We start from the raw sequence: 133,401 nt of genomic DNA on the forward strand, positions 1-133,401 counted from the left end.
TTAAATGGGGAGAATCTATTCTATAATAGAACAATCTGAAATCTGATCTAATGTGTCCCAGGTGCTAGTGGTGCTAAAGGCCAATTAGAAAAGTCTGATACTTTGTGCTGAAAGGAGAGAAGGCTATTCTCATTTCTCAGGCCTCATGCCTTGCAGAAGGAGACTGGATGTAGTGGCTCTAAGAATCACTTGTGCGGCTCAGTGTGGGAACTTCCTGCAGCAGATGAGACTGGCTTTGGGCTGCTCTGTGCTGGCTGTCTTATATGATGTGACCCATGCATTTTGTTTTTTCAGTACTCAAGATACTGAATTCAAGCTATAAGTTCAGTTTCTTGCTATGCCAATAACTAAAGTTTGAGGCAGAGCACTAAGATGATTTTCAAAGTTATATTTTATTAGGAAGTTAGAATAATTTCAAAACAAAGTTATAAACAAACAAAATCTGAAAAACAAGTGAATTCAGTGTCTAATTAACATAAATGCAAAGCATTTGTGGTTGGGTAAAGTATAAGAAAAGACAAGTATATTCTATTTGAGTGTACAAACTGATTTTATTTAAAAAACAAGATATGTATGCCAGAAAAGCTACAGCTTCAAACGTATGCAAACCCATTTCATATGGTTCAAAAAGCAGTAACTTACACTGAATTATACTGGACGCTAAAAGTCAATTTGTTATTGGCAAGAATGACAAATATATTCATTATAGTAAAAGAATATAAAAACAAAAAATTGGTAGCAAAATGTTAGTTTCCCAGAGAGATTTGTCATCATGAATAATTGCACTTAACCTGCAGGATATTACTAATAGCTAGTACTATTTTCTTTATTATTTCAAAATATTTATAATTTCCTTTAAAAAAAAAATCCATTTTGTACCCAACACAAAACATTCACTGAATGCAGATTTAAGATAACACAATAATAGGTTTTAATTGTGCACCTCTACTTTTCTCTTTGATTTACAAAAGCATTAAAATACTGTATTTAATGATCTGTGCAAAATGGGAAGCCTTTATATAATAACTGATACCTCATGCAAAAGAGAAATAATAATAATAAAAAAAAAAGTCTAAGAAGCCCTGAGTCAATAATTTCATTGCAAAGGCAAGGAACATGAGTGCTTTGAGTTCTTCCTATATGTTGGTGAATATTCAAACCAGTCCAGTATTTATTTAAAACATGCTTCAAAATAGGTAGTTTGTGCAGTTTCTCACATACAAACTGTCTGTGCACGTCATTCCTTTTAGCAGCATGTGTTTAATACTCAATTTCATTTAAACTGTTGGGATAGCCTGATGAAAACTGAATTTCTTCCACTTCTAGAATACAAAACAAAAGGGGAAATACTGTAATTACTTGCATTTTTTATCACTTTACATAAGAAGAGTACAATTACCATGTTGGATTTTAAGTGAGATGGCCATACAGCTATTAAAAAGTTCCATAAGATCTTTACTAGTCCAAGTTACCAGGAATTTCTCAGGTTTCACATCTTACAAAAAAGGAAAAATTCTGCAGTAGCCCAGCAGCATGATACTAAAATCAGACCCATTCATTGGGAATTCAAGGGAAGAGTATTGACTATCTGATTATAAAAAACACTGTACTAATTACAAGGTGTCTCCTAAGAAAAAGTTTATTTAGCTTACCTAAACAGGGTCCTGCCTGGAACAGAATATCATCAACAGCTGTGTCACTTCTTATTGACACCCCACGAATTGCTTCAAAAATAATCTGTAAAGGTAAGGCATAGCTTCATGAATACCACATCTAGGGTGAAGGACTGGAGAGAAAAAAAAAATCACTGCAGTCTATTCAAGGATGTAGCATGTCCTGAAAGGCTGCTTCATGGAAAGAAACATATATTCCATCAGTAGTCTATCTGAATGGATTTTCCTTGGTCAGAGAATCTGGGGATGTAATAATGCTGAAAGAAGATTTGTTCTCACAATCTGACACACAATCGTGTTTTACAGAGGACTGATAAATTTATGAGAGTTTATTCTAGTGCTACAATATTTCTGTCTTGCTTTTCAGCCCAGATTGGTTGCCACACTTTATTATGCAGGTAATGTTGGAGGGCGGAAAAAAGTATTACAATATTATATTGTGCTCTTACTAATGGGGCTAAATTTGCTTTTCAGTAAAAGTTCATTTTGTCTTATTAGTTTCCAGACTCTTAAGGCAAACTGAAAAAATAAGTACATCTTTGGTTAGTGACCAGTGCAGTTTTGAGCCCTGTGCTGTTTCAGTCAACAGCAATCTCAGCTTTCTCTGACAGAAACAGAAACCAGCTTCGTCTCTGGCAGTGTTGAAATCAAAAGCAGAGCTCCGGCCCACATCATCCCTTACCTCTAGTGCCAACTCAGAAAGCCCATCCTGCAAGTATCAGAGCTTTGTGATTATATCAAATCCAGACAAGGCTTTGGACATTAAAAAAAAAAAAAAAATTGCATGAGTGATGTAAATAAAATGACTGCTACTGTCAAGAAGTGAAGTGAAAATGTATTTAAGTAACTGATTTTGAGTTAATGAATTAATGACCTATTTTTATATTTGCAACCCACTAATATCTTTAAAAATTCCTTCCCCACCTTCATTTTTCAGTTCTTCATTACTTCAGCTTGTTCAGATGGCCATTTAATCCTGTCTACAATTTTTCTTTTTTTTATGCAGAGCCAAAACTTGCATTCTAGCACAGTTAAGTTTAATCTTCCCTTTTGACTGATTTTTGTTTGTTTTTTGCTTACCTGGTGTTTTTTTTCACTTTCATATTCTATCAGTCCCCTTAGCCATGAGATGCTTTGTTCCCCTGTTCTCCTCCACAAAGGAATCTCTTCATCATCACCTTCCTTTTTTAGGTAAACACTTAATAACCCAGTCCCAGCTCCATACATGTGATAGAAAAATGTCAAGCACAGTTTTCCAGAGATCCCTCTTAGTGTTCTTGAAGTTAGATATGCTCTCTGTCCATACACCATGTCGGATGCCTCTATATACATGTAGTATCCTTAGAAAGATACACAATCAAATATTAGCACAGTAGAAGGCTTCTTTCAGCATGATCATTATAGTAAAATGTACATATTAAACTATTTTGATAAATGCTCTTGCTCAAACTAGAATTTGGAAATGACTATTTTTTTTAATTATGTAGTAGAATATGTTAAATGAATGCTGATATAAGAACACTTAAAATCCTGTTTATATCAGAGGAACACATAAAGGATAGCAGTAGAAGGCAATACAAAGAAAATAAATCATATAGAAAACTGATATTTTAATAAACTGATTTTTTTAAGTTTTCCATTCAGTGGAATTGAAGTGATAGAGGCAAGTAGACAATGTTTCTCCTTTTGTACAGTACTCCCCTGTACAAAAGGCCAAATTAGACCAAAGAAGAACCTCTAATATTTCAAGCACAACTATGGCTTTGACAGAAGTAGAGGTTTAATTTTGCTAATATAAGGGCCAAATTCTGCCTACACACACATATACGCGCACACACACACACAGCCCTCATTTCACTTGTTTTTAAGCCCGGAATACACACTGATATTGATAGATTAATTTACTCTTGGACTTCAAAGACACTTGCATATACATTTGAGGGTATAGGTTAGGGTATAGGTTAGGCTATGGTTAGAGCTGATGCTATTAACAAAGCAAATTAATTGAAATCTTTTACATCACATATGATATCAATAATAATTTTATTTCTGTGACTGACATGAAGATACAAGTGAAGAAAACTGGATTATCAAGAATCCAGGAGTGAATGAAAGTTTATGTTATGAACTCTGATCCTTGGGAAAATTAATCAGTGGCAGACAAATTATTTTTCCCTTGAGAACCATCATTCAGTTATTTCCAGTTGGAGCAAACTGAAGTGTATCAGAGGACTGGGAAACATCCCCATGTCCTATCTGCTTGCCATACTGCTTTGCATCGTGAGGCACGTGCTCTGCCAGTAGACAGGAGGTTTCAGATTTTGCCACAGCAGTTCCTACAGTCTCACTGCTCCCTTCTTGTCGCGTGGGAGAGGAAAAGCTGCCCTTCTGCCACTGCGAGTAATGGAGTTTGCATCAGCCCGGGAGAAGGGGGATCACGGAAACAGGAGACAAGTAGAGAATAGCAAGAGCTGCTGGTAGGTGCTCCGGGCATCTGCCATGATGTTCAAAATCCTAATGTGCAAGCTCACACTGAAGACCTCCTCTGTAAACAAGATTATAGTTTGGTGGTGAGCAGCAATAGGAGAAAGAAAGAGGGTGGAAAGGAATAAAATTATCTACAGCTGTGGATCTACAAAGACAAGACCATTTCGTACAGTGTGTTGGAGGAAATTCCCAAGGCTATTATACTGAGCATAATGCATGCCTGATTACAGGATTTTTGATGTTGACTGTGCTTAAAAGTTACTTGTGTTAAAAATCCAAACTTATAACTAGTAATAGAGCATAATAAAAAACTTGCTTTTATTTTTAAGGCCTCAAAGATATTATGAACTTGTTGGAAAGACTAGATCAGTTCTAGGTTTGTGAATTCAAATCCACGTTTTTCTCAACACTTTCTGCTGCAAACAGATGTGTGATACAAGGAATAAACATTGTTGTAAACTTGTTTTCTTGTCACAGCCCAGGCTTAAAAGATTCTCTTGCTTCACAATTTGTAAAGGCAAGCTATCAGTCTCAAATCTCAGAATGGTTAGTGATCTACAGAAACAGAAAATAGGTCTGAAGTCAGTCTCTGCTTTAGAAATAAAGAAAATTAAGCTAACAGCCAATTCCTTTTCTTGAGCAAGAAACTCAAGAGTTGTTCCTTCAATAAGTAGAGAGGATTTGACCGTGGGAGCATGAGACCTGGAATGTAGAGTATTTGGAAGAGGTAAAATAAAATGGCATTATGTAGGGAATGGCAGGGTTAAAAAAATGCAGCAAACAAACCTGCGTATTGAATCCTTTGATTGAATAAAGCTTGGTTACCTACCAAAACAACCAGCAATTTTAAAATGATGTAATTCTTTCAGATTGTATTACGTAGAAAAGTGTGCCAGACAGTACAGAGATGACCCACACATGCTTCTCCAAGAGGTTCACCAACATTTCAAAATACAATCACCCAAATGAACTGTAAAAACTGTTAGGAAAAATACTCGCTGATTTTAAGGCTGGTTATCACGCACGTAGCTTACGCAGAAGAACCAGACAATAGGGATGACAGCTTACTGACAGTACACCATCTAGCTTATGCCCTAAATATGGCAGTTTTTCTAATATTACATTTCTACCTCTTTTTCATTTTTAAATGCAAAAGGAACAGGAATATCAATATTCCCTTTTGAAAATCATTCCACAGTACAAAGGTATCATTATTAGGAAATTGTTCTTGATATGTATCTTACATTTCCCTTTGCGTAGCTTAGCCAGAACTACATCTGCTCAGAATATGCTCTGATTTACAAGTAATGCAGCTGTTGCTCGTTCTCATTTCAGAACACATAAGAGGAGTTGCAAGGTTTAAAACTTACTTATCCTTGAAGGCAATTCATATTTCTACCAGGAATCAGCACTGTTTAGAACAGACAGTGGAAGAACATAATTTCTTGGCAGTCTGAAATTTCAAGCCAAATTAAAACAGTGTCATCAACATTCTCCGTTCCATGTGCAGGAATCTGGCCACACAGGCCCACATGATACGGATTTATACCTCTGTAAATGGTTAATTTCTATACCCTGCTCAGGATACAGCTACTACAGAAGTTTTACTAGGGAACAGGAAAGTGACATTTTGCTGAACGTGCTCTTCCCCTGTGAAAATTGCTTAAGGGATCAAAAAGAGGACAAGAGGATTTGTCATTTTATTAAGTAGAAACAAAATAATTTTCTAAAGATTCTTGAATTAAGCTTGCGCAGAGCAAGTTTTCATATGCACAGCTGAAACAACTATGCTTAATAATGCTTAACATGATTTACACTGACTCACAGTCAATTGAATAATAATATTGTTTGGCGAGCCTTTTGAACAGGCCAACTGCTTTAACAATCCAGTGAAAACTTTTAACACACTGGATAGATGTCTACAGTGAATAAAGCCAGCTTGGCTGTAACTGACTTTATAACTTGCTGAATGAGTGTTCAAAGTATTTTAGATTAACTCAATCTCTGTTCTGAAAGTTCAATGTGAAGCTTAACTCACCTACCCCAGTAGTGTGGTCTCCTCTCGGTCCAGTGTAGGAAGTGGGAGTTGGACCCCTTCTCCTGTGCCAGCTCCCGCGACCTCGCTTCTTCTGGGTAAACATACACTCATCTTTTTCGAAAGTGCATTCTCCGGGATTGGGTGGCAATAGATCTAGAATGAAAGGTCACTGTTTAAAACTGCAGATATATTAGACAGATGTATGGAGAGATTAGATAAATGATTTAATGTGTTCACTCACCTATTGAGATCACTTATGGTGTCTACCTAGCAGTAGTCACAAGCCTATAAATGTTAGCTTCAAACTGAAATGGCAGATATAATTTCATTTTCTTCACAGCTTTGGGGAAATCTGTGTCCTAGTCTGGCTCTCTATCATGTATTAATACTCTTTAAAACATCTCTTACAGTTTATCATCTCATCATAGCTCTTATTCCACTGTGGGCTCTACCAGCCTCATTTTCTTCACCAGTGTGACAGCCCAAACAGTGTAATGAGCTCCTGCATGCGTAACGTATACTAATAGATCTTGTCAAAGATCAGGGTTTCTGGGATCTATAATCAAATGGTCAGATTTAGCTTTCCCATGTTCCCTTGGCGTCAAATTCTAATATCACATATAATGGACCACAGAGAGGCATTTCCCAGAGTATATTTTCAGTGTTTGCAATTCAGCTAGGTGATGCAGAAGAGAGGAAGTTTAGAATTCAGGTGCTGGATGGTAAGAAAATGAGGAAGTGTCTTTCAGGTCTTCTGCTATAATTTGTTGTTTAGGAAAAAAACACTAAATTGCTCTTTCCTTGTGAAAACCTCACGCACTCTGGAATATTGTGTACTGCTATCAGTGACAAGACTATACATCCAAGTATCAGTTTTGCGCCTTTGGTGCTTTTTAAAATTCCTTAGGAAGTACGGACAGGCAAACAGGGCAACTGTTGGAATTATTTTATAAAAATGGCATGTTGTTTTGTATGTGTGACTTTCACTGTTCAGTAATGGTTAGCTGCCTGAATGCATGAAGTCCAATGAAAAGAGGTCCTAAAAAGGTTGTTATTACACAGTAACATGAAAAGCATCGTAAGTCGGCCTCATCACCATTTCAAAGGCATGACTTTATTCAGAAGATGACTGGGATTATGGATTGTGCCTGTCTCACGAGAATGGTTTCTAAAATAGGAGGCAATTGTATTGTCAAACCTCAAAAAGCCCCCAGAAAAGGGAGTTTGGGTGAGTTCAGAGAAGTTAGCCAGTACATGTCAGAGAGTAAAGACTCACTCAAAAACTTCCAGTTCCTCCCACTACAGCAGGGGGGCTTACCTTATTTTTGTTCATTAGAGAACTGCAGCTCAGATAAGGGACTCTATTTTGGCCTTGCGTAACTGTGCTTTTGGATTAAAAAAATAATGCTGTCTTTTGAAAATGTTGCCTTTGTATCTGTTTCCAGTCTCCTAGTCTAAGACTCAGTTGGAAACTGCATCTGCCTCAGTTTGACTGTATTTTTTTAATTGTCATGCCCCCAAAAGAATACTCAAGTATATACAACTGCACTGAGTCAGTGAGGTTAATTAGAAGTTAGTTGGTACCACTGTGAACAAAATCTGGTCTTCACTATACATATTCTATTGCAAAAATAGGATTAATGCAATACTTACAGCAACAATAAAATAAAATAAACCACAGCGGGAATAAGCTAGCTGTAGGATGGGCTTGGAAAATGAAGATGTAAGATGACCTTTTTTTAAAGAGGGGACAGGGAGGGTAGTAGCCATTGGAAGACAAAAATACATGGTCTTACCAGCAGCCTGGCAGCTTCCCAGGCTCAGTGATATATCATCCAGTGCCACAAGTCCACAGTCCCAGAAGCTTTTACACCAGCTCACAAAGACAACCTGCAATACAGGAAGGAAGTTTCAGGTATCCCTGACAAAATCTGGCACTGTTAACAGTCTGAGATTTTAGATTTTTCTGAATGCACTAATAATTTTGACATCTACAGTACAGAAGTGATCAATTAACTTTGTTTTTTTCCCACATAGTAATTTTGCCAGTGACTGAAATTTTAAATCCAGTGGGTTTTAGATGTTTTTATTCAATAAAAAGTGTTATCACATTTTTTTAGGTAAATGATGTATCTCTGTATATAGTTATTTTATTAGTGGAATAGGTACTTTTTAGTATATCAGAAAGTATGACTCACTACAGTTGTTGTCCTCCCCCCCCCCCCCAAAAAAAAACCCGACCAGCTCAAATGTCCTCAGCTGCCCTATCCTTACAACCTCCCTTGGAATTTTGTCCCTGGGAAAAGAAATCTGAAAGAGTAATGCAGAGGGATGGCCAAGAGAAATGGCCCAGACAAACTGCAAAGACCAACAGCAAGGAGATGAAACTGCTGCATGCAGTGGGATTCTGCCCAAATGCTGTAAAGCCATGCTATCACAGAGCAGGAGGCTGGAAACACACAGCATGATTCACAGGGCTCATCTGGGTATTGTGCAGATTAAGAACAGATGTCTTGTCCAAGATGTCTTATTTGACTAGTCATTAATTATGCCATGGAAAATACAAGTCACTCAAGATTTGAGATACATAGTCAATAAAGTGAAATAAAATGCAAAGAAACCACTGAAACTGTAAGATTCCCAGCTGCCCTTCCCCAAGATTGACACAGATCTGTTTGGATTAGACAAGAAACAATAAGCTTTATTTTGTGAAAATACTGCTGGCAATTTTATTTGCCTAACTACTGCAAACCATCTGTATGACCATTGGGGTAATGACCATAGTCTGGGAGGAGTTTTTCAAAACAATTTCTTTGTGATGAGGTCTGAGTTAGTAGCTGGAGACAGATAAATGTCACTTGTAATGGTTTAATGCTCTGGAACAACTGTAAACTCCTCAGTTATACATTTGAGGTTCAGTGTTGATTGATAGTTTGTTAAAAGTACTGCATTCTTTATTTACTATGTCCCTCTTTAAGAGGGTCAGTAACACCTTCAGTATTGTCGTTATACAGGATTTTGCTAGATTGCTTTGCTATGTAGTATTTGTTTATCCATCTGCTTGTGAAATAGCCTGAGAGGTAACTACACTTAAACCTCTGGAAAATGCATGGATTTTGCTGCTTGGCACAAAGCGATTTTCAAAACCATTTTACATTCAGCACCGCTTGGTAAAAGGGATCATCTGTTTTGCAAACGGTTACAGGTACAGACCTGCGGAGTGCGCCAGCACAGCATGCACAGCAGCTCAGTGTATAGTGGCCTAATACAGGGCTTGGATTTTTTTCTGGAGAGCTGCTTCCTTAACATTAAGGTTTGACAGGACAACTTTTTTTCCCTAATTTGCAAGATCATTCTCAAGAAACAGGCACCCTCTATTAAAAATTAAAAAATGGTAGCATGTCTTGGAATAAATAATACAATAAACACTGACATTGCGTAGACATCATTCATCAGACTCCTTAGCTGTTAATAAATGCATTCTGCTGAACATTGGTAATAAACTAAAGATATATTATAGTCCCAAACCCAAGAATCTTCAGAAAACCACACATGACAGGGTGAAGTCTGTTCTCATTTGTGAAACAACATTTCCACACAGTGGGCCTGATCACCCACCATCTAAGTGATGTTTTCCCATTGACGTCACTGGGAACAGGATCGAGTTCTTTATTCTTAAATTGCAGCAATTTGTTCCATACAAGGTATGCAATTACCCATGGGCTCCTGCAGAAAGCACTCCATTTAAACGCAACCCAACAATAACTGTCGGTCTGTCAAAGGCTTAACTGAACTAGTACGCTTCATAGAAAAGATTGATCTGTTTCAGTTACACTTCTAAACTTGTTCAGTTTTGTCATTTGTACCTTTAACGTGACTAATTCTTCGCTTGCTTTTCATGGTATTGAGCGACATGCTGCCCTGAGCAGACTTCACAACTGAGCAGGGCTGGGGGGATGTGTTAGATTGTGCCTGGGAATGTGGAATCTCCAGTATTAGCTCTAGCATAATCTGCTGAAGTTGTCTATTGCCCTCCTGGCTAATCTTGCTGTTGCAGTCTTGTTTTTAAGCAATGGGGCAGAGGATATTTTTCTTCACAGGTCAGCTGTGCTCACTCCTCCTTTGCCCCAAATACCTTTGGCCATTCTAGAGGATTTGAACTTCACCTACCAAAATCGTATCAGTTTGGTGTTTACTCAGCCACTCACTTGCACCCTCAGGTTAGATCTCTGAATCCTTTCTAGACTCTGCACAGGACTGGTGTTTCATTGTGACTGACATTTGCTCTTGTTTCGAATTAAAATATTTCCTCAGTTGATTCTTCCAAAAGAAATCTTTACAAATTTATCTCATGCCTTGGAAGAGAGACTAGAGACATCTTTGTGCTCAGCTCAAAGCTGAGCAAAGTAAAACTTGACAGATGAACAATATACTAATTGTTTCAAACTAGATAGATAACAACTCTTCGTAGGTTTGTATGCTTTCCTGGAGGCTAAATTAAAAATGTTATCAAATACAGGCAGTCATTGCCAGTGTTACTGAAAAATAAAACATATTTTCCTCTTCTGTCTCTTCCTATTCCAGTAAGAGGAGACGGCCAGGGCATTAGTCCCTTCCAAATAACTGCCTCAAGTTCTGGAAGCTTATTTGTTTATTTTCCAGTGCTTAACCAATGTTATTGACCTACAGCCTCAAAATTATCAATGATCAGTTCTTTTCATTTATCCTATCAATAATGAGTAATGCCAAATGAGAACAATTAGCAGAGCAAGCAGGGTTTCACTTCTCCTATGATATTTTGTTGAGTTTTGGCTCAGGCACTAAGTTAGGTACAAAGGATTTCTCGTCCTTACCACTCCGCATCTCTACAAGTAGAAATGAGTTGAATGTATGCATATGAGGAGAATACTTGCTTTTGGAGGAGAAGAAAGAATAGGACATGGGTTAGGTCACTCAATCAAGAGGTATAAAGACGAAAGGACTAATGGAGAAGCTTGTAAAAGTAGTCTTGAAGGATCTGGACTGCGAACAGAAGCAAAAGTGTGACATGACACAAGGAAGCCGTCAAGACATTATAACCGAACAGTGAGCCTGACTCTCGGGTCAGCGACACTAGCACCCAGCTGTGTAAGCGTATCAGCCACGTAGCGCTCGCTGGCACAGTGAATCAGGGAGCCGTTCGGGTTGTCCCAGGGCTGTTTGACACAAACCTCATCCGTTCAGCCCAAATTACTTTCAGCTAGTTTAATTAAACTAAATGGCTTGTTTTCATTTGACTTACACAGGAAGTAATTTATCAAACAACTGAAATAAACTATTAAGCCAAAATTTGAATGTCTGCAACCTTCTGCATCATTTTAAACAAACCCATTTAACAGGGCACTTGCCATGCAAGTTTAATTTCCTTGCTATATAAATACCGTGAGCTGCTGCGGGTGAAATAATAGATCATGAAAGTTTCTACATACGTAATTGGATAACACCAGTACAAAGTTAGTGACATTTGAACAAATATTTTTGAAAATCTTTCCTGTCCAAGGACGGAGAGGTTGCAGAAATAAACAGTGAAAGATAGCCAAAAAATTGACAGAACAAGCTAAGGCCACAGGCTGTTAATGCTGCATCTATATTCAATGGATTGCACTGTCTAGTAGAGAATACTGTCTGCACAGAAAAGCTTATAGGCCACTGATAACTTCTGCAGTCCCCTAAAACCCTGCTAGATTGCCATTATTCTCTTACTATGGCTCTATTTTCTTTTCATTGAAACTGGTTTGTTGGCTTTTTGTAACAGGGAAAGGTTTTTGCCTTTAGACTGCAGTCTTTTCAGATGATCTGGCATAGTAATATCACAATATTAAGTACCCAAAATAAAAACTGAGCAACATAATGAAATGTCAGTTAAATATCACAGTTACCAAATGGAGGCATGTAATAGTAGTGCAACAGTAGTGGTACTGCAACATATCCCTTTGCTCAGCTACTGTGAAGGTGCAGGCCACTAAGATAACACTTTCTAACCTGAGTAATTTTTACATTCATTTCCAATATATTATTTTCATAACTGTATATCAAATATCACAGACACTAGGGCACACATTCTGCAAACACTACTGTTACTATTTACAAACCCTAATGTTATTTTAAATGGGCATCCTCAGAATGACACTTCAGTGGCTGCTCTTTAACATGCTTCATGTTTTACAGGTGGGAGAAGGAAGGACAGAAGGAGCTTACTATAAAACTGCAACTAATTCCAGCTTCCTTGAGCTGCATATCTTACCATGCAAAGACAGAGCAAGAGTTGTGTCAGAACCTTACCAAAATGCTCCTTTACTTGCCACAAGTGAGGGTTTTCCAGGAGAGGAGGAGAGGAGAACGAGGACGCCTGCCCTCCTGCACTTCATACCTGACCAAAGGGCTGTCCTTTGCAGACGAGTGACTTGGCCATGGTGATCTAGGGCTTTATGATATCCAACACTGGATTCACATTACCTAGGACTTAGGTGTACAAGCAGGAGACACAGACTCCTCAGTAACAAAGAGAAATGCTGACATAATTTAATAGCGACTTTAAAAGTCTACTATTTTGCTGAGCGTCATCACAGCAACGCTATATGACAGCAAAGGTCCCACTACCCTCATATCAAACCCTGGGGAGGGAGTGGGGGGAGAATATGAGAGATGTTTAAGGAAAACAGTACAAGAAAAAAATTAACCATAACATATTCTTCCCCTGAAATACAACGTTCATCTCGCAGAGATCTTACTGAACGGGAGGTCATACCTGTACCACTGTGTTTATGGGTCACTGCAATTCATGCACTCCATGGATTTGCCTAATCCCTTTTTAAGTGCATGTATACTCTTGGCCTGCACAGCATCCTGTGCAAAGGATTTCAATGTTTAGTCATTTGGAAAAAGTCCTTCCTTCTGTTTGTTTTAAAACAGCTAAACACTGAAGTGCAACACTCACTCACTCGATTTCGCTTTCTCACAGCTGCAAGTAAAACTCATTATGGAGGCAGGGTGAAAAACAAACAGATGAACCGAAGGAAAGAGAAAGAGGAAAAAAAAAACCTGTCAGAGAGGAAGAAAAGTAGATTAACAAAACGAAAACCCTCAAAACACTCCCACAACTACTCTGGGTGAAGGAGGGTGGGATGTTAGGAGGTCAATTGCCCTTCAGTGAGTTTGGTTTTTAACTCTTCGGGAGGTACTTGGATGCTACAGCGTCGGGTACCATTGTAAAAACTTGCATGACTGGATAAACACGAGCTGTTTGCCTTTGAAAGCCAGTGAGATGATCTGAATGGTGACTCAAATCCAGCTGAAATGAGCAGAGCTGACGTGGGTAGAGCAAACCGCGCTCCAACCTTCAATTCAATGCAGGGATTTGGACTTTGTTCTGCAGCTTTATAAAGGAAAGGTTTTGCCATGGTTGTGCGAATGCACGTGCGTGCACACACACAGAATTAAAATGCAAATTCATGCTCACTGGGGCATATGAGCATCTCCGGGTTACTCATGGCATAAGCGAGTTTGGCTTCCAGCTAGGTCTGATCCTTTCCTGCCATATATTTACTTGGAAAATCAATTTCAGTGTGTTCAACAGGATCAAAAGAATCTTTATATTCCAGAATCTGGTTTTTATGCTGCTGTTAAACAGGTTTATACAACAAAGCATGAAGGCTTTCATTTATTTTAATAAACGCTAGGAAATTCTTTCTGTTTTCTTCATTCTCACATTTCCCTGGGCACTATAAAGTATGAAAACAACAGTTTTTACGTATAGGTACTTACATTAATTAAAAGACAGGGTGACTCCAGAACAAAGTGAGAAATCATATTTTTGAATTTCCAACTGTTAGCATTATGTAGCATATGTATTTGCAGCATGTGCATATATTTACACACACACACATGTAAACATTTATGAGTTGCTCAGTTGGATCTTACCCGCCTAACCTTTTCACGTGGTGTTTCCAAAGCGTCATATTAAAGCATGCTTGCCAGCTTCATGTTTCCTGCCCACAGAACTGAAGCCAACAATCTGTGCCAGACCCCAGTTATTTAATTCATAAAGAACTTATGAGAAACCATTACACAATCCGGGAGACCAAAATCTGAGCCTTCGTATCGGCCTGATGCAAAAAATACGTTATCGAAAATGAAACGTATCAGAAAGATTTCAAAATACCTTTCTTAAAGGCTTGGAAGTAACATGCAAAGTAGGAAGAAAGACGAAAGATGTGTGAAATCGGGAACTTTAGAACAATCATTTTCTGGCTGAAAAAGCTTCATGACCTCCCCGGCTCTCTGGCCCAGGAAGCATAGCGACCGCGTCTCTGACTTTGCTGGCCACTAAGGAAGAGCCAAGAGCCTGTTTACTGTTTCCACAGAGACGGAGCCAATCTACAAGTCGCACCCAGTAACCAAGAACTGAGCAGCCAAACTACTGTGCACGTTTACAACCTCTTATCATCTAAGTCTAGACATGATGCACCTCTGAAAGCAACCCTCCTGTCTGTATTAAAGGAGAGGTAGTAGCACTATCTAATTTTAAGACCACCTCACTCTACTAAAAGACCGAATTTTTGCTTGCTTACGACACTGCCAAGATGCAATGGTTTCAGCTCAGACTTTCCATGCTGGGTGCTTGCTTCGAGCTTGTTTTGGAACTTTTAAGCCAAAATGGTTCCGTCATTTCCAAGAACAAGACCAGGAAAAAAAGGCATTATTTTGCCCCTATTTTAAAAATTCTCTGAAAAACTTGGGCACTCCGAGACTTTGGACTAGGGGCATGAAATGTGTCAGGGTTCGGTCACCATGCCAGAACTGTGCTTTCTGGCAAGTCATTAGTTTTTGAAAGACTACACTTTGTAAGAACTGGGACAAGGCGGGCAAAGAGATTGGGACATGGCAGGATTCGAGGGAAAAAGTGAGACTGGCCAGAGCTGAGGAGCCAGGAGTAAAATGGGGAATGCGAGTGGGGAGCTGCTGCCTGCAGGGCAGCGTGGAAAAGGCAGAGACAGATCAGCGAGAAGCTAAGGGATGCAAGGACAGGTCAGAGGAGACAGGGCAAGAGAGGTCAAGCTTCAGCAAGCAGTGAAGGTCTGCTTCTCTATACCATGCACCTCCACCACCATCCCACGCTGAAGGTGGGCAGTTATTACTCCTTGTCAGCTATTTTATTAGATCATGGCCAGAGATCTTTATTTGTTTAAGACTCCAGTCCTCCAGATAGCTAAAATAAGTGCCTGTATAATGCCACTACCCACTGTTCTTTCGTTTGCTTCAGCTGGCTTGGAAAAAAAGAAGCAAACAAAATTATGCATAAAATGATTTTTTAAAGTATTAAGGTTGAAAGTTGGGCATGAGAATGCAAGAATTAGGCTCACTGTGCAATTTAATTCAAGTCTCCTTGTGAATATTACGATCAGACAGTCTTTAATTACAGTGATTTTTCACCCTTGCCTTATAGCAAGCAGAGACAGACTTTAACTCTGGCGTCACTTGTCTTTTGCACGCTGCCTTCTCAGCCCTAAAAATATTATTTTGACACAGTTTTCTACATTAATGTTTGCTACAGAGGCAAACTTTACTATTGTCTCCTGTATACTATTTGCATTCATTAAATACTTCATAAACTGATTGTGCATATACATACACAGCTATCACAAAAAACATAAACAGTCGATCCATTATAAAAGTCTGAGGCATTCCAGTCTGCACACGATTTATTATGTACCAATAGCACTTACTACATATTCAAGGCTGCAACTTAATCCCTATTCTAAACCTAGTTTAACCTTCCAATCCAGGAAAAAAAAGACACATCAGTCATAAGATAATAGGCCAAAATCAAGGTGAAGGGAGAATTTTTCCCCCCAAACTACATAGTTAATTGGATAAGTGGTGTCTGAATTCTGATATGCTGAATAGAGGATTTATCTAAAACTCAATAATCTCACTTTTTGTGATATTTGAGAAATGCCTCCGCAACAGAAATACAAGAAATAAGTTTTATATTAATTAGAGCATCTTTGATGAGCTTTATTATCCCCTATCAAAGGGTGGTTCTAAAAGTTAATGACTTCTGATTACATAATTCGGTAGTGGAGCGTGTCCAGCCTGGCAGGCTGGGTCTACAACACCAAAGATTTGCCAGAGACCTACAGGCTGTTGTTTTTTTTCTTTTCTAAAAATATGCTTCTGGTCTTTTCCTTCGCAAAGATGGCCCCAAACAGTTGTTTCACACTCTGAGATGTGTTTCGTTGGGAGAAAATACTTTCCCATCACAAGACCTAAAGAACAGGCTGAAGGTTTCTGAGCATTGCCACAGGCCGAAGAACCCTCCTCCCGCAGAGCGTTGGGTTTCTTTCCTCCTGCAGACCTCAGGGTGCAAAAGGAGAGAGGATATTCCCTCAGTTTCTTTCTTCTCTTCTCGCCCCATCTGCTACTGCCTACAGACAGACACGAAAGCTGCAATGCAAGAAAAGCTTTCCATCCCAGTCATGCTTTTTACAAGATTTTTAGATATACAAATTTCTAGGAAAACATAAAAATTGTTCTTCATCAATTCATACTGGGGAAGATTTTCCTTGTAAATGTCAGATGCCAAAAAACATGCAGAATGCCGCCTCCAAGGCTATAGACCATTTGTTAGCAGTCATGTTCAGCTGTCATCACTACCCATACAGTGTATTCAGCAGCACAAGGAACTGAGGTTTTTTTAGAAGCTATAAAGACATAAGCAAACAGGAGATGGCAAAGTATGCTATGAGCTTGCTTTTTTAATTAATATCTTTTCTGATTTAAACAGAAGAGGAAAATACATTCCTGCAGATATTTTGGGATGACACTGTGAGAGACTTTTCTATCACTCATTTGCTGGATAGTAATAAAATTAATACGTTGTTTCTTTCTATCTCAGTCAAAAGGGCATTTGAAATTCAATAAGTTCTATGCATAAAAATCTCATCCACTTTTTAAACATATCAGATATCTGAGAGAACCAATTATCCAACTGTTAGGCCTGAAATTTTCAGCACAAATCTCCCTTTTAGCACATTTAGACAACTTTTTTGTGAACTTTTCTTTTAGAGTGTATTTGCTTCCAGCCAAAACATTTTTTTCAAGAAACGTTAAACTAAATAACTACTGCCATCTTTAAATTACTTTATAGTGGGGGAAAAATGCTTAAGAGCTTAAGATGTTTGTCTATAATTCAGAAATAGTTTAATTCAAAGAGTTACTAGCACAAGCTTTCATTCATATATGCATGGTATTATCCCACCGAAAAAAAAAAAACTGGTAGTGATCCAACATTCAATTAGTTGCATCTGGTCCTCCTCAGATGACTTAGGGATTGTGAAAAACCCTTACAGAAATCAGGATAACTGCAGGAGTAGCTCCTATGCTAATTTGGGTGTGTCATTTGAGAAAAAAAAAATCTTTGTTAAGAGAACGGAGACGAGGAATAGTAGCAACCAGAGGACTTACTCAAGAGGTAATGTAAAACACTATGTTATTATTCTTATTAACTTGCTGAGATAACAAGGTCTCCTCTCCAACCAGACATCACAAATACTTCAAGCCCATTGCTCTAAATTACACTGACTTATGGTTTCAAATTTTAACCCAGTGGTTTAGTTTAGGAAACTAGGATCAGCTTCCCAGTTTGACCAGAACGTAGCCAGTTCTGAATTTTTAGGTTAGTTAAAACTTGCAGTTCAGTAGGGTAATTGGAAATCTCGCAGGAAACAAAACAAAACGTGTATGGACACAGAGCCAAGGCCAAGGCACAACCACCTCCCGCTGCGAGTCATCAGCTGAAATCTGTACGCACACTGCGACTACGCTCCGGGACACCACGGCGCTGCCCGCTGCCCTGGTCCCAGTACGATGCCTTCTCACTGGAGCTCACCGAGAGCCAGCCTGCGAAGAAGACCTCCAGCCAGACCTCCCCACAGCTCCGCCTGGGGACCTTTAATGCACTCCGCAGGTATGGCTCTCTCAGGATGAACAGCTTGATAATAGTTCTCAGGGAGGAAAAGGCAAGGGAAAGCCCCATCCATACCTTTGCAGAAAGAAACTAATGGGAAGAGCTGGCTCTTACCTTGCAAGGCATAGGCTTTTTGAACGAGATTTCAGCCTGAGTCCAAACTCCCTTTGGAGAGTCCAAGACGGACCAGATTTTCTCTTGAACCATGTGATTCTCCTCAAAGATATAAACGGCAAGAGTGCCACTCATTTTGAAAAACCCGTATAAGGCATAATAAAAACGCAGGCAATACTGCAAGTTTCCTGGCAGAGTAGGGCCATACAGCCGTCCAATATATCCAGGCTGCGATGTAAATTTTGTGTTCGCCAACAAGTAATAACCTGTAAGACAGTGCAATTATTGAGTATTTCTAATACGCAATTTGCAAAGCCGATTTGTTATTAAAGCTGCTTCTGTTATTGCAGCAGACTTTGGTAGTAAAGACAGTTTCTACTGGCAGGAAACAGATTATCACACTGTTTGAAAGGAAATGAGAATTTTTCTAAAAACATCCTTGCTATTTTAAACTACACTGGCACATGGCTAAGTTATTAGAAGTGAACACTTTTCAAATTTACATTGAAAAAATGTTCTCTTTTGCTGCCTGCTGGCTCCACTGGAAATCTGACTTTATTTCTAGGGTAACACTCCCAGACCAAAGAATAAATGATGGGACATACAGCACGTTATTTCCTGCACCAAGTATGGAAGCGGTGAGACTTTAGTACATACAGATTAATAACCACAAATATTCTACATAAAGGGTTGTGTGAGAAGCGTGAAAGACATTTTCAGAACATATTAGCATGCTGTTCAAGTAGCAGTATACTGTTTCACTATACAAAACTTCAAAGTTTTCCCTTAAAAATGGAACTATCCTAAGCCTGGAAGAGCTAAGAGCCCAGCGCTCCTCAATGTTAAAAGCATTGCATTAAACTACTAGTATATTTTCTTGCATGTTTTTGCGGGATCACATCTGCAGTGACTACAAATCAGCATGGCCCAGTGCAGTTACTGTGATTTATGGCCCTGGGTGACCGCGGGAAGGATGATCCTGCCATGGCCTTCGGGCATGTTATGGGATGCCAGAGGCGACCTCCCCTTCACGTGCAAGGCCAGGCTCAGCCAGACTCCCAGCCAGGACGGAGCGGTGTGCACTGATTTTTCAGGGAAGGGAGCTGCAGTGAGGCAACCCAACCTATGTGCCACTGGCGTTGTTTAACAGAGTGAAGAACAGGTTAAACCTCATATCCGGTTTGACTCTTCTGATGAAAAGGAGTTTTGATTTACCAAACCCTGTAGTGTGATCTCCTGTTCTATACACATTACGCTTTACTTTCACTCTGCTCCATCCCGGGCCATCCTTGTGATCCTGGTAAAAATTACACAGATCTTCCTCAAAATTGCAGCTTGCCTCAGCGGGATTGAAAGAAATTCCTAAAAGATATATGCATATGTTCTGTTAGAAAAAGCATAATAAATAAAAGGATAATAGTCATAGGTATTTGAAGAACAAGGATGCCAAAGTATATTCTGCTTCATCTTTTTTTTGCCCATGTTTAGCAGCAGTGTGTATTACAGCAGACCAACATACACACGGATACATGGTACAAAGTCATGCTGATGTCAAACTATCAGTTTTCTATCACAAGTGGATCTTATTTTCTTCTGTTTTTGCCAGAGAGAGAGAAAAAAATCCTCCTTCATAGTCCCTATAAAAATAAATAAGCTACATACATTAAAAGAAGATTCCTCCTTCAGGACATAATGCATAAAGACATTCAGACATTTGTTTTCATCCTGCTCCTTTCTTCAAAAGATATTTGAACAAACCGACTGTGAGTGTATGTGTCTGCGTGCATGCTTGTCATATTTAGTCACGTTTAATTTTTGATTTAATTTCCAAGGGTATAACTTTCTAACATAAATATTTAATATTTTTTTAATTGCACTTTTCTCAAAAGCCTTTTGTAGTAATGTACAACATGTGTGCATATACATGTTGTACGTATGTAAGTCAAATAGCATTTGGTTCATGTACTACTTCGTGGCCACTGACCTCTGGAGCTATGCATCACTCATCTTAGCACTGCACATGTCACCACACAGAAGAAAACTGTACCATATATAGTGATGTTTATCAAAAGCTAAACTAATCCCCCCAGCCTGGCTGATGGCTCTCTCGTTGACCTGCTATGTGGAATTCGTAAATGAGAATTTGCTTTAGTCTGGAAACATCCCCCTTGTGAAAGCGTGCTTTTAAGTCAAACATTCCTACTCCTTTAAAAGCCGCATCAATCATGTGTACCAGTTGCCGAGGGAAAGGGAGGACACAATCCAGGGCGCTCAGGCGATTTCCAGCTGCGTCAGAAGCCAGGGCCCTCCACACCAGCGCACACGGCCCGTGCAGACCTGTGCACAGAGGCTAGCAGGGACTTCCCTGGCAAGGGCAGGAAAACATGCATTTAACTTCAGGGGAAGCAAAATTTTGGCTTTTGACAGATGCCTCTGGTCTCTCCAGCTTCACGTAAGCCAATTGTAAGCAGCTGCCCTTGCGTCTTTTCAGGTAGCAGCCCTGGACCATCACCTCTGCTCTCCTAGGCTCAAGAAAACACAGTCAGAGCACTACCAGACCCATGCGGCATCAGACCCATCTTTTGAGCCATCCTTTGGTGAGCAAGTTTAATACCCTGCTACATTTTCCCTCCCTTGGGCTAACATCCGGACCTTTGTTGACCAAAACTTTTAGAAAAATTGAAGAAAACAAGAAAACATAGTGCTGTAATATACAACAAAAGACTGTGGTCTTATGCAGAAGACATCTTTAGAACAGCTGAGCAACCGCCTGCGGCTGAATGCAAGGAGAATGAACATCTGTCACTCTTGAAGATCTCTACTTAAAACACTTGAGGATGGAAATAGAAGATAAGTCTGAAGAATTAACCAGCAGCTAAACATAGTTCAACAAAGTATCAAGCAAATGTTTGGCATTCGTTTCTCAAATAGAAAAAAAACCCCTTCAAAATCAGAGTTAGTAGGCAAAGTTCTAGCCAAATTTATCAATTTAACTTATCAGAGTGGATCCGAACTTGAGCCTTGATATTGAGACTAAGGTGGGGTTGGGCCAGAAAATACTATAAAATAGCCCATAGCTCAAGATGGATAAGCCACCTGAGAATTAAGAGGAAGAGCAGATATAAGCACACAGCTCCAGTCCATGGCACACTGCAAACATAACCCAGGATTTTTGTCACAAAACTAAGCTAACTGTTGCAAAACTAAGCAAAACCGGAACAGGCATTGAGAAGTTAATCAAACAAAACTAGACTTACTAAGCCAAGATTAGTGGATTAGTAATATATCTGGAATCTGCCTCCTATTGATGTTTGAGCTGTGCAGATAAAGCTAGCAGATACTCCATGCCGATGAAAAAGTGCAAAAATCTTTCTCCTTGATCACTTGAAAACATTGGCAGAAAATTCAAATTTGTGACCAGAAAGAATGAATGGGCTTAATCGAAAAGCACTAATCTGCTTTTGACTTTTTGCTTAACACTAAGACTAAAATCCAAGCAACCAGCACACAGCCAGTCCAGAGACTGCATTCACAAAAGACCAAGTCTGGTCCCAAGTCCCTCTCTACACCAGAGGTGATGGGGATCCGGCTGTACTCTGCTGCTGCAAAAACCTAATAAATCGCTGGCAGACAGTCCACTCTCTGACGTAAATAATACCACCTGGAACAGGGAGGACAGGAAGGCAAGGCTCCCGTTCCCTACTTTGGCTCTGAAGAACATCTCAGGACATGTATGAAAGAAGGTATCTCCTAGACTGGCAATAATGAAAAGCCTGGGAAATTTGCTTCCTCATACTCTCACACCTGGAGAAATCTCTCTCTCTTTCTGAGACAGTCCTGCCAGTGGTAATTTGTTTGAATGTCAGGGAGATGCAACTGCAGCATTCAACCCAGTGTTGCAGTTGCAGGTCCCTGCAGCAAGATCATTGGACAAGAAGCATTAAGGACTGGTTTCTGGGTCAGCTGATCAATTAAATAGCATTAGTGTTTATCTGTCTTATAGCGCCATTTTGTTCCTAGGAGGAAGAGGATCCCAATAGCACTGGCCAGCTGAGAAGGCAGTATTTGCATGTCACTACAAAGTATTGCAAGTATTAAAATGTGCGGTTCAAAGAAGCAAAGCACAGGGGACAGAAGGAATGTAAATAGCAGTAAGAACTCATACCTGTCTGATTGCTGCAGTAAACTGGAGAGAAAGCAATGTCATCAAGGGCAACATAACCTCCCTTGGCGCTGTTGAAAGCAACTTCAAATATCACCTGGAAATGATAATCATTTGTTATTCATCTACCATATACCCAGTAATGTAGGAAGTACGTCTTCATATTACTGAGTTCTGGTCAGATGGCCCAGGCAGACTCCAGGGCAGCTCAGACAGTACAGCAGGTGTCGGGACAGATTGAATTATATCACTGACTAGTGATACAAATCATGGTCAGACCCTGGGGTCACATCTTTGTCCACTCAAGCCTTAGGAAGAATCATGGGGAACACAGCTCTTCTACTACTTTATGAGGCATCAGTAGTTTTAAAGGTGCAGTAAGGTTACTATCATGAGACCGTGCAAAGCCAGTACTTAGGGTTATTACTCTGTATTGACTACAATTTCAAAGAAGTTGCCTGATTACTACTGTGTCTAGTATCTATCTGAATCAAGAGCTAAAAAAAAAAAACCCCATATGTAATACTCTGCATGAACTGTCATTATCATATTAAGTTTTCTCTGAAGATAACATCCTCAGACACTGAAACCCATGCCTTGGCATCAGCTGGCAGGGAAGATTCTTTAAAAAGTTATAGTTAAGATTAAAACCCAGAAAAGTTCTTATTCTCTTTTGTTTACCACAAAACCAAACAATGTTTGTACTCAGCCCTTCTCGAGAGACATTCCCAAGGTAAGTGGAGCACAGTCCGTAATTCTTGAGGAAGTGTGTTAAAACTTATCTTAAGTGTCAAAGCTCTGAGTTACAGGAAAACCTTGAGGAAAGGCCTGAATCACAAGGCAACCCCAGGGACAAAACAAGGATATAAAGACAAATGCTTCCAGAGTGAGAGCCCATTCAGTGAAAGCAATGCCTGCGATGTCCTGCCTACTGATGAGAGCCAAATTATGAGCGCTGCGAAAGGATCCCGACACGTTTCTTAGCTGAATGAAAAAAAAAAAGACCCTTTTGAAGCTCAGCTGAAGTAAGTATAAGCAGGGTTTTCTCTTATTTCTGTCCAACGGTCTCTAAAAACAACAATTATGTTATTAATAGCTGGATTACATGAAAAATCGTGGGGCAGAACAAAGGCACATCTAGTCCAGTATTTTGTTTCTGACAGAGGAGGCCCACAGCAAGAACTGAATACGGCAAGTCTTCAGATCTACTTCCCTCACATGGTATTCCTGATGGATTTTTTTTCTTCCATGAATCTGCCTAATCACTTTTTGACTCATCAAAATAATGGTATTCATAACATGCTGTGGCAGTGAGTTCCACGGTTTAGTTATGCTATCTATAAAAAAAATCCTCCTTTAGGTTATTTTAAACCTATTACCTGATCATTAAGAATTTGGGACAGCAATGGAAATTATGAGAAAGAGTAAATAGTTAAAACTTCTCCATCTCATTCATGACTTCTATGAACCTCTGCCATATTCTCCTTCATTTTCTTTACAGGTTGAAGTATCTTCATTCATGTAACTTCTCCATAGTTCTGATTATCCTCATCTCTCTCTTTTAGTTCTAGGATATCCTTTTTCAAATGAGAGGATTAGAGTTGTACACTCTACTGAAGACATGGGTACCCTGTGTATTTATTCAGTGGTATGGCATCTTCTGTTTTGCTGTTTATTCCTTCACAGATAATTTTGAATATTCCAGAGGGTTTTATGGAAGCCACTGAGAACTGAGATGATATTTTCACAAAACTAACTACAAGTGATTATTAACTAATTTACAGCTACAGCGCTAGGAGTTTTTTTTCCCTTTGCATGCTAGCGTATACTTAGGGAACATTTAATTCATTTACCATTCAGTATTATGAGATCTTTCTGCAATTCTTTGTGGCTCTTTTTGTTTTGATTCTCTTTACTATTTTGAATAGTATCATCAGCAAACTGTCACCTCCCTACTTAAAATATATTGAAGATAATTTAAAAACTCATAGATACATTTATAACTGGAAGATAAGCATGAGAAACAAGAGCTTTGCATGCAGTCACAGAGCTGTGACACTGCTGGGATAATGGAGACATGGTGGGACACCTTGCACAACTGAGTGCTATGATGGACAGATACAGGATCTTCAGGAGAGGCCGGCAGGGGAGATGAGGAGAAGGGCTGCCTGCTGTGTGGAAGAGCAGCTTGGGTGCATGGGGCTCTGGGTAAAAGCTTACAAGGCCAGCTCAGAGGGGACACCACTAAGCGTGGCATTGCGGTGGGAGTGTGTGACAGACCTCTGCCAACCAGGGTGAGGAAGGGGATGAAGCTTTCTTTGACCAGCTCAAGGAAGTCTCTGTGCCACAGACACCTGTTCTCATCAGGGATTTTAACCTCCCCAACATCTGCTGGATGGGCAACATGGTGGGGTGTAAGCAATCCAGGAGATTTCTGGAGGGTGCCACGGATAATTTCTTGATAATCAGGTACTGGGTGGGCCAACCAGAGGTGATGCACAGCTGGATCTGATATTCACTAACAAGGAAGAGCTGGTTGGGGATGTGGTAATCAGTGGCAGCCTTGGCTGTAGTGGCCATGAAATAGTGGAGGTCAAGGTCCTGAAGGGAGCAAGGGAAGCAGGAGAGTAACAGAGCCCAGACCCTTAACCTTAGGAGACCAGATTTTGGCTTATACAGGAAGCTGGTAGGTGGGATCCCATCAGAGGCAACTCCGAGGGCCAAAGTGTCCAGAAAACCTGGCATGGCACAGCTCTAATGGAAAAAGCAGCAGATAGGAGGGGGAAACAAGGACAGGCTACAAAGGAGGAAATGAGAAACACTACCTGAGCATGTTGGTGTGGTGTCAGGAAAGCCAAAGCTCAGCTGGAGTCAAGACTTGCAAGGGACTTCAAGAAGAGCTTCCACAGCTACTTTAGTGGACTAAAGCCTGAACTTTTAGTAGTGGACTAAAAGACTGAACAAGGAAAATGTGTGCCCACTGCTGGATGGGGGTCGGTGATTTAGTGATAGTGGTCAGAGATGATGCTGAGGTGCTTGCTGCCTTCTCTGTCATCACCAGCAAGGTCCGCCAAGACTCTGTGCTTAGTGACAGGGCTCAAGGAGGAGAGAAGCCACGAGCCAGGGTGAGAATCAAGTCAGGGATTGCTCGCAAGCGAGGGTGCTGAGAGAGCTGGTGGATGTCCTTGCAAGGTCACTATACACCAGCTTTGACAGGTTGTGGAGATCAGGGGAGGTCCACCACAACTGCAGAAAGGCTAATCTTGCACACATCTGCAAAACAGGGAAAAAACTCAATCTGAGGAACTGCAGGCTGGTCAGCATCACTTTTGGTCCCTGCGAAAATTATGGAGTGAGTCCTCTTGGAGCAAATTTTTGGGCACATGAGGAAGAAGGTGGTGATCAGGAACAGTCTGCATGGATTTGTCAAGAGTAAACCATGCCTGACCAACCTGACTGTTTTCTGTGGCAATGCCCAGATTTGCAGATGAAAGGAAAGCAGCAGTTGTCATTTACCTCCACTCTAGCAAGGCTTTCGATGCCATCTCCTACAATATTCTTGCATACAAGTTGTGACTTTACAATCTGTGTGAAAGGACCACTAGATGGGTAAAAAACTGGTTGGATGGTCAGGCTCAGAGGATTGTGGTTAATGGGTTGTACTCTACTGTGGAGGCAGTAACAAGTGTGGTACCACAAGGGCTATTCCCCAAATAAACCTCTATCTTCAAGTTTTGGGGTGTTTATTTTTATTGATAATATCAACCAGTTTGCCTGATATGGAAATCACACTCAATCTGCAACCCTCTTGCACTCTCTATTCCTGTCATACTTAGGCAGTTATACATAATTGTATATCACAATTAATAACTTGGCAATTTTATATGAGTTTCTTCGACATTCTTCTGTGAATACCATCTGGCGTTGATGATTTGTTACTGTTCTTTTTACCTACTCTCCCACTGACGTATCAATTTAAGACAGTTCCTTTAATTTCACTCCAATAAAAAAAAGCTCTAGTGTGGAAATTTTTCTCATGTCCTTCATAGAGCACACAGACGCAAAGGACTCATTTAGTTTTTCTGCTGTGGTTCAGTATTTGTGCACTTCTATTACACCTTGATTAGACCCCCAGATTCTTAGACATCCTTTCTAATTCTGATGTGTTACTAAATGCTTTGTAATTAATTTTATTCCTTTAAAACACTATTCCTGCTCTTTCTTTACAGCCTGCCAGGGCATACCATCTTTTCTATTCTTCCCATTTGGATATAACATCTGCTTTTAGAATAATGTCTTATTCATGTCATAGCTTGCTTCACTTCACTGTTTAACCATTCCAGCTTTTTCTTTTTCTTTTTTTTTCTTTTAAAGTCTTTTCAGGTTGTTGTTACACATTCATTCCTGGCTTCAGATATGGTGTCTTTAAATGATTTCCATGATATCACCAAACTTTATACCTTGCTAGCTACCCCTGTTCCTCTGTTCCTATAGTGTAATTTGCTATCAGATCTCAGCTCCTTTCCTACACGATCTGAAGTCTATCTCAATGGATGACACGTAAGTTGCTGCACATGCCTTATTCCAGTTTGTCTACCTACTTACCCTAATGTCCTGCATCACTCTAGGAATGTAGAGAAGTGCCTTCTATACATAACCAATACTAAATCCAGCTCATCTCCCCTTCTTGGTGAAAAGTCTCCTGCTGGTAGAGTAACTTTGGGTTCATTTGATGGGTTCTATTCATTAATAGGTTTATTTGGTCACTGCCATTTCAGAGTGGACTGAGAGACCCCTGACGTTATTTAGTGGGAGCTAAAAGATCTCGCACTAGTGGGACTCCACAACCTCCCACCGTGGCCTGTTCAAGTACTTCAGCACCTGACCCCATCTTTGCTGAAAAACAAGCACCAGTATGAAAAGTTTTTTCTCCTTGGCCTTTATGCAACGGCAAAAGAAGCAACCGATCACCAATATCTTTATCACAATCTTTCAGATACTGGAAGGCTACTGCCATGTTCCCTACTTGGTCTGGGACAGCGCTGATGTATGATGCAACCTGGAAGGCATAACTGAGCCGTATAGGAATAATTGTTTTACCTCCATTGGGTACGGTGCATCGAAGTCAACTTCTGCTAAAGTCCAGCCTGCACTCAACGCACTTTCTGTTTTCCAGATCTCTTCATAAAAGCCACTCATATCTCTCAAGTAAACAGTAAAAACAATGCTACTCTCCTGCTTCAGTTGATAATAAAAAGATAAGCAGCCAGACATCGGGGCTGTTGTCTTTGGTGAGATTAGCTGGGCCACTTCCTGAAAGTGCTTGACGTAGACAGAGTCCACATACATGTAGTGACCTAAAAGTATAAAAGAAACTTGGTATAAGGACACCCTTTAAAGGACATCATTTAAAAGAAGTATCCACAGATGGGCAGGAACTAGCGTATCACAACTTGGACATCAATGGTTGGTTCCTAGGAAATTTTAGCTATTCTAAGCAACCTTTTTTTTCTCCTTTCACCTTATGGACAACCCACAGTTGTTTGGCTAAGACACCACAGGCAAAACAGTCAATCTCAGGTCTTTCTCAAGTCTTTATTTTAAAACTTTATAATAAAGAAAGTAATAAGCTGAATTTTTTGGAGCTGTTCATAAATGCAAAAATGCATTACAACAGAGTAATCCCTCCCTCACAACAGCTTAGTTTAGTATTTAATCTTTTCCTAAGTGCTAACTTCCACTGAGATAAACTAAGTAAATGAACATGACTCTAAGCCATGTGTTTCCTCATCTGTTTTAGTCAGCATTTCATTTAATATATCAAATGACTTGGCAAGTAATCTTTATTCTGTACATTTCACTGCACGTGTAATTCTGCTTAGTCTGTCTAGGATTTGATTTCTAAATGTTTTATCTTCACTGAATACTTTTTGTAAAAGCTTTCTTAAAAAAAAGGCTTTGGGGAGTCGTTCATAAACGGAAAAATGCATTACAATTGAGTAAAATCCCTGCCCTCCAAGAGCCAATACTACCTGCAGGATTTTCAAAGGGTATTGATTCTCAGACTTATGCTGATTGTGGGAGAACTATCTTGATTTAAACAGGACATATGCATGTGCATGGTATACTGTGCACCTACAGTTTTTCCCTCTTTTACACTCCCAGAAGCACGGATCTACACCATCAAACAATATCAGTTGATCAACTGAAAAATGTTGCTTCACAAGCTACTTCAGCATTGACACTGCAGACTGTGTATTTAGGCTTGTACGTGCTTGTACTTGTATCACACCCCTATAGCCCACTAATTAGCTAATACTGTTCTCAAACCTGGAGATTTCACTTCTTTTTGCATTGGAGTGGAATAAAGGAAAAGGGCTCGCCCGGCAGTAGGTCTCCTCCAGCCTGCCCACGGTCACAAGACTGTTGAAACTTCAGGGGTACTTGCCTGAGAAGTCAGCGCTTCATTCTTCTGCTGCAGTTTTACATTTCACGGCTTAATTACAGTCTCCCTGACAAAGGGTTGAAGGGCTTCATAACACACTTCTTGCAAAAAGAAGGCTCTCCTGTGAATTTTGGCTTCTTGGGATCTTCTCAGTCCACGGTCAGCAGAGAGGGTTTGGCGTGAAATAGAAACAGTCTGGCTACCAGGAAACAGCTCCCTCCCAGTTGGCGGCTTTTGCTATCACATACAGTACTTTTTAATATGTAGATCCATGGTCAGCCATTGAAGTTGTGGTGAGTGAAACTTCCATCACACTTTTTACCAATTTTTAAGTGACTCAGGGTCATGCAGGGCTGGACTGACACTCTGTACTCAACTCACACAATTGTGAAATGAAATAAAAAGGCACAGCGGCATGAGTTAAGGAAGGAGTATCACCCTTACTTTTCGTGACGCGATTCCTTGTACTGTCACAAACGTCACTTTGTCTGAGATGTGCAGTGTGGCGCAACAAGCCAGATCTCCTGAGTGTCCTCTACTGTGGTATTTCATACAAAACTATGTTAAAAGACTAAAATACCTGCCAACCCTTCACTATGATTATATAAAAGGCTCTTCTCTCAGCAAGGTGGCCAGGACAAGTATTTCACACAGGGAAAGTGCTGGAGAACCCCTTAAGCCTTTAAAGTACCCTGCCTTCTGTGGGCTGCATTAATTGCACCCTGTTGGAGTAAAGGAAACACAACTCCTAAACCTTGTGCCATTTAACGTCAAATTCTCCAAATGTGCTTCAGGCCCTGTGTTTTCCCACTCACTTCCAGTGGCCACTGGGAAAAAATCTCTGCCACATGTATGGGCCAGCAGTACAAGCTTTTAAAACATATTATACATTATCGTGGCCCATACTTGTAAAATCCACAAAAAGATGGTTCCCTCCCACCCCTCACTGTCCAACATACTATTCTAATTCTGAGTTGTTTTCAAGCATAACAAAAGGCATAGACCCAAATTTTCCACTTTACTTCCGTTTTGCATTCGTTGCTTACCCAACTCACTGTTACGTGTGTGGTCTTTGGGAAGGACAGACTGAGAACTGCGAATGTTTCCTCCACCAACAAACCAGTTTACATTGGGGTTCCAGCGGTTCATGAAGCCACAAAGGTGATTTTCTTCAAAGTCACATTCTGCAATTGTAGACACCATCATGAAGATCTCATAATAGCTTAATGTACGCATTTACATCACAGAAACTGGAAGAAAAGCGATTGCTAAGCGCTGGCCTGGCTTTAGGTGAGTCAGTGCATTGAATGCCTACACTTATAAAACTGGACACAATACTTAACAGCTTATAATAAATGGAAGCTAATTTAGCCACAATTCTTGATGACTGCTATAGATTCTCATTTCCATCCTGTTCAGTCCTACCTATCTTTGATTATTTGGTTATATATGACTACTGTAACTTAGAATTGAGTAAAATTGACTTAAAATATACCACTTTCTAGCCCTTATTGAATAGTCAGCACAGAATTCCCACTGCTGAAGGGAGGGTTTTGCAGGGAGCCGCCCTGAGAGGGTGACCCACTGCAAACCTGCCAGCCTGCCACAGCATGGAGCGAGGGAGCTGCCGGGGGCAGGTGGAAGCAAGGCAGGACCAGCAGTCTGCACAGCCAAAGACCTGTAGTAATTCGGCTGGACTCCGCCAGAGCTGTAAAGGCCCCCTAGCCTCCCAGCTGCTGCAATTTTTGAATTTCATTAGCAGTTTTGGAAAGTACCATAGGGAACCGACAATAATTCTAAGTATCAACATAGCTTTGTCTCTGCGGCCGGCAGGCTGCCTCTGTAAGGCAGCATGAACAGGCAGGGAGCAGAAATAACATCGCAGCTGTTATGTCTAGGGTTTGCAGCAGCCTAGTTTCGTGAAAATATAACACTTGGTCCCACTCAGACAATAAATAGCATAAGAATAGAATGAATTATTGTATGTGAAAAGTCTCTATACATTAGAAAGCAAGGCAGGTAAATAAATGCTCACATAAGGGCACACAATCTTAATTTAAAAACAATGAAATGTCTATTTCATTAATTTTTCAGACTATTTTTCAATTTTAAAAGCTACTTTTTTTCTCTCTCTCTCTAAACCGGGACCTTTTATTCAGTTTTTAAACAGCCAGTGAGGCATTTTTTTCTATGCAATATGGGCAGCTGGGTAGAGAGTACTCACCAATACAGTATCCCGGGGTTATTTTAATCTCAAAAACTGCTATGCTGGCAGATTTATCTTTTCCCAGCTCACCTTCCAGAACAATCTGCACAATATAAACCAAATGGTACAATTTAGGGTGTCGGTATTTCCATCATCACGCTGGGCATTTAAACCACAGAAATGGGTGAATTAGCGAAACATGTAAGGAGTCTCTTCATCCCTAGAGCCCACAGAGGTGCATTTACTGAGAGAGCTTGGGGCAGTAACAGGCAGACTGCACTGAAGACCGACTTCACCTCCTTTGGCTAGGACAGAAAGCGCACTGAAAGGCAATGGGACACAGCCTAAATAGCCTGCACTTCGTATCAACGCAAATAAAGGACTTCAGACTCCTCAGCTCTGGGATCTGGGTAGAAATACTCTCCTCCAAGCTCCTGACTCTCACTTCTTGCAGACGGCCGCAGAGGACAGGGATGAGCGAGCACAGCTGCAGACCTAAGGCCTGGGAGATGGCGTATCTGCCACAGGACCGCGGCGGCTACGCCAGTCTGCAGAGAAGCGAGGCATCGTTGCTGCTTTGGTTTGGTCAGCTGTGCTTTCCGGCGAGCTGAAAAATGCATTTATTTGGAAGCACAATAACTGTCTGACTCAAAACAGCATTACTCACTGATTCTAGAGACAGAAATGGGCAACCGATTCACACAGTGCTAGGCCACATCAGTTGTAAGCTAGACGTTTTGGAGCGAACAGCCAGCATCCCAATAGGATGGAATAAATTTTTCATCTAGCCAAAAAGTATATATTGAAGACCACACACTCTGTGGAAGTCTTTTAAGTGAGAACTTACAAGGAGAAGTATTGTTTGCACTCAAGCACAACGCAAAGACTGGTTTACAGTGTCCAGCTCTGTGCCGACCTTACGTGTAATTCCAAATAGCACGAACCAATACAAACGTGTACCTGTGACACTTCCCAGCCTGACACAGGACTGTTTGGAGAACAAACCTTAATTCTCTAACACTTCCTGGCCCTGCATTCACTCTCCCGTGAACTACACCTCGTGTAAAGCAATAGGCATTGCACATGGCAGGCCTGAATGTTTGAGTCCTTAAACAAGCAGGTAAGTAAACAAAATCCAGCCTCAGTTCCTGGGAAAAAATACCATCTCCACCTAGTTCTCTTTGGTTTCACCACAGCAAGCTTTCCCACTCAGGTCTACAATGACAGCCCAGAGTCAGGCCAAGGGTGACAAAGTTCAAAGAGTAATCCATATATCACAACATGTGCACAATAAATCCTTTGGTATCTTCTAAAATCGTACTTACCTTGTACTTTTTTGTGCTATTTGCTAAATCTAAACTAGCTATGAGCCAGCTATCTGAAGGCTCCTTGGCTGACCACAGCAAACGATCAAAGCTCTCTCCCTCTTGCCTCAGATACAGGTTGAGCCTGGTGGGATCGGACGAAGATGCCGAAGTTGTTGCTATCTGGTAAATCAGTCTGATACAGCTCCACTCTTCAGAGTGTAGTTCAGGACTGGAAAGTATTGCTCTCTCACCCTCATGAGATGTATCCACAGAAATGTAATGTCCTGGGAACAAAGACAGACATACATCAGAATAATAAATGTCAGAGTCTTTCCTTTGCATCCCTGGATAAAAGTGAATACAAAGGAATAGTTGTCCCAGGGTTAGCTCAGGAGAATGAGAGCTCCACTCATTTGCTGGGCAAGTCATTTTACCCTTTGATATCCCGTTGTACACATACAAACCTCACTATATGTACCTCACAGCATTCTTAATCACGGTTTTAAATTTGTTGTACTCAATGTGTATTGTATTCAGTGAAAGTGTTGTATCAGTATAAAGGAGATTATTGAAATAAATAGCCATTATTTTTATTCAGATATAGCCCTCCAAAAGTGATAGCTGTAGATGGACCATTTAATCGACAAGATAATTCACACAGAAATATACTGCAGAAACACTGAGTTGTTTACAGACCAAAGCTTTCTTACTTCATTTTTATAATTTAGATTTAAAAGCAATAAATAAAAAATGTATCTCAACTGAAAACTTGTAAAGCATTTCTATTTTCAAAGAAGAAAACTAGGAGACACTCTTAAGCAATAATACTAGCACGTATAAATTTGTTAATTCAAAAAAAGCATCAATGTGACGCTAAGTTTAAACATACCAGCAATCTCAATGGGATTATTTCAAAACTAATCTCCAGATGGATATTTTAGGAGCAGGGCCTAAAACATCAGCTTGTCTATAAAAACAAAAGAAAGGAAGTGATGACAAGCTAAAAATGCACAAGGAGACCAAAAAATGCCAAAGAACAGCCTGTAGAAAAAGGAGGCAACAATAAATCACAGGTGAAGCAGAAGCTTGGTCCCACAGACTTTGCCAGCGCACTGAAACCGAGGTCAGGAGAGTAGCATGGGGTACGAGACTCACAGCGTCATGGAAAGCCAGAAGCAAATGAAGCTGAGCAAGAGAAAGAGAATTTCAAGGAAAAAAAACAAGCTGGGATATCCATAGCTGCAACGTTATCCCGCAGTCATCCCCGTGGATGATCGTGGCAATGCGTATCAGGCAGACCCCGCGCCTAACACCAGTTCTCACCACGCAGGCTGCAAGCAAAAGTCACAAGAGTCACGACCGTGGCGTGTCCGCCCTTCGATCGGCAGCGTGTCACCAATCCTACGCTCTTCATTTTCCTCTGTGTACATACCCCCGTTCCTTTAGGCTCATTTCACTCGACCGCAGAGCCTGGTCTCTGTTCCCACCCATATGTCAGCACTTGCTTAAATTGGACGCACCGGCAATCAGGCCGACACTAAATATCCTGCTTGACTTTGGCCTTCAGGCACCCTTCACCCTCCCTTCCCAAATCCTGCCTGAACCCCCTACCGCCGCCGAGCCATCCCACGTTTGCTTCCCAGGAGCGCTCTTGGTGTCCTCTTGTGTGCACAAGCATCCTCGCCGCAGCAGAAAAGCCACCAGCACGGACGGTCCCCAGCCGGGGGAATGCGTTCAACAGAGAGAGAAGCAATCACTGCTTACCGGCTTTTGGGGTCAGTGCACTGCCAAACAGCCTAAGGGGCTGTGCGAACACAGGGAAGCTGCATTTTCTTTCCCTTTTTAGGGAATGGAATGATTTTTGCCTCTTACCGTAGCTTTTCTTTATAAACCACGTCTACCATGTCTAGTTTTAGTTTCTTGGAAGAATACACAAAATCACAGGTGAAGCACAAGTAACTTGTTACTGCAGCAGTATAGGAAAGACAAATAAACAAAGGAGCAAATATTTTAAAATAGGTACCTAACGTGCCTGCCAAATATGTTATTGGCCATTAACTACAATGCGAGTGCATAAAACATCCACTCGCATATAGATACCAGGTTCACCAGAGAGAGCACGCACAGGCTTTGCTCGCTGGCAGGCCCTAATCCAGGGTGCGTGTCTTCTGGGACACACACAGGAGAGAGGGAATTACCACGGCCCTGTCGGAAATGGAACATTTCTCACACCACATTTGCTCGTAATTCATTTAAGTGGCAATATGCAGTTCAGACACAGAATCTGGTTTTTCTCAAGGTAGTCTTAATTCTGAATCCATGCCTGGCAATTTCAGCCCTATTTTTGTCTAGAGTTCAAGAGAAACCCTTCAGGAAACAGAACCTTGTTATAATAGTCACCTTTTTTTCAGGAATAAATTAGTGTCAACACAGGAAAACACATTTACATCGAGACCTCAAATTACCAGCTGTGAGGCTCAAAGGGCTGTCTGCCTTGAAGACTTAATTATAAGTAAACTGAGGTTCTTCTACAAAAACAGTAATTTTAAAAAGAGACAAAATGTCTTAAGAGTCTCCAGTCTGGATGATTACATCACCATAAACTTGACTTTGCTTCCTGTATATGCTGTACAGTAATTCTCGTTTGATCTGATTTCCCATTGATAAGAAAGCAAGATCATGAAGTCTTTCATTAATCGAAAGGTTTTTTTTTTTTTTTTGAAGATTAAATTGATGTATTGGTTAAAGCCTCCAGAAATGGAGCGCTCGCACTCCCAACTTGGTAATCATCTTAGCATGCTCTGAAAAGTTAAATGTGCAATTGGCTCCTCTGAAATCAATGGGACTACTGATGAGGTCCATTACGTGCGAGTCTCAGTGCTCTGCTCCCAAGGATCAGAGCGCCTGGCACTTTGCAGAATCAGGCACAGAAAATGCTAATGCTAAACTTTCGCCAAATGAATGCTGGCATTGACTAAATGGCCTTTATCCTGAACTGTATTTCAATAATAGCGTTGCCATGTGCCACTGCTGCAGAAAGGAAGGTCTCACAGCACCGAGCCCAAGGGCTGACACAGAGCGATTGTGAGAAGGAGTCGGCGCAGAGAGAGGGCTCCTCCGCCCGCACAGACCTTCCCCACTTGCTTGGGGGAGTAACAGCAGGATATTTAGCAGTCCAGTCTACTGAAAATCTCATGAATGCACAGTGCTGTAGCCTGAAATGTCTTATTAAAAATGCAACATGGAGCTTCATTTTCTGGCGTGCCTTTTTTTTTTTTCTCCTCAAAATCCTCCTCCTTCCAACTGCCCAAAGCACCTGATTTATAGCAGTCACTTGGGAGTTATCAGAGAGGGCTACTCTTCAAAGCCACACTAAGGTAAAGCAATGGTAGTCACCAAGTGCTGGAAAAAGCCTGATCACCCAGAAACACAGACATGCCATGGTGGACAGCATACTAGGTTCTTTACAGGGGACAACTGCCAGAGATTGGTAACTACCTTTAATTGCTGACAATTAGCTGTAACCTGGCAAAGGTAAACACCTACCAGATGTATTTCCCTCCCTACTCACCTGTCACTCAAGCCAGAGAGTAAAGCACTTTATCATGTTCCTACAGCGGTTTTTCACCCACTGCATAACTTAACTGCTTTGTCCTTCACAGCTGCATCAGGCTCTGCAGAGGACCGAGTACGTGTTCATTTTACATTCCTCCTTATCCGAGCACAATATTGAGCCCTGGGGGTCTAGCACTCAGTGTTGCAAACCTAACCATCCTCAAAGCAACTATGCATCTGGGCAGCAAGACTTACAAAATGAGACCTTTAAAATCCTTGTGTATGCATGTCTTTGATCTTGCTGCTCTAATAAGCAGTTGCTTATGGAGCATCTCTCAATTACAATTGATTATACTGTAACTTTATGAGTCATTCACCCAAATTTTGCATATCTATATTTAATCTCTTTTATTTTTACTTACCAAAGAAGCATCAATACCTCAGTCAGCAGTGATTATATCAGTGTTTGGGGGTTTTATTTGAGACAGGCAATACTATTTTTTCCCCAGTATTATTAAAACAGTAAGAAAATTACACTCATTGCTCTCTCTGTAAATAACACAAACAAGGCACAATGTCAGACACTGGCTAATAAAGTAAACTAAATTCCATTAACAAAATAAAAAACCACTTGGGATAACTAAAATTACCGGCTAGCTTTTCACTATGTATTTAGCCTATAAACATTTGGAAGCAAAACCACAGGCGTGTTCCACCCTTCATGGGGTTTATATCTGACACAGCTGTTTGCTCAGTTCAGCAGCAGTGCAGTTTTAGAAGAAAAAAATGTATATAAACAGTGAGTTCCAAGAGAAACATTATTAAGGAAATATGAAGCAGAAAATGGCTAGGAATTTACATTTGATTAGGTACTCATTTATATCCATAAACGTGCAAGAAATGTCTTAGAGTCACCGGTCATGTTCGGATTTCCTCCATACTTCCCCTACGGGAACAGAAAATATTATGATCAGGGTTTCTTATAATAAATATTGATCTATTGATACCTTCTTTGGAATCTCAGCATCTAGATTTCTGGAAGGTGGCTTTTGTTTTTTTTTAACATGATACTGCTAAAAATAAAACAGAAAAAGTGACCATTTTTTAGGACCCACTAAGCCTTCTTATAGCACCAGGAAGAGTTACTCAAAAAAATTAATGATGCAGCCAGGGAGACATTATTTTGCAGATTGAGTTTGTACCATGGAGGCTATCCTCAGGTAGAAATTAGGTTTAGATGAAGGTTCGGCATATGAGTTGAGAACACAGAAATTCGGCCAGCTACTTTTATGAGATTTTGGCTGAAACTAGTAGAAGGCTTGAGATACTGGATAGGAAGCTTCACACTCAACACTCCACATTTGCTTCAATCTTTTTTTTAGTAGAAAGTTAACTTTTCAACTAAAGTAGACATTTTTGAGGACAATTTGTCTTGAAAAACAGAAGCACGTGGATCAACATTAAATTTGTTTTTTTCCTAAGAAAAGTTAAATTTTCCAAAGAAAATTCTTTCCCTACCCAGGATCAGTCACTATGTTTTTCTGGTCTGAGGGTTTTTTGGAGGGAAGAGTTGAAGAGCAAAGTGGAGGGTTTTAAATTTTTTTCAAGGTGTATCTTGGGAAAACAAAAAATTGCATGCATAAGTGACTTTTTGGTAGGACGGAAAGCTTTTGCGCCACATTTCCCTGAAGAATTGCAAACAGGCTTTCCTCCTCTTGCGTGGCTGCAGGGGTGTCTGCAGCCAAACCTGCCCGTCCGCCTCTGCCCGAGCCCCTCTCGGTGCCCAACCAGGGGCACCTGAGGACCCCACCTAAACCTGCTGCAGCGTGATTCAGCTTTCTCAGGAGGAACAAAAGGGCTCCCAGGCAACTTTCATAAAGCCAGGTATTGTTTATTCCAAACAAAAGCATTTTATAGAAAAGCATCACCGCAGGCGGTGAACACACGGGTAGTTCTTCCAGGCAGTCACGCGCCAACCTGCAGCCTGACAACAGCATGTTGCCCTCAGGCAGGTAAACCAAGCTCATCTTGGTTTACAAACCGCATCTCCCTCCAGAGGTCAGAGAGCTCACATTTCCCAATCCAGAGGAATGGATTTTGGAAGATTTGTTACCGATTCCCACGTGGAGGGCTTGCGTGAGCTCCCGCCCCCGCCTCCTGCATTATCCTTTGTTTCTGCAGGAAGCTCACAAACACAGCTGTCACCAAGCCCCCTCAAAAAACATAAAAGTACCCTGTGACAATGGCATGTGGTCACCACTGCCACCATACCACAGGGCCTGCTAGCCTCAATCCCTGGGCTTGACTGTAAAAGGCTGGCAGAGGTTCAGCCTCTGCTGCTGTTCTCCGTTTCTGATTTGCAGCAGTTGCTCCACCGCGGCCGTCTCGCTGGGGATGTTTCCACTGCAAGGGCTTTTGGCAACTGCCATGTCCTCTCCTCGCTCTCCCCTTGAAATCCCAAGATCCTTATGTCATGCACCAATTGCACCAGAGTCGCTGTTTTGTTCCAAATGCAGCCATGTGGCTTTTTTTTTGTTCGTAATGACCTCACACGTTCTTATATACTTTTCAAGTTTTCCTTTCTGCTCGTTTCAGCCGCTCCATCTGTTTCAGGGAGCTGTCGATCAAATTATTGAGTTCTCCCTTTTGCATAGTTCATTATATAATTTTGACAGACTTTATCTGTTGAAGTAAAACTTTCCAGCTCCCTGTCTGTTAGCTCCAGTTTTACTCGCAACAGCTGTTGCAGAAGGCCACCTCCATGACTTTTATTAGCTGCCACATTTGAGCGGAAAGAAAGATTCAGAGACACGATTCTCTGCCCTGAATTTATAAATTGGAAAGATATCATTCGGAAGAGTTTATTCTTTGACCTCCTGGATCAGTTTCCATCATCCCCAGCGCATACGGAAAGTTAAAGATAAAAAACAGACAAAGCAGAAGCCACCAGACATTTATTTGTTCACAGTCTCTCCTCTTTGATTCGCGGCTCCATCCCGTCACTAAATCATGTTTCGGACCAGAATCAAACATGCAGGGGCAGGCTCTGCGATAGCTCTTCCAGCGGTTGCTTGTTTTGGCAGGGTAGCCTTCCTCCAGCAAAAGGATATGCAATTTCCCCCCATAGCATTGTTTATTCGCTTTGTTGACTGCTCCCTTCGTCCAGTGATGCAGTGACACCCAGCATGATGCGGTGGCTTATGGCTGTAACGCGTTACGAGATCAGCTTTTCGTTACGCGCCGAACACACACACGTCTCTGCGTGCCCAAGGCAAACCCACGAATCCGCAGTCCATGTGGCCGGCCTGACCGCGAAAGGCATTTGGCACTTTTTTGAAGAAGGAGCCACCAGGTTTGCAACCCAGAGCCAACTGCTGGCCCTTGCTTTAAGAGCAAAGACTTCTTGGCTGAGAAGCTTCCTCGATATCCCTCAATTCCTTCCACGTTGCTGCAAAGGGGTTAAACGAGAAGCCCAGCGTGCTCGTGTCTATGGGAGAGGACAGGCGAGCCTGGGAGCGGGGCCAGCACCCAGAGAGGAGCAGTAACAAGGCTCTGCCTGGACTGACTTGGGTGCACACGGGAGCAGGGTCACCACAGGCACCTCACATACAGGGGGGTCCCGGGCCAGGCCCTAACGCTGCCCTTGGGAACAACAACAACAACAACAACAACAACAACAACAACAACAACAACAACAACAACAACAACAACAACAACAACAACAACAACAACAACAACAACAACAACAACAACAACAACAACAACAACAACAACAACAACAACAACAACAACAACAACAACAACAACAACAACAACAACAACAACAACAACAACAACAACAACAACAACAACAACAACAACAACAGGTAGTCCTCTAGGGTGCACCTGAAAAACAGGGATGCTCTCAGTAAGAGATTACATAAATGAAACTTGGCTACTGCATGGATCTGCTCACTCTGCATCTGCCAAATCACTTGGCCTACTGCATTACCCTGAAAAATAGCTCATCTGCCCAAAAGCTTGTCTCTCTCCCAGCTACATCAGATGATTTAATAAAATGTTACCTTTGCCCACAAGTCTTGTCCCTCCAAGGAACGTTGTAAATGTGCTTGGCCTATATAAATTACATTTACCCTGACGCTCACAGGAAGATCTTTACCTGGGCCCTAGGTCCTGCAGAGACTGAAATCGTCTATTCTGTTTCACTGGCCTCAAAAGCTGAACTCCTGTGAGTTCAGATCCCTGTTTGCTGCACACTTTGTGTTTTTATAGTCCTTTTTTTTGGCACCAGGAACCTTAGGATGACCGGCAGAGTCCCGGTGTACTGCTCACCGATCTCACACCACAACGTACATACGGAGCTCCTGACTGACGAGGTGTATGTTTAGATTCGCCTCCTGAAATAGTTGGCTAGATAAAGTGCTTAAAGGTGAGCTAATCAGATCTCACGGGTGCTAACAGGCTGAGGGCCACACCATCAGCTTCCAAAAACGTTTGCCGCTTGCTGGCTCGCAAGTTGTTTACCCACTGGCGGCTGCTGCTGCAGCCGCCCATTAGTTGCTGCCACATTTACTCAACAGCCGCTCTCACCTGCGACCACAAAACCTGCAGCCGAGGGACAAGTCTTGATGTCGAATACCACAACCCCCAGGACTATGGCCAATCTCTCCTGCAGCTCTGCTAAACTGCCTCCAGCAGTTATCCACATCAAAGATCAACATTTGGGGCTCCAACTCAGAGGGATACCTCTACATCAAGAACCTGCAACTCATTCCTCTTTGGCGAGTGGCTGGTAGCAACTGGAGATGTCAGTGAATGTGTACAGACAGAGCTAAAACCCACAAAATTGGAGAATGGGCTTTTCAAACTAGGTTAAATAACTGTAATCTCCAAAACATCTCATATGCACATTTTATAGGGAGGGAAACTAGTTGTATATTAAATCCTGAAACCCCATGCTATGCTTACCTACATTTGCCATTTGAAATTTAAATATATCCAGCTGTACTGTATTCATTAGGTATCAAATCCCCTATGCCCAGAGGCGTTCATGTTTAACAACAAATTTTTCATTCAAGTATAATGCATCTAGCTCCCTACCTCTTCCCTTCAAGGAGAAAGTACACTTTCAACGATTCGTATTTGTGCTCCACGGCAGATTGCACCCATCAGAAGCTGAGCACAGGGGTGCTGGTCAAAAATCCCACTCCTGCAAGGGATTTACAGCTCCTTTCCAAGAACATGAGTAATGACTTCTGGCTGAGTAACCTGAAACAGAATCTGCTAAAACTGGGAAAAACTAATCTAGAGGTGGATTTCACAGTCCAGGAAGTCTGCTATTCAACCTATCAAGGCTAATCCAAGCTTTAGGGTTTTTTTATTACTCTCTATCCCTTTTTGCTGAGGTGATAATTTTTAAAATATGAAATGGTATAAATCAAAAAGTTGGACTGAGAGCTTGCCATGCTTCTTCCAAAAACCCATGTGCATTTACAATCCCCAGGATGGCTTTACAAATTTTATATGGATTCCAGACAACTGTACATTTATAAGTTTACTGTTGGTCTCAAAATTCAGAAGATCCCAAAGTATTTTACAGGAGGCTACGGCCCTCTGCAGAGAGGTGCTGGTGCCCTGTGGCTCCCTCCCCTCTGCCTCAATAGTTGCAGTCTCTCGTACTACTAGATGGGAGACTCAGTTGTGGGGCTTCGGCTCGCAGTGAGACTGTACTATACAGAATTATATCTGTAGGGAAGGATCACTTGATACAGAAATCAAAAGACACTTCTTTGTGCAAACTCTGGTCTCAGGGAACAGGAAGAAATGGATGCCAATGAACATTCAGGAGTTTAGAACATCTAGGAACAGAATTAGTATTTTGCTTTCCATCAGATACCTAAACTCTGACCTATATCAACAGAATTTTGCTATATTTTCACCTGCTTGGCTTTTGTTTAATTACAACAGCCAGACAAATCCTTCTTTGAGGCTGTATCCTACTCAGTGAACGACCTTACATCTGCATTCATCTCAGGTCATCGGACATCATCCAGCATATCCACCAGGCTCTGCCACCTGCCCAGTCCTATCCACCCGCTACGCGTCCCCACGTCCCTGCGGCCTCAGGGCTTCCTCAACCTGGGTAACGACCAGGTGAGGTCCTCAGGCCGTCCCTTCTCACGCTCCTCCTGCTGCCCAGTGCACCAGTTGCCGCAAGTGCTTAGACTTTATTCTTTACATGCCCCAAATAGCTCCATTTTTTTCCTAGATAACTTTGGAAGTGAAGTGCTACCACAACTTTGGACAAATTTTAGCATTTACTGCAGTTTCATTCTGGTGGATATCTGGTATTATCTTGAGGCATTTGCTTGCAAGGGCATTTCATACCTAGCTTTGAGCTGTAACACACTTCAACAAGACAGAAGTAAGGCTTGAGATATAAACTTGGAAAAAACGTATCAATCTGACTGTGCCAGTTCATGACACTGTTTCCTTCAGGATATCCTCACTGACTTGCATTTCCTTGCCAAAGTAGGTAAGAGTTTGGCAAAACTTCCCAAAGTTTGGGAGTTTATGGATCCTCATTAAACTTGCTTCTTTTTCATAACAGACGATTAAGACTATTAAGCCTCATTTTATTTACTTCACATCCTAAATACCCCAGAGTGATCACACACGTTTATGCAGCTTAGGTAACCCATAAAACACAAGATTAACTTACCTTAGTGCACCTGGGCTGCCAAATCTCACTGGGCACTTTGCACTCTCCATACAGTGTGGTTCTCCTGGAAATGTGCCCCCCAGTTTATTGCTCAAAAGGTAATAAGAGAGCACAGAAGCGGCTACAGCAGATGCACACCAGGATCCACCTAGCCAAGCAGTAGTATCCAACAGCAGCCACGAGTGGGAAGCTCAGGGAAGAATTAGGAAAGCAACAAGCGTATTTAGATACACCTTCCCGGCCCCTGACCTCTTTCAGCTCGGAGGACTTCCCAAGCTGGTTGCGGTATCAGCGGCACCAATAGATGAGCCCAGTCTAGCAGCACGTGCTGTTTGTATTCTAAATCAAAATAAACTCTGTGGAAAATAAACGCTGTAGAAATCACTTTGTTCTACCTGCCAAGCTTTGTGTGGTCTTTCCGAAAAAAGAGCCCACGGCACAGTTTGAGAAAGCTTTCTAGGGTCACATTTGCCATAAAATATAGTTCAGAAGTTATTAGAGATGAGGCAAATGCTGGAATATTGAAGGGTGTTTTATGAAATTTCATAAAGAAAGTGTAAGTGAATACATTCAGCACTGGTCCCAACACATTATATGCATTTTTACGGTTTTGCCCAGGAACAGTGAATTCTGTATTTTCTGCAAACATGCAGCCTTTTGAGGGAAAACGGAGCAGAGAGGCAGGGTGCTGGCGCAGGCGAGCACTCCCGGCGGTTATTTTCTGCACTTGACGGCTCCAGCCGAGTCCTGGCACGTCTGGCTGGTCACCAACCATGACTCACTGCTTTGTTTCTGGTGTCAAGAAACAGATTTTCAAGTCTCAAACTGTCCTGGCAGCTGATCCCAATGGGGAAAGAAGTTTTGCCTCTGTTAGCCTGCAGAGTCAGAAACTTCTGCTGCCCTCAGGGAGGGCGCGCTCAGTGTTCACTGGGGAAATCTGCACCTGCACTGGCCTGAGAGGTATCCGCAGACATCCGGGGGATTACGGAGGCAATCGACTCATCATTAAGTGTTACCGCATGGTTAATCTAGCTTAACGGTCTTCATTTTGGGTCCAACTTTCACACGTATGCAGGCCCCCCCACGCAGCCCATCGCAGGATTGTCTTTTCCAGTCTCTTTTCCAGGCTATAAACCTATATAGCAGCTGCTCCACACCTCGCATACCGGAGACATTTGCCATCAGAGCTGTAAAACACGTAGCAGCGCTGCTTCCTTACACTGTCCCTAGCCTCAGGCAGCAGGAGCCAGACCCACCTCCACAGCGCGCAGAGGGCGAAGCTCCCTCCTCCAGACCTCAAAAGCTGAGATTCAACCCGGCTACAAGACTAGCTGCTTGCCAAGTTTTATCTTGGAAAACAAGGAAAATATTTACAACCGTTGGGAACTTGGGGGGAGACAACTTTTCAATGCGTGATACTGAAATAACCTTAAGCACTGAGCCAGTATTTCTTTAACTGCTGTGATCTAAAAGGAAAACACAGTGTCATACACACCAGCCTCCAAAAGTCTGCTCTGTAACACTACCAGGAGGCTGATTCAAGCTGACCAAGTATATCACAATTATCTAAGGTCAATAATCTTGGCCTCCAAAAGTAAGGTGAACGTTATTTCACAAGACCACTGCACATGGAAGCTTTTCTATACAGATTTTTTTCAGTTTAAATAAAAATGTTAGTGAAGGGCACGGGGAAAAAAATCAACAAAATACAACATGCAAATGGCCAACTAACTCTTCTGAGGTGGACACTAGATTTTTAAGAAGCAAAACACATGCAAAGCTTTAGAGAGAAAGAGGTAAAGGATGCAACACAAGGAAAATAACCACACAGGGCTATTCATATACAGAGTTATTTCTTTGTTTTTAAAAATCCTGTTTCCTTGTTTTAAAAATCTCCTCTTTCAGGAGAATATAGACTGATTCCAACAGGGGAAGCATAAAAGGCGTTGTAAAACTGCCCTCCTCCTCTACATCCCGGTGCCTCGTGAAACCCGGTTGGGAGCGAATTAAACCCACAATGCCATACTGAACACAGACGTAATCAGATGACTCAAGTTCTACACAGCTATTTCAGGAGAGAATAAACCTGTAGTTACTTCTTTACATCTCTCTCCCATAAGCAATTCAGCAGTATATGAGGACTTAAATGCTGCATCAGATGCAAAGTGGAAAGGTAAATATACCAGCAGAAAGTTTTGTTTAACCATGAGAGATTGCCAATGGCCCACTGGGTAGAAACTCTAAATATCAATTAAATTATCTCCTGTATCCAGCAAAAGCTGTAACTGTCTGCCGGACGGTGCCATGAGAAATAACTACATGGCACAGAGGTCCCCAAATATGCAAGTCAGTGACGGACAGAAGGCAGGCACTGGAGCCCCGCACCACCTTGTCTTTATCTCTTGGCATTTAATGTTTGCTCGTTGGCATGGAGGAAATGTGTCACAAGAAGCCAGCTGGCAACCTCATTTGGACAGGAAAGGATTCCCCCAGCACAGGATCTGAGGCAGACGTACACACTCCCTACTGAGTAACGCTGGTGGTTCAGATTTTGCTAAAATTCATCATGGCACTCCCCGTTACGCACACGCCTACAGAAACACCGTGAGCAAGCTTGCTGTTGCTGGTATGATCAGCATTGCATAAATGTAACCTCTCCCATCAGGCTGATTACCTTCTTTGTTTGTTTGCTGAAACTCCAGGAGACCCAAAATCACTAAGTCAAAATTCCTTTTTTCTCCTAGGCATGGTTTCTGCCTGAAACTTGCATCTCTTCTTTTCACAGGAAAAAAAAGTACACAGACATTTGATGGGATAGCTCAGTAAGTTTTCCTTACTGAAAAAAACTGTGGACCACTCACTTAAAGAAAAAGATGGTCACCCTGGCAAGCAGGAACTCACAACAGTGAATTCCTGGTTATAGCAAAATAATCTTGAGCTAAACCAAACTGTGCACATTTTGATAGTGTCTGGCTAATATAATCATTTCTCCTGCTGAAGCAAAGGTAGAAGAGATTCTCATTAGGAACTCCTCCATAACCACATAAAATTAGACTTCACCTCTCTGAATACTCTTGCACAACACCTCATGCAGAGTTCGGTGCTAGAATTCAGACTCAGGGAGGCCTTTTAACAAATATTAATTGAAAAGGAGAAGGGTACTTTCTGCTCCAGGATAGCTGAAGCTTTGCTTTTAGTTTGTATATGGTCATGTTGTGTGTTAGTATGAGAGTTGCCAGAAAATTACAAATATTGGCAGCAACATAGGGAAACCTGGGCAACAGACCATGCAAACAGACAATAATGCTAATAATGAAGCATGCAAACAAACAGAAAACAATTTCCACTGCAACCAAACTGCATTCATCAGACCTGCTGTAGTATGTTCCTGTGCCAGCCATGAAACACTGTGGTGTAACTGAATATAAAAACTAAGCTCAATAAAATTCAGAGCCTGGTCAAGATGAGTCAATTATTAATTATGACATTCAAGACTAGCAACTGCTTGTCAACATCAGAATATTCTCTGATGTTGAGAACAATCTTTAATAACAAATATGAATGTAATTGTGGAATAAGTTGGTGGGGTAGGAAAAAAACCCAGCAATTGGTAGGTATAGAGTAATTCTTTCTAGCTGGCATTTCAAAAATCAGTTTAATTTATGTTAGTAGAAAAGTACAAATATATGTGATCACTGTAGATAACAGAAAAGTCCTCCTTCAGTATCCCTCTCTCAGTAGGCCTACTGTGGGCTAAACACCTAACGCCTTCACGACTTGAGACAACCTCTGCCACCCTAGACTCTTGCCCATGCCCTCTGCAGGGCCGTACTTCTGCGAGACTCGCAGGAGGCTCTTCCACGTAGCCTTCAGGTAGCTCAAGGGGTAACGGTGACCATGGGACTAGCAACGCCGAACCCCGCAGCAGGCTCACCGTGCACCTCACCCAGCTCCTGGGCAACACGTCTGAGGAGGCACCAGTGAAACGCACAGGGGGAACTGACTTCACCCAGACCCATTGTGCAGGTACAGCCTGCAAACAGCTACGTACAAAAAGGTCTTACAGAGTCCCCTCTTCTGTCGCCCTAGAGCAATGCACTATTCTGGGCACCCTCCAGGCTGCCACTTTCCCCTCTCAGGAGATCCCCTGTAGCACAATGCAGGTTGCGCACACGCGATACGAACTAGGATGGCCCAACCACTGAATTAGGAAAGGCCTCGAGAGGGAGGTCCAGCTCGTGCAGTTGTCCAGCAGGCAACAGTTCCATTTTCCAGCAAGATTCAAAGATTTACTTTTTGTTTCCTTTTCACAGAACCGTTTGTATATTTTTCATGCTGTGGACTTGTGCTGAACCTTTCATTGCTCTGGGTTTCAGCTTTAACTCTTCTCTCTCACTCACTTTCTCTTATCAGTAGCAAAGAAAGGTACCTCAGCTGAGAAGTGGGTGCCACATGCACTCTTGCAGCAAGCGGCCAAGTTATTTCTCCAAAGAAGAAAGGGCTAACTTGCAAGTCGACCAAAGGCAGTGCAGTGAAATTTCCTGCCATAAAGCACAAAAAGGTGTATCAAAAAGAAATAGCACAAAAACTAAGCAACAGTGGACAGGCTAACTGACAGAAAAAAATCTAGCCAACCCAACACAGGAAGAGACCATTGGAGTCCTCAGCCAGTAAAGGGTGACTGATCATGTAACTATTTTTGGCTTTAACACCCACCAGCTGTGAAGCCTACTCCAGATTCGCGAGTACTTTTTCATACAAAAACGAATGCTGATTACAGCTCTTTGCTTTTTACCTACACGTGGAGGTCCAAGCCACACATACCACTCATCTTATTTCCATATATGACAACTTCACAGCACAAAGTTCTCTCTCCTTTTTCAAACAAACTGCAATTACTGCCTTAATAACTCTCCAGCTTGACACTTAGTTTAAAATAAGCACTAAAAGTGGCTATTTTTAGAGAACAATCTGGTATTGATATAAACCCTCTCATGTTTCCAATTAATCACACAAGAATATTCTTGGCCAGGAAAGAAATCCCTCTGTAAACAGCCTCATAAGAATTAAAACACAAAACAAGGAGCTGACTAAATAGAAACTAGTAAAGACTCATGCATTTATACGCCTCACGCTTGTTACCAAACCTCAACTAACCTGGTACAAAGCAATATCTTAAACTAGCATGGCCTAACTATATAAAACATTACAAGAAGTAATCCTGCTTGAAATTCTAAAACAGTTTCAAATGGCTTAATAGCTGCTTTGCCTCTGTAAACACTGTGATTATAGGTAAGTGCTATGTAAGCAAGCTGATAGCAAGCACTATGAAGCTAACTATACAAATGCAGATGCAAAGCAAACCAGTACATTGATACAGATTTGTAAGCACACTTTGTTCCTCACACTGACAGGTTTTCTCATTACATGTGCCTTAGACTTTATCACACCTCCAAGGCATATCTCTAGGGGAGGGAAGTAAATCCTGTTTACTTAAGTGTCTGTTGATACATTAGGTACACTTCAAAAATCCGGGTACCGTGATGCTCGTATTTCTAGTTTTCATTAGTGTATACATATGCACTTTAAAACTCAAGCCAGCCTTTACCTCTCCTTATGAGCACTTAGGAAGTTAAACCACCAAAAATGAGTTTAGACTTAGGGAAACCGTAACCATTGATCCTCTGATCGCCAAAATTGGCTATCACCTAAGTACTTAGATATGATTTTCCTGGGATGAGATGGATCGATCTTAACCTATCGGGCAGTAAGACTGTCAAGTGCGGCTTGACACATGGAAATGTGCTTTTGAGTCTCCGATCTTCCCATTTCAGCCACTGTCCAGAGCTTTTACATTTTTGTGCCTGTCTGCCACAAGGCTGCACATGTTTAAGGCAGGGAATACATTTCTCTGTATGTTAGGCACCTGGTACATGAGGAAAGGGGAGGAGAAGGGACTTGCTAAGAGCAGACAACAGTAATAAAAACGGATGATGAACGGCAGGTTAATTTGGGGTTACGCGGCCCTAGAGAATTAAGGCCTCCGTTTCCAGAACAGATGCAAGGCAGACAGCGCAGAAGCGCTACATCTGCTTCATCACTCGCCGGAGCCTGCTTTGATGAGCTGAAAGCAATCCAGAGCCCATATCCATTCATCCGTCCACCTCCCTGCTGACTCTGCTAGACAAAGATGCCAATTACTATGAAAATATAATTGTGACTCTGTCATATGGCCTAAAATGAACTCGACTCACTTTGGCTAAGCAGCTCCAAGATGGTGCTCTCAGTTAAGGAGGTTCATTTGCAGAGCGATCTGCCAAGAGTGATTAGACGGAGCAGGACTATTTCACTAAAGCTTCCCCAGCATAAGAGCCGCGTGTAAAACAGCACACACCAAAGACATATGTCTACACACCAAAAAACCTAGATTACCAGATTACTAGAGAAGTAGGAAATGATGAAGAACAAACCCTTCTGCAAAATGCATCAGAGTGCACCGTGCCTTAACTGATCTGTTTCTCCCTGAAATGTTGCAGTCACAAGCACCAGAAAGCTTTAACTAAATGATAAACTTCCCCATAATGCATTGAGCCAGAAAAATGCCACTATGGAACAAGTTTTCCAGCTCCCATTAATAGCAATTGAGAGATCCTTTACCTAACAGGGGACCTGCAAAAAACCTCCCATTTCCTCTCTCAAATGAACGTGCAGAGCGCTCATACGTTTATGCGCTTACATGAACGCAGGCACGTACACGTACATGTCACTATTCTGTTTATTTTTTACCTTAAAAAATACCAGAAATTCTCACGCTCTCTGCTGTGAGTGGGACACACTGAAAGATCACTGGAATGGGGTTTTTCTTTGCTTTCAGTAAAAAAGGTGAAGGTATTAAGAGTTTAACAAAAACAAAAAAAACCCACAGTGCTTCAAGGTAGGTGAAAAGTAGATATGTGCTAGAAGTATTCCAAGTGCTTCAAATAAAGACTAGAAGCCCTCTTTCCTTTTCCTCAGCTTCTCGTTGCTCATAACACAACGTAGCCTCAACAGCAAGGGTTCCAGTGGGTTCTCCAGCAAGAGAAGCCAAGGTTTAGTATTTCTAAACCGGTCCCAGCTAAGGCGCCTTTATACAAAGAAGCAAAAGACACAAATTCTATTTTTTCCCCCTTTTGAAAACAGTTTGTAACATATGCTTTCGGGGCACATCCGCTGTCCACCGCGGCACCCAGGCAGCGAGAGAGCAGCGATGCCACAGGATGGCTCTGCTTCTGCGCCACCCACACCTTGGCCGCAGCGCGTGTTACCTTCCCTATAACGAAGCAACAATGGCTCAAAGAATAGTCTTGAAAATGCAATAAATGTAATATCAGTAATAAAAAAAACATAATAATACTCGCTATTGCCTCAGAAAGATTTTTAAATACAGAACACAAGACTTAGTCCGTTAGTTCTATCCACCCTTACAAGAGGGGACGTGCCCCTCTCCTTGGGGGAAAATAAAGCAGATTTTCCCCCTGTCTTTTCCTGTTATACTTTACTCCATTCAGATTTTCTAGATGAAGCCCTTAACACCATATTGACATATTGCTTTACGCAGCGTGTATACAAACTTAAGCAAACCAACAGACTTCCGAAGCACAGAAAACATACCAGAGGCAGCTCGAAAGATCCAAGCGTCAGCCAAAATCTTCTGGACAAGATGCTGTCGTACCCAGTTACTACAATAAAGCTGTGCCATCCAAGTTCTGCCAGCATCCGAAACAGGAAATAAAGAGTCAGGGAAAAGTCAGAGTGTTATTTATAACTCCCCAGGAGAGTCAGCATTATTGATTTCCAAAGAAAATACCCCACAAACCAAATTATCATCTCTGTGCAAAAGCATAAGGAAAGGAAAAATTAAAGCAGAACTCATGGGGTTTTTTTGCTCAGAAAGGCTCAGCCACATTCTCCCTTCTAAGGGCAGGACTACTGACTCCCGGGAGGGTTAGTGGTATGGACCAATACCCACATGGACATTAAAAAAATATATATATCTATTGCCCACCCAGCCTTTCCATGCTCTTTTGCAGACATATTTTTGGCCCACCTCGTGCAATGAGGAAGCTGCGTTCCTGCTTTTACACCCCCTGAACTTACGGCTCCCTTCTACCCTGCTAAGGATAGTAATTTAATAATGCTTCTAGCCTAAAGTTACATGGGAAACACTGCGTGAAAGCCATAGGCAAAGAAGAGCTACAGAAGTGGCTGCCCTTCTGCTCCAAGGGGAGCGTAGCGCTGTTCGAAACCCAGCTACAAAACACCGCAAATAGCTAGCACTCCTATAAACACCTCTTCCCTACTAGCATGCAGACAGAGCCCCTCTGGGCTTTCAGCCTGGATTAACTAGGATGGCTGGGAGTACGGGTTTGAAGCCAGGCCTGCTTCCCTTGAGCTGCAGCCTTCCTATGCCAGCTAAGGGTGCGAGCTGCATCACCAAATTTCTGCTGTCATCTCATGGCTTCCTGCAGTTCTCAACCTATGCCCAGAACTGATGACTTTTTCTGCAATATACTGGAAAAGACTTAGAGTACCTCAGTTTACCACAGCACAAAAAACTTGCAACACGCTCCCAAAGGGCCTTGCAGCATTCGCAGGTCTTGAAGTACCCGTGAGGACTAACTCAGAAGTGCCTTTGCCTTACAGATACTCAAGCGGACGCGAGGCCGGCCCGCGTTCCCGCAGCCAGGCGCCAACCTCAGCATCCAACTCTGAAGTGAAGAGAGAGCCGTAAAATCCCAAAGATTAAAGAGATGTTTACATGCACATATCACAATTCCCCACTCCAGGCAGAGTACTGATCCGATGTGCTGAAACCAACCCTCTTTAATTGGCTTCTCAAGCCAGGTTCATGATTGCTACTGAAAGGGAAAAAGCTGTGATCCAGGCTAGAAGAAATATGGTCCTGCAAAAGAAGACGTGTTTTCATTGCAAGATCTACAAATGAATCAGGGAATCATTGGGCAATCTACTTCACCTGTCTCTACATCGGCAGAGGATTTCTCCTTACAGATCTTTGTGACATACTTGAAGCTTTATTGCATAAAAGCATTAACATAGTTAATCTAAAATTTGTTCTTAGACACAGTGCGTTAAAACACCATCCTTAATGTGATGATCAGACAACAGGCAAATCTTCTGCCTGCTCACCGAGCAGACAGAAGGGCTGTCTGTGAGGGAAGCAGCTAACGTTGAATGTCTCCCTGCTCCCAGCCATGGCTTTTTACTGCAGGTGGACCTGCTCCAAAGCTGAAGGCAACAGCGTTCCCCGAGGCACCATCATCGCACAGAAGTCTGCTTCGCTCTTTGTTCAAGGTGGGGGGGGCACTGGGCAAGGCCCACCCCACAGAGGCTTGATCAGTTGTTACGATGTAATGCCAAAGAGAGACAATTTGAGAAAACTGTACAATTCTGAAAGGAAATGTGGAGAATGACTTCCTTTAATAACTGTGCGTCTCACTATGGTTTTGTGTACAACAGCTGTAATCTGCTCCTTTCATTCCTGTAGCTCTTTCCACATTTTTAATATGAAATACAGTTTATGGCCCGGCAGGTTTAAGGAAACTAGTAAAGTCACAACAGAGCCTCTTAAAGTATTTTAATGGTTCACTAATTGAGAACTGTGGAGTCTGTGTTTCCTAGAAGACTTTGGCTGATATTTCAAATGGAAATCTAATTACTATGATTCATGGATATTTTCCTACTAAGACTTGCAAGGCTTTCAGTACTGAGCAAAGTGTTAGTAACATGCAGTTCATACTTTATCTGAGAATACATCTATTTAAAACAACGTTCGAAGTGCACCAACACAATTATTCTACCTACCACAGTTCTCTAACGTACGAATCTCGAGCCGTGTTTGCCAAAAGAAAGTGTGCTGCAGCAACAGCTGCATACTGTAGAAGTGGTGATCTGTTAATCAAAGAACATCTTTAAAATGGCAGACATATATATTGTCATGTAAAAATTGTAGGAATCTTTGGGTTGATTATAATAGGAACAAATTCTATCACAACCAGACTTGAAACTTTGGCTGCATGGAACCACAGGGAAGGACACAGAAAAAGACATTTAGTCTTCTAAATGGGAGTAATAAAATACATTCAAATGATATAGAGGCTTTTAAGCAATCAAAGCAAATGGTATGAAGCTACAAGGAAAACTACACTGACCTTTTATCTGACCTTCTGTTGCATTTCTTTTACAAAGGAATATTAAGACAGTAAAAACTAAAAGATTAAAGGAAAATATCTGTTATTTCTCAGCATATTTTCTTTAGATGTAACAGTACAAGGCTTGACACTGAGTTCAATCAGTTAGCAAATCATAGCATTGCCTGCACTGATCTAACACTGGCTGGAGATGAAAAATCTCAGAAGGTAATAAAATGAGAAAGCTACCAAAAAAGGCAGGAGGACAAGACAACTAATTGTAACTACTTTTAGCTTTTTTTTTTTTTTTTTTTTAAATAAGCTCTCAAAGATTTTCACTCAATAATGTCCTGTATAAAACTATTAGAGCATGTTCAGGCTCATTTAGTTACACCTGTGAACAGAGTTTGTACCTTATGCAAGGTGAACAAATAAGTCATTTTTAACAGTAAAAGTGTTTCAGAAAACGCCTGTGGTGACCTTTCAGTACAAGTGCAAACTCATTTTTTTCTCGCTACAGATCTAGACCCGTATTCACTCCAGAATTTATACAGGGAATTGACTTCCCCTTCTCTCCAAAAAAAGGGAAGAGGCAAATGATTGGCTCTCCCCTTCTATTCCAAGATGAGTATCTGCGTAGCGTAACAAGCTAAATGACCACAGAGGACTTCACAGTGCCTGTCAGCAGTTTTACTGATTCTGATTTCCTGTATATAAAGATTCGCACCTTGCATCCTGAAATTGCTAAACAGAAAGTCTAGAGTTTGATTCATTCACCTCTGCCATTTTTTCAGAAATTTAAGAATATTTCTAGCTGTTTTCAGCAAGCGATTTTGCCTCTTCGTAGACATGCTGCAGCAAACTTCAATAACAAGTCCACCGTTCATCCCATCTGCGACAAAAAGCTGAAAACATACCATTTAATTTCCTACCAATGGAGAACAAAACAGTACAAAGGTAGAGCAACTTCCTCGCGCTGGGCCCTACCCACCTCCAGGAGGGCCAGCGGCAGCAGCTGTGTCCAGGCAGGGAGCCCTACCTTGGCCTCCCACACTCGACTGAGGCAAGTCCTGGCCCCGGGAACCTTTCGTGCAAACTACGTGCCCCGTCGCTTTACCCACCTGTGCAAGCCCGCAGAGCGGTGACGCCAGGCTCTCTGGGCAGGCTGTGCTGCCGACACACTCAGCTGCGTCTGCATGAGCTGAAGTCGCAGCACTGGCTGCTGCAAAGACGCACCCCTGGTTTTCCGTTTTGAATACGAATATTTTTGTAAACATGCAGCATTTTGGCAGGCGAAGCTGCAGCGCAGTTTTCAGGCAGCGTGGCCTTACAGTGCCGCACCGCTGACAGAGAATCACACAAGTTGCTCCATCCTAGCAGCGAGCAGGAAACCTTGCCAGCTGGAGGGAATCAGCTTTTCTTTGGGGTTATGGGCAAAATGTTTACTTGGCTGAGGTGCTTTGGCCTCCCTCACCTCTCCCCAACATCCTTTCTTCCTCCTACAGTTTTCTCATATAGCTTTAAAGAATCAGTGCATGTATCCTGCTATTGCCCCGTTCAATATTACCTGTGACAACTGTCCCAGCTGTTGCCCCAAATCAATTTCTAGTGGTAAATTAGCTATTTTCAGTTGATTTCAACCTAAATAAAGTCCAGCCCATTGCCAAGAGTAGCAGGTATATTCAGTAAACGAGAGCGTTGTAACAGCTGTCCTCCCTCTCTTGTCACCAACCTCCATGGCTCAGTGTAAAATACACTAAAATAGATTGCTAATTCCCCAAGCACTGAATCACTAACAGCTGTAAGCAAAAATACGCATCTGAGAACATTACTATCTCGTGGAGCGGAAGGAATGCTTTGAAAGTCATCTCTCATCCAGTGATGCACTGATAACAATTTGGGATTTGTTTGTTCTCCTACTGCAGAAGCAAAGCCAAGACTTAGCAAAAGTCTCACCCACAGCCAGCTGCTGATGAAGCTCTCCATGAACATAAAGTACATGTGGCCCCCTCGGTCCCCTTTCTGCACAAGGTCTGCCTCTGAAATGAGCTAAAAGCATGCTAATAACCATAATTCAGACGAGGCTCAGGGAAAGTCCTATTGCTCAGGAGCCCAGAGCAGGAGGTTACACCTGGGCAAGCAAAGCATCAGGTTGCCTCACACCGGGAGAGGCTGGAATGAAGTCAAATGGCACCACGAACACATGGTACCAAGTTGCCATCGACAGATTGCACAAGAAAACAGCAAAAGAAATGAGCTGAGCAGTCGAAGTTGAGCGCACAGAAATACCACCACTGACGAGGGAAGGAATAAGAAGAGCATGAAAGCCTGACTGCACCCCTGAGAGAGTAAGCCTTTGGTTTTTTCTTTCTCTGGGGAGACTAGGAAGAGAGGTCTGTCACTCCAGATGCAATTATTTTGTCCATGGACAGAGATGTTCAGGCTGACAAGACCCAAACCACTGTGCTCCCCAGCAGAGTGAATTTACCAGCCGAAGATGTCGCCGGGGAGCTAGCACGTGCCAAGCTAGCCTGGCTCTGCCGCATCCAGATACCAGCTGGCACAAGTCTCCCCGAATTACACTCTCCCTCCCAATTTCACGTTTATCATGATCACAGCAAGGCCACTTGTCTGATCATGGAGTTGTATAAAGCCAGTGATGTTACACCCTTTTCATAGACGCATTTTAAAACTATATACTTTCCTAGGTACAGGAGAGTACTGCGGACAGATGTACAGAAAACTAACACAACTGACTGGTCACTAGTGATTACCTGTTTCGTTACTCCATATTTACACCCAAATGATGTGGTGCTCAAGACAGGAGAGTTTAGGTCAAAAGAGGTCAGCTTTAAATCATAGGACCCAGCTGTAAATACAAGCGGTTTAAGTGGTATGCAGGCAGAGTTTAGATTAGAGATTCCTCATGCTTCTGCTCTTGCGCCTGACTTATCTGCAGCTCTTTGATGGCTGGTCTGCTTCTTGAAGCTATTTTTCATCTTAAAATCATTTTCAAGTGTAACTATACAATACACACGTCCCAAAAGACAAACTTCAGTTTCCTGACACTGTGTTAGTGATGTTGCTTGGTTATCATAAACTTACCTGATCGACTCCCATTTAGAATATACCAAAGAAACTGAGTCTTCGATTGCTGTAACAAAAAACCAGGCATGTTTTAAGAAGAAAAATTCTTCTTAAGGATTTTAAGGATCCTTAAATTGGTGGAGTACATCACAATTCATCACATCACTATTCTGAATGCAGTCTATTTCTTTTCAAGGATATGTCTTCTCTTCTTTGGAATATTGCAGAAAGAAAACATTAGTCTAAAGCTCTGAAATGCCTGCTACTAAAAATGTATCCTTGGAGATATGAGACTCAAAGTAACATACATTGCTGGAATTTTAGAAGCAAAGCAGCACAAAAAACAAAACACACACTTAAAGCTGTCACTGAACATATGACAGCCAGATGCACAAGGCTATAGCAACCACCAGTCACAGCTTCGGCCGTTCAGTTCACATGGCTCATTACAGAAGATGGACATTGAAAGCTGTCTGACAGCTCTCCACAGAAGAGCAAAGGCGATAAGGACAGGACTGTACAAGTGCTGGTAACACCAGAATAGCCCCAAGCCCACAACCAGCTGTGCACAGGCACATTTAGCAAAGATCACCGGCTTTTCAGAGCACGTTGCTAGAATAAACGGTCTCTTTTCCCCGTAGCTTGCAGGGGTAACAGACAGATTTCTTAGCTAATGCTTAAATCCAGTTAAACACATTAAACTCCATTAGCGCAAATTTGAGCTGACAGCCCAAATGCCCATTATTCCCAGCAATATTAAAAGGTCTCCGTTAGACCGAAGGGAGACCGAGAACAAACCATACCCAAGACACCAGCACATAAAATGCTGTACAGCTATTCTTGGCAGAAGTGTAAACAAACCATCCAAAGCCATAAAAAAGATGTGCCATAGTTATTGTGTCTAATGAAAATAATTTATAAGACTGTTATGAGCAGGATGTTCTTACAGTTAGGTTACGGCCGGCCCTGGGCTGGGAGGAAAGCAAGAAAGGCCGAAATCCAACCTCCAGCATGGCTGCGACCGACCGGAGACAGCCCATTTCATTCAGACAGTCCCTCACTTCCATTTCTGGTGGGTCTATATGGCTTTATTTAGTACTCTACTGAGGATTTCTGCCTATTACATACAGCATCTTCCTTTACGTTATAGCAACGCAGCCTCATCCTTTAGAGCGGGATATGGCAGGTTTGTCATAGGGAGCAAAGAAAGCAAGCAATCTTTTGCTTAATAGAGTACATCATTACATTTACGAAGCATGGGTGTTTTCTGAAATAAATGCCTGATCTGGTTAAACAAAATCTCAGGATTATCTGATAAAAGCCTATCATACAAAGTTTGACACTCCATAGTACAATTAAGTCTTTCACCAGTAACACATCACATATTTTGCTGACAAAACAGTAAATTCCTATAGAAATTGGCCACTATAGATCCACAAAGCTTTATGTCCCAAGGTATATGGGGGTACATGAATTCATGCTAAATTTACCTGCAGATGTTAGTGGTAAGCAACTCTGAATTAGAGCTCCTCGACTCTCTTTAGATACCACTGCAGTGCTGAATGTAGGTCTGCTTTCTAAGTTTCTCACCAATTAATCGAGTCCAATGAGTTTGATCTTTGTCTTATATTCCATACCTGGATTTTTTTTTTTTTTTAAACATAACTTCCCTGTTCAGAGGCATTGTGAAGGCAAGAATATTCACGCTAAAATGGGAGCATGCCTCCACCCCGAAACCTACCACACACCACCAGCATCTTGGTTCATGTGTACTACCAAATCATTTAAAGCTGGCACAGCTCATTACAGCTCCGCTGTACACATACGACATCATCTGTTGCTCATCAGAGTTCAGACGCAGGGTTACATAATGCAGCCCTTTTCCTGAGCAACGACCGTACTGTGTTTCTTGTGTAGTTGGTAACCTACAAACAGCCACCGCACCAAACACGTCGAGTTTGCCCTGGATTTCGCCATCCTTCGTGCAGCTTGCACTGAAAACAGCACCCAGCTTGGGCTCAGCCCCAGCTAAGCTCACCAGAGGTTTATATCCTGAACCAAGCCTTATTTTCACATTGGTGTGTGCTTGGTGATGGTCTGCTAAAATCATTATCACTCCGAATCGTAGCCACCGAGTTAGCAGATGACTGACTCAAAAAGCTAATAGTTAAAAAAGGCACCTTGCTGTTTATACTTAAGGGTCCCCTTCCTGAATTCAGACCTGTATAGCAGAGCATGAAGCAGAAGTTTATGGGAATACAGCTCCGCCAGACACATACTATGGTACAGCAGAGACAGAGCTCAATTTGCGAGTCATGTCTAAAGCAGAACTTCTACCCATTTTAGTATTATTTCCTCCTGCGCTTAGACTAAAATGGGCTCTGCAATGTCACTCAATGATACTTTTATCCCAGAACTACCAGAATACTAGGGAGAAGCCAAAGACACATTAAAAAAAAGTCAGTTGAACCCTAGAAGCCTACTGGTTTAAGCGGGAATGCACAGCTGTAAACAAAAGCAAAATTTAGCCTCATATCTCCTATCTGTGTCTGGCCCTGCAGAAGATCCTGGCTCCCTTGGCAACTGGGCAAAAAGCTTTCAAGTATGGAGTGGAAATTTCTGGGCAGGATTTTAGCTATATTTACAGCATCTCAACAGTTTGGCACAAGACCACACTACTGAGAGATTTATAAGATGAAGAACTAACACTGCAAGTCACATAGTCCCTTTAGGAGATTTTACTGCATATAACCCTATATTCCAAATTTTATTTTAAAATAGTAGTAAAAGACTTTGAATTAATGCAAGAAGTGGAACAATTCAAAGCTAAACCGCCACTCCCATCCTTAACTTCCTCTGCTGGTTGGTAAATCACCACATGTACTGACGCTGATCAGAGACCTGCAAATACCAGGGCCTCGCACTACCGAACGGGACAGCGTTATATTAAATAAGACAGTAAAAGGGCATCTGAGGAAGACCCGTTTTGCACACCTGCCTCCTAGATTGGGATGAACCATTTTGAACTATATTTAGTTACAATCCTGTGTTGCATTTGAATGGGTGCATTTCCAAAGAGGCTAATACTTTGCATGCCAGATGTCAGCATGGAATGACATATTATGATTAAATTACAGACTGAAGGAAGAAGGGTTCATAGTGGGAACGCTGACAGAACTGTATCTATTAGGAGTGTTGGTATACCGCATATGCTGCCAGAGCGTAACAGTGCAGTTATATATATCTCTGGAAAAACAAGATCTACAACGACAGAAGCTTCGCTGGTGTATTAGCCACCAGTATGGTTACAGTCATGCAACAAAAACGAGCTGCAACAACCTAACTAGCGGTCTGTGGGCCAAGAAGTTTAGGCTGCTGCTGATCTAAATCAGTGGTCTGACTTTCCTGTTTCTTGAAACACCGTGACATGGATGCGCACAACATCGCGCACAACCCTACCTGCAGGGATCCCTCCCAGCCTCTCACAGCGACTTGGAGCTGAATCACCACCGCTACCGTGTGGCTTCCTACTATTCACAAAAAGGAAGCGCCGCTGCCAAGAGAAGCAACCTCAGGAGGCATGATGATAACAGGCACAGTAGGGAAAGCAGAGACAGTCACCAAATTCCGACTACTATCTCCAAATATACAGCAGAGTCTGCTTCTCTTTGAATAAACAAAGGGAAGAGGAAAAAAATTATTTTAATAGGAAATCATGATATCCTCACAGCTAAGTTAGCACTCTTGGGACATTCTCAAACCCTAATGATTAACCTAAAAATTAATGATTATGGTGGCTTGCTTCAGATTTGTGAGAACTGGGAATAAATCAGAAAAAAAAGCCTCATGAGCTGAGTGAGAAGTGGACTGCCAAAACTAAAGCAGCTAGCTTTGTATGGAGCACTGATGAGGGGTATTTACCTCCCTGCATCTGTGCTCACTTCTTCATTATTCCCAGCTCACGTTTTGGAGTTTTAAAAGTTCCCAGACACAGTCAGTCCTCTTTATTGTGCGAGCACAACTTTCACTTTATAAATGACATTCTGGCCAACACATAACCCCAAATAAATCAGTTTACTTCCCGGTTTTGCCCACGTTGTATTTAGCTTCCTCTAGCCTTTAGTTTGGTCCAACTGAGTTGGTCAGCAATGGGAGTCTAAAATCTGACCGAGGGTTGTTGTTGCATGCAAGTGCCGCGTACTGAATGGATTCTGTTCTCCTTTTGAATTGCAGTCGGTGACACACAACTCACTGACACACGAACGTGCATCTTTTTCCTATTGAACCGCAGGCACCAGAGAACGAACAAAAAAAAAAAAAGAAAAGAAAAGGAAGCAAAGCTACTATTAAGACACTGTTCATAACGACTGTGTCTCCCCCGCTCTGAGCAAGCAGCCGCTGACCGGGGAGAACCCAACATATCGGTGGGAAGAGCAACGCTGCCGGGCACAGAGATTTCCGAGCCGTGCTTCGCCTCGCAAGAGGGCAAGCTGCCCAGCGGCAGGTCCTCGCAGCAGCCCTTCTCCGCGCTCCCCGCCGCGGGCAGGGCGCGGCGGAGGCTCCCGGGGCCGCGGACATCCCCCCGCCGCGCCCGGCGCTCACCTTCGCCGTTCAGCGTCCAGGGCAGGTGCCCGTAGTCCCACTCGTAGCCGCAGGCGCTGTCCTCGAAGGCGCAGGAGCCGCCCGCCAGCCCGGCCGCCCCGGCGAGCCGCAGCGCTGCAAGGACAAAGCGAGCCCCGGTCACCACCAGCCCCCGGCGGCGGCCCCGCCACCCCCGCGGCAGCGCAGGCCGCGCCGCCGCTTACCGTGCGCGGCGAGCAGCCACAGCCGCAGCATTTTCCGGCAGCGGCGGCGGGAGCGGACGGGCGGGCGCCGCTGCGGCGCGGCGGGAGCACGGGGGGCGGCGCGGGGGCGCGGCTGCGCCGGCCCCGCTCTGCCCCGCGGCGGGCCGGGCCGGGCCGGGGGGGAACCGCGCTGCGGCGGGCAGGCGGCTCTGCGGCGGCCCGGCCCCCGGCTCAGGGCAGGGCCAACTCCCGCGGGCTGCTCGGGGTCTGGGTGTCTCCGGGGCGGCGACCCTCAGGGCGAGGAGAAGGAGAAAAAAAAAAAGAAAGAAAAAAAGAGGGGGGGGGAAAGAAAATAGGGAAAAAGAAAAAAGGGAAAAAAAGGGTCTTTGTTATGATTAAGTCAAATTTCCACTATTGCAGCTTGTACCTGCTGCCTCTTCACCTATCACTGAGCAACACAGAAAAGAACCCAACCCCTTTTTTTTTTTTTTTTTTTTTCTCCCCCCCCAGGTATTTATACACGTTGCTAAGACGCCCCACCTGCGCAGAGCAAGGCGGTTTCTCTCCCGCCGCCGGCCCCGGCTGCGTTTCCTCGGGTCCCCCCAGCCCCTTCCTTCCTCCGAACCGCCCCACCGGGGCCCTCTGAGCGGCACCTGCCCTCCCGCGTAGCCACCGGTTCCCTGCGCACCCAACAACAGCACCCTCTGTCCCCTCCTCCAGGCCAGATGCGGCGCCGAGCCCGGGTAGCACGGACTAAAGCCCCTGCCCTGCCTGCTGAATGCTTTTTCCTTCATCTGGTCTTGCTTCAACAGTTGCCACACAAAGGTTTCACGCCGAGATGCTCGGGAAAGCTTAACTGTCGGTAGGATCCCTTGGTCTATCCCGCGGTTAACTCACTTTGGCCATGCGTTTGGGTCGTCATCTAAATTAATGAGAAATTGGAACAACGGGCTTCCTGAAAACGTCCCTCAAAATTACAAAAGCACCCAAGAAGATGTAGGATGTCACAACCCTTTTTTGTAGATCGCTCTAACACCGCTTTCTACCATGCTGAGAGCTGTGGGGAAATGGGAATTAGCATCAGTCTATAGAGATCTGCGTTTCAGCAAAAACTGCTTTAACTCATGCCCGCTAAGCTTGTCTCTGTTACAACATGTAGTCATATATCTTCATTTTCTCACAGCCTATATTAAGATCTGTATCTCAGGGATGCATTTTATAAGAATGGTTGCTTGCTTCAGTATTTGATCTTTTCATAAGGCAATCTCAGGGAAGTACTAAGAATAGTCCAGAGCAGCAATATAGGGTTTTTCTTAAGCCACTATAAACAAATGTATTGCTTATGATATGGTCCATGAAGGCAAATAACTGAAACAGCCTCTATTTTTCATATTTTTGGCAAATTTGGGCATTCATCACAAGCCTTAATAGTTTCCTAGCAATGTTATTTGAAGCCAGTGAAAAGATCCCTTGCTCTCAGTTTTTAAAATTCCTAAATAACTGTCATGTAACCTCTTAACATGCTTAACGTATTACCGTTCCTGGATCTCACCAAGCCCCTAGAACTTTTCCCCTTAACTTGACACAGGGACGGATCCGCTGCACTGTGCTGATAGCCCTAGTGACACCTCGCGTTGGCACTGTAGCCCTCACGCAACTCCCATTTTGTCTGAGAAGATTTTTGCATGACAGACTTTATTGTGGTGTTTGTTTGTTTTTAATGTCAGCTTAGCACGTGCATAATCTGCCTCTTGAGTAATCGCTCTCGAACGTGTGTCCAGTTTGAAAGGTGTACTTTTGTACCTAGAAGAATAAACCCCACATGGCGAGAACATGTTTGCCTGCTTTGGGGGCAATGACAGTGAATGGTTTATGGCCACTTTCATAACAAGTATAATGATGTTCAAGATTTTTTTGGTGTTCCTCATACATAAACAACAGGTCCTTAATTTCAGCCTTTCCACTGTAGGAGGACTGCAGTAGCAAATTGGCTGAGTATTCGTGCCATTCCTTTAGTTTCTCAAAACCACCATAAGATTTGCATCCCTTGTTCATTAGTAGATTTTGCACAATGGCATTCCCAGGTTTCCTGCTCAGCTAGCTAGATTGCACAAGATTTCCTGCATAATTCACCATTCCAGAAAACCTTTGTCCCTTTGTCTTTCCTTCAGGGCCTAGTACGCTGGCAGCGCCTTGAATCTCGCTATGATTTACCTGCGCATTTGCAGTATTAACAATAGTTCTATAATACAGAATTTAGGATTTTGTTTGTTTGGCGTTTGCCTAGAGGCCAAAGATCAACCTAAGCTTCCTCAGACCCTCTGGTCATACTCCTCTACCAGCATCTCAGATCAAAACACCATGTATGCAGACCTTAGCACCCACAATAAAAATCAGGAAGTTATTACAATATTTTCCAGAGAAGCTCCCACATCAGCCACAAGCCACATGTAGCCCAAGGAAGTGGTGTGTCCAGAAACAGTTTCTGAATGTCCACAGGCATATTCTCTGCTTTTCCTATGGACAATGGCCAGACCTCTGTGGACACATCAAGCAAAGAAAATAGTTGGCAAAAATATCTGGCACGGGCTCTTTCCAAAATGTTTCTTCTCTAGGTAGTGGAAAAACATTCCACTTTTAGAAATTTGCTTCATTCAGGTCTTAAAAAAAAAAAAAATAGTGGTCTTGACCAGCACATGTACCCTCATTTTTGTTTTTTTTCAACTTGACCTGCGATTTGCGGAACAAGGAGACTGCTAGTCCTTCTGTCGGATTTGTGCTTCAGGGAAAGCACAAGGGTGTATGCATCCCAGAAGAGCGGGCTCCCACAGCTCTGCTCTGTACCCTGTCGAAAGCTGCCTAGTCTCCTTGGAAAAGTTCTCAAAACCTTCCTTTGCTGTTAGGGTTCCCCGTTCCGTCTCCTTCAAGGAACATGGTGTCTTGATGAGATGCAGGACTTGGCTCATTTTTAACTCAATTTATGCCTGCTTTTACTGCAAGTTTTTTATTTTCAGATTCGCTGGGTAGTTTCTTGCAGGGTAGTTTGCACCGGATTCCAGTCACGATCTGGTCTCATCTCAGGCATTTGACTAATCCCAACATGCAAAATTGGCTGTTCAGCCATAGGTCGGTCATAAACTCTATGGTATTTTGACTTCTTTTGCATTGTTAATTTAAAAATACATCATTCCCATAACTCTTTTTTGTATGGTGTGCAGAACATCACAACTTATTAGAGACATCCAGTGCTTCAGAACCAGCTTTCCTTCAGAAATAAGGTTAGCTTTCTTTTTTTTTCCAGGGCTCTGTGTTTAATAAATAGTTAAGCACTCTTATTCATATTTTCAGGGAATCCTCTCTTTCCTATAGCTTCTACTTGCTCCTGTCTCTAGTCCTTAGTTAAATTTGTTCCTGATAGTCAAAAGATCCTAGCTGAGTGCAAAAAATCCGTATGGTTCCCTGCCTTCAGTCTTCTGTGAATTAGATCCTTTGTCTGAGAAAGGAGTCCAAATAGAGACAGGCCTGAAGCCACCAGCTTTTGCAGCAAGTTACCTTCACAAAATTTGGAATGGTGCCTGTGTAGCACCTTCCTCCAAATTTTGCAGCTGTCCTGTGTCCGCCCTGCATCCCCCATCTCCGCTGCAGTGTGAGCAAAGCCCACACGCAAATCCACAAAGGCAAGGAGGTTATAGATGAAAAAATGAACAAAAAACCACAAAGTATATTCCTGTTTTTCCAACTGGCTAGCAAAATTCATCAGAGTCGTCTTCAGATTTAAGTCCAGAGGACTACAGTAAAATGGTTGCTTGCTCAGAAATATGCAAATCCAAAACTAAACTCTGTCAAGTAAAGATTTTTTTTTCTTTTTGACAGAAGCACCATGTTTTTTAGTCTTTTTTAGGTTTTAACTCTGTATTATGTCTGCCAGTTGTATAAAGGTCATGTTGCGCTTGAGGTGACCAAAGCAGAGTCTTCTGTTGCTGAAGAAAAACAAAACCCAACAGATCATCTGCCATCATGTTGCATTACAGTGTAATGACAAGTTCCAAAGAACTGCTCTGGGTGACGTACACGGAAACTCCAGAGTTGAATGAAGCAAGAGAAGCAAAAGGAAATACCCTCATTTTTCCTAAATTTATTTTGATTGACTTTTTCCTTTGTTCCAGTAGTGTTGCTGCAAGTTTCCCTTAATATTAATTAGTCAGTTGAGACCAGATGTGTCTTCTTTTCTGTCATAACAGCTCTGAATGCTACCCTGAAGATCAGTTCCCTACCTTCGACCATGACACATCTCTTTTTCCATCCCTCCACTAGCTCCCCTCTCCCTGTCATATTAAACATAAGCTGTTTGTCTTCATTTTGAACGTTTTTCACAGCCTTTTTCTCCCCTGACTGGTTTTACCTCAGCGTTGACATCGGCTTCTGCCCCTTTGAGCCTTTCACATATAAGAAGCTCTCCATGATCATCCGCAAGGTTACTTGTTTGTCTTTCTTCAGATTCCTCCTTAAAAGTTATTTTCTTTTGCGAGGCCTATAAAAGATTGACAACATGGAAACTGGTGTGCTGAGACCAGTGTAAGTCAGGCAGGATTGCTTCATTATATTCACTGTCTGTCTGGCTGTTTTTATCTAGTGTTCCTTTTCTTAGGCAAAAAAACTTTTGGGAGAGGCAAGGTTTACTTTTTGTTCTGTTTTTGTACAGTTCTGAGTTTAATAGAGATACTGGTCTTTGAGTAAGGTTCTAGTTGCTATGGTAAGACAAACAGTAAGAAAAAACAAAGAAATCAGGATCACACCATTTGTTACATTGCAAATACTGAAATTTTGTATTTGTCGGTTCACAAATACAAAAAAGTATACACAGCATACTTGCCAGGTCTAACTTGTGGCATACAAAAATGTTTAAAATATAGACTTCCACATTAGTAGTGTTCTGTAGCGTCTTCTGTAAAAAGACTTTAACACTAAAGAGAAAGATTTATCTCATCAAAGCCATACACATTTTTGATTTAGGATTCTCTCCTGGCCCAAACTCTCATAGCTAAAATCTTCAGAGACCAGGATGATCTCATTTCAGGTCATATCTGCCGTGAAGCATTTCTGACAGCTGGCTGACTAATATCTCTAACTAATCTTTTAAAATAAATGGATTTAATCTTGCTTCAAAGAGCCACAAACTCGAGCAAGACGAATGGTTCTCCAGGCATGTCTTTTAGGCAAAACTTCTGAAGTCAGATGTGCCCACCTGCCATGAATCAGTGGCAATACCAAGGGAGCTGGATAGCCAAAACTTTCCAGCAGCTTTGAGAGATGTCTGTTTGTGTTATACATGCATATAGAATTGAGTAAAGTGCATCATACAGTAGACATTAGTTTTGAAGAGCTCATGGTCCAAATGGGCAACTGATGTTGGTGACTCACCAATGTAAGTAGATCAAACCAGAACAGCTGAAGTGGCTTCTGCCCTCGGTTGTTTCCCCACCTGTCTCCCAGATGGTGCAGCTCTTAGCAGGAAAGGCTGAACCCCACGTGAAGCAGCTGCTGAGCCACCAAAGTTTACAGCTGAATGAATTAAAAATGTTATTAAACTGGGAATTACAGGCTGCTGTAATATATCAGAAGCCAGGAAGCAACAGGAGATGTGTGTAACAGCACAGCTGTGTGCAGATGAGATGTTTTGAAGGGTAAATGGAAAAGGTGAGCGGAAACATACATGAGGGTTAATATTTGGAAGGCAGAGGGAAACACAGGAGATGTAGAATGAGTAGAGAGATTTGAGAAAATATTTAATATAAAGAGAGCAAGGGTTAGGGCAGATGATTTTGAAGTTTAATTTAGATTTGCAGGTTAATTTAGAGGAACCGGAGGAGGAGGATACAGAATTCCCAAAGGCCTAGGTAAGCCAAACTGTGACAGACAAAATGTGTCAAAATCTAGGAAAGGGTTTTGATGGAGATGGTACTAAAATGACATAAAAATTCCTGAAACTCATGTAAACCCTCAGAGTGGCCCATTGGACTCTTTCTTCCAAGAAATATGCAGAAGAGGACAGAACATTTTCCTTAATAATGAATTCTTAGAAAGTATTTTTCACCCTATTAGCTCAGACTTCCTGAAGTCCCACCCCATCCTTTTCCTGCTGCTAAATTAAGTAGGTTGCCTTCTTCATGTCAGGGAGCAACGTGATCATACATATGTTAACTAGGCTATTTAAAAGTGAGGGAAAATGTCAGAAGTGTCATTAATCATTATATATGAGTTTTTTTGAGGAGTACAAAAGCATTCTACAAATGGCAGAGTTTAATTCCTTAGCCATTTCCCCTACTCACTTCTAACCAGCCAGGAAATGAGTATGTCACACTCATCCTTCTTGCTTTTTAAGACAGGGAATGCAAAATCCAGGATAAGGTAGAAGGCCAGTTATACCTCTTGTTAAATGTTCTTATCAATTGAGCTTGCTTTAAGGACAAACTTGATTTACAGGCCCTGATTTGCCTTGCATTACTTTGACTCCTTTCATATTTTCAGATTAACTGTAACACCAGAAAAACGGAAGGGCGATGACTAAATCCTGAGCTTTTCCATATTCTCTGGACTCCTGGCTACGGATATTCTCCTCTCCAGTGTTTGTTTTGAAATCCTGGAAAATATACTTCGTAAAAAAGATCTCATTGCATGCCCAGGCACATCCAAACTTTCCACTTTATTCTCAGACATTGGACGCTGGGTTCTGAGTTGGAAGAGGACACCAGGGCTGGACAAGGAAATGAAGTCCTGTAGCACAGTTCAGTGTTTATATTTCCATCTCCTTATATTCATGTTAATATTATTATAATGTATTTTATCTTTTAATAATACTATAATTGTGTGTAGCACTGTACAAGTGAACTTAGGCAGAAAGCCTGACATCTATTTTATTTTGTGTTTATTTTCAGTATGAGAAATAGGAACAGTTTGAGCTGAGGTCATCTAATCAGGTTATGTGACCTCAATTAAACTGTGTGAGTTTATGTTGTTACACCCACGGTTCCTAGGTCTTTTGCCCGTTCTCTCCCAGTGCTTCACAATACTCATTGATTCTCATCTTGTTTGTAAGCCAGTTTTTGCAACTGCTTTCTTCTGCTATCTCTAGAAGTATTTCACCATCTATGAGTGTTTCCACTGGGCTTCTGACAGAGTAAGGTACAAGTCAGCCTGAATCCAATTCTGCCTTTCATAGCACGTGGCTGCATTACATGTCGGAGCCACGCAGTCATATTCAGTTCAGCTTTGATCGCTGGTGTGTTGCAGCTGTTGCATAAGAAACACCCAGTGCTCCCAGGGACTTAGTCCTGACTGGGGCCCATGGGCTGAACGGAAAACCAAGTAGCAGTGTTGAAAGTTGTGCTTCCCCGTAAAGATGCTTCTCCGTAAAGATGTTGTAAAGCAAATGAGGACTCTCTATTTCTGTTGCTGACCAAAGAGATGACATGTAATGGGGAAAGCAACTGGAGTGCAGTATACATACTTATCTCCCCCACCCACCCTGATTTTTCTGAGGGATTTAATTCATAAGAAGAAACCAAAGAGTGGCTGGGTGGAAGGTAACTAATGATTTTGCTGCCATATGGCCTGTGTGCCTTTTTGGGGTGCTAGGACAACAGAGGTACCCATGCTACTAGTAGGAAAAAGGTCCTGATGCTTTTATTTGATTTTTTTTCGTGATTGCTATCATGTTGCACTATTAGCAGTAAACTGCAACAGCCGAGTGAAGTGGTGGGGAAAGCTCCTACCACTGCTGTCTAAAGCATCTGCCACAGGTGCACATCAGCTACATCTGTATGCTTTTTGGAGTGTCTCAGAGAGGAAATTTTTCTCCCTTCTGTTGGACTGGTTCTGTATAATGTTTTGGAAGGCTTTGCTCTGAACAGCCTGCTATGGTTTAGCACTAACCGAGTGCATGTGTCTGGCACGTTGTCCCATCGGGTTGTTCCTCACTTCAGTGCGTTTACCCTTCCGTGCACTGAATGTGCCTCTGGTGATTGATAGCCCTGAAAACTTCACGTAGAGAGCGTGGATCTCTGCTACTTCTCGTTCTCCGAGTGTTGGTGATCGATCTTACTGCGGAGAGGGGCACGGGCGTTTGTTAGTGGAGTCTGCAATCAGTCAGCTCGTGATTCATCGGCAAACACTGCTGGGGGTCAGCGCAGGGAGGCAGGCATCTGCGGAGCCTGGCATGATTAGCTGGTACTGAAGTTAGTCGTACAGAAGCAGGAGGAGAGGAGATTAATCTGTTACATATGGGGAGACAGAATTAATCCACACCACTGTTTTTCCAGATTAAAAACTTTATGACCTAACTGAGCAATCTTTTTAAAAAAGCTTCTAAAAAGCTGTGCAATGTGCTGGCTGTTAGTAGTGTAGAAAAGACCAGGAGGCCAGGAAATGGTAAAGTTGGGCATGAAATCACAGCTTGCTAAAGCTGGCTCTTTCTTTGTGAGTAACAGAGAAAAGACTCCAGGATCCCTCTCTTAAATTAAAAGTATCAGTCTACTCTTCTTTTTTTTTCTTCCTTTCTCTAATAAGTTTCCCAGACCTTATTTAATGCACTGTAAAGGAAAGCCAGCTGCTTGAAAGAAGCAGGCTCTTGCTGCGTATCACCGTGTCATTTTCATGAAGAGGAGGAAAGGAAAGAAACAGAAACGACACCTACATGTGAAGTTATTAAATGAATTATATCCCATTGATCTATTTCTTTGCTCGTAAAAACTCTACTGGCACCAGCAAACTGCAACTTCCTTCTCTGGAAAAAATCACTCAGATGCTGGGGAAATAACTGGCATAAAAAAAGCTCAGTTTTACAAGTAATTAATGGTTTATAAGAGCTATAATGTCTGACTTTAACATGTGTATGTTTTGTTTTGTTTTGAACCAGATGGTTAGAAAGTGATTGGACTGTAAGGTACCTAAACCTTGGCTACAAGCCTTGTTAATGGCCTGCTACCCAGGTGTTGGCCTGTGAAGGGTGAGACTAGTGAATATTGCTTTCAGGTGCCAACCGTAGCCTTTCCCCAGTCAACACAGACGACCCCGAGAGTGCCAGCACGCTTGGAGCAAAGAAGGAAATGTTAATGTTCTTGTCCAAGATCACACTTTGTTTTTTTGGGGCTCAGTATTCAAAGAGGTTCCTGGACGTAACCACAGAATAACACAAAAAATAAGCAGTTCACCAGGTGTTTGGTTTTATAGATTCAGACCCAAACTTGATGAGTCTTGACTGAAAAGAATGTGTGTTCCAGACTACACCGTTCCCTTCAGGCCAAGCAAGAAATATTATTTTCCTGCTCTGCACCTGGCTTCTCCGTGAGCACTGTGGAGTTTAGGAATGGCAGTCTGAGCCTCACCCTTGTGGTTAGAAAAGCTGATTATGCTATTTCAAAAGTTAATGGTATATATGATGGGAAACCCACTACAATAAACCTACAGAATAGCCCGACTCCTTTGAAATAAAAACCAATGGAAACTTTCACACCGCAACATCCATTAGCAGTGTTGTTATCTACTATTGTTTTTATTTATTCATTTGTACGGGGGCAGCACCTGGCCGCTGCCAGCTGAAGACCAGAAGCCGTCTCTTCGAGGGGCCGGGGAACAGAGCCCTGGGAGGCGAGGCACTGTGGTCTTGTTATAAGCTTGCATGGGAACAGGACGAATGGGAAGTGCTATGGGCTTCCCAAGGAGAATATAGGGCTACAGTAAACAGCAGGAGAATCGGCATAAACCAGGATCCTGAAACCCTCCTTCTGATACAATATCCATTCACTTCAGGGGAAAATTTCTCTTAGATAGGATCTGATATGTACTATGCAGTTGGTAACTAAACGTACGCCTTTTAAAAATGGCTTTGCTTTCAGATAAATGCTCAAAAGTAATACATTTTCTTAAATGCAACTTGGTTTAAAGAACGGTTTGAGATTGCAGAGAAGCAGAGATACCCTCAGGAGATTTACAGTCCCTCCTTATTTGTGATTCAGGATTTCAGCAACTGTCTTCCAAGTTTTCATCTCTTTCTGCATCAAACCCTGGCTGGGGTCAGAGACTACAGTAAAAATTAAAAAAAACCCCACTTTTTAAAATCATTCAATAAGCTTTTAAGTGAGTCTTCTAATTTGTATTCTCCAAGTACCTATCTATCACTATGATGAGTGATAATTTAGTTACTTTAAGGTTCAGATATGTTACTGAATGATATTTCAACTATTCACTTAAGAACACTAATAAGTACTTCAATTAAACTTGTAATATAAATGCCAAATTACTCAAGGCCATGTCTAGACTTAAAAAAAAAAAAAAAACAAAAAACTTTGCTGCTGTAAATTAAGATGTGAATTTAAATGGATATAAACTCAGATGTAGGGATTACCTGCAAAAATACAGTATAAATATTAATTTCAGCATGTATGTACTTCTTTCAATTAAAAGGGGATTTAAAATACACTGAAACAAAGCCTACTTGAGTAGGCATCCATACAGAGGGTGACAATGTAACAATGACAAGTAAATGGAAAAATTTTCCCATGAAGACAGAATTCCAGCAAAGTAATGCTCAATTGAAAGAGCCAGGGTGAGGACTGGGCTTAGGATAGGAGACTGGGATGATGATCATCATCACCTGTTTCAGATTGGGAGGGTTTGATCTTTGCCCTACTGAAGCACAGCATTAGGGTTAGAGTTAGGGAAATGAAGGTCTTCAGAGCTGGGACAATGCTGATGTCCTGCTCAGCGCAGAGAGCTAGATGAAGGCAGGCTCTGGAGCTCTAAGTCATCATACAATTTGACCTGGGAAGGTTTGCTATCTGTTCTGGTTAGAGCCAGGGTTAGGGCTAGGGAAATGAAAGCCCTCAGAACTGAAGTTTCAGCAACATCCTGCTCAGCCCAGAGAGCTGGGATGACAGCTGGGCTCGCGGCAGGGCTATAGCTCAGCGCACGTCTGGAGTCAGGAAATGGTCTTATCTCCTGCAAGCAAAGCTGAGTTGCAAGGGTAGGGATTAGGTTAGGTAGCTGTGCACCACCAGGTGATTCTTGGGGCAGTTTGTAATTCATGAAAATAAACTATTCTTTCCATTATAGGGAAATCTTGAATCCAGCTATACATTTTAGTTCTGAAAATAGGAAATTGCTTTATTTTCTTTAAACAATATTCAATGGCCTTTATCATCTTTGGATATTACAGAATGAATTGGATGAGAGGGATCGGGTGTTTTGTAACATTCCAGAAAGAACAAAATACTGTGGTCAGAATTCCCTGCTAATCTGTATCAGATGCTACACTGCAGGTATAAATGAAAACATAATTTCCCATATTAGCAGCAAAGTAAAATCATCAATTATTTATCAGTAAGTAACTCTTACTTGTGCAAATGAGCAAACCGTAAAGCCATTGGCAATTGCAGAAATCCTTTTGTAGGGATAGTCTGTTTATTGATTCTGTCTCTACAACAATCCATATTTTAAGCTTTCTGTGAGATACCAACTGCAGAGGAAGCAGGGGAATGCCCATCTGTGCAAGAGCAGCTTCATAGTCCAGAGGACTGTATAATGAAAAAAATGGTGGTTGCCATGGTAAAAATTATGTGTGTACAAATAAATGCCCTGCGGTCAGTTTCTCCCTCAGATGACAGCGCTTTGCAGTCCTTGGAGGGAAACAGAGGAGAAGGCCAAATAAAAGGAGATGTGCAGAGGTAAAAGAAAGTTAATGAAGCTGAATGGAAGATTTAAAACCAAAGTTAAAGGAAGGTGGTAGGGACAGTGACAAAGAAAATGAGAGAGAAGAAAAGGAAGATTTGTTCAGTACTGTATAAAAGTATGAGTCCCTTTTTTTTAGGGCTGTGTGGCATAGATCAGCACTTTCCATACATTTTCACTTCACAAGCATTGGCACTGGGGTAATGGAGCTGCCTGGGAGAGGCGAAGTTACTGCCCAAAACATTGCAGAAATTCTGCGAAGAAGGGTTGCCCTGTTTAAGAAAGGCCTCTGGGACTGCTTCAGCTGTGCCAGGAGCTTTTCTGTCTCCTGAAGTAGCAAAGAATTGGCAGATGTTACTTTGGTTCTGCCCTTGGGCTTTGGCGTCCTGGAATTGGAAGTTTCTGCACTCGTCTGTCTGCCAGTCTAAGATTTTGTGTGCCTTCAAGTCATGCAGTAATCAGTCTCTTACCTGGGTATCTCCTCCTGCCTCTGTCAGAGCTTTGTCTTTGCCACCGTTGGCAGCATCGCTTCTTCTCCAACATACTGAATAGAGCAAGGGCATACATGAAAAGGAAAGACATGTTTGTAGCAACAGCAGTCACAGTTGCAAAATCAATAACTGAATGAGAAAAAAATACAAAATAAGACAAGGCAGGTGAAATACATAGCACTTCTGTCCAAAGGGGCTATGGCTGAAGTTTTACAAATTCATGTCAAAGTGAAGAACACTCTATCTGACTGCGACTAGAAAGGAAATCAGGCTTCTCACGTACGCTGGGAGATTGCTGATTAACACAAAAACTATGGCTTCGTTTTTACCAATCTTCCAAATGATGGTGGCTCCAGCTGCTCCCCTTTCTTAGTTTGACAGTGATGTGCACTGCAAATGTTCAGAACGTAAGGAAAGGGTTTTTTTTTTTTTTAATGTACTTCTCTAACCGTACTGGCAAGTATCGCCACGAGGCTCCCCTCCACACCTCTTCGTGTTAAAAATGCTGTCATCTAAACAGAGAAAAATGACTGTAACATATCACTTGCTTTAATTACAGGTCATAACTTGTTACTTACCTAATGTATAACTTCAGTTGTGAATGACAGATCCACATTGTTTCTATGTATCTAATTGATCCTGACAGTCTACTTATTTTCCTGGGATAACTGGCTCTTTATTTTCCTGTTATGGAAATGGATTTTTTGTAATGGATTTTTTTCGATCTGTGAATTTTGCAGGAAGATTTTTTAAGAAGGCATTTATTGCAATGGTATTAGAAAGGAGATTGCTGGAAAACGAAAGGACAGGGGTGAAAGAGGTGGCTGTTCAGTGACTGGAATAATCCACTTGATTCCTTAGCAAGCAGAAGGCATGCTAATGAATGTAGATGTTTTGTTTAAACATTTCAGGCCTTATTGGGGTTTCATTCCCCAATTTTATACTTCAGTCTAGTTCCTCCCAAATTACTGTGCTGTTGGTGTGAGGAGAATGAGGCTTCTTGACCTGAAACATTATATAGCCTAAGGTAAGGGAGTATAGGGTCCAAATAATGGATGTAAGTGCCTTAAACCTTAGAGGCAAAGAAATATCCCTGCATGTTCCACAGCACCACTTCGGTCATTCCCCATGCACTTTCCAACCCCAAAGCCCTGCCCATTCAGAAATCAGCAATGGCAGAAATGTCTTCTTCAGGTTACAGTAGTTACTCCACAGGAACTGCTCGGGGCAGCTGTCAGGCATTGCATCCTCCCTGCGCAGCAGCAGGAATGACTGAACCACACCAGTCATCTCCAGGCAGAAAAAGGCAGCTCTCCCCCCCACCCCAGAGGGTAAAATCTAGAAACTTCAGAGGCGCGTCTTCCTTTTTTTAAAATCTAGTAAGCAGATCAGGCTCTTTCTTCTAAACATTTTCAGTTAGACAAAAAAAGAAAAGCCAAAATTACACCCCTCCTTGTGCCTGTGGTTTGCACTGTCAGCAGGTTTGATCAGTGTCTGCAAGCAATCGTGTGTGCGCACATCGGGCATCTGACACCAGGCCAAAATGGTCAGATGTGCTAGCACTGGTCTTTGCACCAAGCACAGCAATTCTTTTTCCCTTCTGTGGTAAACAAAACAAATTTAAGTCATCAAAATGACAGTTCTGTGGCTTCCTTGCAACCATGTAGAGACAAAAGCAGTGACTAATGATGACATGGTTGGCAAGGTCCAGAGGGGAAAATGACTAATAATTAAAGATGCTGGGTATGAGAGGGTCACAACAGTGTGCTAACGTGGACTGAATCTTATGACTAGCTTACAAAACACAGGTCTTTCTCTTCGAACAGTGCTTTGCTCTGATTAGCAGTACTTCGTCGTTCGATTCTAGCATCGTGACAAGATGGATCCCATAACTACCAAACTGCCAAATTCTCTATTTCTGTTAGTTTCCAGAGATCAGTTATCTGGTCTTCTTATAAGACATACCAAGTCTCACTAAACTTTCTGACTCCTTTATGCCTCAAACTGGCAGGCAAACCTTTACAGAAAGTATTGGCAGTGATACCAGCGATGGTGCCAATCTGTCCCATTTACATGACAGCTCACTCTACCACTCAAATCACTTTCTACAGAGCAGTGAAGCCACGGACTGCAAGGGCCATAGAAATGTGGGTTTGAGTCACGCTGGGAGGGACAGTAAACAGGAGCCAGTACTGTTGCTATTTGTGTTGTACTGTGCACAACAGGCAAAAGAAAGGAAAGCCACTTTGCTGATCATCAGCATTAAATTTATCCCTCACACACCAGACGTGCTCTTGCCACACAGAATCCCTTCTCTTTTCTCCTGCATGTCTTCTCTCTCTATATTGTTGTTATGGCTGCAGATAGACTTGGTCGGTCACAGGTGGAAGCAATGCACTGCACAGTACTTTAAATGAGGCTTCTTAGGCTTTCCTAGCAGAAACTAAGACGTTTTAATAGGCAGAATGGGAGAATGTGCTGGGAAACTCACTAGAGAAAATCAATATAACTTGATCTGTCAGTCATTGCACACACAAAATATTTGCTATGGGGACAAGGTGAATCTTTCTTGGCAAAATCATTCTTTCAATAAATACAATTGAGCATTTGGTGTCACTGCAAAAACAATTAGACAGCGCGCACACCAATACTCTTCATCCTAGTTTGGTGACTGCCAAACTAGGATCTTCCATCTCCTGGAAGAGTGTTTCAGCCACTGAGACATATGGTATTTGGGGTCTGAGCACCTCTCAGTCTGTCCTTCTGGAGCTCTTTCACTTTGTATAGAAAAAAACATTTTTTGAATGGGAGAGAGAAATGAAAATCACAGAGTCAAGAATTACTCAGGCTGGCAGGGACCTCAGGAGGTCTCTGGTTCAACCTCCTGGCCAAAGCAGTGTCAGTGCTGAGCTCAGACCAGGTTGCTAAGGGCTTTATCCAACCAGAGCTTGAAAACATCCAAGGATGGGAGTGGCACAGCCTGGGTTTTGGCTCTGCAGTTTGGCTATCCTCATGGATGAAAATGTATTCCTTATGTCCAGTTGAATTATTCTTTTTTTTTCTATTTATGGCCATTGTCTCTAATTTGGTACTCCCTCACAGGTGCTGGGGGCTGCTGCGAGGTGCTTCGCGGCCACCCCTGCTCCCAGTGAGCCTGCCCCGGCCCCACAGCCTCTCCTCGCAGTGCCAGGCTCCCGTCCCGCCATCTCGGTTGGTCTCTGATGAGCTTACTTCAGTTTGTTGATCTTTCTTGTACTGGAGGACCAAAACCGGGCTGCAGTATTCTGCATGTGGTCTAACGGTGCTGAGTAAAAGGACGCTCTGCCCTGGGACGTGGGGTCTTTCCTCACTTCCAGTGACTAGTAAGAGTGATCGGAGGGGAGAGCTCTGTTCAACATCTCGGGCTGGGGTCAAAAAGAGAGGATTTGAACTTCAGCCTGTCACCACTGGGTTACTGCACACAGAAAGGATGTGGGCACTTCCTCCTCTTCTGTTTTGCTAATCCAGCTTTCTATTTCTGCTTTTCCTGTGCTTATATTAAAAATACCCCAAAGTAAAGATATTAAATTTGCATCAAGTTTGTAATTTCATTCATTTTTTTCTTTAAAAATGGTTCCAGATCAAATGAAAAATAAATTCTCTTTTGCCTTTTATTCTTTTTTTGGTATAGAATCAATAAAAGAAACATCCCATGGGATTTGAACTTGCCAGTTCTGTGGGAAATAATATGGTGAATGGAGACCTTGCTAAGTGCTTTGGGCTTAGCATGAGGCGCTTCAAAAAGCACTGGCGGCAACAACTCCAAAAGTCCCCCCAAAAAGTATTTCCAATTCCTAGGAAACCACAGTGGAACTAATTGTCATCACGTTTTAAGCCCTGTTCCTCCTCCCATCCTCTCCATCTGTGGCAGCAACCTGTGAGAGAGCCTGGAGCACACCTTGCCATCCACTTGGAGAGCAGCTCCCACTCTCCTCACATATCCTACTATTCATCTGCTGAACGCTCAAAGTGAACATTTACGTTGTGTAACTTGCAGCCCTTAGTAAACAATGGACTAATCGGATTACATTGTGCTAAAGTTGCTGCCAAAGTAGTCAGGAAGTATCATGCAGCAACTCCTGAGATTCCTGGAATCTCTTTTAATCAGCTTATTGCAAATCGCCATTCTTCAAACAGCCACGTTAAAGTGTGTCCTGCAGCTGCTGTTGCTATAATCTTAGACATACCACCCTTTAGAATTGGTTCCTTAATTAGGATTTCTCCTTGTAATCTCTCTGGGGGAGGGGGCTTGTTTGCTTTTCTAAAGCTTACTGTGAATTCTGTTTTGGAATATTATTATGATTTTGGTCACAGATTGACAAAAATCACAAAATCACAGAGATTGGAAAGCACCTCTTCAAATGATCCAGTCCAACTCCATGCTCAAGCAGGGTCATCTACAGCAGATTGCTCAGGGCTGCGTCCAGTCAGGGTTTGAATATCTCCAAGGATGGTGACATTGCAACCTCTCTGGGCAACCTGTGCCGGTGTTCAACCACTCTCACAGTCAAGAGATGTTTTCTTATGTGTGCCCATTGCCTCTAGTCCTGTCACTGAGCACCACTGAGAAGAGTGGCTCTGTCTTCTTTACACCCTTTTGTAAGATATTTATACACATTGACAAGATCCTCCCTGAGACTTCTCTTCTCCAGGCTGAACAGTCCCAGCTCTCTCAGCCTCTCCTTGTATGACAGGTGCTCTCCAGTCTCTTCAACATCTTTATGGCCCTTTGCTGGACTCATTCCAGTATGTCCATGTCTACCTTGTACTGGGGGCCCAGAACTGGACCCAGCACTCCAGGTGTGCTCTCACCAGTGTGGAGGGGAAGGATCACCTCCCTCAACCTGCTGGCAATGCTCTTCCTGATGTAGCCCATGATGTTGTTGGCCTTCTCTGCCGCAAGAGCGCGTTGCTGGCTCATGTTCAGCTCGGTATCCACCAGGACCCCCCCAGGGCCTTTTCTGCAAAGCTGCTCTCCAGCGGCTCGGCCCCCAGCTTGTACTGGTGCTTGGGCTTATTTCTCCCCAGGTGCAGGACTTGGCATCTCCCTTTGTTGAACTTCATGAGGTTCCTTTTGGCCTATCTCTCCAGCCTGTCAATGTCCCTCTGACTGGCAACACAACCACCTGGTTTATCGAGCAGTCCTCCCAGTTTTGTATCATCTGCAAACTTGCTGAGGGTGCACTCTCACCATCATCCAGATCAATAATGAAGATATTAAGCAGTAAGGGACACATTAATGACCACTGGGGTGGTGACCAGCCTCTAGCTGGACTTCGTGCCATTGTTAACAATCCTCTGAGCCAAGCAGTGCAGCCAGTTTTCAACCCACCTCACTGTCAACTTTTCTAGCGTGTACTTCATAAGTTTGTCTATAAGGATGTTTTGAGAGACAGTGTCAAAACTCTGGTAAAGTCTAGATGAATAACATCCACTGCTCTCCCCTCATACACAGAGCCAGTCATCTCATTGTAGAAGGCTATCAGGTTGGTCAAGTGAGATTGCCCCTTTGTAAATCCATGCTGACTGCTTCTGATCACCTCTTTGTCTTTCATCTGTCTGGAAATGGTACCCAGGATTAGTTGCTCCACCATCTTCCCAGGGATCAAGTGAGACTGGCTGGCCTGTAGTCCCCTGGATCCTTTGACCTTCTTGAAGATAGGAGTGACATTTGCTCCCTCCTCAAGAACCTTCCCCAACCACCAAGACTATTCAAAGGTCATCAAGATTGGTCTTGCAATGACATCGGCCAGCAGCCTCAGAACTCCTGGGTGCATCCTGTCAGGGCCTATGGACTTTATTATTCCAGTTTGTTTGAGTGTTCCCTAACCTTATCTTTCTCTACCAATGATAAGTTCTGATTGTTCCAGATTTCCCCTCTGGTCTCAGGGATCCAGGTTTCCTGAGGACAAGTAATACAAGTAAAGACCAAGGTGAATAAGGTATTCAGTATCTCATTTTTTTCTGAGTACTTTGTCACCGGGGCCCCTGCCCCACATTCAGCAGCGGGCCCACATTTTCCCTAGCCTTCCCTTTGCTGCTGGTGTATTTGTAGAAATCCTTTGTGTTGCCCTTCACATCCCTTGCCATATTCAGTTCCAAAGCTTTGGCCTTCGAAACCCTAACCCCTGCATGCTCGGACAGTATTCCTATATACCTCCTGGGTCACCTGATCCTGCTGCGACTTTTTCTATGCTTCCTTTTTATGTCTGAGTTTAGTCAGGAGCTCCTTGTTCATCCATGCAGGCCTCCTGCCACCTTTGCTTCATTTTCTGCATGTGGGGATAGAGCATTCTTAAGTTTGGAGGAGGTCATCCTTGAAAATCAGCCACCTCTCCTAGATTTCGCTTCTGTCCAGGACAGTCTCCTATGGGATTCTTCCAAGCAGGTCCCTGAAGAGGCCAAAGTCTGCTCTCCTGAAGTCCAGGGCTGTAATCCTGATTTTGCCCTGCTCCCTCCTCACAGGATCCTGAACTCCACCAGCGCATGGTCACTGCAGCCAAGGCTGCCGCTGCCCTTCACATCCCTGACCATCCCTTCCATGTATGTATATATGAGACCCAGGAAAGCACCTTCTCTCATCGGCTCCTTGATCACCTGTGTCAGGAAGTTATCATCAAGGCACTCCAGTAACTTCATGTATGCACTGCAGTGCTGTCCTCCCAGCAGATATCAGGGTGGTTAAAGTGTCCCGTGAGGACCAGGACCTATGAATGTGAGGCTTCTTCCAGGTGTCTGAAGAAGGCCTCATTTATTTCTTCTTCCTGATCAGGCAGTCTGTAGCAGACACCCACCACAATGTCACCCATGCAGCCGCCCATTTATGCTGGCCCACAAGCTCTCAGCTGGCCCCTCACCATCCCCAGGCGGTGCTCCAGGCATTCCCACTGCTCTCTCATATAAAGGGCGTCTCCCCCTCCTCGCTGTCCCAGCCCTTCCTTCCTATAGAGCCTGTTGCCTTGATGGATACCCAGGGAAACACTGCAGTTGTGTGAGCTATCCCACCAGTGTTTCTGTGATCCCAATGAGATCACAGTCCTGCAACTGCATGCAGACCTCCACTTCCTCCTGTTTGTTCCCCACGCTGCATGCATTTGTGTACAGGCACTTCAGAGAGGCACCCAGCCATGCTGATTTCCCAGAAAAAGTGTGAGTGATTCCTCCTTAATGCTGTCCCATAGGCACGTCCTTATTTGTGTGCATATGTTTGAGCTGGGCCCCCTTCGGCCCTGTTTTGTTGATTACAAGGTCTCTCTTCTCTGCATCGCCCTGCACCCTCTGCTTGCCAACCTAGTCAGCCACTTCCTCAATTGACTGTGTGTTGTCATCTCCCTCCCTCGTCATTCCTAATTTAAAGCTCTCCTCATCAGGTTGGCCAGCCTACAGGCAAAGATGATTTGTCCCAGTTGGTCAGGTGGATCCCAGCTCTCTCCAGAAGTCTTCGTTCCTCAAAGATGTAAAGGCCAAATCCCTGCCACCTGCACCAGCTGTACAACCAGGCATTGACCTGCAGGATCTGTCCATTCCTCCTCAAGCCCTTCCCCTGGAAAAGTGATTTGTAGTACACCCTCCCAAACTATGCAAGCCATATTCCAGATAGCTGTATATTCTTCAGTGGAAGTCTGAGCAGCAGCATGTTCATTAGGCCATTAGTAGAATGGCATTTAAAAGGGAGTAGCCAGATTGAAAGAAAAGTGTTAGGAAAAGGGATGAATATGAAGTACTAGGATGGGCAGGGAGGTCTACCTGTACAGCACAGTATGGGCAACAGAAGGGGAAGATGAGGCTGGCTGCAGCAGCAAAGAAATCCAAGAATCCATTTCTTGCAGGAGGAAGAAATCCAAAGAATCCAGGGTAGAATCATGTGTAGCAACCTCCTTTTTTCTTTTTGTATTAATTGGGGCATTATAGTGCTTGCAAAGAAACATGTTGGATTTTGAGTAAATATGAAAATTAAGATATTTCAGCCTTGATGGAAAAGCTGTAGCTTGCAAGATAAACTTGCAGCACAACAGTAGCAACTGTGAGCAAAAGCAGATGGAGAATAATCCCGATAGGCATGTTTTCTACACGCATCCAGTAGAAGTTAAAGTGTCTTGGACAACTACGAGGGCCATTTGACAATGCCAAGTTTTAAAAATCAAAACACATTGGTTATTTCTATAATGTACTAACTTCGTGTTTACAGTGACTTAATCCATCAAAGCTTTTGCAACCAACCTCACCTGTCAGTTCAGTATATTTGCTGTTATGCTGCATCATTCCCCTCTCTGCTAATCTGTTAATCTCTAATTTCATATCTCTATGCTTTTCACTTGAAAATTGTCTTATATCTTTAATATCATATTATGATATCCCTTCAAACTTGTAAATGACAGTCATGGACAGTTCTATAAGCTGATTCTATAAACAAAATGCCAGTGACTGGAGCTCTGTTTCACTGAAGATCCTGGAAAGGAGATACAAGGCACAAAACAAAGTATATCTTGTTAATTCCTGTTCAGCAAAGTTCCAGATATAGGAGCTAGGAAGGCAGCTAGTTTCTGTAGAAGGAATTTGTCTGCTTTACTTTTTACATTTACAGCTGAGGACAACTCCCAGCTTAGAAAAACATGTTTATCATCTGTAACAAGTGTATTATTATTTGCAGTTTTCCATATACTTAGTAATGACAAAATCTAGCAAATTCTAAGCTAAAGCTATCCATTTTTAAGTGCAGCTAATGTTTCTGTGACTGAAGTTAAAATCACAGGGAGAATCATCGGGTATATACATCTGATAAATTTTTTTAAGACTATATAGCATGAATTTCTGTAGGAAGAAGATGTGGAGGTAGAGATTTTGTCTCTCATTAGGCCAACCAGTATAGTAGAAAAAACTGTGATTGTCCCGCTTGTGTCCTTAGACCGCTGCTGCTACAGCACCAGTCCATTTGCTCGAGATCAGCTTTTGGACACAGCACTAGAATGACTGTCAGAACAAGGGATAAACTTAGCACTTTCACGTTTCAGGGATGCCTATCGGTAATGTCTTTGGCTTCGATTATCATGGATCAGCAACCCCAGGTTTTATGTGAGATTTAAGATCAGAACAGCCTCCAGAACACAAGTGTGATGGTTAAAAGAGAAAAATATGTATTTCTCCTGAGCCTTGTCAACACTGCAAAGTTCTAGTTAAAAACTCATGCAGCAAATGATATATTCATCTGTTCAGCAGTGAACTGAATTCACTAGCAGAGGAGCAACCTGCTGCCATTCAACAGGAGGTTCCTTGCACAAAAAGGTTCTTTAATCCAGTTGTTACTAAATTCTTGTGATCTGGAAAAGATACTACTTCTCTCAAAGTAGTTTCAGAGGCAGGCCTAGCATTATCTTATTATTATTATGGGTATATCTGTGAAATTAAAAACACTTAATACTCTGTTACTGCAATATACAGCTAAATGTGATCTATTTTTAAACTGCTTAGGGTGTTAGGCCTCCCTGCATCTGGTTATGTCTGCATTATTGTTTTTAGGATAATAAGTTATCCACTGCTAGAGAAAATGATATGATGCTTGAGATATCCTTATTTTCTCTTTATGCTAGGTATGTCCAGTTAAAGGATTACATCACTAATTGCTTTGTATTTCACAGTAACTTTTTCCAAAAATGAAATTAATTCTTCACAAGGTTCAAATAAATATTTTTTATTAAGTTTATCTTTATGGACAACACTATTTTCATTTGCCCTGATGAAAACAAAGATCATTACAAATTTAGGAAGGTTTAATTTTCATGGAAACTGAATTATGGGCAAATAACATTAGGGATTTGGGGGAAACCACGGTGCAACAGGATTTGTGGGTTTAAAACACATTTAATGTTTGTGCATCTGAGCGCAAACACTGAGGGCCTGAAGATGAAAACCAAAAAGGTACTTTAGGTGATTACTTCCCATTTAGGCCCTTTATATGCCTTTGTGCCCCTGGGCCCCGGTGTTTCAGGGGCAGTGACCGCTTGCCTCTGTGTCTCTGTCGCTTAGTGCTGCATCTCACCGCTCGGCCTCTTGTAAGGGGAGTGTCACATACAGCCAAACCCTAGAGCAGCACATCATCCTGCTCTGCCACAGTGGGCAACGCAGTGAAGGAAGACTCAGGGCCCCTTTGTGCCACTGGCCATTGGGCTTTCACGAATATATCAGAACTTCATTTCTTCTTGCTTATGCTAGCCAGCTGAACCGCCGTCCAAGCAGAAAGAGGAAGCGAATAAGGACCTGAGCAAGGACTGCAGAAGTTGACTCTGAGAAATTAGCAATCATCACCTTATTTCCCTACACCAGTCTTTTTTTTGGCATTGACAGCATGGCGTGACAGGGGCTTTGAAGGCACTAGGTGCTACTGTTGAAGAGCGGTCCTCACAGTTTCCTTACTGTTCAATGGGAAGTCTCAGCAAAGCAACCCTGGCAAGCCAGGTGGACCAACAGGCAGGGAAGGGAGCACAGGGCAGGAGCGTAAGGGAGAACACAAAAACCGGGAGAACGGTTTCAGCGTAACCAAAAACCCCAAGGAACAAATTTCCTTTAAAAATAAAAAGGCTTGGATTAACTTCTTATATTGCTATATGTCAGAGTACCTTCCTGTACCTTAATCTCCCTGCTAGACAGGCTGAAGGTCACGCGCTCAACCTGAAAGGAGTACTAGAGTGCATTCCTGGTATTAATACAGGGATAGAAAATGTGGGACATGTGGTCCATGTTTGCATCAAGCTCTGAGGACACTAAACTTTCCTTCCCTTTCCTTCCCTTTCTTTAAAGTCACGGAATGAATATGCTTTGTGATTTCCTATTAGGTTATGAATAAATGTGTTAAAGGAGACACACAGGTTATTTTTCACTGTAATAATAAGCACTACTAATCCATTGCATGCTTTGATCATATAAGTGTTCCATAGAATCCGAGATAAAATGTCTAGTATTCCAAAATAAGTAGCGACCTAAACAAAAGTTAACAGTGTTTGAAGGTATGATGCCATGTAAAGAAGCTGGCAAGACTGAGCTGTGGTGCAGAGTTCAAAAAGATCACGGGCAACTTAGTAGCAGGGGTGGATGTGGCAGCAGTAGAGTAAAAATGTTCTGAAAAGCTATGACACAGTGAGTATATTTCTATCGAGACAAGCTGTCTCATTTTGAAGAAGCCAGAAATTCAGTGGAAAAGACATGTGCAAGCCTATGCCAAAAGGTATATGCCATGATCAACAACGTCTTCCTGCTTGGAGTCCTGAGATTCAGTCCTGCCAGGAGTTACTCATTACTGCTATAGACAGCTTCACACAAAACACAAGCGTGAAAACAGCAGCTGCTCCTTTCTATAGACACTCAGGGAGTCATGGCACCTGTCAGAGCATAGTATCATTTTTTTATGAAAGACCTTATGCAAAAACATAACAAAATTCTTCAAATTGAGGAGTTCCCAAACAATGACCAAAAGCAAAGACTTGCATGGACAGAAAAACTGAAAGCATCTGGTTTTAAAGACAAACAGGATGTACAGAAGCCATGTAGTAACTGAGTCTTCATGAATGTTTACAGATACAACGCAACATAAGGATCCTAATTCTGATCTCCAGTATACTCATGAAAATAAGTGAATAGTCCCACGTTCCTAGTACAGAAGCATTCCTCATATTCCTATTAAAAGTGGGAATATACAACTGTTCTACAATAAGTATAACTGGAACTTTTATACAAGTTACAGTACATGATACTGATAAAATCTACACCTAGAGCTTAAATTATGCTTTAATGGAGAACTGAACTAGACCAAACCTGCTATACACAGAGCCGCAAACCCATAAACAATTCATTGTTATGTTATGAATGAGCTAAAACTATGACTTAGCACCCTATTATAGAACTTTAAGAATAATGACTCTGAAACTCATTAAAGGGCATATAATGAAATATAAGAGATGCACACTAGAGCAGACTCCTGCTTCCTGGTATGCTCTGAATAAGTTGGAAGCTACAGACCCTCCCATTCTACATCCCAAACCCCAGCAGCTACATCAGCCAGCATTCAGGTCAGATGGATGGACAAGAAAGCAACAGTTAATAACTATGCTGCTTTTAGGCCCCTTTATGAAACCTGGGGCAGGGCAACAGAGAACACTGTAGATCCCCAATTGCTCCAGTTTTGCAACAGACGACTTTTGTAACTTCCGAAAATGGTGGCACAGGCAGAATTAGGTACCTAGCCTACTTCAGTGTGTCTCGTAGTGATATATTCCTCTGGTTTTGTTTATAAGCCTTCTCTGAGTATTAACTAAGTCTTTCCACTGACAGTTTCGATGTGCCAAAACAACACGTTAAACATTATAAATTGAACATGAAGATAGTAAAAGGCCAGAGAATAGCGGAATACTAATTCCTCCTTAATTTCCATAATAATAGCCATAAGGAGGAAAAGGTAAAAGAAAATCAAAACAGGATCAGACATTGGTTTCAAAAAACTATACTTAATGACTCAGCTATGCTCCCACTGAAGGAAGGAACAGGTGTTTTGTTGATACTAAAGGAAACAGGAGAAGGACTTCAGCTGCCTGGAAATGCTGCTGACTGAAGAAGTGCATATTCTTGAAGACTACTGGGGAAACAAAAAGATAAATACATTTTATTGTACTTTATCATATCTTTGTTTGCCACTATTTGGCACTAGAAATAGAAAGAAAGGTAGTCCCAATAGCACAAAAAACTTTCAGTTGGCTACTAGAGCATCTGAACACAGTAATAAAAACACTTAGCAATTTTTTCTCTGGCATCCAGAAGAGACATATCCTAAGCAACAGTAGCCAGGACCTCTGAACAGCTCACTGAATTATTTGCCACATCTCTGATGGAAAAGCTGATCAAGATTTAGGAAGGAACATCTGTGGGGGAAAAATTACAAAGTGTGGATGCCTTTTAAGAAACCATGCTTTCTTTTCAGATCAACTTAATTTGCCCATACACCCAAAAGACCAAATTTCTCCCTTTTTGCAGCTCAGCAAAACTATGCCAAAGAAGAACCTGGCTCAATATGTTGCTCGTTCAGTATCACAAAATCTATCTGGATCTGAACTAACGAAATCAGTGGATAACCCAGGGGCTATTTGTTTTGAAAACACAGTTTAAGGCTGTCTTCCCTTCTTAAAGAATTTTGCCAGACTTTCGGGGCACCTTCCATTATAGATCGGAAGCAGCAACATTAACATCATTAGAGCCACATCATGGAAAACTTGCATGAGATCAGAACTAGGTCCAGCGACTCCAAGTTATTGAACGCATTCTTAATTCCACTCTTTCACCTGAGGGCAGAATAGAAACTTATTCAGCTGATATGTAGCTACTGAAAATGCAACCAAAAAACAATAGATGTTCATAACATAGACAACCTGTATTTAAAAAGTCTGCTCTGAACAGCATAGTGGGAATTGTTTCCCAAAATACACCAAAGTATGCATAAGGGATAAATGCATAATAGTTATGAAAGGCATCTTAGCTCATCCTTCCCATTACAGCAATGGATAAAGATTTGTAGTTTCAGAACTGAATCAAACCAGTATTTTTTAAATGCATTATTGTGTGAATAGGTTCAGTGCACTTTTTTTTTAATATACCTTAAAAAACCATAACACTAGAATAAAAATTTTTCTTCCTTTCCCTTTCAGTGGTATATGGATTCACATTTGCATTCAGTGCATCACTTCAGTTGTAGGCAAAGCAGCTGCTCGTTCACAGGAATGCAGACTTAAGTCCAGTTCCTGTTCCTAAACACACTGTATAAGCGTTCTTTGTGACTCAGAGGTATGCACAAGAGGCAGTGGGTCAAATTCTAGTCTCATCAATCAGAGGTAAACTACAGCAAACTTATGAAATCAAGGTCAGCAGAATAACATGCACATGAAGCCAGGTCTTTTTGGCAGGAGCCCTACTGCATCCACGAAATGGCCTTGCACATTTTTTCCTTTGCATCCCAATCAGTTTCTTGTACAGCTGTGATGACCATTTACCATTTCTTCCACTGGTTATCTTCAGGAGAACTGTTTATTGGTACAAAGACCCTCTGCCTTCCTCTACCTTAACCATCTGCTGTTGTGGAAATCCAGCCAACCGCATTATATTCAATTGTGTCTTTGGCAAATAGCACTGTTAGAAGTGGTCTTCCAAAGGCTGACTTTGGATTTGCATTCGACAAGCATTCCTGTGTTAAACGAATTTGCAGGGTGTTCCCAACTGAGGGCAACTTGCACACAGACTACTCATTTGGAGAGAGTGACTACTATGCCAGCTTCAGACATACATTTAACTTTGTGGGTTTTATAAGCCTTTGAAGCTAACCCTAGAACAACTGTCCACTTTTACAGCACCGATTTTTAACATGCCGCTGAGGATTGCTTCATAATCACAAAGAAAAGAAAAGGAACCACAGAAATAAAATCCCTGCCAAAAAATAAGTAGGCTAAATCAGGCAGATGGTTAATATTAACTGAAAGGACGTCCAGATTTGTGATTTTCATTTTCCTTAACAGCAGTATCAACAAACAAGTTTAATTTTCAAGTAAAAAGCTCATAATATTCCTCCAATTAACTAGTCAAACACTTAATCTCCTTTCGTATTCCATAGATGATTTATCAGTAGCATCAGCTTTGTCTGTCATGTCAACAATACAAGTGAGGCTAAGTGGATACCTCACATTATTCCAGAGACTTCTCCTTTTCACACACTCAGAAATCTTTTTTGTCCATTAAGATAACAGGTAACTGTTGTTCTCTGTCTTTGATCATTTTGGAAATGCATAGTATTTTTAGGCATTAACCTCATGTCAGAGGATATAGATGGTCTGTTTATCTGCAGTTGAAATCTAGCTGTACAAGAAAAGGAGTGAAGTGGTCCAGGCAGTAACTAAAACAACTATTTTGGTATTAAGAGAAACTGCTGAACATTCTTGCAAGAAAACATATCTTGGGAGATAATAGCAAAAGGCTTGTTTTTTCTACTCTGACTCCAAAAGTGAAGAGAACAAAGGAAAGAAAAGAGGATTCGACTCTGGACCTGGGCCTGACTGCATCCAGCAATTATGAGATAAGAGTAGGAACATGGTTCTCTCCCACAAGCCAGAGGCTGATTAAGGATGTTACCCCTATCCACCTAGCCAGGGTCAGAGACCAAGGCAGAGCTACGGACTTCCTTCTTAACTGAACAAGAACTCTGCCACAGCAGTGACTGTGTCTGCAGCCCCTGGGCGCTGCATCAGGGAGAGAAGCACACCTCCAGGTCAGTTTGGTGAGGACTGGCTTTTATCCACCCCGCTCGGGGCCAGCATCTTAAGGAAGGGCAGGGCCGTGTCCACAGTCTGCGGCAGCTAGCCTGAACCTGCTCCGCACCGTCCCTGTGGTCCTGAAGATAATTATTATTATTTGTTATTATTATAGTAGTTAATAATAATTATTATTAGTTATAAGTACTCACAATACTGAGACACACAGAGCACAGCCAGCCACTGCAGTATTACTGAAACATCACACTAGTAATGTGCTTTTCATGTCCTGGCATAGGGCGTAAAGTCACACACTGACCTCCTGAGATTGCATATGGTAAGAGAAGCCACATTTGGTGCAACATGTACTTGTGCTGCCTGTTTGTAAAGATCTTGGAGTGAAATATCCTGCCAGCTCTGCCCAGGTTTCCTCTGGAAGAGACCTGATGGGTTGTTCTGTCTCAGAGCAAACTAGCACATGTACATGCTGAATGATCATGGGATGAGGCCTTGCAGCAAAACAGGCGGTAAGACAAACTGGCAGCACAGATGCACCTGTACACTCTCAAATGGTAGAGGAAGCCGTGTTCATCTACAAATACTTCTATGAAGCAGAAGTTCATCTATGTGCTTTTGTTTCTCCCATACTAGTCTGCTCTGTAACTAGCTCACAAAAAGGTTTTTTTTTTTTTTTTCCCCGATGCTCAAGTCTCCCCACAAAACCCAGAATTCATGGCTGGGAGGGTATAATCTCCAGGGTTGGGAGCCATGTATCTTTTTTCTTGGGTGGCTTCTACAGTCGCATGCTATAATCAGGATCAGTTATGGATTTCTTTCCTATTAAGAACAGTTACTTCCCATGGTTTATTCAGTCTCTTGGGCCAGTGCTCAAGACAATTCAGGCTCCTGTGTCTCAGACAGAAATGAAATTATTGCAAAAGAAACAGGAGAAGATTTAGGCAGACAGGATTTCTTGGAAATAATACTTACTACATATAGTAGGCCACAATGTAGACAAAATGTGTCTTTAGAAAGTTATTACTAGGTCCAGAGAAACTCTTTGAAAGTCTTAGGGAAATCTATGTGAAGGTCTTTCAAAACATCAGAAGATAACATTCAAACATCAGGCAAAACCAACATACAGATAAGCCAAAGAACAAACATGAAGCAGACCCCTGCTTTTTCATACATGAAACTTTGGCTATGCAGCGAATGGAGATTCACGCTCCTACTACCAGTGAAGTATCCCAGAAGCTGCAGCTGCATAAAATCTCACTTCCCTGGAGGCACAGAGTCTTCTCCACGAAACAGCACCGCGTGACCGCTGCGTGCCTGGGAGGTGCAGAGCTGTCAGTGCTCTAGCCTCAGCCAGGCAGGGGGTCATGCTGCAGGCCCATGGCCCACCGGGCAGAGCAATTCCTCTAGCTGACTTTCCCCCCAAAAATCTGAATTATCAGTGTGCACCAAGAGGACCTGTCCATCCTGAAGGGTCACTGGCTCTGAGGACACATCATGCACATAAACAATTACCTCAGTGAAACAAAGGTAGCTAGGCCACAACACGTTTTCCTATTCAGATGCTGCTCTCACTAGTTCTGTGCTATTTTGTGTGCCGGGAGGGGTACGATGTCAGTATAACTTCACTAGGCATGTCTGCTGCTTAGGCTGTTGTGCTCCAGTCGAAGAAAAGCCTCCTCCTGTGCTGGAGTCTATGATGCTCTTTGTGCGTGGAGTAGCAGCCAGAGGTGCTTTCTCCTCAGCCAGCAGTCACCTTAATCACCAGCAGAGCTATTCCAGCCCTATCTTGCTAATTGATGCAGCTTTTAAAATATCAGATAACGGTGTTTCAAAAGCTTTATTCACCACTATTTTCAAATGTCAAAATAAATATTATCTTAGATACTAGATGTGTCAGAGATGCCTGCAGTGAGGTTATAGTGACATGCATTAAAAGTCTCAGTTCACATTCTTGTGGTCTGTGACTTCAGATGAGCCTTATTAGCAGATAACTCTTACATGTAGTAACTGTTTATTGGCTTCTAATCGTACTTGTAACTCTAGCTAAAGGATCTTCCAGGACTTGGAAAAACTCAGGCATGACTCAGTAGAACATCAGAACAATAAAAAGGCTTTACACACACACTACACTGATTTGAAGAAACATTTCTATGGCTTGTTCCTTTGTTATCATTTTCCCAGCAACTTAAAGACTATTAGTGAGTTGTTTAAAAGTTGTTTAAAAATAGGTTACTGAAATAACAACCACTTCCCTTTAACCTCTCCTCAAGCTATTGAATTAGGGGGGGGAAATTAATAGGGAAACACAGAAGAGGGTAGACCTTTCACCACTGAAGTATTTTGCTCTGTATCTGTTCCACTGCGACACGCTGTAGCTCAATAACTCTGGTATATCCCTTTGAACAAGAAGCTTTGGCTTTTAAAGCACAATTCTCTCTCAAGTGAAAAGTGCTGAACAGTAGGATTAGGATTAACAACATCCACTGTTCTCCCCTCATCCACCAAGCCAGACATCTCATTGTAGAAGGCTTTCAGGTTGGTCAAGCACAATTTCCACTTTGTAAGTCCATGCTGACTACTCCTGATCACCTTCTTGTCCGTCACATGTCTGGAAATGGTATCCAGGATTAGTTGCTCCATTACCTTCCCAGGAATTTGGGTGAAGCTGCTCAGGCTTTCCAGATCCTCTGCCCTTCTTGGAGATAGGAGTGACATTGGCCCAATTCCAGTTTCCAAGAACCTTGTCTGATCACAAAGGTCATTCAAAGATCATCAAGAGTGGTCTTACAATGATATTGGCCAGAGCCCTCAGAACTCATGTGTGCATCCTGTCAGGACCCATGGACATGTGTACATCCAGTTTGTTTAAATGCTCCTGAACACTGGTATTTACATCACCCCAGACCCTCTGCTGCCAATCCCATCCTCCACTTCTGTACTTGATCATTGGTCATTCTCTCCCTCCCCTATCATTCATTGTGTAAAGCCCTCCTTACTAGGTTGGCTGGCCTGCTGGGAAAGATACTTTGCCCCACTTTTTCTGGTGGATCCCATCTCTTCCAAGCAGTTGTCAGTCCTCAAAGAACATCCCATGATCATCAAAACTGAAAGGCTGTTGTCAACACCAGCTGCGCAACCAATTGTTGACCCATGGGATCCATCCAGTCCTCCTCAAGCCCTTTCCCCTCACCAGCAAAAGAAAAACTAAGCCTATGAAGTAATAAATCTGCAACTACAGTACCTTTAGCAACTGACTCTTTATCAGCAACTGAAGGGAAGGCTTAAATAGTTATAGCCTAAACCTATGCTATATCCTCCTCAAACAAGCACTCTATTTTTTATCTCTCAGACTGATTTTCAAGGAAGACATATAAAACCCCTCCAAAGAATGAGCCAGTTAAACAAAATGCACAAATCTCCTAAAACAAAATACACCAATTCAGCCAAGACACAGATTTATTTTATGATATTTTACAATATTTCCCATACCTTATCCATCCTCTGCCAAGTTCTGTTTCATAGATTCTAATTATATATTTCTTTCTGCACCAAGAAGATTAACAGGCTTCATCTCTTTCCCTCATGGCACTCCATATCCCAGAGATTTCCTTTTGATTTTACTTTTTCCACTGAAATCCGTCTAGTCGATTAACGTAATTAGTAACTTGGCTTCATGATCTTCATCATGAAACTATCCAAAACTGCAGTCACATGAACAAGGAATATATGCCCTTTTCAGAAGTAGCATGTTCCTTACTAGGCTTAAACAGATCATCCTAAGTGCTATTGTTCGCTACTGCTTTATTAGCCCTCACATGTCTGAAAACTTGTTTTTGTCCCCTACTATATTATGTGATCCTGTAAAAGTTAACGCCTAGTCCTCTAAATCTTGCTCTTGTCATTAAAATGATCCCTAGGAAAGGCTCACATGCTCAGAAGTTTGCCTATTTTTTCCAGTTAAATTATCTGGTCTAATTACAGACATGAGGTCTATATACAACCTTTGTCTCCCTTCTGTACTTAGATCACCACAGCTAAAACATTAGCATTCAAAGAGCAATCATTCTCTTAAATATACTGTTTTCTGCAGCTATGTCACTTAAAAAAATTAATGGCTAGATTTCTTCTTCAGTTATGAATTTCTGAAATGAATACTTAAGTAGGATTGTCAAAGGCATTCAGTGATGACCTACAACTGATCTTGTTGAAGCCTTTATTGTAGATCCATTGATTTTAAAGGAAGAAAAATAAGGCCAATATTAAATCTTTATAGATGTAGGCCTTTGGTACCTAACTCCCACTGAAATCAAATGCCTCGGTAAGCCAGGTAGTAACTTTCAGAGGTTGTACCCAAGTAGTTATAACCTTTCTCCCTTATGTGATCTCACTCTCAGTCACTGCTGAGCAACGAGTATGTAAGATTTGGCTCTCAACTGGCCATCATGTTTTTATAAGAAAATACTTTACAAGAACAGAAACATCAGCCATCTCTCCTGGTGTGTTTGATTTAGTCTGATGACTTATGAATGGCAGTTCTGTTACTAGGATGCTCCAACAGAATTAGGCCATTGAATCTGTGTTTGTGAGGGAAAAAAGGGAAGGGTAGGAAAAGGAGACATGCACATGATCCCCCCCCCCCTGTTTTTTGGTATATACTGTAGGCACAGGGCAAACTCACCTCACACTTTCTCCTGTTCTATAGTGTTCACAAAGCAGAGTGTAATCAGCTTAAAACCTTACAAATTGATCTGAAAAACAGGATAAAGCACTGAAAATATACTTTGCCACAATATGAATCAAATGCAAGTATAACCCAAAAATAGCCATTTATGAAAATAAGAAAGTCTTGTTATTTAAAAGCCCCAAAACAACTTTTGAAAGTCTAAATTCTGGATCCAGACATAGCTTTGCTACTGGGTCCCATAGAATTTTTTTCTCCTCTTCTTGGGTTTCTCCACCACCACCACCACCCAAAAAACACCCATATAACAGTATTCGGTATGTAAGAGTTTATTTTTCTGGTGTGCTCATAACAAATACATGGCAGTTAACATTCCTTGGTTTTCTTGAGATGGTAATTTCTTTTTGAGAACCAGCTGGTGGTAAACAACAGTCCCCCTATCTCCCCATGCTAGCTTACCAAGACTTTTCTGCTACACCTAGTTATTGCAGAGCAATCACTGCAAGCTCTTCGTAAGCACTTTGTTTAGTCTTAATGAGTTAGTCAACAGAAGCTGTTTACACATCTTATCATGACCTCTAGTTGATCTATTAAAAGTAATGGATATTTCAAACACCATCAGTTTTCCATAGACACAGAAACTGTGAAAGTATGAAAATAAAAAAAAAAAAACTAGATGGAACACTTTTTGTTTCACTTATATTTTTTTTTTGCTTTCAGTAATAATTTGCTTTAATGATAACTCAGCTATCTCTAAAACACAGTAAAATACCCTGGGACAGATATATGCCATGCATAAATTTGCCAGATGAGTTCACTGTGACTAGTTCAACTATAAGAAATCCCAAACTAATTAATACAGATGAGATGCTTAAAAAGAAGTTTTACTCTGTTTTTGCTATGTTCATAAGCAACTGTAGAAAATATTTCATATATGGGGCATATTTGATGGTAACTGGACAGATGACATACAGCAGCAGGAATGATTAAAAAGTCTTCCACTTAAAATGTTATGCTGTTTTTGTAAAAACTGAAAGTAATTAGTCTTTTTATCTTTCAGGAACAGCCTGTGAAGCATGGCCTTAATTCAAGCTCAGGATGATATCCTTTCCATTCAGGGATAGTAGCATCAGTGCTGACATAAAATGGAAAGCCTCTGATTAAATCTCATTTGAGTTTTAAAGCTTCCATGGCTGGAAGGGCTCCAGTAATTTGAGATAATCACATTTAGAGCTCTCTAGGTTTCACAGAGGTGCATTGCTGCACACCTTGGCCTCATACAGAAAATATTGCAGTGAATAAAGGACATAAGAACATTCAAATCCCCAAATACATACAAAGTTCAAATGCTACCTTATTTGAGTTGTTAATGGCAGAATTATTTCTCTTCTTTCAGGTTTCATTTGCAGGAAAAGAAACCAAGTAATGAACAACACAATAAAATGTTTACATGAAAATGGCCCCCAAAACCATACAATTTGTAACTTAGAGTGGTTGTATTTGGGATGAGGGTTGTAGTTACTTTCATTCTGTAGAACTGAGCTTAATCCATCTAGATTTTAAAAATACTAAAAACACTGAAAAAAACCTTTCTGGAGCCCTGAAGAGATTCCATTGGGGGGGGGGGGGAGGGAAAGAGACAGGGAGGAGGAAAGAGAAAAGATTGTATTGTTTGTTATCTTTGACTCAACACTTAAACATCTCTGTTTGGTTCTGAGATGAGACAGAAGGGAAAAGAAAGAAATCAACCTTATCTGGCTTTGGTTATGAATTTGGTTCCTTGATGTGCACTATAAAAAAATTGAGACGTTATAAGAAAAAAAACAAGAAGACTACACAGTTTCCCAAAAATGCATTTTGAAAATTCATTCCTAATAAAGATTTGTGGCTCCTTGCAGATGAAGAAACCTAACAAGCAATTTTCTTGCTGACTTTTACAGATGGATGAGTCCATGCTCATGGACTCATGACTGTCCATTTAGGTAATGACAGCACCACTTGTGGGTTTTGTAAAGTTTTCTATATTCATGATCATGACATTCAAGACCTTCCAATAAACAAGAATATGAAATCTTGAGAGCTGTCAAATGAGACCAAAGTGTATTTATGTCTGCAGCTGATACATAGCTAAGATGAATCTGTAGTTCTGTTGACTTCAGTGAAACTACTTTGATATCATTTGAAGACACTATCAGTGTGCCATAATAGTTTTCAGACATAGCCATCAATACTTGTATCAGATTTACACTTCTCAGATTTAGCTCAGTGGTCTATATATAATTATCAATGGAATCATAAACTGATTTGGGGTTTAACTGTGATAAGAAATGATTCAACTCTTTCTTACCCTTGAAATTCTGAAAGGAGATTTATACAAAAGGCTGAAAACAGAATCTACCTCAATTGTAGCGGATGAATTTTAGATGGACTGGAATTTAGTTCATGGAATTACACACCAAACTTCTAAAGCCTTTTAAAACATTCATAACAACTTCTTCTGACCACTCAAATTTTTTTCTAGGGGAGAGGAGAATGAGAGTGAGACATTTCTGTCTATGTAAATCTTTACTTATCATAGAGAACACACAATCACTCAGGTTGGAAGGGACCCCAGGAGATGCCTAGTCTAATCTCCTGCTCAAAGCAGATTCAACTCCGAATTCACACCAGAATGCTCAGGGCTTTGTTCAATTGGGTCTTGAAAACTTCTTAAGATGGAGATGCCACAACCTCTCTGAGCAATCTGTTCCACTGTTTCATTATCCTTATAATGACTTCTTTTTCCTCATATCCAGTCAGAACCTCCCATTTTAGTTTACAATCTCTGTCTCTTGCTGTGCACATCTCTGTCTTCTCAATAAGCTCCTCACAGGCATTGGAAGGCTGCAAGTTGGTCCCCAAAGACACTTCTTCTCAAGGTTGACCAAGCCCACCCTCCTCATAGGGCCTGTGTTCCATTCCTCATCTCCCCCAACCATCTTGGTGGCCCTACAAGGTATTCAAATTTATCAACATCTTCTTTGGGTTGGGGACTCAAAACTGGAAGCAGATATTTTCAGTATCCACTACTTGTTAATTTGTCTTGTTATTTTAACATATGACTGCACATAGTTGAGATGTGAACCAGGAGATATGTGACTACATCACCATGTTTAAACTGCTGAGCACAATACCTCTTTTCCACTTTCCATTCAGCTTAAGTGAAGGAACAGTTAAATGCCTCTTTATTGAACAGTATTTAAACCATTGTGTAGGGAATAAAAGCCAAGCATATTCTTTGTAAGTATTTACCTTTGTCAGCTTTTCTTCCCAAGAATGTTGACTAATAACTGAAGTCAGAAGGGACCATCAAGACAGACGGACATAATTCCAGCCTAAGAGCAAACTCTGAATTTGTCTTAGTTCTCTTCTTTACACTGGTAAATTCATGCCTGCCTGGTGCAAGTTGAAAGCAAAAAAGAGAAAAAATATAACAAAGACCACATGCAGAATTGGCAGCCGTCACAAAAACATAAATACAATCTGTTCAAGCGCATAAAACACTGATCTGAACATTATTTCTTGTTATTTTTCTTTGGAATATTTGTCAAAAAAAATCACAGCACTTCATAAACATCTAATCTCCCAGAAGCAGAAATCTACAAGTAGAATGAAATTAGGTATTCATCGCAGGCACAAATGGATACATATTTTTGCTACTGAGAGTGAAAAGTGACATAGTAATTAATCTGTTCCTGTTTGTGCTGGTCTTCAGTTGGCAGGATGGTGAGAACTGGATTAACACCCTCAGCAAGAGTGCAGCAAGCTTTTATACCAACTCAGACAACCTCTTAAGCATCAAAAGGGGAACCTCTCCAGCTTAATTTTCCTTTACTATTTTGCCATCTAGTCTGGTCTTCTGGCTGTAGTTAATACAAAAAAGAAAATAACTCAGCTTGTCTCAAGAGCTCTGCTTACTGGAGGAAAAAGAACATGGCCAGAATTTTTGGTGTTCATGTCAGAATCCTAATGTTGAAGGGCCAGACTGTGGCCAGCTTCTAAACAGGTTCACATGGAGAGAACAAAAAGAACTGCCAAGCACTGATAACACCTCTGCAGCAGCCAGCCATGGTGCATTCTGACATGGAATTAATATCTTGTATTAATGTAACAAAAACAGGAAGGGAGAAGCTGGGCTCCTGGTCCTGGTCTCTTTAACATAAGGCCGTACAACTGGCCACTAATAGAATGGTGCACGGTGCACTACACTTAAGGTCATAGTACAAATATTTCCCAGCCACACTGGGAAACCAAGGAAGCAAAATTCCTCCCAGAGTTGTCCACTCTTCACCCAATATGGAGGAGTACCTGAAGTCATCCTGGCATCTTCCACCACTAGAATATAATTAAGAGAATGAAGTAGCCAAAGGCAACACAAGACTACACAAACTTAGGCTATTATAGACCTCTACAAAACCACTCACTCTAATAAATTGTCTTCAGTTAATGTCAGGATGTACAACTGAAAGAGATGCAGAAGCCAATAAAAATTTGGGCACCACTGGATTCTCCTCCCAGTTTTATCAAGTCACTGTGCTGGCATGCTGAGCAACCGGTTTTTATGTTACTCTGTATCCACAGTTTAGTCTTCTAGTTATTCATGCCTGACAGTGCCATCCACTTTTGCCTCCGGATCCTGTGTTTTTCTACCTCTGTAGCAATCCCTGTGACTATTGGAAATACCATGCCTTGCATTCTCACTGGTCCTGGTCTTAACTCAGTTATTGTGTTAGGCAGTACACAGAGGAAATGCCTCACTTAAATCAGTGAAGATGTAGACATGGAAATAAGTGACTACATGGTTACATCTGCTGCGGGGCACCCTGGAAGGGTAACTGCTCCTGCACAAACTCTTGCAGTTCAGCTCCAGAACAGTCTTCTACTGAAGACTAAGCACCTTGCATTTATTTATGGGCAAACATTATGTCACAAGTAATGGGACATCTCAGATTAGCAGTGACCAGAATTGTTCATGTCATTACCTCTACACAGCAAGATCAGGCTTGTGTTTGGGTTGCTGTCTCAAGACATCCTAAAGAACTGAGTAAGTGGAGCTCTGCCTTCTCACAGACTGTGGAGAGTCATCAAATAAAAGACAATATACCTTTAACTTCAGTTGATAAAAAGCACATCAGGGATCATGGGACATTTCCTTTTCTGCTATTTTAACAGTCATTGACCATCAAGAAAGAAATCTGCAGAATAATCTACAGCCATCAAAATTAGTCACTCATGCCATTCATTAACAGGCAAACACAGGTACTCTGGCTCATTCTAATCAGTGACTCAGCTTTATTTTACCTCTGTGAATCCCCAAAAGGCCACCAGTATAAATTAAATCAGAAAGAGCATCCTGTTTTATGTTACCGCTTTTTGAAAATATGTATACATCATTTCCAGAGATCCATTTGATGACCTTCCCATAAGGAAAAATCAACCTAAAAAAAAAGTGATGCTTCTAGTATACCAATCTTTCCAAACAGTTATCACTTTTCAACACATCAGATAAAACATTAAAAGTTTGAGATTTTGCTTGTTAACAAAGCAGTGCACAGGAATAAAAATACAGCTTTTACCTGTTCTTTGATACCCTAAGTAGCAAGTAATATGCTTGAACAACTGGGCCAACATAGCCCAAAAATTGGGCGCTTATACTTTCAAACCATCAACAAACTATTTAGTGGCCTCATATGAGTACCCGGAGTACACTCATTTGGACATAAAACATGCTGTACAGATAGATGTTATTAAATCAGAATGCAGAGCAGGAGAAACCCCTCTCCCTCCCCACACATAACAGACGAAACTCTTAACCCCCAAATGTCTCTATTTATGATATAGTTTGTTGGATTCTTTTTCCCCTTGCACATTCTTTTTTGAGTTGCATAAACCTTGATTTGTCCCAGTTTAATTGCACACAGATTTAGTCTTGCTTTTCCATTTTTAGTGTGACAGGTAACTTACCACAACATGAGGAAATCTGAACTGTAATGTTCAAATGGCTCAGAGAAAAAAGTCTAGTTAGATGGAAAGTTCCTCTGAGATATTGCTGAGGATAAGGCCTGACCTTTTTAAACAGTGTCAAATTCTTTGGTCCTGGTGGCATTAGGTTAGCAAACCATATTTACCACCATCTGTTGTACCAGAGGGACTTGTTTTCTTCAAAAGTAAGCAAGCCTAGTAACTGTATGTTTTCAGTCCTATCAGCCCTTTCTTTAAAGCCCTGTACTTTAAATATATTTCCAGAGATCCCTGAAAACTGTCCTCCAACATCTCTGTCTACGCAAAAGGGGACACAGATCTTATTTTTCTCAGGCTTTCAATTGCATATAGAATGACTGGCCACTCATTTCTGCATGGAAACAGGAAGCAATGCATTTGCACTCATTAAAGCATATGATTCATTACAAAAAAAAATCTCTGAACAATAATTGTATTTATTAAGGTTGATCTTAGTTTTCATTTCCCAGTCAGAGAGATGGGGTAGTTAATGAACTGTATGGAAATAGATTGCCCATGTAAGATTTACCACAAAGAACATCCAGTTTAAGTCCCAAGGGCCTGCAGGTCCCACATCTCTGTTTTACTTTGGCTGAACATTGGATTTATTATCCATGCCTACTTACCTGGAAATCAATCATTATACAAAATTGAATCATAGAGCGGTTGAGGTTGGAAGGGACCTCTGAAGATCATCTAGTCCAACCCCTCCCCTGTTCAAGCAGGGTCACCTAGACCACATTGCCCAGGACTGTGTCCAGACGGCTTTTGAATATCTCCAAGGAAGGAGACTCCACAATCTCTCTGGGCAACCTGTGCCAGTGCTCAGTCACCCTCACAGTAAATTTTTTCCTCGTGCTCAGATGGAACTTCCTGTGTTTCAGTTTGTGCCCATTGCCTCTTATCCTATCGCTGGGCATCACTGAAAAGAGTCTGGCCCCATCCTCTCTACACCCTGCCTTCAGCTACTTATACAGGTTGGTAAGATCCCCCCTCAGTCTTCACCTCTCCAGGCTGAAAAGTCCCAGCTCTCTCAGCCTCTCCTTATATGAGAGATGCTCCAGTCCCTTCATCATCTTAGTAGCCCTCCGCTGGACTCACTCCAGTAGCTCCATGTCTCTTTTGTATTGGGGAGCCCAGAACTGGACACAGTACTCCAGATGCGGCCTCACCAGGGCTGAGTAGAGGGGCAGGATCACCTCCCTCAGCCTGCTGGCAATGCTCTGCCTAATGCAACCCAGGATACCATTGGCCTTCTCGGCCACAAGGGCACATTAGTGGCTCATGGTCACCTTGTTGTCCACCAGCACCGCCAGGTCCTCCTCTGCAGAGCTGCTCTCCAGCAGGTCAGCCCCCAGTCTGTACTGGTGCATGGGGTTCTTCCTCCCCAGGTGCAGGACTCACTCTGCACTTCCCTTTGCTGAACTCCATGAGGTTCCTCTCTGCCCATCTCTCCAGCCTGTCGAGGTCCCTCTGAATGGCAGCACAGCCCTCTGGTGTGTCAGCCACTCCTCCCAGTTTTGTATCATCAGCAGACTTGCTGAGGGGGCACTCGGTCCCATCCTTCAGGTCACTGATGAATAAGTTGAACAACACTGGACCCAGTATTGACCCCTGGGGGACACCGCTAGCTACAGGCCTCCACCTAGACTCTGCACCACTGAGCACAACCCTCTGAGCTCTGCCATTCAGCCAGTTTTCAGTCCTCCTCACTGACCACTCATCTAGCCTGCACTTCCTGAGCTTACTTATGAGGATGTTATGGGAGACAGTGTTGAAAGCCTTCCTGAAGTCAAGGTAGACAACATCCACTGCTCTCCCCTCATCTACCCAGCCAGTCATTCCATCGTAGAAGGCTATCAGATTGGTTAAGCATGATTTCCCCTTGGTGAATCCATGCCGACTCCTCCTGGTCACCTTCTTTTCCTCCACATGCTTAGAGATGACATCCAGGATGAGCTGCTCCATCACCTTCCCAGGGTTGGAGGTGAGGCTGACTGGCCTGCAGTTCCCTGGCTCCTCCTTCTTGCCCTTTTTGAAGACTGGAGTGACATTGGCTTTCTTCCAGTCCTCAGGCACCTCTCCTGTTCTCCATGACCTTTCAAAGATGATCGATATTGGCCTCACAATGACGTTGGCCAGCTCCCTCAGCACTCGTGGGTGCATGCCATCAGGGCTTGTGTGTGTCCAGTTTTCTTAAATGATCTCTAACCCGATCCTCCTCCACCAAGGGGAAGTCTTCCTTTCTCCAGACTTTCTCCCTGATCTCCAGGGTCTGGGATTCCTGAGGGCTGGTCCTGGTGGTAAAGACTGAAACAAAGAAGGCATTCAGTATCTCTGCCTCATCTACTTCTTCCTGATCAGGTGGCCTGTAGCAAACACCCACAACAGTGTCACCCATGTTAGTCTGCCCTGTAACCCTTACCCATAAGCTCTCAGCCAGCCCACTGTCCACCCCTAGGCAGAGCTCCATACATTCCAGCTGCTCTCACATAAAGGGCAACTCACCCACCTCGCCTTCCCGGCCTATCCTTCCTAAAGGACCTGTAGCCATCCATAGCAGCATTCCAGTCATGCGAGCTATGCCACCATGTCTCCGTAATCTCAATGAGATAATAGCCCTGTGACTGCACACAGATCTCTAATTCTTCCTGTTTATTCCCCATGCTGCATGCAGGTGTACAGGCACTTCAGAGAGGCATCCGAGCATGCTGATTTCCCAGGAGGGGTGCAAGAGGTTTCCCCATAGTCTTGCCTTGTAGGTACTCCATGGCTACATGCAAATGCTTGAGGTATCCCCACTTGAGCCCTGCTTTGCTGACTGCATGGTCCCTATAACTCTCCCCTTCCCCCATCTTTCCTAATTTAAAGCCATGCTTACCAGGTTGGCCAGCCTGTTGGCAAAGATGTACGTATGTGCACCACTTCATGAGGTGGATCCCATCTCTCCCAATCAGTTGTCGATCTTCAGACAGGGTCCCATGGTCATAGAAACCAAAACCCTGTTGCCAACACCAGATGCACATCAGCCACAACAGAGAGGGAGATTAAGAATTTTTCAGTGCGGACACCTGACCTATGTAAAAAAGAGTTTCAGTACAAAAAGCTTTTAAAATTCAGTGAATGGACCTACACCTTCTAGACTGAAAACTCCTAAACCACTCATTTTGGCTATATATGTATTTATTTCAAGTAACAGCTTAATGGTGCCTTAAATAGGTTTATAGTACCTACATCAGTGACACCACAAAGCTACACCACTGCGTACAAATGGTCTCATGCGGGTAGGTCACAATCACACATGCAGTACCTCTGCTCTCCAGAATGGGCTTTACCTTGCTAAAGTTAAAATGTTTAGAATGACATTTTTGGATTTGGGGATAGAGCAAAATGTTAAAGAATAATCCTAAAATATAACCAATTACTTTCCATGATTGTAAATGCATGTAGGCCTTCCATCAAAAGTTTAAGAGATACAGCATATAAAATGCCCCGAAATAAGTTAGAAATCCTAGATTTCCTACCAAGAGTTAAACAGCCATCACCATTAGCATTCTCTATTTCAAGATCCATTCTTTATTTCAAGGTCACGACAGTGCTTTCAAACTTACAGCCAATAACATTTATTTTTTATTGTATCTACAGTTTAATACTGTAGTAGTAGTATATAGTAGTAGTTCTGCTAATCCATATATTTAGACTAGCAGAAATCTTTGTCAGTATTGGTATGTTCTGCAACCAACAGATCTGAACATTGAATATGCTATGCAAATAGCATGCTGACAACTATTTACCTAAATGGGATATATTGTTTCAAGGCAAAGAAGAAAAATAAAATCTACCTTGATCTGTAAAATTCAATATGAGGTCATCTCAAGCAGCTAAAAGTGGAAAATACCCTCAGCAAAACACATTCTTTAACAAAGGTGGTACTGTTTTCCTATATTTCAGCTATGCTTTCCTAGTATAGGTATCTGAGGGAACACTGTTTGGAAGTTAACACCCCTTTTGCTGCTTTTTTCCAGTCTTGGAAGTGAAACTCATACATATTGACAACCAAGAGCAGATCAAGAAGCAGTTCTGAATTACACTAAGTAGAACTTAGATAGAATCTTTCCAAACTTTTTTCTGCACTAGGTATCTGCCACCATACAGATCCCTGAAGTAAGTTCTTCATTTTAAAGAAAAACAGAAGTCATGAACATTTTAAAGTGATTTAGATGACATCTTCAGAAATCAACTCAAGTTTCTGTTGCAGATAGCTTCATCTCCCTGAAAAACAATCATCATTAGTTCAAGTTTTCAGACATCTATTCTGTTTGAAGAAATGTTTAAACAGTAACCAATTAATGACAGACATCTGATCTGGGTCAAACAGATTTACAAGAATTTGTTAAACAAAAGAGGTGCAGGTACTCTTGCATTCAGGGAGGTGTTTGCTGAAAGACTTACAAAGTAATATGCATTTATTATAAAATATTGCTTCTTCTGCCATAACTAAAAATGGTATAAAAATCAGCAAAACAAATTAGTAGGTTCCATCTTCTGCATACATTATCTCACTTACTATTTACATAGCTTTTTTTGTTTTTCAGGTTTGAAGATGCTACTCCCAATTGATATACTAAAGCACTGCCTTAGAATGCACAGTTTAAATTTCAACCATACTTATATCATATGATGATATACATATTTTCAGGCCATATACCAGTCTCATCAAACAACAAATACCCCCCCACACACGCACACAACAACGTGGTTTTAGGTCAGGGTCTGGATTGATCACGGGAAAAATCTAGACATGAAAAAATCCTTCAAACGTGACTGGAAGGGATGTTTCGGTTCATCATCCTTCACTATATAGTTTGAGAGGTGTAATTCAGAGTTCTATAATATACATAGATGCTTATGTCTATCAAAAATATAATCTTGAAAGTTATCTTCATTTAGCATGGACTTTGGGAACTCTGCTTCCTTATATTCTTTATTTGTAAGGGACTAAAAGATGAAGTCAGTATGTGATGATCCAAGGTGCAAAAAAGCAGAAGAAAACCCACACAATAATCTTCCAGTGAAGTAGTCCAAAATTTAGGCGGAGGTTATTATGGGGAATGCTATATTATTTGCTTCTAGAGCTATTTTTGTAATTTTACCACCTTTCCTGAACAAGACGACCTATGCTTTTCTATAAATATCAGAGAGCAGCTGGCTATCAGATCATGAGATCACTAATGGAAGTTTCTGTGCTCAAGAAAGCATGAAGTGTTTTTCAGCAATGGTGCACTATGTACTTTCAGCAACGGTATAAGCTTAATTTAACCAGAGAAAAGTTCTAGAATTTACAGTGGTACTAAAACAGCCCTTAAAATGTATTACTAAAATACACTCATTTGTCATTCATTATCTATGGCATTCTTTTCATTATTGTCGTTATTCATCATGTTATTTATTCATTGTCTCTAAATGAAAGAAAGGCCAGGAGAACTTCCATATATGTTCAGTTATGTATTGACTAAAACTACAATGATAAGTTGATGATAATGGATGCTGCTATCCTTTAACTGTGAACAGGATGCAACAACTGAACTGGAGCAAGGTCAGCCTGTATTGTTACACACGCTCTGCAGAACAGTACACTGTTATCAACTGAAGGTAGGAGGGGGAAAAAAAAAAAAAAAAAAAGCTAACTTGTCCACCTATCATAGCACAAGTTCAAAAGAGTAGAGTAGCAGAAAAACAAGTCATTGCAACAAACATTACTGACGATCTTAAAAAAAACAAATACAGAAATACCAAAATGTAAGGCAAAATAAAAGTCTTAACTCATACAGAGGAAAAAAAAAAAAGAAACAGAAATACAAAAGCAATTCATAATATATTCTGAAAACATACAGCTTAGCTAAAACCTTTAAACAGATCATTAAACAATACCAATTTTTGTTTACAGTTGAACATGACACAAGAAAGCCTTTTCCCCTGACAACTCATGAATTAAGATAGTAGTGTATTGTTGGTTAATATGCAACAATCTAGAAATATACACCAGACATCAGGTAGTTACGGAAGCATTCAGAAATTTTTTGCTCAACACCAATACTTTCCAAAGACTAAAAGTAAAAGTGTCAGCTGACTGCCTTTTTGTAGAAGTTGGTCATTAATATTGACGAACAGAAGGCTTTTCTTTGCCCGAGTAGGAGAGCAAGCAATCTCACACTAACCAATGGGGCTGTTGTGAGCTCATTGTTTCCGGGGAGCTCATTGCTTCTGGGCAATCCCTCCACAATTATGAATGGTCTGTTCAAGGGCTTTTTACCCACTCATGTCCTCCTTCCATAAGACCCATCTCCATATTATGCACCAAATTCAGTAGTTATAGCAAGTAAGACCACCAGGGAACACTGGCAAAGTCAGGCCTACTCAGTCTGAGATTCTTCACAGTTAACTGAAAACTGACCTACGTTTCAGACGCAGGTGAGTATTCCCTAACTAACACACAGTTCCTTAAGACATGGAGAAAGAAGTATGTCAAATACAATCTTCATCATTGCTTCATCCATTAGTAAATGAGATACCAAAGATATTAGGTGCAGATAAATATGCAATAAGTGATTTCAATATGGGAAAGGCTTAGGTTTTTTCTTCTTATTTTTTCTGTTTTGAAAAAGGATTTTGACTTTAGGATTTAATTTTAGAATTCTGTACATCATTCTGTTTTGTAAGCCAAAATTTTCTAGAGAAAATTCTTATTGAGAGGAGTGTATTATAGTCACAGCACTCTGTTAGCACAATTACATAAGGACAATCCTGCAGTCTACCACCAAAAGTTCAAGCCAAGGCATGGTAGAATTGTCTCTTAAGATACTAACAATAAAGAATTAGTGCACCCCCTTGTGTCTGAGGATTCCTCCACAACATCTTAAAATATAACTGAGAGTTTATATGTTTAAAAGTGATTCTCTTGTAATCATTTTTACAGCAAATCATTTTTCCAGTAGCCACAGCTGAATTCAGAATGTGAAGTGCAAGTGTTTACTATAAAAACCTTCTCACTTTTCACTTTTTTCTTCAAACTATTAAAACAGCATTTAGTACTCCCGCTACAAGGTCTAAGCCTAGAGTGACTACTTCGGAAACTAAGTACAGAGAAGGAGTTACTCTGAAAGTCCCACAATACAGTTAAGATCAAGTTCAAAAGGGTTTGAAAAATGAGGTTAAGATCTAAAAGAAATCATTTTTCTGCAGTTGTAGTAAGAACCATTCCTGCTAGAAAACAGGTACATGGTTTCTTCTTTTTCATGTTTAGAATGGCAGCATATTACTGGAATTTAATGAAGAAGGAATGTAATGCATAGGAGAAGCCATACATGAAAAATTTATGTGCTATCTTTGTTGGCACTGGACTTCAGCAATATTTAATCTCTCCCTCCTGCAAAGAACATCAAATAATCTTTCTGCAAGCCAGATGGCTTGACATGAAGTGGGGCCTTGTCTCAGTACCTGAGAAGTGAAATCAAGAAAAATTGCCACTGTCTCCATTACTGAGGAAAGAAAAAAAAAAAAAAAGCGCTCCTTCATTACATTTTATCGTCACTTACATATTCAAGCATTTTCTGTTAGCACACAGTAGCAGTAAAACATTTGATATGAAGTTTTACAGTGAAGAACACCACTGCATTAATTTAATCAACTGATATTAAATATTTCAGATCAATAAGTTTAAATAAGACTAACATAACTCCATAATCTTGTGATTTAAATGCTAGTCTTCAGTAAAGAATGACAGCACTGCCATATCAGTAGAAAGTGATTTTAAGCTTGTATTGTCTAATACTGTAAGTAACTTATATTTACAGCCTTTTTAAGTGTGAAATCTTTTCACATCAAGTAGGAGTGGTTGTGTTTTATGTTCACATTACACAGCTGTAGGGCAATACGGAATCTGGCACCTCTGAAAGCCCTTGCACCTATTGCAGAGTTACCAATATTCTTCATATGTACTATACAACTATTTTATGTGACAACTATAAAGTGAACATAAGCCAAATCAAATATATTAACTCCTATTACTGCAAATTAAGGGATAGGTAAAGTCCTATTCACACATGTAGCTGAATTTAAGTTTTTACCCCATGAGTTTAAAGGAGTTGGGTTTCTGAAAACAAGTTGGAAGAAGGGTTGTAAAGTCTCCCACACCATTCACGTAAAACTGTAATCTGTTCTGCTTGATTCTACACTAGAGTGCTTTTCAGTTTTGTTTCTCGTAGAAAACACTTAAAAGATTGTCCAAGCTTGACATTTCTTATGTTAATATATTTCAGATGTAAGAATGTTTCTAATAAGTAAAAACATCATGACATAACATAACCTTGTAACCAACTGAATAAAGATGCATAGCTAGATTATTTGAAGATGTCTAACAAGAAATGTAAAATGTATAGCTGATTATATAGCATCAGAACACATTTCACTTTAGACTTAGTCTGCTGAAGTAGCTTGGTTTCATCATTAAAAGAGTAGCTAATAGAACTGTACCAGCTTTTGCCCCTTAATTCACTAAGCTTAAGAGATACACAGAGTAATTCAAACCAAAAAAAACCCAAAAAACAAAAAAACAGGAGAGACTTTTAGAGAGCTGTTGTCTTGGAAACTGCAGAAGGGCCAACTACAGGTTTTTGGAGAAAGATTCCTACACAATAACCCTTGTTTAATTAATAAAGCGTTCAGCACAGTTGAGTGTACCTTTCTCCATACTCTGTCCTCTGAGCAGAGGAGTCTGCTTAGTCAGCATAGAGTGATGTAGACCTATTCCTCATTTTGCCCTACTGACATGTGTGTGCCAACAGATCAGACCCATAAAATACACAGCAGCGTCTGCTGTATTTGGAAAACCTTGTTTGTTTTCCTGTCTGTACACATCACATGATTATTCACAGATCTAATACATCTTTAGCCTTTTATATAAAGAGAAAAAACTACTTAGTTTAGTGGAAGTAAATTTGCATTTAACCTTCTCACCAGAAACTGCACATTTAAATATTATGTTTGCTGAATAAACTGAAGCTAAGGGCCATGATGATGTATGTTTAATTAATCAAAGTTACACACATGCACTGAAAATTCTGACCTATAACAAAGGAGAAGGAAGAAACAATTGCTTACCCCATCTGTATTTCCATGTAGCAAATTAGCAGACCAGCAGAAATTCCTTGAACTCAAAGGAATCTCATTTACATCCTTGACTCTGGGATCAGCCTCCTGGTCTTAGTGCCTTAAAAAAGAAACAAAGAAATGGTAGAACTTACATTTGTAGAAAGACAGAACAAACTACCCTCCACTTTCAGAGTCAATATTAAAAATTAATCCTACTTTTGAAGCTATTGCCCTATGCCTCCTTCTTCTACCTTTAGTTTAGATGAGGCTCACAGCTGCATCTCATTGCATTTGAGAGATGAAGAATAAGCTTCATGCCTCCCCTCCAGAGAAAACAAACAAGACCATTTAGTAACAATACTAAACAAGATTTAGGGCAAATAAAAAAGGTCAAGTCTATTTCCTGATCACTAAACTTTACAGCAACAAAACTTGCTGAGATGTATGCAGATATAGCATATTGTCAGAACTATCAAAAGTTCTTTTTTATCTATATTAATGTGCACCTAAAAGAGTTCCTCCCCAACAATATCCCTTAAACATTCTTTAGATTAACGATTACCTTTTCCCAATCACCACCTCAGAGCTACTTTATCTTCTTAAGAAGAGATATTTTGAATGTGAGTCATCAATAGCACAACAAAAGCGTAACTGGAAAAGATGCAAATTGTAACAGCAGCTGCAGATACCAAAACTGAATGCAAATTCCAAGAATCTCTCCTTTTTCTTCCCAGTCTATAAAAGATGGTCCAGACTTCACCCATTCATATTAAGTTCATGGGCATTTTGCCACCAACTTAATTAAAACCATAATTTCACCATCTATAATATGAAGGAGCAAACAAGTCCCTGATTTAAAGCAAACTTCAATCTGGGTATCATCTCCATATTTCTAGCAATACATGTTAACATCTGTATAAAGCAATATGACATTTTAAGTTGTAAGTACCAGGACTGAGCCTTTGCAGGATCTGAAGGCTTCAGAGGTGACAGCTGTTATTCTCAATAGCCCTCTGCTTATATGTGTTTTTAAATTATCTAGGCTGGTGGAATTAACTGAGGCTTGCATGCTTCACCCTAAAAGAAACCAAACAGTTTTATTTGATCAGGTCAATATAATTTGAAAAGCTAAGAGGGGAAACCTAAGTGAAGGGTGGGGAAAACTTAACCAAAAAAAAAAAAAAAAGCTTAATTTGTAGTCACTGAAAAGCAAGTTTCTGAACTACAAGTATCTAGTTTGATAGAATATAGTTTTCTTCCACTCTTGAGCATTTTATCTGAACAGCATTATCTGATTTCTGAGAGCTGTGGATTCACAAGTTTAAGCTTTGATATTAAAAATATCTTTTACTCACAACAGGACAGATGGTCCACACATACCTCTCAATCTGTTTGGCAACTGCTTAAACTGGAGGTCAAATTTTCATTTTAAAATTGGAGTTGTTTTGGGCATTTTATTAAAACAATTCAAGAAGGCAAATCAAATCAAATCAGTGATTACTCCCCTCTATTCAGCATTTGTAAGACCACATCTGGAGTATTGTGTCCAGTTTTGGGCTCCCCAGAACAAGAAAGACATTAGAGAGAGTCCAGTGGAGGCCACCAAGTTGGTCAGGGGGCTGAAACACATAATGTATGACAAGAGGCTGAGAGAGCTGGGTTTGTTCAACGATAAGGAGAAAAGGCTAAAAGGAGACCTTACCACTGTCTTCAACTATGTAATAGGAGGGTATAAAGAAAATGGAGCCAAACTCATCTTGGAAAGAGCACAGTGGTAGGATGAGGGGCAATGGACCCAAGCTGCAACACAGGAAAATATAAGACCAAGGATTTTTTTTTTTCTTTTTAAACCATGAGGGTGGTCAGACAGTGGAATGGGGCCCACAGAGACTGTGGAATCTCCATCCTTAGAGATGTTCATATTCAGGACAGGTGATCGAGGAGCCGATGAGGGAAGGTGCTTTGCTGCACCTGATACCTACAAACAAGGAAGAACTGGTCGGGGATGTGAAGTGCAGGGGCAGCCCTGGCTGCAGCAACCATGAGCTGGTGGAGTTCAGGATCTTGAAATGAGGGAGCAGGGCAAATAGTAGGGTCACAACTCTGGACTTCAGGAGAGCAGGCTTTGGGCTGTTCAAGGACCTGCTTGGAAGAATCCCATAGGAGACAGTCCTGGAGAGAACAGAGATACAGGAGAGCTGGTTGATTTTCAAGGATCACCTCCTCCAAGCTCAGGAAAAAGTCCATCCCCATGTGCAGGAAATCAAGCAAAGGCGGCAGGAGGCCTGCATGGATGAACAAGGAGTTCCTGACTAAACTCAGACATAAAAAGGAAGTGTACAAGAGGTGGAAGCCAGGTCAGGTGACCTGGGAAGAGTATAGAGACACTGTCCAAGCATGCAGGGATGGAGTTAGGAAAGCTAAAGCCCAACTGGAGTTAAATCTGGCAAGGGATGTGAAGGGCAACAAGAAGGGCTTCTACAGGCACATAAGCAGCAAAAGGAAGACTAGGGAAAATGTGGGCCCTCTGCTGAAAGGAGCAGGGGGCCTGGTGACAAAGGACACAGAAAAAGCTGAGGAACTCAATCCCTTCTTCACCTCGGTCTTTACTGATAAGACCAGCTTTCAGCAATCCCAGGCCCCTGAAACCAGAGGGGAAGTCTGGAGCAAGGAAGACTTACCCTTGGTGGAAGAGGAACAACTTAGGGAACATTTAAACAAACTGGACATGCACAGGTCCATGAGTCCTGACAGGATGCACCTACAAATGCTGAGGGTGCTGGACAATGTCACTGGGAGCCCACTCTCAATTATCTTTGAAAGGTCTTGGTAATCGGGGGAATTTTCTGAGGACTGAAAGAAATCAAATCTCACTCCTATCTTCAAGAAGGGCAAGGAGGAGGATCTGGGGAACTACAGGCCAGTTAGCCTCACCTTGATCCCTGGATGGATCAAATAATCCTGGAAGCCATTTCCAAACATATTGAGGACAAGAAGGAGATTGGGAGTAGTCAACATGAATTTAGAAAGGGGAAATTATGCCTGACCAACCTGATGGACTTTTACAATGAGATGACTGGCTCAGTGGATGTGGGGAGAACAGTGGATATTGTTTATCTTGACTTCAGTAAGGCTTTCAATACTGTCTCCCATAACATCCTCATAGATAAACTGATGAACAGTGAGGTGGATTGAAAACTGGCTCAACTGCCGGGCTCAGAGAGTTGTGATCAGCATCACAAAGTCCAGCTGGAGGCCAGTCATTGGTGGTGTCCCCCAGGGGTTCGACACTGGGGCTGATACTGTTTAACATCTTCATTAATGACCTGGATGATGTGACAGCTGCACCCTCAGCAAGTTTGCAGACGATACAAAATTGGGAGGACTGCTTGAAAAACCAGGTGGTTGTGTTGCCAGTCAGAGGGTCCTTGACAGGCTGGAGAGATGGGCAGAGAGGAACCTCATGAAGTTCAACAAAGGGAAATGCCAAGTCCTGCACCTGGGGAGGAATAACGCCATGCACCAGTACAGGCTGGGGGTCGACCGGCTGGAGAGCAGCCCTGCGGAGAAGGCCCTGGCGGTCCTGGTGTACACCAAGTTGACCATGAGCCAGCAATGTGCCCCTGTGGCAAAGAAGGCCAGTGGTATCCTGGGTTGCATTAGGAGGAGCGTTGCCAGCAGGTTGAGGGAGGTGATCCTTCCCCTCAACGCAGCCCTGGTGAGGCCACATCTGGAGTGCTGTGTCCAGTTCTGGGCTCCTCAGTACAAGGGAGACATGGACGTACAGGAGTAAGTTCAACAAAGAATTGTTGCATGGCCATCATGACTTCAGGAAACAGTCTTTGTCTTCATATTTGTCCTTAGGCCACCTAGGATGCTGTTATTATTCATTCTCTGTTAGATGTATATATCACTGTAATCTGAATATACACCCAAACCTACAAAAAGAATGCAAAGAGCAGAGGGCTAAATTCCAAAAGTCTTTCAGTTTATTATTTTGAAAAACTAGTGTTAAAAAAGTGCCCCCCCAAAAAAAGTCTTGTGTCAACTCTCCCTAATACCAGCTGAGAAAAAAACCCACTCACTCTTTTCATTGTCATCTGATTTCTACCTGTTAGGAGCAGAGCTTTTATGTTCAAAGCAGAGCAGTAGCCTAGATCCTCTGAGACACTTAACCTTGAGCAGTCACATCAGTCACTTGTATTAAAAACACACACACCCCAGAATATTCATCTTAAATATTTACATATGCTATGTTCTCTGAACTTACTTATCTTTACTGTTGACTGATACGCCACAATGAATCATTTACTTTTAGCATAATAAAATTCATAATTTAGAAATTCCTAAAATAAAAAATCACAGTGAGAGTCAGGAACTTACTCTTCATATGCATTTATCTAATTCACAAATTCTTTTCTTTATACAAGATGACCTGAACTGCTATTATACAATCATTCTTATGAAAACAGAGCATAGACGTTTGTATTTTCAAAAGACTGTATTTAACAAAGGCAAGAGTGAGGAACTCAGTTGCATGCGGAGCCTCATCTCTAATTCTGTGTATCTTATGACATCTCAACTGATCTAGCCAATGTCAATAATGTTAATTAGATTTCACCCCTTCTCCCCTACACAGGCAAACTATTCAACTGTTCACCCATGCATATGCAGAAATGGCCCTCCTTGTTTTTTTTAAGAAAAGTATTTTTAAAATGGAGCAAACTGCTAATTAATGATCCATTCCTAGTCATGCTTTCACTTTTTTTTTAATTTGACAAAAACAAAAAGCGCTGCAAGAGTTTTTCACAGTGGGAAGAATGTGCAACAATTTTCCTAATTCCTTGAGGGAAAAAGGCCTGTTTGTTTGTCCATCAAAATTTATATACATACATATGCACACCCACTTTAAAAAAAAAGCCAGAACAGGATGATGATGTAAACTGGATGTTTCAGAAGTTCTGTGTAGCTGAAAACTGCCAGAATCCAATAACTGACACAGTGTAACATCAATAGCATAACAATTGTTGTTCCTTCCATCTAATGCTTGTTTACTAAAAACTTCTCAAACAACATGATGTGGTGAGCACACCAGTGCAACTGCCTTGTCATGTTTAAGAGACAGGGCTGTAGCAGGTGCTCTTTCTTTCTTTTTTAAGCACAACAGGAAAAAAAGAGAAGAGAAACTGATAGGTATATGTATAAGAGCTCGCAGCTTGCGCCCAGGCAATCCACTGACTCACAGCCATGCTGGCTGAAGCAGAGGGTCAGATCCAAAGCTGCAAGGGTTAAACAGTAAGGTTTGCCTAGCTGTGCCTAAAGGTGAGTCAGGCAGGAGCTATTGGCAATAAAGAAGAGTAAATGGGCTTGATCCAGCAGTCAATCTCAAATGCCTCTGAATCAATTGGACACTCTCCCATGCCAGCTCAGGGATCTCCAAACCAATGGCAAAACCTATGGTCTGCATGGGATGGGAATGTGTGATAGTGCGATTCTCCTTCCAGGCATGGTAGTACAGTCTCCTTCTGCGGACAACTCCCAGTACCTAAAAGAGCTGGAAGAGCTTGTTAGCTCTTGATGATCCTGATCTGGGTGGGATTTCCAAGGTAATGGCTCTCTGCAACCTCCCTTTTTGTTCCCAACAGCCATCTACCACTCCCCTGACTCAGCCCAGGAGTAACAGCAATCTTTTATTCTCTGCTGGTACTGCCCCAAACAGAGCTTTCAAGCTAAGAGCCCCTTTTTGTTGACACATGTAAATCTAAAAGGACTCCATAAGAACCAAAGTAACTTTTCCATATAAATATGGGATCCGCACATAGCAAGAGAGGGAGAGAGAGAAGTAGAAGAAAAGAAGAAAGGAAGGAAAGCAAGCAGGTCCAGACCTGACACCAGGGACTTTGACTCCACTCACCACAAAACTTAAGCACAGGTATAATTCTCTTCACTTCACTGATATGACAAAGTGAAGCTCTTTCTCTCACACACACTTTTTCTTTCACTTTTCCTTTAGTCAGTCATCCTTGCTGTAAGTTTCTTTAAATTGTAATTGGATAATCTTCCAGATTCTGGGGGACCCCTTTGTCAGAGAGATTCCTGGGGAGATAGCCCCTATTTGATTAAATTAAGAGTTGCTAAATTAACAGAGGATTGACTAAAGATATGATTCTTTGTTCGTACTAGAAATACTGTATTACCAGCAACTATTTTTAAGGAACCCTACAAAAAGATATGTATGCTTGTGCATTCCTGTATTTTATTTCTGTTAATAAGTCTCTGGATTTATGAATATTGTGATCTGCGTGTGTGAGACTCATTGGGAATTTGGACCTTAGCCTGCACACTTCCTACCCTCGACCTTAGAGATCCCAAATGTGTAGGCACCATTTGAACTAATTTTCCCAAATCAGTTTCATTTTTGCACTCTAAGTGTGCGTGTGGCTCCTAGTCACATGCAAAAGCCCTACATGTAACATATATCATAAATTAGGACACTTGGAATAATCTTAGTCTTTCCTCATAATCTGAATCTTTAAAGCATGAGTTTGCATGAAGTTTTCTTTTACTGCTCGCCCTTTTCACATCTTTGTTCTTTATAGTCGGAATCAAATAACTAAGAACATTCTCAGAGTTTTCATTTGATTAAAGCCAGAAAACATAGACTTAGCACCATTTTCAACATTTGCAGCACTTGTGCATGAGCAAGGCTTTCTGGAAAAGCAGAACTCTATCAACATTAATTGAGCAGAATTCTTTGAAATCTACAGGAGTTTTTTCAATTAAGAAACATAGAACTTGGCTTCTTGTTAGCAGCAGGGCTCCCCAGATAACTCTAAGAGTATTCAGACATTAAAATAAGGATAGGAATAGAAAAGCATTGGAGGAAAATGAAGTAGGGTATTATATTCAGAAAGTCAAGGAAGTTCTTACTTGTAACATATAATCTTTCAGAAAGGTTTTAACAAGCAAGGTTCCTGGCCACTCAGTGAACACAAGACATAAGTTAAAAAAGAAGTTGTCTACATACTATTTGGCTGAACACATTTTCATTAAAAAGCAATAACTGAATTTTACATATATTTAGTCAGAGTACAGATATTTATCCTGGTCAGGATAACTGACTAGATGATATAAAATATTACCATTTTAACAAGAATACAAGGCCAGAATGCAATGCAAGAAAATACTAAGAAACAGAATGAGGAAAGCAATGTTGTATATTTAATGCTGTTTCTTCATAAAATTTAAGCATGATAATACATTAGGCCATTCTCCAGTGAATCTGTAATTTTCATATAGATGAAAACTGACAGAAGCATCCTTAGTTAGCCTTTTTTTTACTTATATTTGCCTGTGGTAACATTTCAACTGTGTATTAAAGAAACCAATCATTTGTATCTGTGCCTTCTTGAAAGTCTGGCCCCATAGTGTACAGCACCATTTTCAACACATAACAGAAGTACCAAGGGTTTTTGAAATATGATGCTTTCTATATGAAAGCAAGTAATTTCATTTTTAGAATTAAAGCTCTTTATTTAATTTGAAAACCAGGCTTGATTTCTTATCTGTTTAAGTGAGTGGTGAGCTAATAAGGTGGTTATACTTCTGCACAAAAACATCCTAAGGATAGTTTTTGTGCTAGTAATTCTCCATTTTATTAAAGACCTTAAAAGTAATTTTATATATGGCATGAGTGAATTGCAAAGAGGTCTATTTCCTTAATATTTTACTCATTGCCTGAGGAACTACAGGTCGAGAAGTTTCGAAGTATGCAGAGCTACTAAGAGAATATACAATTTACATATGCAGTTCCTCACATTCACTTATCTAATCTGTAGGATTTATTTTGGAAAATGCAGTTCCTCTTTGCACATACTGTTATGGAAAATTACGCTCACCGGCCACCATAACAGGGTCCGACCCTAGGTTACCGCTGAGAAGTTCGGAGCCAAATCAAAGCGAATTAAATAAATAAATTTTAATGACGCGCGTGCAGTAATTACAGCTCGAGCTGGGTGCCTCCGAAGAGGGACCCTGAACAAAGAAATCCCTGGGCAATTATAACTTTTCAATCTCACGGGGTAGTTCAGACCTATAGTAATATTCAGGTCTGGGGTCTCCCGTTCCTTATTGGGTCCCATCATTGTCCCTAGGCAGGCCGTGTCTCTCCTTATCTTTACTGTTGCGGCTTCTGCTGACGGATGTGTCTTCGTTCCTTGTTGGGTCCCGCCGTTGTCTCTCAAGGTCCTGACGAGGAGGAGGTAGTTCCAGACCACAACAATTAACACTGCCCCAGCAGTGAGAGGAGGCTTTGTCCCTTGAGGTCCTGACGCCCTGCACAGGCCTTATTTCAAAGTCTTGACATCCTCCCTTTTGGAGTGTGAGGCACGGGAACACAGACTGCTTGTAACTTCCTTATCTTTCTGGCCTGAACCAGCTCTGGGCCCCTTTCTTACTGAACTAGGTGAAAGTTCCTCGTGTTAGCTGAGTGCGGCCTAAGGCTTCAGCAAATTTAGCTACTCATGCTAAGCAAGTTTTATAGAAGTTGTGCTAAGCGGCTACCTCTAGACAGTTTCAGTTCGCTATTCTTTAACGGTCCCCCCCTTTGTTTTTATTACGCATCCCTGCTAATACTTTAAACAGAGTTCTCGAAGTCTTTTGAGGCGTACTATCACTTTCCATAATCTTATGTATAATATGATCGTAAGTAATAGGCATAGCACAGTTAAACTTAACACAACTACTACCGGGTGCAACAGGTGATTATAAATCCCTGTTGCAGTTGGTGACCATTCCAGAAGAGTTTCCCACCCATGATGTTCTCCGTCCTTCTTCACCCTTTCCAAGACGTGGTGTATCTCTTCTGCATCATGATGAACAGCGATTAGAGTTTTCTGTCCATTGTTTCGGATGCGTTCTAGCAGTCGACGCAGGTCATCATGTTGTAGTAGTTTGTTCACCAGTGTAAGATTCATTCCAATGGGGGTAGGTAGTAAATTTTGGCTCAATGTATAATTAGATTGTAACAATTGATAAGACGTAATAGGAGCTGAATAATTAAAGTCGCATCCCATAATTTTGGTAAAGTTACAAACACAAATATTTGAGTAATTAATTACTTGTATCTACAACAATGTTATCTATGAATATAAGATTACAAAGTGTTCTTACACATACACATCCTTTTTTAACATATACAAGTACAGTTCAACTCTAACAGCAAAATAAGAACATAGTATGACAGTATATGGCCTGTTCCATTTAGGTTTTAACTTGGATTTTTGTGAAAATACTTTAACTAAAACTTCATCCCCAGGCTGTATACCAGGCACTTGTATTTCAGGTGGTGTGGATTGATATCGTTGAGCATTTATTTATTTATTTATATTAAAGATTTTCAAACCTTTTTTGCATACTTAGAACATACTGGGCTAGTCGTTCATCTCCGTCTAACAGGCTGGTCTTAGCTGGAATAATAAGTCCCTAGTATAGCTAAATGTCTCCCGAAGAGAATTTCTGCTGGCGTTAGTCCTATGGGTTGCCGTGGGGCATTTCAAACATCCCATAGAGCTAAGTTTAATGCTTCTGGCCATTTTAGGCTAGCACGTGTGCATACCTTTGCTATTTTTTTCTTTTAATGTTCTATTCATTCTTTCTACCTGTCCTGAAGACTGTGGGTGATAAGGGGTATGTAGGTTTCTCTCTATTCCTAGTGATTTATATAATTGATCAATTTTGTTTGCCGTAAAGTGAGCACCCCTGTCTGAATCAATGGCTTCTGGGACCCCACACCTGGGTATGATTGATTTCAGTAAGGCTTTTACTACCCCTCCTACGTCGGCCTTTCTTGTTGGGAAAGCTTCTACCCAGCCTGATAACTGATCTACTATCACTAACAAGTGTTTGTACCCATTGGCGGATGGCATATCCGCATAATCTATCTGTAGCTTTTGGAAAGGGAAGTGGGCCCATGGTCGTCCCCCTAACTCTGAGCTTGGTTTGTTGCTCGAGAACTTCTGGCAGGTCAGGCAGCTATTGGTTTTTCTTTTTGCAGCCATATAAATTCCTGGAGCAGCCCACACTTTCTGTACCTGGTTAGCTACCGTCTCGGCTCCCCCATGAGCTTTATCGTGAAACCACCTAGCTATAGTAATTACATATGTTTTTGGTAGAATTGGTTTTCCTCCAATTGTCCATATTCCATCATCATTCTGTTCTGCTTCCCACTGTTCCCATTGTTTTTTCTCTTCCACTGAGCAGTCCTTTTCATACATGGTTTTGGGGTCTATTCAATTTGGCCATTCACTTTGGTTCATCCTTGAAATTGCCCCCATACATTCTCTCAGAGGTTGTCGAGCTGCAGCCTTTGCAGCGGCGTCGGCTAAAGCATTTCCTTTACTAATTTCTCTAGTGTCTTTAGTATGGGCTGGGCAGTGTATTACAGCAATTTCTTTGGGCATTTGGACTGCTTCCAGCAAATTACATATTTCTTCTCCATTAGCTATTTTCTTTCCTGATGATGTAAAAAATCCTCATTCTTTCTATAACATCTCAGTTGCATGCCATACCCCAAAGGCATATCGAGAGTCGATGTAGATATTAACTCGCTTTCCTTTTCCCAGGTGCGCTGCACGTGTCAAGGCTACTAGTTCTGCTCCTTGCACATTCATTCATGTGGGAAGTGGTTCAGCCTCTATTACTCGTTTCTGGCTGACTACAGCATACCCAGTTTGTCGCTGTCCGTGCAGGTAGTAGGATGAGCCATCTACAAATAGAACTAGATCCAGGTTTTGCAAAGGAACATCAGTTAAATCGGTTCTCGGCTTAACTTGAAGTGTGCATTACCTGCTCACATTGGTGATATTTTTCTCCATCATCAGGCAGAGGTATTAGGGTTGCTGGATTCAAGGTATTGCATCTTTTTAGGACTACATTATCTGCCATTAGGAGGATCAGTTCGTATCTATGTGCCCATTGTGGCGATGATGCTTGGGTTGCATATTGTTTTAGTAGCATCTCCACTTTGTGTGGGACATAAACTGTTACACGATGTCCCAGAATGAGAGGGCGGCTTCTCTCTACTATTGCCACTGCTGCTGCCACCGATTTGATGCAGGCTGGCGCCCCTGCTGCAACCGAATCTAGTTGAGCAGAATAATATGCTACTGGTCTCTGGTGGGGTCCTAATTTTTGCATTATTACTCTGCTGGCAATCCCTTTATGTTCATGTACATATAAATTGAAGGGCTTTGTATAATCTGGGAGCCCGAGAGCAGGTGCAGATGCCAAAGCTCCTTTTATAGTTCTGAAAGCTTGTTCTCTTTCAGGGCCCCATGCAATGGGTTCTGCTTTTTCATTTCTAGTTGCCTCTGTCAGGGGTTTTGTTAATTCTCCCAAACCAGGAATTCATGGTCTGCAAAATCCCACAGCTCCAAGGAATCCTCGTAACTGTTTCTGTGTTACTGGACGGGGGAGTATTATTATAGCATCTACTCTTTCTGGATCTACTAGTCGTTACCCTTCTCTTAGAATGAACCCCAAGTATTTTACCTCTTTTTGACACAGCTGGAGTTTAGATGGAGATGCCTGGTGACCTTTTTCTGCTAAAATAGTACATAGATGTACATAGTCTATTATACAGGTATCTTCATCCTTACTTGCTATCAGTAAATCATCTACATATTGCACGAGAGTTGACCCACCCGGTAATTCTACATCTTTTAAATCATTCCTTAATATTTGTGAGAAAATTGTGGGAGACCCTGTGAACCCTTGTGGGAGGCGCGTCCATGTCAGGTGTTGCCCTTTCCACGTAAAGGCAAACAAGGGTTGACTACTTTCATCAAGAGGGATACTAAAGAAAGCAGCAGTTAGGTCAATTACAGTGAAACATTTTGCCCAATGTGGTATTTGTAAAAGTATTGTGGAAGGATCGGGCACTACTGGGGGAGGGGTCACCACACATTGATTGATTGCTCGCAAATCTTGTACAAATCGGTATTCTGGATCTCCATCAGAATCCTGCCTATTCTTTTTAACTGGCAGAATTGGAGTGTTGTACGGGGATTCACAGACTCTAAGGATACCCAGTTTTAAATAGTGATCAATTTGCTTTTGGATACTCTTCTCTGCTTCTTTTGGGCTAGGGTATTGTTTAACCGTGGGAGGCAATCCCCCATTTGTTTTTATCGAGACTGGGCTAGCTGACTTCAGTAGTCCAACATCCATTCCTGAAGAGCTCCATAACTTTCCAGGAACTGATTCTAAACTTGTTGGAATTTGCAGATTAGTCCACTCTGGTTCTGGCGTCTTAGCCAGAACACATGAGCCCATAATTATTAATTTTATCCCTTCTGGCTGTAAACAGATCGGAGTATCCAAGGCTTGCAGGAGATCTCTCCCTAAGAGGCAAGAGGGTGAGTCTGTGGAAATTATAAAATGTCCCCATGCTCTTTTACCTCCAATAGTGAGCAATAAGGGCTTAGTTAACGTTCGTTTGCCTTTTCCCATCACTCCTTGTACTATTATTTTACCTGACAATTTGCATCCTTTAGGCTCAAAATTCAAAAAGGGAAAGGGTAGCTCCGGTATCCACTAGAAAGGAAACTTCTAGACCTTCTATATTTGCCATTATCTGCCCCCTGAAATCCAAATTTATATCCCATGAATTTACCCCAATTTCCACAGTATTTTCTGAGTCTCCTATCTCCTGTCATTGTGGACTGGCTGGGAATTGCCTGGTCTCATTCTCAGTACTCAACTGTCTCATGCTGTCCCCTCTATTCCTAGGCACACAGGGCCTCACTGGGCATTCCTGCTTCCAGTGCCCTTGTTCCCCACAATAATGGCAACAACCATTAACTCTTAATTGTACACCACCTTCACTTTGATTCCATCTATCTCCTCTGGCTCTTCCCCGCCCCCTTCCCTTAGGTTCTTTAAACCCATCTCTTAACACAGCCGCTAACACACTCACTTCCTCTTTCTGTTGTCGGACCGTTATATACAAATGTGGCTAAATGTACTATTTCATCCATAGACTTCCCTGGCCAGTCAGGAATATGTTTAGAAAAATACTTTTTAATGTCTGGGGCTGTTTGATCTACAAATGTGGAAACCATTAGAGACCTGTTAGCCTCGGCTTCTGGGTCTATTCCTCCCCCAAACATTCTGACTTGCTTAAATAGTCTAGAAAGGAAAGATGAGGGGTGTTCCTCAGGCTGTTGCTGACACTCCCTTATTTTAGACCAATTTGCAGTCTTCCGTCCTGCCAAATGTATAGCTTCTTCTAAGCCTTGTCTGGCTAATTGCAACTGCCTGTAATCTGCCTCTACATTATAATCCCACCCGGGGTCCACAGCTGGCCAGGCTGTTCAAGTGGCCACAATATCCCCCTGTTCTGCCCAATGACGGTTTGCATCCAGAATTGAGTGCTTTTCATCTGGAGTGAACACGGCTTCAAGGAGCATTTGTACATCTCCCCAGGTAGGAGCATATGCCCACAGTATTCCTCTTACAATTTGTAACACTTTCTCTGGATCTTCCCTAAGCCTAGGAGCTTGTTGACTCCATGCAATCAAATCTTGGGGCCCCCAGAGTCAGTAAACTCGCATAGCAGCTACCCGAGGTACCCCGTCTGGACCTGGTGGGGCCGCTCCTGGCACAGGAACGACTTGCAAAGGGGCTTGAAAGGCAGGGGTGGAAGGCAAGGGGGGGGTATAGAGAAGTTGAAGCAGAGGGTAGTGCATAGGGTGGAGCAGTTTCCACAAGCATTTTAGCAGCTGCACTACTTACAGCATTCTGAAAAAAATTTTCCCTTCTTTTCTAGGCGCCTCTCTTCGCCTAGCAAATGCCCAATTGTCCCATACATACCAATAATCCATTTGTCTGGGGAACCTATCCTCCAAATGGTGACGCAGGAAAGTTAACTCCTGATGATCAAAGTTTCCCTGCGGCAGCCATCGTTCTGCTGGGTTACCATCCTTTGTCAGGAACGGCCAATCCTCCTGACATAGTTGGATCAATCTTTTTTTTTTTCCCTTAGGTTCTTGGTACCATCAATCTTACTCCAGTTTTGAAAAATTTCGGCTAAGGGCGTCCCCTTTTCTATGCCAAAATTATTTCCCATATTGAGTTCCTGAAAAGTGTCTTTATGTTGGTCAGGTATACCTCCCTTTTTTTTTTTTTTTTCCGTAATACCAGACGCAGCCAGTGTAATCACACACTCTCACTCTCTGGGAACCGCACTCACACCCCCCGAGTCTTTAACTGCTAGGACTGCTGTCCCTTCGCAGCGGGCAGCTTCCTCAGCCGACGGGCGCCCCGGTCGGTTCCCAGGCTACACACACACACACACACACACTACTGCTCACACTCACACCAGTCACAGTGACTCTAGACTTCTGTCTTACAGTCTTGCAGTGCGCCTTATGCTGATCAGGCTGCGCACTCCCCTTTCCGGCCGGGCAGGGCTGGGACTTAAAGCCCACTCAGACCCTGGGGATGGGACTCACACCCATCCCCTGGTACGCCTTATGGTGGCCAGCCCGCGTACCCCTTACAGTGCACTGTTACCAGACCAGAATTTAGAATTTAGGCGGGAATTTAAGACTCACCTTCTCGGTGCCTCTCGTTGCCAAAGATCCCAGGTGAACTCACCCGATGGCGCCAGATGATCGTTTGGAGACGAGAGGCCCCGACAGTGGTCGCCTAGGGTCCCACCTGGGTCGCCAAACTGTTATGGAAAGTTAAGCTTGTCGGCCACCATAACAGGGTCCGACCCTAGGTTCCCACTGAGAAGTTTGGAGCCAAATCAAAGCGAATTAAATAAATAAATTTTAATGACATGCGTGCAGTAATTACAGCTTGAGCTGGGTGCCTCCAAAGAGGAACTCCGAACAAAGAAATCCCTGGGCAATTATACCCTTACAATCTAAGTTCCCCCACTCCCCATGCAAAGGTTCAGACCCATCGTAATATTTGGGTCTGGGGTCTTCCTGTTCTTCATTGGGTCCCATTGTTGTCTCCTGGCAGGCTGTTTTTCCTTATCTTTACTGTGGCAGCTTCTGCTGATGGATTTACCTTCCTTGTAATCTTCCTTATCTTTCCAGCCTGAACCAGCTCTGGGCCCCTTTCTTACTGAACTAGGTGAAAGTTCCTCGTGTTATCTGAGTTTCAGCAAATTTAGCTACTCATGCTAAGCAAGTTTTATATAAGTTGTGCTAAGTGGTTAACTCTAGACAGTTTCAGTTCAATATTCTTTAACACATATCATTAAAGACATTTTGTAAGCAAATTTTATAGTTTTTCTTTTTATTGGAGCCTACCATTACAATCATCAATATTCTCTTAGTGAAGAATGATATCTTACATTCTGATACTGCATACTCACCAATGGATTTTCTTCCTGAACTGTGTTTTGTGAGTACTAGTGATGAGTTTTGCTTATACTCTAAGCAAAAAGCATTGCTTAATTCCATGGAGAAATAATTTCAGTGGATGTTAAATATGATTCCTACCATCTAGAAAGTTTTGACTATAGAATTCTCTCTACACAAGAACTTTAAGAAATCACAAGCACTAATATGAGATCAGGATTAGGAAAGATAAGATTTAAAGGTTAGATTAAGCAGAGCAAAATATCTGAATTTTGGGGGCAGAAAGAAAAAGATGTTTCTTTTGTAATATATGAGTGAGAATCCTTATCAATTGAGTTCTCTAAATCCTAACTTCCTTCCATGTACTTATTGTTAAGCAGGATTCAGACTAGGAAAAACACCCTACACAAAGCTAGGGTAAGAAAGAATTTGAGAAAGTAGCTGCGTAAGTGACAGGCGCCACACAGGCAAGCGTGGGACTGCAGATGGTGCAGCCCATAGAAGAGGGGCTGGCTCTGGGGTGCTCCTCAAGAGTTAACGGACCCCGGGTGCACCACGGCCGGAGCCACCACACTGCAGGGTTGCTGCAGCCTGGGGGCACAACCTCCAACGACCCCATGATTGACAAGTCCAGACAAAGGAGAAGTGACACCGCAGACCCCCACCATAGACATCTCGGCCCTGTGGAGCCATTCCCCGCAGAATGACCCGTTAATGGGCGCGTTGCTACCCAGGGAGCAGGGCTGTGGGCTGAGCACTGGGTCATCTGCTGATATGCACACCATTATTGACTGAGGCCATGCTGCTTTGGTATAACTGCGGGCTGGCATTGTTCTGACTGGCTATAAAAGAGAGTAAGCCACGCAGGTTGGTGTGGACTCAGACCCACCATCAGCTGGCCTGTGGACCCCAGCACCCACCCATCAGCAGGGATGCCCCTGATGTCAACGGCGTGGTGAGGAGAAGCCGGAGGAAAAATTACCGGAGGGGTGGCCCATAAGGGGCGAGAGTGGTCGCTGTACTGTGCGCCCATTGTTTGACTGTAGAGCTCTGATATGTATATATATTTTCATTTCTGCTATATTTCTAGCTTTACTATACTTTTAGCTTTGTTATAACCTCTTATCTCTCATAAATTCTCACACTTGACACATGATGCTCTCTCGAGTTCAGTGCAACTAACCCCGGAATCCAAAAGAATCCCGGACACCCCTCTAGTGGCGCATCACATATTTGGTGTCAGAAGTAGGATGCCGGTGTGTCTCACTACAGACATCCTTATGTCGAATTGGAATCAGGTAATTGTAGACAGTAATAAGGTCTCCCCTTAGCCTCCTCTTCTTAAGGCTCGACAAACCCTGTTATCTCAGCCTCTCCTTATTGCTGTCTAGAACTACCTGATTGGAAGATACAGTGAAGACAGATAATATACAAATACCTCAAATAATTCAATGTTCCATAAACTAGCTTCCTCTTCTGTAAGGAGGGCAGATTCCTCATAACATATTTCAAGACAAAATGGTGTTGACATGGAATTAAGGCATGGCCTACAACACCAGGGAAGGTGGTAAGAAGACTTTGAGTCTCTGAGTTTGGGGGTGGGGACAATGGAAATGAGTTAGGGAATTAGATCTTGTTTAGAGAAGATGTGACTGGGAGAGCTCACCTAGGCTCTAGGCAATGGAAAATTCCTACTAGGATCCTATGCATCTTATTCAGCAGTTGACAAGCCCTTGATATGGACTACAAACCTTTTCCACATCCCTTGGCTGTATGATTGTCTTTAACCATACTGTGCTGATTGGATGTCTGTTCTTTGGTTGTGGTTCCCATGTAAACCTCCAGAGCTCTCTGGTTCTCAAATCTGTTGTCTGTCCTTTGAGAAAGGAGCTGCTCAGCTGCCTTTTGTTAGTGCCTCAGAACCCATTTTAGGACATGGTTTCTATTCCTTTCCAACCTCATGCTTGGCTTAGCAGCTGCTTCTTTTGAACTTCAACCTGCTCCCATATCTGAGCGCTGGTTGTCTTTCTGTGGTCTTACTGATTAGCACTATTGCCCTTTATTTCCCCAGAGAAGCTCCTCACAGCTGTCACTGGGAACACTGACACTTATCTGCAAAACCAGTTTTAACTTAATTTTCTGTCATCAAAGCAAGAACTCTTGTGGTTGTGGCAGCTTGTCTGGGTTGCATATAGTACACTGTGGAGGCTCCTGATTTTGTTTCCTTGATGGGCTGAAGCTTTAGGGAGATGTGCATCAACAGGTACAGCTCTTGCTGATCAGCACTGGATCTATATCACTTGGGGTAGCAGTTTGTCTGCTCCTGCATTGCCTGAAACCTCATTTAGTGTTGAGCCCTTACATTGCATTAGTGTGTCTCCCTGTCCTGAGGATAATAACCCAACCAGTTTTGAGAGAAGCACACCTATGTCAGTCCAATACTCTCTGACCAGGTTCTTTTAGATATTTCACACATGGAGAGTTTAAAGTATAATAAAAAATTTACTTATTTGAAGTTACACAGGATTTTGATTTAGCAGAGTGATACAACAACACACTTAAGTGTAATTTGTACTTATATTGTGATTTAACAGAGTATAGCAATTGCAATATACAGTTGAATCACAATATAAACATGGGTCTCATTACCAGTCTCTAGAATATGCTCATTGTCATGACACCAGGTGTCTCTAGTCACCAGGAAGGAATATGTGGGTTGAAACCAACTCAAGCCCACCACTCTCTTGAAAGTTCTTTTGTTCGTTATTTGTTTTTTTTATACTTTATGTCAGGCTGAGCCACATATGCACTCTCCATGCTGCTCTGGCTGAGTTATTTATAGCTGTGGGGTCTCCAGCGCTGAGTTTGTGCCCCATCTCTTATCATCTTATGTCTATATTCCTCCATGCCGCATCCTGTGTCTTCACTTCTCAAGGCCCCTGCTATCATACCAGGCCTGTATTTCATCATGTTATAGTTGTAAATAATCTCATTCTACATAGAATAACTGCTCATTATTGCTATCTACATAAACTATGGTCATACTATGCAAAGATAAACAAAAGTAAAACAAATTAGTCATAGACACCTGGTCAATTAGAGAAGGCAGGTCCAGAAAACTTCAGGCAGAGCAAGCCTGACAAGCCTCAGTCCTGAGGCCTTGCAAACTCAATACAAAGCTGAGCCATTACTTGGTTTATTAAGTGCTCCACATAACTCATATAAGCACAGAACTGTTATAATTGCAAAATTACTATTATAATGTGTAGAGCCAAGTTCTTGCAACTGAAGAAAACTACCCAACAAGCTCCATGATAAGGAACATGTTTGTTCCTTCATCACCCTCTGAGTCGGATAGAGCAAGCCATACACACCTGTAGGTCAAGGCTAGCAACCACTGCTGAGTGAGGTTCTTCCAGCAGACTATGTGTCTCAACTTTTCCAGCGTGTCTCAGAGCTTGTTCTTTGCATCACAACTTCATCAACCACTAGTTGTCACAGCAGGCAAAAATCACTTGTTTAGAAAATGACTGGGCTCTACAGAAAAGTATAGAACAATAAGCTATTATAGTTACAAGAGTAAAAGATATTATTGATTAGAGTCATAGGATCATAGTATATAAGCAGATCTAATACATACACAAGCTATGTTACTTTAACAACAAGCATACCCCTAAAACTACTTTTCTCCTACTCTAGGTCTGCATTTCTTTAAGTCAGGGACAGACAGTTATACAACTGGCTGTTATACTTAACTTTCCTTTGGTATTGAGATGAGTTTGGCTTCCTTTGCAACAGCTGTGATCAATTACTCCATCATTCTCCCCTGAGCCTCAAGGGCATGTAGCCTCTGCTTAGCTCTTCAGAGCTTTTCTCCATGGGGGGGGGGGAGGGAATCTTTTGATTGTCACAGCCCGTGATCTCTAAAGGCAATCTCTTTTGTCTCCAAACCCTTCTCTACTTACAGAGCTATAAAGACCTTGGGTCTTGAAGTATGTTAAATCAGGAAAACAGACCTGTTCTTTCAGCCTGAAATTCAGTTATTGAAACAGATCTGTCCAAGAGACAATGGAGCTGAAAAACTTATTTAAATCCAGTTTGTATTCTGGCCTGGAATATTTCAAAGGTTTTTATGCCTTGAAGCAGATACCTAATCTAGCATCTGACCCGTAACCTAACATGTCTGCTGGCAAGCAAGAAGGTCAACAGGGGATATCTGTGCACAACTTTCTTTGAACATGAAGTATCTCGAGGACTGGATATCTGATGTGCTACATTTGGATGCAGTGGCAAGCAGAATTTACTAAAGCCCCAACTTTGATCAAATAAATAAAAAACCTAACTCCTCATGGTCTAGAGAGCTTGCGTGTCCTGAAGTAAGTGTGGCATGGTGAGTAAAGAGCTGTCTCAAACCTCCTTTCAGAGCAGAGTTTAAGCATGAGGAAAATAGGGATGAGACAGGCAAAAATAAGTTGTTTGAAGTAGGTTTTTTGAGGAAGAATAAGTGTGACATTGGTTTTAAGGTATGTATTACTTAACAAAACATTTAGCCTGGTTTATAAAATTGGTTCTCTGTGTTCATGGAAAGGCCCTCAGAAATACTATCTGTGAGCCAGGTGTGGAAGTCTATTCTTCCAGCAGCGCAGGCAGGAAAAAGGAACAACTTCCCAATAGTTTAAATAAACCTGCATTGATTATCTTCCCCTGCAATATATCTCTCTGCAGGGTTGGCATAGGTGAACAGCCAGCTGAGGCAAGATCTTGAAAAGCAGCATCAAACATGGCTTGTGGGTATAGTCAAGTGACATGGTGACCACCCCTGTTTCCCAGCTGCCTGCTCTGCTTCTCTGCCAGAGGCTGCTGCCCCCTCAGCAGAGATGGCTGAGCAGGATGCATATTTATTGCTGAGCCTCAGCAGATTACTAACTATATTGACTTAAACTATAAGAGGGGCAGGGCAGTTTACAGTAGTATGTTTAAACTGTAAACTGCAGCAGTACAGGAGGTGGAGTATGGACACTTGTACTGTTCCCTCAGGTTATCAGTAGGTACCAAGTGTTGGTATACTCAGAACACTTTTTTTAGGGGAACAGATTTTTTTTTTAAACAACTTGCATAAGGTAGTAGAAAACCTTGAGCCTTGTCTCCTAGACACAAGCAGAACTATTCAGAATCCAGAATTCTTGTTGTGTATTTAAATGTTTGAAAGGAATACCATTAAATTAAAAAAATTGAGTGCATTTAAACAGGAGCTAAAATGGTACCACCTTAAAAAAAAAAAAGAATCCATCTCTAACATGTATTTACTATTGTTGGAAGTAACTTGTCATCCCCTTTTTTCATTTTTTATTTAGTTTTCTTGATAGATTAACTGATACATTTCACAGAATCACAGAACGGTTGAGGTTGGAAGGGACCTCTGAAGATCATCTAGTCCAACCCCCCTGCTCAAGCAGGGTCACCTACAGCAGGTTGCCCAGGACCCTGTCCAGAAAACTTTTGAATATCTCCAAGGATGGAGACTCCACAACCTCTCTGGGCAACCTGTGCCAGTGCTCAGTCACCCTCACAGTAAAGAAGTTTGTCCTTATGTTCAGACGGAGCTTCCTGTGTTTCAGTTTGTGACCATTGCCTCTTGTAGTGAGAACACCTGCAGAAGATCTGGTGAGTCAGTGACTGGCAGAGTACGTGGTAGCAGGCCCAGCATGTGCTCTCTACACACTGACCAAATTCCCATCAGAACCAGGCGTGCATATTCCGTTTTGTCAACAACATCTAGCTGCTTCCCGGACAGTAGTTTCTCAAGGGTAGCACAGCTGAGAAGGAAATAGTTCTAGTAGATTTAAGGAGCCCTTAGGATACAAGTTGAGTCCCGCCTGGGCATCTGACCTGTACCTCCAGCAGCCTTCCATCAGCGACCCCTCCGTGCAGTTCATGGGGCTCCCTGTGCAGTCTGGAGTGTAAGTCCTTTATTAAATCTACCCTGTTTACCCCCTCATGAACCTTGAGTGTTTCTCTTCGCTGGTATCCAACCCTCTCTTGCCCGCCTTGCGGTCACACCTCTCATCCTATCACTGGGCACCACCAAAAAGTCTGGCCCCATTCGCTTTACACCCTCCCTTCAGATATTTATATGCATTGATAAAATTTCCCCCTCAGCCTTCTCTTCTCCAGGCTGAACAGTCCCAGCTCTCTCAGCCTCTCCTCATGAGAGAGATGCTCCAGTCCCTTCATCATCTTAGTAGCCCTCCGCTGGACTCACTCCAGTAGCTCCATATCTCTCTTGTATTGAGGAGCCCAGAACTGGACCCAGCCCTCCAGATGTGGCCTCATCAGGGCTGAGTAGGAGGGAAGGATCACCTCCCTCAACCTGCTGGCAATGCTCTGCCTAACGCAGCCCAGGGTACCATTGGCCTTCTTGGCCACAAGGGCATGTTGCTGGCTCGTGGTCAACTTCTTGTCCACCAGGACCCCCACGTTCTCTGCAGGGCTGCTCTCCAGCAGGTCAGCCCCCCAGCCTGTACTGATGCATGGGGTTATTCCTCCCTAAGTGCAGGCCTTGACATTTCCCTTTGCTGAACTTCATGAGGTTCCTCTCTGCCCATCTCTCCAGCCTGTCGAGGTCCCTCTGAATGGCAGCACAGCCCTCTGGTGCATCAGCCACTCCTCCCAGTTTTGTATCATCAGCAAACTTGCTGAGGGTGCACTCGGTCCCTTCATCCAGGTCACTGATGAATAAGTTGAACAACACTGGACCCAGTATTGACCCCTGGGGGACACCGCTAGCTACAGGCCTCCACCTAGACTTTGTGCCACTGAGCACAACCCTCTGAGCTCTGCCATTCAGCCAGTTGTCATTCCTCCTCACTGACCACTCATCTAACCCACTGTATGGGAAAGTGCGGAAGAATGTCGAGGAGATAGGCGATGGAAGCCAGCCAGACCGTTCCATGGGAAAAGGAGCATCAACAGGGCATGTTGACCCACAGTCACGTGGTTGAGCCTGTGCCAGGGTGGCGCTGCACCTGGGCCTTGAATCGAGAATAACGATGAGCTCAACATGCTTACTGCGCATGTGTATGGTACATAAAAACTTCATCTAGTGCCCCCCCACCATGTTCCTCACCCTGGACCGATGCTCAGCGGTGCCAGGGATCCCCCGCTCCATTATTGCCTCGATCGGGAAAACGCCGGGGAACCCCCGTTCAGACACAGAGGTAATAAATGCTCCATATCGACCATCGTCTGCCTTGTGTTTGTGTATCCGTCCCTGCCGGGAGTCCAGGCGGTGCCCCCGCCTCACCCTTACACTTGGCGTAGTCGGCAGGATACACAAACGACAATGCCGTGGCCGAGGAGAGCGAAGGGGGAAGGCGAGAGCCAAGAAGGGACTGCTCGCCTGCGGCTGCCAGGATGGCCCCAGACTGAGCCATGGGGGCCAGTAGCTGCATTGCTTGCCACGCTGGCAGTCCCCGAGGACTGGCCAGAGTTGGCACAGGGGGAAAGTGTTACCCCAAAGGTGGGTGAATCCGCTTTACAGGTTATGCCCTTCCGTGCCACATCGGAAGCAGCTCGGAAGCTGGCCGGATGATTAGGGTGGGCACTGCTGACAGGCATTCGAGCCTTAGATAATGAGGTATCGTCTTTGCAGAAACGAGTAAAAGATCTGGAGAAGGAGAGTGGAGATTTGCATGATGCAAGAGCGGTAGCACAGGAGTTGATAAACTGAAAAGAGTCAGGAATTAACCCATAGGGTAGAGCGATTAGCTTTGCAGATGGCTAATAAGCACTGTGGGCATTATGGGAAGGTGCCTGCTACTGTTTCTCAGGTGCAGGCAATTATAACCCGACCCTCCTGGGACCCAGAGGAGTGGGATGGCAATATTTGGAGTACTTCATCTGGCTTGGAGGTTGAATTTGCATTAGAAGAACTGACTACTCCCCAGGTCTGACCTCTTGTGCAATTGAAGGGGGGAGAGACAAATAGATAGGGATACTGTAGAGTTGTCAAGGACTTATATGCCAAAAGAATTGCGTGAATTTTTAACTACTTTCCAGCAGCAGCCCGGGGAGTCTTTGTTAGCCTGGTTAGTGAGAGCATGGGGCGCAGGTGCCGGATCGCTTACTCTCGTAAGACAGGAGCTGAATTTAATGAGCCCCTTATCAACCGATGCTCAAATACAGTATTATCTTACCCAATTAACTTCTGCACGGGATGGGGCAGGAAATGTTATTGTAGCTCCAACATTATATCAATGGTTGTGCGCCGCTGTGGTAGGTGCTTACCCGTCCACCGGTGAGTTAGCTGCTACAGTGGGGGCTTTGGTAAACAATATAAGATTTGGCACTTGTTGGTGAACCAGATACTAAGCAAGGGAGAGCAGTTCGGAATTCCAAGGCGAGAAGATTGGCAGGGACTACTAAATTGCGTGGAAAGCTAACGAGGCGACAGATGTGGACTGATTTGCTGCAGGCAGGGGTATTATATGATGAGATAAATGGTCTTTCTACTGCTGACTTATTTAAGCGGTGGCAGGGGTTACCCGCTAATCAGCAATATCGGACACAGCCTACCACCCCACCCGCTCCAGCCACAGTGTGGAAATTGCCAGCCAAAAGACAATGAGGGGGAGGTCGGTCCCCTGCAATACGAGTGTCCGTTGTGGCTTGGCATCCGGGGGACCGAAGCCCTTATGTACCCCTGCGAATTTGCTGGCGCTCTGGAGGAGAAATTGCTGTGCTTGCTTTAGTAGATACTGGGGCAGAAGTTACCATACTACATAGCGCGGTAGCTCCAAGGAAGGCCACTGTCCATATATGTGGGTTGGAAGGATCGGCCACCCCAGTGGTACAGGCAGTAGTTACGTTAACAACTGGCAAAAAAAAAAAAAAAAAAAAAAAATTCTACCTCGGTTTTATTAGCACCGATTCGTGAGTACCTCTTGGGGATCGACGTGTTACTGGGCAGAGATATTCAGACCATGCAAAGATTGTTTTCCTTTGGAAAAAGTCCTGCGTTACTGCAGGTGAGATCCATTACTTTGATTAGAGGGTATCCAAAATGGGACCCAGTGGATTTACTGGTTCTCCCAACTGTGGTGCAAGTGAAGCAATATAGAATTCCTGGTGGGGAAAAGGAGATTCAGGAAACTATAGATGCCTTATTGCACACTCAAATAATATGCCCTGCCCTGTCGGCTTTCAATAGTCCTATTTGGCCTGTTCGGAAGCCTGATGGTTCATGGTGTATGACTGGATTATAGGGAGCCCCACCATTAGTGGCCGTAGTACCTGACATGGTAACTCTGCTAGAAGGAGTGGGGAAACCTCTGCAGGAATGGAAAGCTGTCATTGTTTTGGCGAATGCATTCTTCTCCATCGCTATATCCCCGCAATGGCAAGATCAATTCGCGTTTACATGGGATAATAAGCAATATACGTTTCAAGTCCTTCCTCAGGGCTATAAACATAGCCCCACCATTTGCCACCAGATGATCTCAGCTATCTCCCTTCCCCCCCTTACAGAGTATACCATCCATCATTATATTGATGATATTTTGATAATGGGACCTTCTAAAGAATGAGTATGTGAACAGCTATCATTGCTAGTACAGACCCTACAGGAGTGGGGGTGGGCTGTAAACCCCGAGAAGGTACAGGGGCCGGACATCAGTGTGCAATTCTTAGGGATAGTCTGGAGGGGGCAGACGAAAGCTATCCCTGAGAAAGTGTGCAATACTATTCAACAATACCCTGTCGCCACTGCTGTAAAACAACTACAAGCTTTTGGGGGCCTTTGGGGGATCTGGCGGACCTTTATACCCCACTTAGCAT

At 42.1% G+C, this 133,401-nt stretch overlaps 1 protein-coding gene across 4 annotated transcripts; it reads right to left on the reverse strand.

Annotated features, from left to right (window-relative positions):
• Positions 1 to 373: 373 nt before the first annotated feature.
• Positions 374 to 61,095, reverse strand: LOC135323530 (MAM domain-containing protein 2-like). 4 transcript variants are annotated; one of them, XM_064501010.1, is made up of 14 exons: positions 60,795 to 61,085; positions 60,592 to 60,705; positions 32,458 to 32,723; positions 31,151 to 31,235; positions 29,973 to 30,110; positions 27,582 to 27,838; positions 22,485 to 22,578; positions 19,535 to 19,681; positions 18,320 to 18,585; positions 7,995 to 8,088; positions 6,199 to 6,351; positions 2,754 to 3,013; positions 1,653 to 1,737; positions 374 to 1,322 (listed from the first exon to the last, which is right to left on the reverse strand). In XM_064501010.1, the coding sequence occupies exons 1-14, from the start codon at positions 60,823 to 60,825 to the stop codon at positions 1,261 to 1,263; spliced, it is 2,052 nt and encodes a 683-aa protein (XP_064357080.1). In that variant the 5' UTR covers positions 60,826 to 61,085; the 3' UTR covers positions 374 to 1,260. The 4 variants fall into 4 exon arrangements, with proteins under 4 accessions (XP_064357080.1, XP_064357081.1, XP_064357083.1 ...); XM_064501011.1 differs by lacking the exons at positions 60,592 to 60,705; positions 60,795 to 61,085 and adding an exon at positions 50,366 to 50,516; XM_064501013.1 differs by lacking the exons at positions 374 to 1,322; positions 1,653 to 1,737 and having other exon boundaries at positions 2,846 to 3,013; positions 6,203 to 6,351; positions 60,795 to 60,977.
• Between the last annotated feature and the right edge of the window lie 72,306 nt (positions 61,096 to 133,401).

Source organism: Dromaius novaehollandiae, chromosome W, assembly GCF_036370855.1.
Source record: "Dromaius novaehollandiae isolate bDroNov1 chromosome W, bDroNov1.hap1, whole genome shotgun sequence".
Classification (NCBI taxonomy): domain Eukaryota; kingdom Metazoa; phylum Chordata; class Aves; order Casuariiformes; family Dromaiidae; genus Dromaius; species Dromaius novaehollandiae.

Excerpts from the sequence above, each read along its gene's own strand:
- LOC135323530 (XM_064501010.1), bottom strand. The coding sequence starts at position 60,825 with ATGCTGCGGCTGTGGCTGCTCGCCGCGCACG. Across the intron at positions 27,839-29,972 it reads CACACGTAACAGTGAGTTGG|GTCACTACATGTATGTGGAC; the intron begins GTAAGCAACGAA and ends TTATACTTTTAG. Across the intron at positions 18,586-19,534 it reads AGATCACACTACAGGGTTTG|GTTATTACTTGTTGGCGAAC; the intron begins GTAAATCAAAAC and ends ACTGTCTTACAG.